Below are 144,179 nucleotides of genomic sequence, written 5' to 3'. Positions count from 1 at the left end.
TACAGCACGGTAATATGGCGGGTATACGTGCCGTACAGCACGGTAATATGATGAGTATAGGTGCCGTACAGCACGGTAATATGGCGAGTATAGGTGCCCTACAGCACGGTAATATGGCGTGTATAGGTGCCGTACAGCACGGTAATATGTCGAGTATAGGTGCCGTACAGCACGGTAATATGGTGTGTATAGGTGCCGTACAGCTCTGTAATATGGCGTGTATAGGTGCCGTACAACACGGTAATACGGCGTGTATAGGTGCCGTACAGCACGGTAATATGGCGAGTATAGGTGCCGTAGAGCACGGTAATATGGCGAGTATAGGTGCCGTACAGCACGGTAATATGGCGTGTATCGGTGCCGTACAGCACGGTAATATGGCGTGTATAGGTGCCGTACAGCTCTGTAATATGGCGTGTATAGGTGTCGTACAGCACGGTAATACGGTGTGTATAGGTGCCGTACAGCACGGTAATATGGCGTGTATAGGTGCCGTGCAGCACGGTAATATGGCGAGTATAGGTGCCGTACAGCACGGTAATATGGTGTGTATAAGTGCCGTACAGCACGGTAATATGGCGTGTATAGGTGCCGTACAGCACGGTAATATGGCGAGTATAGGTGCCCTACAGCACGGTAATATGGCGTGTATAGGTGCCGTACAGCACGGTAATATGTCGAGTATAGGTGCCGTACAGCACGGTAATATGGTGTGTATAGGTGCCGTACAGCTCGGTAATATGGCGGGCATAGGTGCCGTACAGCACGGTAATATGGTGTGTATAAGTGCCGTACAGCACGACAATATGGCGTGTATAGGTGCCGTACAGCTCGGTAATATGGCGTGTATAGGTGCCGTACAGCACGGTAATACGGCGGGCATAGGTGCCGTACAGCACGGTAATATGGCGAGCATAGGTGCCGTACAGCACGGTAATATGGCATGTATAGGTGCCGTACAGCATGGTAATATGGCGAGTATAGGTGCCGTACAGCACGGTAATATGGCGAGTATAGGTGCCGTACAGCACGGTAATATGGCGAGTATAGGTGCCGTACAGCACGGTAATATGGCATGTATAGGTGCCGTACAGCACGGTAATATGGCGGGCATAGGTGACGTACAGCACGGTAATATGGCGAGTAGAGGTGCCGTACAGCACGGTAATATGGCATGTATAGGTGCCGTACAGCTCGGTAATATGGCGAGTATATGTGCCGTACAGCACGGTAATATGGCGAGTAGAGGTGCCGTACAGCACGGTAATATGGCGTGTATAGGTGCCGTACAGCACGGTAATATGGCATGTATAGGTGCCGTACAGCTCGGTAATATGGCATGTATAGGTGCCGTACAGCACGGTAATATGGCGGGCATAGGTGCGGTACAGCACGGTAATATGGCGAGTATAGCTGCCGTACAGCACGGTAATATGGCATGTATAGGTGCCGTACAGCACGGTAATATGGCGAGTATAGGTGCCGTACAGCACGGTAATATAACATGTATAGATGCCGTACAGCACGGTAATATGGCGAGTATAGGTGCCGTACAGCTCGGTAATATGGCGAGTATAGGTGCCGTACAGCACGGTAATATGGCGGGCATAGGTGCCGTACAGCACGGTAATATGGCGAGTATAGCTGCCGTACAGCACGGTAATATGGCATGTATAGGTGCCGTACAGCACGGTAATATGGCGAGTATAGGTGCCGTACAGCACGGTAATATGGCGTGTATAGGTGCCGTACAGCACGGTAATATGGCGAGTATAGGTGCTGTACAGCTCGGTAATATGGCGAGTATAGGTGCCGTACAGCACGGTAATATGGCGGGCATAGGTGCAGTACAGCACGGTAATATGGCGTGTATAGGTGCAGTACAGCACGGTAATATGGCGTGTATATGGCGAGTATAGGTGCCGTACAGCACGGTAATATGGCGTGTATAGGTGCCGTACAGCACGGTAATATGGCGTGTATAGGTGCAGTACAGCACGGTAATATGGCGAGTATAGGTGCCGTACAGCACGGTAATATGGCGAGCATAGGTGCCGTACAGCACGGTAATATGGCGAGTATAGGTGCCGTACAGCACGGTAATATGGCGTGTATATGGCGAGTATAGGTGCCGTACAGCACTGTAATATGGCATGTATAGGTGCCGTACAACACGGTAATACGGCGTGTATAGGTGCCGTACAGCACGGTAATATGGCGAGTATAGGTGCCGTAGAGCACGGTAATATGGCGAGTATAGGTGCCGTACAGCACGGTAATATGGCGAGTATAGGTGCCGTACAGCTCGGTAATATGGCGAGTATAGGTGCGGTACAGCACGGTAATATGGCGAGTATAGGTGCCGTACAGCACGGTAATATGGCGAGTATAGGTGCCGTACAGCACGGTAATATGGCGTGTATAGGTGCCGTACAGCACGGTAATATGGCGGGTATAGGTGCCGTACAGCACGGTAATATGGCATGTATAGGTGCCGTACAGCTCGGTAATATGGCGAGTATAGGTGCCGTACAGCACGGTAATATGGCATGTATAGGTGCCGTACAGCACGGTAATATGGCGAGTATAGGTGCCGTACAGCACGGTAATATGGAATGTATAGGTGCCGTACAGCACGGTAATATGGCGGGCATAGGTGCCGTACAGCACGGTAATATGGCGAGTATAGGTGCCGTACAGCACGGTAATATGGCGAGTATAGGTGCCGTACAGCACGGTAATATGGCGAGTATAGGTGCCCTACAGCACGGTAATATGGCGTGTATAGGTGCCGTACAGCACGGTAATATGGCGAGTATAGGTGCCGTACAGCACGGTAATATGGCATGTATAGGTGCCGTACAGCACGGTAATATGGCGGGTATAGGTGCCGTACAGCACGGTAATATGGCGAGTATAGGTGCCGTACAGCTCGGTAATATGGCGAGTATAGGTGCCGTACAGCACGGTAATATGGCGGGCATAGGTGCCGTACAGCACGGTAATATGGCGTGTATAGGTGCCGTACAGCACGGTAATATGGCGTGTATATGGCGAGTATAGGTGCCGTACAGCACGGTAATATGGCGAGTATAGGTGCCATACAGAACGGTAATATGGCGTGTATAGGTGCCGTACAGCTCGGTAATATGGCGAGTATAGGTGCCGTACAGCACGGTAATATGGCGAGTATAGGTGCCGTACAGCACGGTAATATGGCGAGTATAGGTGCCGTACAGCACGGTAATATGGCGAGTATAGGTGCCCTACAGCACGGTAATATGGCGTGTATAGGTGCCGTACAGCACGGTAATATGTCGAGTATAGGTGCCGTACAGCACGGTAATATGGCATGTATAGGTGCCGTACAGCTCGGTAATATGGCGTGTATAGGTGCCGTACAGCATGGTAATATGGCGTGTATAGGTGCCGTACAGCACGGTAATATGGCGAGTATAGGTGCCGTACAGCACGGCAATATGGCGGGCATAGGTGCAGTACAGCACGGTAATATGGCGAGTATAGGTGCCGTACAGCACTGTAATATGGCATGTATAGGTGCCGTACAACACGGTAATACGGCGTGTATAGGTGCCGTACAGCACGGTAATATGGCGAGTATAGGTACCGTAGAGCACGGTAATATGGCGAGTATAGGTGCCGTACAGCACGGTAATATGGCGAGTATAGGTGCCGTACAGCTCGGTAATATGGCGAGTATAGGTGCGGTACAGCACGGTAATATGGCGAGTATAGGTGTCGTACAGCACGGTAATACGGTGTGTATAGGTGCCGTACAGCACGGTAATATGGCGAGTATAGGTGCCGTAGAGCACGGTAATATGGCGAGTATAGGTGCCGTACAGCACGGTAATATGGCGTGTATCGGTGCCGTACAGCACGGTAATATGGCGTGTATAGGTGCCGTACAGCTCTGTAATATGGCGTGTATAGGTGCCGTACAGCACGGTAATATGGCGAGTATAGGTGCCGTAGAGCACGGTAATATGGCGAGTATAGGTGCCGTACAGCACGGTAATATGGCGTGTATCGGTGCCGTACAGCACGGTAATATGGCGTGTATAGGTGCCGTACAGCTCTGTAATATGGCGTGTATAGGTGTCGTACAGCACGGTAATACGGTGTGTATAGGTGCCGTACAGCACGGTAATATGGCGTGTATAGGTGCCGTGCAGCACGGTAATATGGCGAGTATAGGTGCCGTACAGCACGGTAATATGGCGTGTATATGGCGAGTATAGGTGCCGTACAGCACGGTAATATGGCGTGTATAGGTGCCGTACAGCACGGTAATATGGCGTGTATAGGTGCAGTACAGCACGGTAATATGGCGAGTATAGGTGCCGTACAGCACGGTAATATGGCGAGCATAGGTGCCGTACAGCACGGTAATATGGCGAGTATAGGTGCCGTACAGCACGGTAATATGGCGTGTATATGGCGAGTATAGGTGCCGTACAGCACTGTAATATGGCATGTATAGGTGCCGTACAACACGGTAATACGGCGTGTATAGGTGCCGTACAGCACGGTAATATGGCGAGTATAGGTGCCGTAGAGCACGGTAATATGGCGAGTATAGGTGCCGTACAGCACGGTAATATGGCGAGTATAGGTGCCGTACAGCTCGGTAATATGGCGAGTATAGGTGCGGTACAGCACGGTAATATGGCGAGTATAGGTGCCGTACAGCACGGTAATATGGCGAGTATAGGTGCCGTACAGCACGGTAATATGGCGTGTATAGGTGCCGTACAGCACGGTAATATGGCGGGTATAGGTGCCGTACAGCACGGTAATATGGCATGTATAGGTGCCGTACAGCTCGGTAATATGGCGAGTATAGGTGCCGTACAGCACGGTAATATGGCATGTATAGGTGCCGTACAGCACGGTAATATGGCGAGTATAGGTGCCGTACAGCACGGTAATATGGAATGTATAGGTGCCGTACAGCACGGTAATATGGCGGGCATAGGTGCCGTACAGCACGGTAATATGGCGAGTATAGGTGCCGTACAGCACGGTAATATGGCGAGTATAGGTGCCGTACAGCACGGTAATATGGCGAGTATAGGTGCCCTACAGCACGGTAATATGGCGTGTATAGGTGCCGTACAGCACGGTAATATGGCGAGTATAGGTGCCGTACAGCACGGTAATATGGCATGTATAGGTGCCGTACAGCACGGTAATATGGCGGGTATAGGTGCCGTACAGCACGGTAATATGGCGAGTATAGGTGCCGTACAGCTCGGTAATATGGCGAGTATAGGTGCCGTACAGCACGGTAATATGGCGGGCATAGGTGCCGTACAGCACGGTAATATGGCGTGTATAGGTGCAGTACAGCACGGTAATATGGCGTGTATATGGCGAGTATAGGTGCCGTACAGCACGGTAATATGGCGAGTATAGGTGCCATACAGAACGGTAATATGGCGTGTATAGGTGCAGTAAAGCACGGTAATATGGCGAGTATAGGTGCCGTACAGCACGGTAATATGGCGAGTATAGGTGCCGTACAGCACGGTAATATGGCGAGTATAGGTGCCCTACAGCACGGTAATATGGCGTGTATAGGTGCCGTACAGCACGGTAATATGTCGAGTATAGGTGCCGTACAGCACGGTAATATGGCATGTATAGGTGCCGTACAGCTCGGTAATATGGCATGTATAGGTGCCGTACAGCACGAATACGGCGTGTATAGGTGCCGTACAGCATGGTAATATGGCGTGTATAGGTGCCGTACAGCACGGTAATATGGCGAGTATAGGTGCCGTACAGCACGGCAATATGGCGGGCATAGGTGCAGTACAGCACGGTAATATGGCGAGTATAGGTGCCGTACAGCACTGTAATATGGCATGTATAGGTGCCGTACAACACGGTAATACGGCGTGTATAGGTGCCGTACAGCACGGTAATATGGCGAGTATAGGTACCGTAGAACACGGTAATATGGCGAGTATAGGTGCCGTACAGCACGGTAATATGGCGAGTATAGGTGCCGTACAGCTCGGTAATATGGCGAGTATAGGTGCGGTACAGCACGGTAATATGGCGAGTATAGGTGTCGTACAGCACGGTAATACGGTGTGTATAGGTGCCGTACAGCACGGTAATATGGCGAGTATAGGTGCCGTAGAGCACGGTAATATGGCGAGTATAGGTGCCGTACAGCACGGTAATATGGCGTGTATCGGTGCCGTACAGCACGGTAATATGGCGTGTATAGGTGCCGTACAGCTCTGTAATATGGCGTGTATAGGTGCCGTACAGCACGGTAATATGGCGAGTATAGGTGCCGTAGAGCACGGTAATATGGCGAGTATAGGTGCCGTACAGCACGGTAATATGGCGTGTATCGGTGCCGTACAGCACGGTAATATGGCGTGTATAGGTGCCGTACAGCTCTGTAATATGGCGTGTATAGGTGTCGTACAGCACGGTAATACGGTGTGTATAGGTGCCGTACAGCACGGTAATATGGCGTGTATAGGTGCCGTGCAGCACGGTAATATGGCGAGTATAGGTGCCGTACAGCACGGTAATATGGTGTGTATAAGTGCCGTACAGCACTGCAATATGGCGTGTATAGGTGCCGTACAGCACGGTAATATGGCGGGCATAGGTGCCGTACAGCACGGTAATATGGCGTGTATAGGTGCCGTACAGCACGGTAATATGGCGTGTATAGGTGCCGTACAGCTCGGTAATATGGCGTGTAAAGGTGCCGTACAGCTCGGTAATATGGTTTGTATAGGTGCCGTACAGCACGGTAATATGGCGAGGATAGGTGCCGTACAGCACGGTAATATGGCGTGTATAGGTGCCGTACAGCACGGTAACATGGCGGGTATAGGTGCCAGACAGCACGGTAATATGGCATGTATAGGTGCCGTATAGCACGGTAATATGGCGAGTATAGGTGCCGTACAGCACGGTAATATGGCGAGTATAGGTGCCGTACAGCACTGTAATATGGCATGTATAGGTGCCGTACAGCACGGTAATACGGCGTGTATAGGTGCAGTACAGAACGGTAATATGACGAGTATAGGTGCCGTACAGCACGGTAATATGGCGAGTATAGGTGCCCTGCAGCACGGTAATATGGCGTGTATAGGTGCCGTACAGCACGGTAATATGTCGAGTATAGGTGCCGTACAGCACGGTAATATGGTGTGTATAGGTGCCGTACAGCTCGGTAATATGGCGGGCATAGGTGCCGTACAGCACGGTAATATGGTGTGTATAAGTGCCGTACAGCACGGCAATATGGCGTGTATAGGTGCCGTACAGCTCGGTAATACGGCGTGTATAGGTGCCGTACAGCACGGTAATACGGCGGGCATAGGTGCCGTACAGCACGGTAATATGGCGAGTATAGGTGCCGTACAGCACGGTAATATGGCATGTATAGGTGCCGTACAGCATGGTAATATGGCGAGTATAGGTGCCGTACAGCACGCTAATATGGCGAGTATAGGTGCCGTACAGCACGGTAATATGGCGAGTATAGGTGCCGTACAGCACGGTAATATGGCATGTATAGGTGCCGTACAGCACGGTAATATGGCGGGCATAGGTGCCGTACAGCACGGTAATATGGCGAGTATAGGTGCCGTACAGCTCGGTAATATGGCGAGTATAGGTGCCGTACAGCACGGTAATATGGCATGTATAGGTGCCGTACAGCACGATAATATGGCGTGTATAGGTGCCGTACAGCACGGTAATATGGCATGTATAGGTGCCGTACAGCTCGGTAATATGGCGAGTAGAGGTGCCGTACAGCACGGTAATATGGCATGTATAGGTGCCGTACAGCACGGTAATATGGCGAGTATAGGTGCAGTACAGCACGGTAATATGGCGAGTAGAGGTGCCGTACAGCACGGTAATATGGCATGTATAGGTGCCGTACAGCACGGTAATATGGCGAGTATAGGTGCCGTACAGCACGGTAATATGGCGAGTATAGGTGCCGTACAGCACAGTAATATGGCATGTATAGGTTCCGTACAGCACGGTAATATGGCGGGCATAGGTGCCGTACAGCACGGTAATATGGCGAGTATAGCTGCCGTACAGCACGGTAATATGGCATGTATAGGTGCCGTACAGCACGGTAATATGGCGAGTATAGGTGCTGTACAGCATGGTAATATGGCATGTATAGGTGCCATACAGCACGGTAATATGGCGGGTATAGGTGCCGTACAGCACGGTAATATGGCGAGTATAGGTGCCGTACAGCTCGGTAATATGGCGAGTATAGGTGCCGTACAGCACGGTAATATGGCGGGCATAGGTGCAGTACAGCACGGTAATATGGCGTGTATAGGTGCCGTACAGCACGGTAATATGGCGTGTATATGGCGAGTATAGGTGCCGTACAGCACGGTAATATGGTGTGTATAGGTGCCGTACAGCACGGTAATATGGCGTGTATAGGTGCAGTACAGCACGGTAATATGGCGAGTATAGGTGCCGTACAGCACGGTAATATGGCGAGCATAGGTGCCGTACAGCACGGTAATATGGCGAGTATAGGTGCCGTACAGCACGGTAATATGGCGTGTATATGGCGAGTATAGGTGCCGTACAGCACGGTAATATGGCGTGTATAGGTGCCGTACAGCACGGTAATATGGCGTGTATAGGTGCCGTACCGCTCGGTAATATGGCGAGTATAGGTGCCGTCCAGCACGGTAATATGGCGAGTATAGGTGCCGTACAGCTCGGTAATATGGCGAGTATAGGAGCCGTACAGCACGGTAATATGGCGGGCATAGGTGCCGTACAGCACGGTAATATGGCGAGTATAGGTGCCGTACAGCACGGTAATATGGCGGGCATAGGTGCCGTACAGCACGGTAATATGGCGTGTATAGGTGCCGTACAGCACGGTAATATGGCGTGTATAGGTGCCGTACAGCTCGGTAATATGGCGTGTAAAGGTGCCGTACAGCTCGGTAATATGGTTTGTATAGGTGCCGTACAGCACGGTAATATGGCGAGGATAGGTGCCGTACAGCACGGTAATATGGCGTGTATAGGTGCCGTACAGCACGGTAACATGGCGGGTATAGGTGCCAGACAGCACGGTAATATGGCATGTATAGGTGCCGTATAGCACGGTAATATGGCGAGTATAGGTGCCGTACAGCACGGTAATATGGCGAGTATAGGTGCCGTACAGCACTGTAATATGGCATGTATAGGTGCCGTACAGCACGGTAATACGGCGTGTATAGGTGCAGTACAGAACGGTAATATGACGAGTATAGGTGCCGTACAGCACGGTAATATGGCGAGTATAGGTGCCCTACAGCACGGTAATATGGCGTGTATAGGTGCCGTACAGCACGGTAATATGTCGAGTATAGGTGCCGTACAGCACGGTAATATGGTGTGTATAGGTGCCGTACAGCTCGGTAATATGGCGGGCATAGGTGCCGTACAGCACGGTAATATGGTGTGTATAAGTGCCGTACAGCACGGCAATATGGCGTGTATAGGTGCCGTACAGCTCGGTAATACGGCGTGTATAGGTGCCGTACAGCACGGCAATACGGCGGGCATAGGTGCCGTACAGCACGGTAATATGGCGAGTATAGGTGCCGTACAGCACGGTAATATGGCATGTATAGGTGCCGTACAGCATGGTAATATGGCGAGTATAGGTGCCGTACAGCACGCTAATATGGCGAGTATAGGTGCCGTACAGCACGGTAATATGGCGAGTATAGGTGCCGTACAGCACGGTAATATGGCATGTATAGGTGCCGTACAGCACGGTAATATGGCGGGCATAGGTGCCGTACAGCACGGTAATATGGCGAGTATAGGTGCCGTACAGCTCGGTAATATGGCGAGTATAGGTGCCGTACAGCACGGTAATATGGCATGTATAGGTGCCGTACAGCACGATAATATGGCGTGTATAGGTGCCGTACAGCACGGTAATATGGCATGTATAGGTGCCGTACAGCTCGGTAATATGGCGAGTAGAGGTGCCGTACAGCACGGTAATATGGCATGTATAGGTGCCGTACAGCACGGTAATATGGCGAGTATAGGTGCAGTACAGCACGGTAATATGGCGAGTAGAGGTGCCGTACAGCACGGTAATATGGCATGTATAGGTGCCGTACAGCACGGTAATATGGCGAGTATAGGTGCCGTACAGCACGGTAATATGGCGAGTATAGGTGCCGTACAGCACAGTAATATGGCATGTATAGGTTCCGTACAGCACGGTAATATGGCGGGCATAGGTGCCGTACAGCACGGTAATATGGCGAGTATAGCTGCCGTACAGCACGGTAATATGGCATGTATAGGTGCCGTACAGCACGGTAATATGGCGAGTATAGGTGCTGTACAGCATGGTAATATGGCATGTATAGGTGCCATACAGCACGGTAATATGGCGGGTATAGGTGCCGTACAGCACGGTAATATGGCGAGTATAGGTGCCGTACAGCTCGGTAATATGGCGAGTATAGGTGCCGTACAGCACGGTAATATGGCGGGCATAGGTGCAGTACAGCACGGTAATATGGCGTGTATAGGTGCCGTACAGCACGGTAATATGGCGTGTATATGGCGAGTATAGGTGCCGTACAGCACGGTAATATGGCGTGTATAGGTGCCGTACAGCACGGTAATATGGCGTGTATAGGTGCAGTACAGCACGGTAATATGGCGAGTATAGGTGCCGTACAGCACGGTAATATGGCGAGCATAGGTGCCGTACAGCACGGTAATATGGCGAGTATAGGTGCCGTACAGCACGGTAATATGGCGTGTATATGGCGAGTATAGGTGCCGTACAGCACGGTAATATGGCGTGTATAGGTGCCGTACAGCACGGTAATATGGCGTGTATAGGTGCCGTACCGCTCGGTAATATGGCGAGTATAGGTGCCGTCCAGCACGGTAATATGGCGAGTATAGGTGCCGTACAGCTCGGTAATATGGCGAGTATAGGTGCCGTACAGCACGGTAATATGGCGAGTATAGGTGCCGTACAGCACGGTAATATGGCGGGCATAGGTGCCGTACAGCACGGTAATATGGCGTGTATAGGTGCCGTACAGCACGGTAATATGGCGTGTATATGGCGAGTATAGGTGCCGTACAGCACGGTAATATGGCGTGTATAGGTGCCATACAGCACGGTAATATGGCGTGTATAGGTGCCGTACAGCTCGGTAATATGGCGAGTATAGGTGCCGTACAGCATGGTAATATGGCGAGTATAGGTGCCGTAGAGTACGGTATTATGGCGTGTATAGGTGCCGTACAGCACGGTAATATGGCGTGTATAGGTGCCGTACAGCACGGTAATATGGAGTGTGTAGGTGCCGTACAGCACGGTAATATGGCGTGTATAGGTGCCGTACAGCTCGGTAATATGGCGAGTATAGGTGCCGTACAGCATGGTAATATGGCGAGTATAGGTGCCGTAGAGTACGGTATTATGGCGTGTATAGGTGCCGTACAGCACGGTAATATGGCGTGTATAGGTGCCGTACAGCACGGTAATATGGAGTGTGTAGGTGCCGTACAGCACGGTAATATGGCGTGTATAGGTGCCGTACAGCACGGTAATATGGCGTGTATAGGTGCCGTACAGCACGGTAATATGGCGTGTATAGGTGCCGTACAGCACGGTAATATGGCGGGTATAGGTGCCGTACAGCACGGTAATATGGCGGGTATAGGTGCCGTACAGCACGGTAATATGGCGTGTATATGTGCCGTACAGCACGGTAATATGGCGAGTATAGGTGCCGTACAGCACGGTAATATGGCGAGTATAGGTGCCGTACAGCACGGTAATATGGCGTGTATAGGTGCCGTACAGCACGGTAATATGGCGTGTATAGGTGCCGTACAGCTCTGTAATATGGCGTGTAAAGGTGCCGTACAGCTCGGTAATATGGCGTGTATAGGTGCCGTACAGCACGGTAATATGGCGAGTATAGGTGCCGTACAGCACGGTAATATGGCGTGTATAGGTGCCGTACAGCACGGTAACATGGCGGGTATAGGTGCAAGACAGCACGGTAATATGGCATGTATAGGTGCCGTACAGCACGGTAATATGGCGGGTATAGGTGCCGTACAGCACGGTAATATGGCGGGTATAGGTGCCATACAGCACGGCAATATGACATGTATAGGTGCCGTACAGCACGGTAATATGGCGGGTATAGGTGCCGTACAGCACGGTAATATGGCGAGTATAGGTGCCGTACAGCACGGTAATATGGCGAGTATAGGTGTCGTACAGCACTGTAATATGGCATGTATAGGTGCCGTACAGCACGGTAATACGGCGTGTATAGGTGCCGTACAGAACGGTAATATGGCGAGTATAGGTGCCGTACAACACGGTAATATGGCGAGTATAGGTGCCGTACAGCACGGTAATATGGCGTGTATAGGTGCCGTACAGCACGGTAATATGTCGAGTATAGGTGCCGTACAGCACGGTAATATGGCGTGTATAGGTGCCGTACAGCTCGGTAATATGGCGTGTATAGGTGCCGTACAGCACGAATACGGCGTGTATAGGTGCCGCACAGCATGGTAATATGGCGTGTATAGGTGCCGTACAGCACGGTAATATGGCGAGTATAGGTGCCGTACAGCACTTTAATATGGCGTGTATAGGTGCCGTACAGCACGGTAATATGGCGAGTATAGGTGCCGTACAGCACTTTAATATGGCGGGCATAGGTGCCGTACAGCACGGTAATATGGCGAGTATAGGTGCCGTACAGCACGGTAATATGGCGGGCATAGGTGCAGTACAGCTCGGTAATATGGCGGGCATAGGTCCAGTACAGCACGGTAATATGGCGAGTATAGGTGCCGTACAGCACGGCAATATGGCGGGCATAGGTGCAGTACAGCACGGTAATATGGTGAGTATAGGTGCCGTACAGCACTGTAATATGGCATGTATAGGTGCCGTACAACACGGTAATACGGCGTGTATAGGTGCCGTACAGCACGGTAATATGGTGAGTATAGGTGCCGTATAGCACGGTAATATGGCGAGTATAGGTGCCGTACAGCACGGTAATATGGCATGTATAGGTGCCGTACAGCACGGTAATATGGCGAGTATAGGTGCCGTATAGCACGGTAATATGGCGAGTATAGGTGCCGTACAGCACGGTAATATGGCATGTATAGGTGCCGTACAGCACGGTAATATGGCGAGTATAGGTGCCGTACAGCACGGTAATATGGCGAGTATAGGTGCCGTACAGCACGGTAATATGGCATGTATAGGTGCCGTACAGCACGGTAATATGGCGGGCATAGGTGCCGTACAGCACGGTAATATGGCGAGTATAGGTGCCGTACAGCACGGTAATATGGCATGTATAGGTGCCGTACAGCTCGGTAATATGGCGAGTATAGGTGCCGTACAGCACGGTAATATGGCATGTATAGGTGCCGTACAGCACGGTAATATGGCGGGTATAGGTGCCGTACAGCACGGTAATATGGCATGTATAGGTGCCGTACAGCTCGGTAATATGGCGAGTAGAGGTGCCGTACAGCACGGTAATATGGCATGTATAGGTGCCGTACAGCACGGTAATATGGCGAGTATAGGTGCCGTACAGCACGGTAATATGGCGAGTATAGGTGCCGTACAGCACGGTAATATGGCGTGTATAGGTGCCATACAGCACGGTAATATGGCGAGTATAGGTGCCGTACAGCACGGTAATATGGCATGTATAGGTGCCGTACAGCACGGTAATATGGCGAGTATAGGTGTCGTACAGCACGGTAATATGGCGAGTATAGGTGCCGTACAGTACGGTAATATGGCATGTATAGGTGCCGTACAGCACGGTATGGCGGGCATAGGTGCCGTACAGCACGGTAATATGGCGAGTATAGGTGTCGTACAGCACGGTAATATGGCGAGTATAGGTGCCGTACAGTACGGTAATATGGCATGTATAGGTGCCGTACAGCACGGTATGGCGGGCATAGGTGCCGTACAGCACGGTAATATGGCGAGTATAGGTGCCGTACAGCACGGTAATATGGCATGTATAGGTGCCGTACAGCTCGGTAATATGGCGAGTATAGGTGCCGTACAGCACGGTAATATGGCGTGTATAGGTGCCGTACAGCACGGTAATATGGCGTGTATAGGTGCCGTACAGCACGGTAATATGGCGGGTATAGGTGCCGTACAGCACGGTAATATGGCGGGTATAGGTGCCGTACAGCACGGTAATATGGCGTGTATATGTGCCGTACAGCACGGTAATATGGCGAGTATAGGTGCCGTACAGCACGGTAATATGGCGAGTATAGGTGCCGTACAGCACGGTAATATGGCGTGTATAGGTGCCGTACAGCACGGTAATATGGCGTGTATAGGTGCCGTACAGCTCTGTAATATGGCGTGTAAAGGTGCCGTACAGCTCGGTAATATGGCGTGTATAGGTGCCGTACAGCACGGTAATATGGCGAGTATAGGTGCCGTACAGCACGGTAATATGGCGTGTATAGGTGCCGTACAGCACGGTAACATGGCGGGTATAGGTGCAAGACAGCACGGTAATATGGCATGTATAGGTGCCGTACAGCACGGTAATATGGCGGGTATAGGTGCCGTACAGCACGGTAATATGGCGGGTATAGGTGCCATACAGCACGGCAATATGACATGTATAGGTGCCGTACAGCACGGTAATATGGCGGGTATAGGTGCCGTACAGCACGGTAATATGGCGAGTATAGGTGCCGTACAGCACGGTAATATGGCGAGTATAGGTGTCGTACAGCACTGTAATATGGCATGTATAGGTGCCGTACAGCACGGTAATACGGCGTGTATAGGTGCCGTACAGAACGGTAATATGGCGAGTATAGGTGCCGTACAACACGGTAATATGGCGAGTATAGGTGCCGTACAGCACGGTAATATGGCGTGTATAGGTGCCGTACAGCACGGTAATATGTCGAGTATAGGTGCCGTACAGCACGGTAATATGGCGTGTATAGGTGCCGTACAGCTCGGTAATATGGCGTGTATAGGTGCCGTACAGCACGAATACGGCGTGTATAGGTGCCGCACAGCATGGTAATATGGCGTGTATAGGTGCCGTACAGCACGGTAATATGGCGAGTATAGGTGCCGTACAGCACTTTAATATGGCGTGTATAGGTGCCGTACAGCACGGTAATATGGCGAGTATAGGTGCCGTACAGCACTTTAATATGGCGGGCATAGGTGCCGTACAGCACGGTAATATGGCGAGTATAGGTGCCGTACAGCACGGTAATATGGCGGGCATAGGTGCAGTACAGCTCGGTAATATGGCGGGCATAGGTCCAGTACAGCACGGTAATATGGCGAGTATAGGTGCCGTACAGCACGGCAATATGGCGGGCATAGGTGCAGTACAGCACGGTAATATGGTGAGTATAGGTGCCGTACAGCACTGTAATATGGCATGTATAGGTGCCGTACAACACGGTAATACGGCGTGTATAGGTGCCGTACAGCACGGTAATATGGTGAGTATAGGTGCCGTATAGCACGGTAATATGGCGAGTATAGGTGCCGTACAGCACGGTAATATGGCATGTATAGGTGCCGTACAGCACGGTAATATGGCGTGTATAGGTGCCGTACAGCACGGTAATATGGCGTGTATAGGTGCCGTACAGCACGGTAATATGGCGGGTATAGGTGCCGTACAGCACGGTAATATGGCGGGTATAGGTGCCGTACAGCACGGTAATATGGCGTGTATATGTGCCGTACAGCACGGTAATATGGCGAGTATAGGTGCCGTACAGCACGGTAATATGGCGAGTATAGGTGCCGTACAGCACGGTAATATGGCGTGTATAGGTGCCGTACAGCACGGTAATATGGCGTGTATAGGTGCCGTACAGCTCTGTAATATGGCGTGTAAAGGTGCCGTACAGCTCGGTAATATGGCGTGTATAGGTGCCGTACAGCACGGTAATATGGCGAGTATAGGTGCCGTACAGCACGGTAATATGGCGTGTATAGGTGCCGTACAGCACGGTAACATGGCGGGTATAGGTGCAAGACAGCACGGTAATATGGCATGTATAGGTGCCGTACAGCACGGTAATATGGCGGGTATAGGTGCCGTACAGCACGGTAATATGGCGGGTATAGGTGCCATACAGCACGGCAATATGACATGTATAGGTGCCGTACAGCACGGTAATATGGCGGGTATAGGTGCCGTACAGCACGGTAATATGGCGAGTATAGGTGCCGTACAGCACGGTAATATGGCGAGTATAGGTGTCGTACAGCACTGTAATATGGCATGTATAGGTGCCGTACAGCACGGTAATACGGCGTGTATAGGTGCCGTACAGAACGGTAATATGGCGAGTATAGGTGCCGTACAACACGGTAATATGGCGAGTATAGGTGCCGTACAGCACGGTAATATGGCGTGTATAGGTGCCGTACAGCACGGTAATATGTCGAGTATAGGTGCCGTACAGCACGGTAATATGGCGTGTATAGGTGCCGTACAGCTCGGTAATATGGCGTGTATAGGTGCCGTACAGCACGAATACGGCGTGTATAGGTGCCGCACAGCATGGTAATATGGCGTGTATAGGTGCCGTACAGCACGGTAATATGGCGAGTATAGGTGCCGTACAGCACTTTAATATGGCGTGTATAGGTGCCGTACAGCACGGTAATATGGCGAGTATAGGTGCCGTACAGCACTTTAATATGGCGGGCATAGGTGCCGTACAGCACGGTAATATGGCGAGTATAGGTGCCGTACAGCACGGTAATATGGCGGGCATAGGTGCAGTACAGCTCGGTAATATGGCGGGCATAGGTCCAGTACAGCACGGTAATATGGCGAGTATAGGTGCCGTACAGCACGGCAATATGGCGGGCATAGGTGCAGTACAGCACGGTAATATGGTGAGTATAGGTGCCGTACAGCACTGTAATATGGCATGTATAGGTGCCGTACAACACGGTAATACGGCGTGTATAGGTGCCGTACAGCACGGTAATATGGTGAGTATAGGTGCCGTATAGCACGGTAATATGGCGAGTATAGGTGCCGTACAGCACGGTAATATGGCATGTATAGGTGCCGTACAGCACGGTAATATGGCGAGTATAGGTGCCGTATAGCACGGTAATATGGCGAGTATAGGTGCCGTACAGCACGGTAATATGGCATGTATAGGTGCCGTACAGCACGGTAATATGGCGAGTATAGGTGCCGTACAGCACGGTAATATGGCGAGTATAGGTGCCGTACAGCACGGTAATATGGCATGTATAGGTGCCGTACAGCACGGTAATATGGCGGGCATAGGTGCCGTACAGCACGGTAATATGGCGAGTATAGGTGCCGTACAGCACGGTAATATGGCATGTATAGGTGCCGTACAGCTCGGTAATATGGCGAGTATAGGTGCCGTACAGCACGGTAATATGGCATGTATAGGTGCCGTACAGCACGGTAATATGGCGGGTATAGGTGCCGTACAGCACGGTAATATGGCATGTATAGGTGCCGTACAGCTCGGTAATATGGCGAGTAGAGGTGCCGTACAGCACGGTAATATGGCATGTATAGGTGCCGTACAGCACGGTAATATGGCGAGTATAGGTGCCGTACAGCACGGTAATATGGCGAGTATAGGTGCCGTACAGCACGGTAATATGGCGTGTATAGGTGCCATACAGCACGGTAATATGGCGAGTATAGGTGCCGTACAGCACGGTAATATGGCATGTATAGGTGCCGTACAGCACGGTAATATGGCGAGTATAGGTGTCGTACAGCACGGTAATATGGCGAGTATAGGTGCCGTACAGTACGGTAATATGGCATGTATAGGTGCCGTACAGCACGGTATGGCGGGCATAGGTGCCGTACAGCACGGTAATATGGCGAGTATAGGTGCCGTACAGCACGGTAATATGGCATGTATAGGTGCCGTACAGCTCGGTAATATGGCGAGTATAGGTGCCGTACAGCACGGTAATATGGCATGTATAGGTGCCGTACAGCTCGGTAATATGGCGAGTAGAGGTGCCGTACAGCACGGTAATATGGCATGTATAGGTGCCGTACAGCACGGTAATATGGCGAGTATAGGTGCCGTACAGCACGGTAATATGGCGAGTATAGGTGCCATACAGCACGGTAATATGGCGTGTATAGGTGACGTGCAGCACGGTAATATGGCGAGTATAGGTGCCGTACAGCACGGTAATATGGTGTGTATAAGTGCCGTACAGCACGGCAATATGGAGTGTATAGGTGCCGTACAGCTCGGTAATACGGCGTGTATAGGTGCCGTACAGCACGGTAATATGGCGGGCATAGGTGCCGTACAGCACGGTAATATGGCGAGTATAGGTACCGTACAGCACGGTAATATGGCATGTATAGGTGCCGTACAGCTCGGTAATATGGCGTGTATAGGTGCCGTACAGCACGGTAATATGGCATGTATAGGTGCCGTACAGCACGGTAATATGGCGGGCATAGGTGCCGTACAGCACGGTAATATGGCGAGTATAGGTGCCGTACAGCACGGTAATATGGCATGTATAGGTGCCGTACAGCTCGGTAATATGGCGAGTATAGGTGCCGTACAGCACGGTAATATGGCATGTATAGGTGCCGTACAGCACTGTAATATGGCGGGCATAGGTGCCGTACAGCACGGTAATATGGCGAGTATAGGTGCCGTACAGCACGGTAATATGGCATGTATAGGTGCCGTACAGCTCGGTAATATGGCGAGTATAGGTGCCGTACAGCACGGTAATATGGCATGTATAGGTGCCGTACAGCACGGTAATATGGCGGGTATAGGTGCCGTACAGCACGGTAATATGGCATGTATAGGTGCCGTACAGCTCTGTAATATGGCGAGTAGAGGTGCCGTACAGCACGGTAATATGGCATGTATAGGTGCCGTACAGCACGGTAATATGGCGAGTATAGGTGCCGTACAGCACGGTAATATGGCGAGTATAGGTGCCGTACAGCACGGTAATATGGCGTGTATAGGTGCCATACAGCACAGTAATATGGCGAGTATAGGTGCCGTACAGCACGGTAATATGGCATGTATAGGTGCCGTACAGCACGGTAATATGGCGAGTATAGGTGTCGTACAGCACGGTAATATGGCGAGTATAGGTGCCGTACAGTACGGTAATATGGCATGTATAGGTGCCGTACAGCACGGTATGGCGGGCATAGGTGCCGTACAGCACGGTAATATGGCGAGTATAGGTGCCGTACAGCACGGTAATATGGCATGTATAGGTGCCGTACAGCTCGGTAATATGGCGAGTATAGGTGCCGTACAGCACGGTAATATGGCATGTATAGGTGCCGTACAGCTCGGTAATATGGCGAGTAGAGGTGCCGTACAGCACGGTAATATGGCATGTATAGGTGCCGTACAGCACGGTAATACGGCGAGTATAGGTGCCGTACAGCACGGTAATATGGCGAGTATAGGTGCCATACAGCACGGTAATATGGCGTGTATAGGTGACGTGCAGCACGGTAATATGGCGAGTATAGGTGCCGTACAGCACGGTAATATGGTGTGTATAAGTGCCGTACAGCACGGCAATATGGAGTGTATAGGTGCCGTACAGCTCGGTAATACGGCGTGTATAGGTGCCGTACAGCACGGTAATATGGCGGGCATAGGTGCCGTACAGCACGGTAATATGGCGAGTATAGGTGCCGTACAGCACGGTAATATGGCATGTATAGGTGCCGTACAGCTCGGTAATATGGCGTGTATAGGTGCCGTACAGCACGGTAATATGGCGTGTAAAGGTGCCGTACAGCTCGGTAATATGGTGTGTATAGGTGCCGTACAGCTCGGTAATATGGCGTGTATAGGTGCCGTACAGCACGGTAATATGGCGAGTATAGGTGCCGTACAGTTCGGTAATATGGCGAGTATAGGTGCCGTACAGCTCGGTAATATGGCGTGTATAGGTGCCGTACAGCTCGGTAATATGGTGTGTATAGGTGCCGTACAGCTCGGTAATATGGCGTGTATAGGTGCCGTACAGCACGGTAATATGGCGTGTATAGGTGCCGTACAGCTCGGTAATATGGCGTGTATAGGTGCCGTACAGCTCGGTAATATGGCGTGTATAGGTGCCGTACAGCTCGGTAATATGGCGTGTATAGGTGCCGTACAGCTCGGTAATATGGTGTGTATAGGTGCCGTACAGCTCGGTAATATGGCGTGTATAGGTGCCGTACAGCACGGTAATATGGCGTGTATAGGTGCCGTACAGCTCGGTAATATGGCGTGTATATGTGCCGTACAGCACGGTAATATGGCGAGTATAGGTGCCGTACAGCACGGTAATATGGCGAGTATAGGTGCCGTACAGCACGGTAATATGGCGTGTATAGGTGCCGTACAGCACGGTAATATGGCGTGTATAGGTGCCGTACAGCTCTGTAATATGGCGTGTAAAGGTGCCGTACAGCTCGGTAATATGGCGTGTATAGGTGCCGTACAGCACGGTAATATGGCGAGTATAGGTGCCGTACAGCACGGTAATATGGCGTGTATAGGTGCCGTACAGCACGGTAACATGGCGGGTATAGGTGCAAGACAGCACGGTAATATGGCATGTATAGGTGCCGTACAGCACGGTAATATGGCGGGTATAGGTGCCGTACAGCACGGTAATATGGCGGGTATAGGTGCCATACAGCACGGCAATATGACATGTATAGGTGCCGTACAGCACGGTAATATGGCGGGTATAGGTGCCGTACAGCACGGTAATATGGCGAGTATAGGTGCCGTACAGCACGGTAATATGGCGAGTATAGGTGTCGTACAGCACTGTAATATGGCATGTATAGGTGCCGTACAGCATGGTAATACGGCGTGTATAGGTGCCGTACAGAACGGTAATATGGCGAGTATAGGTGCCGTACAACACGGTAATATGGCGAGTATAGGTGCCGTACAGCACGGTAATATGGCGTGTATAGGTGCCGTACAGCACGGTAATATGGCGAGTATAGGTGCCGTACAGCACGGTAATATGGCGGGCATAGGTGCAGTACAGCTCGGTAATATGGCGGGCATAGGTGCAGTACAGCACGGTAATATGGCGAGTATAGGTGCCGTACAGCACTGTAATATGGCATGTATAGGTGCCGTACAGCACGGTAATATGGCGAGTATAGGTGCCGTACAGCACGGCAATATGGCGGGCATAGGTGCAGTACAGCACGGTAATATGGCGAGTATAGGTGCCGTACAGCACTGTAATATGGCATGTATAGGTGCCGTACAACACGGTAATACGGCGTGTATAGGTGCCGTACAGCACGGTAATATGGTGAGTATAGGTGCCGTATAGCACGGTAATATGGCGAGTATAGGTGCCGTACAGCACGGTAATATGGCATGTATAGGTGCCGTACAGCACGGTAATATGGCATGTATAGGTGCCGTACAGCACGGTAATATGGCGAGTATAGGTGCCGTACAGCACGGTAATATGGCGAGTATAGGTGCCGTACAGCACGGTAATATGGCGTGTATAGGTGCCATACAGCACGGTAATATGGCGGGCATAGGTGCCGTACAGCACGGTAATATGGCGAGTATAGGTGCCGTACAGCACGGTAATATGGCATGTATAGGTGCCGTACAGCTCGGTAATATGGCGTGTATAGGTGCCGTACAGCACGGTAATATGGCGTGTAAAGGTGCCGTACAGCTCGGTAATATGGTGTGTATAGGTGCCGTACAGCTCGGTAATATGGCGTGTATAGGTGCCGTACAGCACGGTAATATGGCGAGTATAGGTGCCGTACAGTTCGGTAATATGGCGAGTATAGGTGCCGTACAGCTCGGTAATATGGCGTGTATAGGTGCCGTACAGCTCGGTAATATGGCGTGTATAGGTGCCGTACAGCTCGGTAATATGGCGTGTATAGGTGCCGTACAGCACGGTAATATGGCGTGTATAGGTGCCGTACAGCTCGGTAATATGGCGTGTATAGGTGCCGTACAGCTCGGTAATATGGCGTGTATAGGTGCCGTACAGCTCGGTAATATGGCGTGTATAGGTGCCGTACAGCTCGGTAATATGGTGTGTATAGGTGCCGTACAGCTCGGTAATATGGCGTGTATAGGTGCCGTACAGCACGGTAATATGGCGTGTATAGGTGCCGTACAGCTCGGTAATATGGCGTGTATATGTGCCGTACAGCACGGTAATATGGCGAGTATAGGTGCCGTACAGCACGGTAATATGGCGAGTATAGGTGCCGTACAGCACGGTAATATGGCGTGTATAGGTGCCGTACAGCACGGTAATATGGCGTGTATAGGTGCCGTACAGCTCTGTAATATGGCGTGTAAAGGTGCCGTACAGCTCGGTAATATGGCGTGTATAGGTGCCGTACAGCACGGTAATATGGCGAGTATAGGTGCCGTACAGCACGGTAATATGGCGTGTATAGGTGCTGTACAGCACGGTAACATGGCGGGTATAGGTGCAAGACAGCACGGTAATATGGCATGTATAGGTGCCGTACAGCACGGTAATATGGCGGGTATAGGTGCCGTACAGCACGGTAATATGGCGGGTATAGGTGCCATACAGCACGGCAATATGACATGTATAGGTGCCGTACAGCACGGTAATATGGCGGGTATAGGTGCCGTACAGCACGGTAATATGGCGAGTATAGGTGCCGTACAGCACGGTAATATGGCGAGTATAGGTGTCGTACAGCACTGTAATATGGCATGTATAGGTGCCGTACAGCATGGTAATACGGCGTGTATAGGTGCCGTACAGAACGGTAATATGGCGAGTATAGGTGCCGTACAACACGGTAATATGGCGAGTATAGGTGCCGTACAGCACGGTAATATGGCGTGTATAGGTGCCGTACAGCACGGTAATATGGCGAGTATAGGTGCCGTACAGCACGGTAATATGGCGGGCATAGGTGCAGTACAGCTCGGTAATATGGCGGGCATAGGTGCAGTACAGCACGGTAATATGGCGAGTATAGGTGCCGTACAGCACTGTAATATGGCATGTATAGGTGCCGTACAGCACGGTAATATGGCGAGTATAGGTGCCGTACAGCACGGCAATATGGCGGGCATAGGTGCAGTACAGCACGGTAATATGGCGAGTATAGGTGCCGTACAGCACTGTAATATGGCATGTATAGGTGCCGTACAACACGGTAATACGGCGTGTATAGGTGCCGTACAGCACGGTAATATGGTGAGTATAGGTGCCGTATAGCATGGTAATATGGCGAGTATAGGTGCCGTACAGCACGGTAATATGGCATGTATAGGTGCCGTACAGCACGGTAATATGGCGAGTATAGGTGCCGTACAGCACGGTAATATGGCGAGTATAGGTGCCGTACAGCACGGTAATATGGCATGTATAGGTGCCGTACAGCACGGTAATATGGCGGGCATAGGTGCCGTACAGCACGGTAATATGGCAAGTATAGGTGCCGTACAGCACGGTAATATGGCATGTATAAGTGCCGTACAGCTCGGTAATATGGCGAGTATAGGTGCCGTACAGCACGGTAATATGGCATGTATAGGTGCCGTACAGCACGGTAATATGGCGGGTATAGGTGCCGTACAGCACGGTAATATGGCATGTATAGGTGCCGTACAGCTCGGTAATATGGCGAGTAGAGGTGCCGTACAGCACGGTAATATGGCATGTATAGGTGCCGTACAGCACGGTAATATGGCGAGTATAGGTGCCGTACAGCACGGTAATATGGCGAGTATAGGTGCTGTACAGCACGGTAATATGGCGTGTATAGGTGCCATACAGCACGGTAATATGGCGAGTATAGGTGCCGTACAGCACGGTAATATGGCATGTATAGGTGCCGTACAGCACGGTAATATGGCGAGTATAGGTGTCGTACAGCACGGTAATATGGCGAGTATAGGTGCCGTACAGTACGGTAATATGGCATGTATAGGTGCCGTACAGCACGGTATGGCGGGCATAGGTGCCGTACAGCACGGTAATATGGCGAGTATAGGTGCCGTACAGCACGGTAATATTCGCATGTATAGGTGCCGTACAGCTCGGTAATATGGCGAGTATAGGTGCCGTACAGCACGGTAATATGGCATGTATAGGTGCCGTACAGCTCGGTAATATGGCGAGTAGAGGTGCCGTACAGCACGGTAATATGGCATGTATAGGTGCCGTACAGCACGGTAATATGGCGAGTATAGGTGCCGTACAGCACGGTAATATGGCGAGTATAGGTGCCATACAGCACGGTAATATGGCGTGTATAGGTGACGTGCAGCACGGTAATATGGCGAGTATAGGTGCCGTACAGCACGGTAATATGGTGTGTATAAGTGCCGTACAGCACGGCAATATGGAGTGTATAGGTGCCGTACAGCTCGGTAATACGGCGTGTATAGGTGCCGTACAGCACGGTAATATGGCGGGCATAGGTGCCGTACAGCACGGTAATATGGCGAGTATAGGTGCCGTACAGCACGGTAATATGGCATGTATAGGTGCCGTACAGCTCGGTAATATGGCGTGTATAGGTGCCGTACAGCTCGGTAATATGGCGGGTATAGGTGCCGTACAGCTCGGTAATATGGCGTGTATAGGTGCCGTACAGCACGGTAATATGGCGGGTATAGGTGCCGTACAGCACGGTAATATGGCGAGTATAGGTGCCGTACAGCTCGGTAATATGGCGTGTATAGGTGCCGTACAGCTCGGTAATATGGCGTGTATAGGTGCCGTACAGCTCGGTAGTATGGCGTGTATAGGTGCCGTACAGCACGGTAATATGGTGTGTATAGGTGCCGTACAGCTCGGTAATATGGCGTGTATAGGTGCCGTACAGCTCGGTAATATGGCGTGTATAGGTGCCGTACAGCACGGTAATATGGCGAGTATAGGTGCCGTACAGCACGGTAATATGGCGTGTATAGGTGCCGTACAGTTCGGTAATATGGCGAGTATAGGTGCCGTACAGCTCGGTAATATGGCGTGTATAGGTGCCGTACAGCTCGGTAATATGGCGTGTATAGGTGCCGTACAGCTCGGTAATATGGCGTGTATAGGTGCCGTACAGCACGGTAATATGGCGTGTATAGGTGCCGTACAGCACGGTAATATGGCGTGTATAGGTGCCGTACAGCACGGTAATATGGCGAGTATAGGTGCCGTACAGCACGGTAATATGGCGTGTATAGGTGCCGTACAGTTCGGTAATATGGTGTGTATAGGTGCCGTACAGCTCGGTAATATGGCGTGTATAGGTGCCGTACAGCTCGGTAATATGGTGTGTATAGCTGCCGTACAGCTCGGTAATATGGCGTGTATAGGTGCCGTACAGCTCGGTAATATGGCGTGTATAGGTGCCGTACAGCTCGGTAATATGGTGTGTATAGGTGCCGTACAGCTCGGTAATATGGTGTGTATAGGTGCCGTACAGCTCGGTAATATGGCGTGTATAGGTGCCGTACAGCTCGGTAATATGGTGTGTATAGGTGCCGTACAGCACGGTAATATGGCGAGTATAGGTGCCGTACAGCTCGGTAATATGGCGTGTATAGGTGCCGTACAGTTCGGTAATATGGCGAGTATAGGTGCCGTACAGCTCGGTAATATGGCGTGTATAGGTGCCGTACAGCTCGGTAATATGGTGTGTATAGGTGCCGTACAGCACGGTAATATGGCGAGTATAGGTGCCGTACAGCTCGGTAATATGGCGTGTATAGGTGCCGTACAGCTCGGTAATATGGTGTGTATAGGTGCCGTACAGCTCGGTAATATGGCGTGTATAGGTGCCGTACAGCACGGTAATATGGCGTGTAGAGGTGCCGTACAGCACGGTAATATGGCGGGTATAGGTGCCGTACAGCACGGTAATATGGCGTGTATAGGTGCCGTACAGCACGGTAATATGGCGTGTATAGGTGCCGTACAGCACGGTAATATGGTGTGTATAGGTGCCGTACAGCTCGGTAATATGGCGTGTATAGGTGCCGTACAGCACGGTAATATGGCGGGTATAGGTGCCGTACAGCACGGTAATATGGCGTGTATAGGTGCCGTACAGCACGGTAATATGGCGTGTATAGGTGCCGTACAGCACGGTAATATGGCGTGTATAGGTGCCGTACAGCACGGTAATATGGCGTGTATAGGTGCCGTACAGCACGGTAATATGGCGTGTAGAGGTGCCGTACAGCACGGTAATATGGTGTGTATAGGTGCCGTACAGCACGGTAATATGGCGAGTATAGGTGCCGTACAGCACGGTAATATGGCGTGTATAGGTGCCGTACAGCACGGTAATATGGCGTGTATAGGTGCCGTACAGCACGGTAATATGGCGTGTATAGGTGCCGTACAGCACGGTAATATGGCGTGTATAGGTGCCGTACAGCACGGTAATATGGCGTGTAGAGGTGCCGTACAGCACGGTAATATGGTGTGTATAGGTGCCGTACAGCACGGTAATATGGCGAGTATAGGTGCCGTACAGCACGGTAATATGGCGTGTATAGGTGCCGTACAGCACGGTAATATGGCGTGTATAGGTGCCGTACAGCACGGTAATATGGTGTGTATAGGTGCCGTACAGCTCGGTAATATGGCGTGTATAGGTGCCGTACAGCTCGGTAATATGGCGTGTAAAGGTGCCGTACAGCACGGTAATATGGTGTGTAGAGGTGCCGTACAGCACGGTAATACGGCGTGTATAGGTGCCGTACAGCACGGTAATATGGCGTGTAGAGGTGCCGTACAGCTCGGTAATATGGCGTGTAGAGGTGCCGTACAGCACGGTAATATGGCGTGTATAGGTGCCGTACAGCACGGTAATATGGTGTGTATAGGTGCCGTACAGCTCGGTAATATGGCGTGTATAGGTGCCGTACAGCTCGGTAATATGGCGTGTAGAGGTGCCGTACAGCACGGTAATACGGCGTGTATAGGTGCCGTACAGCACGGTAATACGGCGTGTATAGGTGCCGTACAGCACGGTAATACGGCGTGTAGAGGTGCCGTACAGCTCGGTAATACGGCGTGTAGAGGTGCCGTACAGCACGGTAATATGGCGTGTATAGGTGCCGTACAGCACGGTAATATGGCGAGTATAGGTGCCGTACAGCACGGTAATATGGCGTGTATAGGTGCCGTACAGCACGGTAATATGGCGTGTATAGGTGCCGTACAGCTCGGTAATATGGCGTGTAGAGGTGCCGTACAGCACGGTAATATGGCGTGTATAGGTGCCGTACAGCTCGGTAATATGGCGTGTATAGGTGCCGTACAGCACGGTAATATGGCGTGTATAGGTGCCGTACAGCACGGTAATATGGCGTGTAGAGGTGCCGTACAGCACGGTAATATGGCGTGTATAGGTGCCGTACAGCTCGGTAATATGGCGTGTATAGGTGCCGTACAGCTCGGTAATATGGTGTGTATAGGTGCCGTACAGCACGGTAATATGGCGTGTATAGGTGCCGTACAGCTCGGTAATATGGCGTGTATAGGTGCCGTACAGCTCGGTAATATGGCGTGTAGAGGTGCCGTACAGCACGGTAATATGGCGTGTATAGGTGCCGTACAGCACGGTAATACGGCGTGTATAGGTGCCGTACAGCACGGTAATATGGCGTGTAGAGGTGCCGTACAGCACGGTAATACGGCGTGTAGAGGTGCCGTACAGCACGGTAATATGGCGTGTAGAGGTGCCGTACAGCACGGTAATATGGCGAGTAGAGGTGCCGTACAGCACGGTAATATGGCGTGTATAGGTGCCGTACAGCACGGTAATATGGCGTGTATAGGTGCCGTACAGCACGGTAATATGGCGTGTAGAGGTGCCGTACAGCTCGGTAATATGGCGTGTATAGGTGCCGTACAGCACGGTAATATGGCGTGTAGAGGTGCCGTACAGCACGGTAATATGGCGTGTATAGGTGCCGTACAGCACGGTAATATGGCGGGTATAGGTGCCGTACAGCACGGTAATATGGCGAGTATAGGTGCCGTACAGCACGGTAATATGGCGTGTATAGGTGCCGTACAGCTCGGTAATATGGCGAGTATAGCTGCCGTACAGCACGGTAATACGGCGTGTAGAGGTGCCGTACAGCACGGTAATATGGCGTGTAGAGGTGCCGTACAGCACGGTAATATGGCGAGTAGAGGTGCCGTACAGCACGGTAATATGGCGTGTATAGGTGCCGTACAGCACGGTAATATGGCGTGTATAGGTGCCGTACAGCACGGTAATATGGCGTGTAGAGGTGCCGTACAGCTCGGTAATATGGCGTGTATAGGTGCCGTACAGCACGGTAATATGGCGTGTAGAGGTGCCGTACAGCACGGTAATATGGCGTGTATAGGTGCCGTACAGCACGGTAATATGGCGGGTATAGGTGCCGTACAGCACGGTAATATGGCGAGTATAGGTGCCGTACAGCACGGTAATATGGCGGGTATAGGTGCCGTACAGCTCGGTAATATGGCGGGTATAGGTGCCGTACAGCACGGTAATATGGCGTGTATAGCTGCTATTCAGCTGGGTTGCACATGCCTACCACACTTTGTCACCTAACAGCACAACAGTCAGCTTGGAACGAGATTACACAACTAACACAAGACGTAAAACCACGTGATGCCGGGCGGTAACACGTGTGTATTGTTTTGGTGCGTGTCTCTGAGGCTCAGGGCCGGACCTTTGGAGCAGCAGTTTGCGCATGCGCGCTCCTGTCAGCTGGGAAGGAGGCGGAATAATGCGAAGACTGGTTTGTGGGGAGCGGCGCAGGTCCATGACCCTCTGATCTCCCCTGGCATTTCCCAGTCTGGTAACCAGCCGCTCACCCTGCAGGCACAGCATCGAGTGGCCGCCGAAGACCGACTGCTGATTCCAACATGTCGCAGACAGCGATGTCTGAAACGTACGGTATGGAGGCGGGGCCTGAGGACTGGTGCTAGGTGTAGTGCGGCTGGTGCCGGTGGTGTCCGCGCGTGGGTGCTGGGAGTGGGATGAACTATGGAGACAGCCTGCACTGGGGTAGAAATATCCCTATGTGTGGAATTGGTGCGACGTTCCCGGGTCGCATGGAAATAGCGCGACGTAGAGATGAGGACTTTGCTTTTTTTAGGGTCGAGTCGGGTTTCATGAAACCCGACTTTCTCAAACGTCGAGTCGAACGAAATCGGCCGACTATAGGGAAAAGTCGTGAAACACGAAACGCAATGCAAGTCAATGGCAGTGAGTGGAGGACTGTAAACACACCTGGCATGAATTTTAACCCTAGAGGCGGCGAAATCTCTCTCCGTCTCCCACTCCAGCTACTCTCCACTTCTTGGCTGAAAAAAGTCACGTGCAAGCATTCGGCGAAACCCGACTTTGGCTCTTGGGTCGCTGACCTCATGGCCAACTTCACACTGTGGTCGGGTTTCGTTTCATGAAACACGACTTTGGTGAAAGTCGGCGACTTTTGAATCTGACCGACCTGTTTCGCTCAACTCTAGCGCAAGGTTCCCGGGTCGCGTGGAAATGGCGCGACGTTCCCGGGTCGCGTGGAAATGGCGCGACGTTCCCGGGTCGCGTGGAAATGGCGCGACGTTCCCGGGTCGCGTGGAAATGGCGCGACGTTCCCGGGTCGCGTGGAAATGGCGCGACGTTCCCGGGTCGCGTGGAAATGGCGCGACGTTCCCGGGTCGCGTGGAAATGGCGCGACGTTCCCGGGTCGCGTGGAAATGGCGCGACGTTCCCGGGCCGCGTGGAAATAGCACAGCGTCATCTTCCTAGAAAAAAAAAATGACGGCGGCATGCACAGTGCGCCGGCCAAGATCTGCCGGCCTGTATTCGGCAACCATGGGGAATTTTTCCTATTGGTTCCTTTGGATGAGTGTGATAGACCCCATCACAGTGATCAACATAAAAAAAATAGTTAATCAAATCCCCCTTTGTCATCCTCTTAGAATTTTTTTTCCATTGGTTGGGGTTAAAGTTAGAATTGATTTTTTCAAAAGTAAAAAAGGAAAGAAAAAGGACGATATGACAGCTAATTTTGAGCGCACATGCTCACTATTCGAGTTAGCATAGGACGGTCAGGTATGCATGGCGTGTCTTGGATTCCCGCATGTTATTTTTGGGTGACTAGCAGTTGCAAAACATGCGGGGCAGGGGCTTGAGCATGTCACTCGAGCACCCGCAATATTTGGTGGATACCTGAGCACCCGATGCAAACACTGATGATGGCATATTCAGTATGACAATTTTTATTTTTATTTATTATTCTTTGCTTATATAACGCGATCATCAAATTCTGGATCTGTGGGTTAAAAATGCTCCCTATACCCCTGGATAAAGTCCTTGAGGGGTGTAGTTTCCAAAATGGGGTCACTTGTTGGGGTTTTACACTGTTTAAGCACATCAGGAACTCTCTAAACACAACATGGCGTCCACTCTCAATTCCAGCCAATTTTGCGTTCACAAAGTCAAATGACGCGCCTTCCCTTTCGTGCACCCAAACAGTGGCTTTCCCCCACATACATAGTATCGGCATACTCGGGGAAAAATTGCACAACAAATTTGAATGAAATTCTTGAATGTGGTTTTGGGCACCCTGAGGGGTGCAGATTTTATAATGGTGTCACTTTTGGCTTTTGAGTATTTTCTGTCATATAGAACCCTCAAAGTCACTTCATATGTGATGTGGTACCGGAAAAAAAATGGTTTTGTACATTTTGTTGGAAAAATGAGAAATTGCTGGTCAAGCTTTAACCCTTATAACTACCTAACAAAAAAAAACTTGTTTCCTAAATTGTGCTGATGCAAAACAGACATGTGGGAAATGTTAATTATTAACTATTTTGTGTAACACGACTCTCTGATTTTAAGGGCACAACAGTTAAAAGTTTTAAAATTGCAAAATTGTCAGCATTTTTGACAAATTTGTTTTTTTTCATAAATAAACAAGTCATATTGAAGAAACTTGGCCACCATCGTGAAATACAATATGTCACAAAAAATAGTTTAGTAATCGGTGGGATCAGTTGAAGCGTTCCAGAGATATTACTATATAAAGTGACAGTGGTCAGAATTGTAAAAATTGTCCTGGTCATTAAGGTCAAAATTGGCTCGGTCACTAAGGTGTTTAACTGAATAACAGACAGAACCTATAATGCAAAAATTGCAGGGTGAATGAGCCCCTAGGGTGTGTACAAAATGTCTGTTTCAGGTGCATACTTCCTGGAACCTGCTTGAAAAAAAATCAACAAAAAGTGAACAGCAATGTAAAAACTAACTTTCTGTGCAGTTCACATGTCCAGTCTTTTGTTACATCTTTTAACTACTTCATGGTTTCAGAAACCGTGAAGCGATAAGTAAAAGTATTGTATTCTCTCATCAGGTGGCTTCCACTAGGAAGCTGCTCACTAATTATAATATAAATTACAGAAAAAGACGCTGTCGGCAGAGCCGCCGCAGGACTGACAGCGAAGGCACTTCAGGAAAGAGCCTGCTACTGTAGCTTGTTTCTTGCCTAAGAAAACCTTGGTGAGCGTGACGGTGTGTGTGTGTGTGTGATAACGTCATGTGCACATACATTCCATTTTTTTTTTCTCCTAGTGTTGTAAAACATTGTACAAAAACAGGGGGAGGTTGACTTAGCAACTCCCTCTCCCCCACCCTCCACCAAAAAAATCACCTCTATCTGCTTAGTGCTCATGCCCTGTCTCTCCTCAATATCAGGAGGAGAGCTGCTGCAGCCATATGCTGGCGTTCAATTTCCATCAACTACCCACCCTCTTAATGCAGTGGTCCCAAATATTAGTTAAAGGGAATCTGTCACCTATTTTTCTGATATGAGATGTGGCCACCGCCATCAAGGGCTTATCTACAGCATTCTGTAATGCTGTAGATAAGCCCCCGATGAAACCTGAAAGATAAGAAAAACTAGTTAGATTATTTTCACCCGGGGATCCGGTCCAATGGGTGTCGCGGTCCGGCCCGGCGCCTCCCATCTTCTAGCCATGACGTCTTCATTCTTCTGCCGCGGCTCCAGCGTAGGCGTACTATATCTGCCCTGTTGAGGGCAGAGCAGAGTACTGCAGTGCGCAGGCGCGGGACCTCTCTGACCTTTCCCGGCGCCTGCGCACTGCAGTACTCTGCTCTGCCCTCAACAGGGCAGATAAAGTACGCCTGCGCAGGAGCCGTGGCATAAGTAAGAAGGAGGACCTCCTTGCTAGAAGATGGGAGGTGCTGGACCGGACCGCGACACCCATCAGAACGGACCAGACCCCTGGGTGAGTATAATCTAACTCGATTTTCTTATCTTTCAGGTTACATCTGGTGCTTATCTACAGCATTACAGAATGCTGTAGATAAGCCCCTGATGGCCGTGGCTGCAGATCATATCGGAAAAATGGGGTGACAGATTCCCTTTAATGGGGTGAGTCAGGACCAGGACGGAGTCATTTATGATTGAAGCTATAACACACGTGATCACAGCTTAACTGAGAAGTGAGGTGGAAGCTTGCTAACTTTATCAGAAGTCAGAATCAGTGTATGCATGACCTGCAAGATTAAGGTATGTGCACTCTTTAAGTATTTGCTGCAAAAAATTTCTGTATTTATGTATCTCTTGTCAGGAAAAACACAGCTGCAGAAGCAACTGTTTTTGCTGTCTTTTTTACTTGCATTTTTGGTGCAGATCTTTCCGCGCTTATTAGTACGGGTGAAATCTGCAGCAAAAATGCTGAAAGAATTGCCATCCTGCAAATCTGCAAGTAAGCAAAGTGTGCAAGAGACTTCAGGATTCTCATTAAAGGGGTTGTCCGGGCTTTTCACATAATCTCAGTGCATATCTGGGCTGCAGAATGCTGACAATAGGCTGTGTGCACACGATGCAGATTTGCAGCGGATTTTACCGCTCAGAAGCGTTGCATATCCGCATTGTGATGTACAGTAGCCTTAAAATCAATGAAAAAAAAAACGCTGTGCAGACGCTGCGGATTTTTCCGCGCGGTACAAAATCCGCAGCATGTTACTTCTTTTGTGCGGTTTTCCATCTCCCCTGTCACCAAATCCGCAGGGGGGAAACCGCACAAAAACCGCAAGAAAACCGCATGAAAAATGGAAGAAATCCGCAGGAAAAATGCAGGTCATTTGACCTGCGGATTTCTTCCATTCTGCGCGGAAAAATCCGCAGGGCCAAAAAGTACGTCTGCACTCAGCCTAAGTAATTTACCTTCTGTGGCCAGTTTGCAGGGTTTCCAAGATATCAGTGTCTTGCTTCTAAGAAAAACGTCCAGGGGGGTGTGTTCTGGCATTGAAATGAGAACAGCATTCTGCAGCCCAGATATGCACTGAGATTATGTGAAAAGCCTGGACAACCCCTTTAACTTTGACATCTGAAAAGCCTTCATTTTTTTGTGATAAATCTGCACTAAAAAAAAAACATGCAGCAAAAATGCAATGTGTGCACACTGCTTAATGGTACATTTAGGCTATGTGCACACGTAGCGGAACTCTCGCAGAAGTTACCGCGAGAATGACGGTATTCCATTCCGTGGGAAAATCGCATTTTAAATTCCCGTGATTTTCCCGCTTAAAAACTAGCGATTTGCAAGCATAATTAGCTTGCAGAATGCTAGCGTTTTCCAAGCGATCTGAAGCATCGCTTGGAGAAGTGATTGACAGGTTGGTCACACTCGTCAAACATAGTGTTTGACGAGTGTGACCAACTTTTTACTACTGAGGCCGCCTATGCAGCATCAATAGTAAAAGATAAAATGTAAAAAATAATTAAAAAAAAAAAAATATTGTTATTCTCACCTTCCGGCGTCCCGCGCAGCCTTCCCACCTCTCTCCATGCTCCCGATCCCAGTAATCCTTTGCACGAATGACCGCGAGATGTCGTGCTCCCGCGACGTCATCACGAATGACCGCGAGACGTCACGCTCCCGCGAGATCTCGACGTCATCGCAGTCATTCTCGCAAAAGATTACTGGGACCCGGAACGTGGAAGAGAGGCGGGAAGGCTGCGCGGGATGCCGGAAGGTGAGAATAACAATATTTTTCATTTTAATTCTATTTTTTACATGGATAGTCTCCTCTCCTCCGGACCGTGGGTACCATCCGCAAATGCAGTGCTTACTTTTTGCATGGTGGGCACAGCCACATGCGGAGTCGCCGCGATTCTGCTAAATTAACGAGCAACCGCAGCATTATCACAGCATTGCGGAATCCCATAGGATTGCATGGGATGCTTATTTTTTGCGTTTTCGCTGCAAAATCGCTCGTTTAAAACCGCTGCAAAGACGCGAAAAAAACGCGACGTGTGAACTCAGCCTTACACCTAGCTGTCATGCAAGAATGGAACATAGAGAAAAATTATAGTGGAAAGATTTGTACCTTTTCTGTTTAGAGCTTCTCCTGACTTTGGGTTACAAATACTGATATATACTGTAATCCATAACATAGAAGTGTGGATTGAGACCACATTTCATAGTCTGCGACCTCATTCATAGGTCATCCTATATATTTTCTGTGGTTATGATCCATTCTTTGATGAAAGGATGAAAAATAACAATCCAATACTGAAGAGTTGGTGAGTTTCACATGAACTCAATGGTATGTAAACCGCTCTGAATTACGTGTGTACTACAGATAATATTGTATCAGTATTACAAGTCTGCCACTTTCAATACTGATCCATATTTCAAAATGGGGATAAACAGATCTTTCTCCTATTAAAGGGTTATTCCCATCTTCTTAAATGAATATTGTTGGATAGCAATGGTAAATACAAGTAATTCTGCAGTTTACTGCTTGTGTAAATGTGTAGCCTTTCTTGAGTTATTAACGCTTTTGTTTACATTTGTTTGCCTGGGAGACTGACCATCAAAGCTACCTTGTTTATAAACACTTTGCTGAAGCTGGCTGGGATTAGGAGGTAACAGTGCACTACTGACCCTGGCCAGCTTCAAAACAGTGCTTACAAGTTCCACAGAAAAGAGTCTGTAAGCCATACGCATGTTCTACTCTCAAGCTGTAATGATCATTCCCCAAGGCAACAAGCTGTACACAAGTGGTGATCTCAAGAATAGCTGAAAATTTTGATAAGCAGTACATTACATTGCAAATTTCCTTTTACTTTACAAGCGCTATCCAATAATAACCTTTGAAATTTCCATAAGCCTTTTGTTTGTTTTTTTTAAGTATGAAACAGGAGATGGCCTCTAATGGTTGTGAATTTGTCGTAAAGATATTAAATACTGAGCAGTTGTAATTGTCAGGAAGGTTCATAGCTCATGGCCTTAGGGTAGAGCTGAAGGTTACACTGGCCGCACAGTAGATCTAATAGAGACTCGCTTCAGTGGGAAACATGAGCTCGAAATAGGCTTTATTCCTGTCATATTAGATTGTTGGTATATCTGTAGTGCTGGGGCGCTAACACCATCTAATATTTGTATAATCTGATTTGTCTATATTCAAGGAGAGGGAAAGATGTCAATAGTACAGGATGAATGGCAGCTAGAAAGTATCTTGTGGTTGCTTCTCCTCTCCACTAGATCTGGGGTCTGTCTGACATGTTGGAATAGTCAATAATGACGACAAGAAGGTTATTTTTAATGCTCAGTATTTATTGATCTGCTTTCTCTTTACAGCTTCACTGTAGTATACTTCTTTTAGGCTGTGTGCCCACGTTGCCTTTTTTAAGCGTTTCAGCCGCGTTTTTCCCGCAGCGGAAACGCTTAAAAAACGCAACCCCATGCAATCCTCTGGGATTCCGCAGTTGCTGTGCCCATGCTGCGGATTTACTATTTACTAATACCATTACTATTCTAAAAGGATAAAACACAGTGCAGTAGACTATAGAAAAAGATATGCATCTGTATATCCACCAACATCAATGCTGGGACCTAGAGACTTTCTCTTCTGCTGCAGACCGTAAGCATTTTTAATTATTTATTTTTTATTTATGTAGAGCTTGGGTCATTATGGATGTGGTAATAACAAATGTACGCTCATATTGTAGTTATGTTCCCATATCCATGTCCCCATATTGTAGTCGTGTCCACATCCAGGTCCTCATTTTGTAGTTATGCCCCATGGTTTTAGAGGAGGAAAATAGAAAAAGAAAGTGAAGCAAAGAATGTGGTCAATTCTGTACTAATATCCCCCATCCTGGTGTGTGTGTGTGTGTGTATAATTAGCTGAAGAGCCCGGCGCTGCCCGGGCATAGTAACTAACTGTGGTTAGTTATAGCAAATTATAATTATCCTCCATCCCATAATGCCGTGCCCATATACCCATCATACATATCCACGATCCCATAGGCCTGTGCCCATATACCCATCATACATATCCTCCATCCCGTAGTCCCATGCCCATATACCCATCACACATCCTCCATCCCATGGGCCCGTGCCCATATACCAATCATACATATCCTCCATCCCTTAGTCGAGTGCCCATATACCCATCACACATCCTCCATCCCATAGTCCCATGCCCATATACCCATCACACATCCTCCATCCCATAGTCTCATGCCCATATACCCATCATACTTATTCGCCATTCCATAGTCGAGTGCCCATATACCCATCACACATCCTTCATCTCATAGTGCCATACCCATATATACCCATCATACATATCCTCCATCCCATAGTCCCGTGCCCATATACCCATCATACATATCCTCCATCCCATAGTCCCGTGCCCATATACCCATCATACATATCCTCCATCCCATTGTCAACCATTATAACATCATAATGAGCGGCGGGGCTTGCAACCTATGATGACATCAGCGTCGCCATGGCAACCAATATGACATCATAATGAGGGGCGGGGCTTGATACACACACACACACTTTTTCCCCATTATGTAGATAGGGGCAAAATTGTTTGGTGAATTGGAACGCGCGGGGTTAAAATTCCGCCCCACAACATAGCCTAGGACACTCTCGGGGTCCAGACGTGTGACTGTGCCAAATTTTGTGGCTGTAGCTGCGACGGTGCGGATGCCAATCCCGGACACACACACACACATAAATGCATACACACACACACACACACATACATAAATGCATACACACACTTGAGCTTTATATATTAGATATTTTCCTCTTTGCCACGACAGCACCCACTGAGAGAGGGGATCCGCCCCCGGAACAGGAAACCTACAGAGAGATAAATGGGGCGGTCCCCCTCGCTCCCTCAGTTTGGTTTCCTGTTCCTGGAAAGGAACCCGCAGAAGAGGATTCCTGGTCTGGTAGCCGCCTGCATGCAGAATATGAGCAGCAGGGGCCCCAGGACCGGAGGCAGCGTCGGGTGGAGAGGTATATCCCCCCCTAGAGCTGGTAATGCAGGTGAGGCCGGAGGTGAGATTGGTGCCAAGGCTCACTGGGGAGGACGGTGAAATACCCCCCCCCCCCCGAGGGGGGCGCATTACAGGTAACAATAACCGGCCGGGCAATTTCAGTGGTGCCCCCGCCCCCCCCCCCCAGCAAAGGGCTCGAGCGGTTGTGCTGGGCAGCGCTTCCGGGGGTCATACCTGTGGAGGGGAGAAGGACCCCGTGTGTTGGTGGCGGGGTGCAGATACCCGTGAGGCACAGCGGGACAGCCGCCGCATCAGTGCTCTGCTGTGAGCGAGCGCTTCCCCAGCAGAGGCAACCCGGAAGTGAAGAGAACTTCCGGGGTCAGACAGGAGGCAAAGATCGCGGGAGAACGCCCGCGCATGCGCAGAAGCGCAAAAAAAAAAAAAAGAGAGGAAGAGGAGCAGCTGTAGCAGCGGCTATAAAAAGAAGCCACAAACGCAGCGGGGGTGCGCAGTCATGTCGTCCTTAGATGACCCAGCTTCGCTCCCGTTAGGTCAGCCAGTGCAATCCCCACATGGCAGTAGACAGAGCAGTGCTACAAGGAGAAGTAGTAGCACCAGGAAAAGTGGCAGCTCCAGGAAGGAATCTAGTGAACCTTCCAGGTAAGATGAGCCCTTGGAGAAAAAACGCAAAGAAAAGAAGTCGTCCCATGCCTCGCCTCAGCCTGGGTCGCGGACCCCGCAGCCGGTAGTTTACTGACGAAACTCACGGGTGAGTGTTTTGTGGTCAGAATATATAATTGATGGCCTTCTCTTTCTGGTCCATACCCCCTTTAGGCTAAAAGAACGGAGAAGGCGAAACATAGAGAGTGTGCCTTATGTTCTCAGCCCCTCCCAGACGGCCACCCTAAGAGATTATGCCAATCATGTATTGAGGAGGCCTTACAGGAGGAGTCCTCACGAAAGAAGGAGGATATCCGGGCAATTATAAGAGAGGAGCTACGGGCCTTAGGCGGTTCCAGTAGTTTGGGGGGTCACTCCTCCGCAAGAGAAATATGTTCGCCAAGAGGAGGAGCCTCGCTGGCGTCAAAATCGACATCTGAAACCGGGGAACTAGATTCCGACAAATCCCAGGATTACCTTTCCTCAGAGGACGAGGACCAAACGTGTTTCCCCACGGACAGTGTCAGTAATTTAGTGAAGTCTGTCCGAAATACCATGGGGTTGCCAGAAAGTAAGGACCCCAAGACCCCACAGGACATAATGTTTGCAGGCATTTCCCGTAGAAAGGTCCGGGCTTTCCCAGTGGTTCCAGCTGTTAAAGAGCTAGTTAAAAGGGAGTGGGAAAAACAAGGTCAAAGAACCTTCCTCCCCTTAACGTCAAAGCGTAAGTACCCCTTTGACGATGAGGAGTTAATAGCCTGGTCAAGAGCCCCCAAGGTGGATGCGGCAGTGGCCTCTACCTCTCGTAGATCCTCTCTGCCGGTAGAGGATTCGGGAACCTTGGCTGATTCTTTGGATCGGAAAACCGATACATTTCTTAAAAGATCTTGGGAGGCATGTACGGCAGCCTTTAAGCCCGCAATAGCAGCCACATGTACGGCAAGATCATTGTTGGTGTGGCTGAATGACTTAGAGGACAATATTAAGAATGGAGTAGCTAGGAATAGACTCCTTTCCTCTATGCCCCTCATTAAGGGAGCAGCGGCCTTCCTCTCCAACTCCTCCGCGGACTCTCTCCGGTTATCGGCTAGAGCGGCAGGACTGACCAATGCAGGCAGGCGGGCCTTATGGTTGAAGGGGTGGAAAGGAGACACACAAACAAAAACTAGACTGTGTGCTATACCCTGCCAGGGTAAGTACTTGTTTGGCACGGAACTGGATGAGATTTTGACAAAAGCGGGGGAGAGGAAGAAGGGTTTCCCTAACCCGTATGTTCCGTTCAACAGGAGGGCCTACAGGAAGCCGCCGTTTGGTAAAAAGAAGAACTTTAGACCCCAGGACCGCTGGGGAAATAAGGACCCCAAACAAAGGGGCAACCTATTCGGGAAGCGTCCCTTCAAGGGAGACAGATCCCGATAAAATTATTATACCGGTAGGTGGCAGGCTATTAAAATTTAGCCGCCAATGGGAGAAGGTGACATCAAATCCATGGGCTATGAATATCGTGTCATCAGGCCTGAAATTAGAATTTGTTCGGTATCCACCGAACTGCTTCCTATTGACTTCCATGAAGTCCCTGACACAGCAGGAAGCGCTGGAGATGGAGATTGCAGTACTGCTAACTAAACAGGTCCTAGTAGAGGTCCCAGACGACGAAATAGGGATGGGCTTTTATTCTCCTCTATTTTTAGTCCCAAAACCAGATGGCTCTTACAGGACTATAATAAATTTAAAGAAACTTAATACCTTCCTAAGACTGAGGTCGTTTAAAATGGAGTCGATTAAGTCTGCAATAAAGCTTTTGTTTCCCAGGTGTTATATGGCAGTCTTGGACCTAAAGGACGCCTACTACCATCTCCCCATATATCGAGGGCACCAGAGGTTCCTGCGGGTAGCAGTCTGGTTCAAAGGTCGGATTCAGCATTTCCAGTTTGCGGCAATGCCATTCGGGCTATCCATGGCTCCTCGGGTATTTACAAAATTGATGCTGGAGGTGATGTCGTATGTAAGGCTGAATGACACCCTAGTTGTCCCTTACTTAGACGACCTACTCATAGTGGGGAATTCTGTTTCACAGTGTGAAGCGAGAATAGCTAGGATTATCTCATCCCTACAAACACTGGGTTGGCTAATTAACTGGGAGAAGTCCAGACTAGAGCCAGTGACCTGTCAGAGGTTTTTGGGCCTGCAAGTGGACTCCGTAACTGAGGAGTGCTTTCTGCCGAACGCCAAAGTAATGGCCATAATCGATAAGATACAGAATACTACAGGAAGACCCGTAATATCATTGAGACAGGGTATGTCCTTGCTGGGGTCTCTGATATCGTGCATTCCTGCGGTGCAATGGGCTCAGTTCCACTCCAGAGAACTGCAGTGGGCTATTCTGCAGGAGACAGACTGCAGGGGCGGCTGGAAGGGAAGATGTCCCTATCGCCCGAGGTGGTTGAATCCCTAAAATGGTGGTTAAATCCTTCCAATCTATCGAAGGGAGTACAGTGGTGGGTGACTCCCTCCAAAATACTCACCACGGATGCCAGCCCCTTAGGTTGGGGAGCCCATCTAGAGGAGCACATGGTACAAGGCTGGTGGCGTGAGGATGAAATAGAGGCCTCCTCTAATGTAAAGGAGCTAACATCGATTTTTTATGCGATATCTCACTTTCTCCCGCAGTTAAGGGGCACCCACGTAAAGATCCAGACAGACAATACCACCGCAGTGGCCTATATAAACCGGCAAGGAGGCACGCGGTCAATGCCACTGATGTCTATCGCAGGAAAGATCCTGGAAATGGCCGAGGTCCATCTTCTCTCCTTGTCAGCTCTCCATATAAGAGGAGTAGACAACTCCCGAGCAGACTATCTCAGTCGCCAGGCCCTATACCAGGGCGAGTGGGTCCTCAGCAGACACGTCTTTGAAATGATAGCGTCAGAATGGGGCAGACCAGAGAGAGACCTATTCGCAACCAGAGCCAACAGGCGCGTAAAAAGGTTTGCTTCACTCTACAGGTCGGACAACCCAGACATTCTAGATGCCCTCCAAGCACCCTGGGCATTCCAACTAGCCTATGCCTTCCCTCCAATGGTGCTACTACCAACAGTAGTCAGGAAAATAAGACAGGAGAGGGCGAGGGTCATCTTGATAGCCCCGTTTTGGCCAAAAACACCGTGGTTTTCATGGCTGAGAGCCATGTCAGTAACCGACCCGTGGATCCTGCCGCTGCACCAGAATCTTCTCTCGCAGGGACCCTGCTACCATCCACAGGCCAAAGCCCTGCACCTAGCGGCCTGGAATTTGAAAGGGAGCTACTGAGGCAGAAGGGTTTCTCAAAGAACCTAATCAATACCCTGCTACAAAGCAGGAAGGAGTCCACAACAAAAATATATGCTAAGGTGTGGAGGAAGTTCCTGGCCTTTCACCCAACAAAACTAGCCGGTGAAGTACCCATTACGGCCATTCTAGAGTTTCTACAAAAAGGCCGAGAATTGAGACTCTCAGTGAGCACTCTAAAAGTCCACGTATCAGCCCTAGGAGCCCTAACTATAACTATAGTTAGTTTAACTATAACGTGGCAGCAAATAGATGGGTGACTCGGTTTATCTCGGCTTGTCAACGAGCAGAACCGGTGCATATGCCTCGGCTACCAGCGTGGAACCTTACTCTAGTTTTGGATGCTTTCACTCAGGCACCGTTTGAGCCCATAAGCTCAGCATCAGTAAAGTGCCTCTCATTGAAAACGGCTATGCTAGTGGCCTTAGTATCGGCCAGGAGGGTGAGTGATCTTCACGCTCTATCAGTAGACTCTCCGTTCCTGTTAATAACACGAGACAGTCTGATTTTAAAGACGGACCCGTCCTACCTGCCCAAACGGGCAACTAAATTTCATAGATCTCAAGAGATATGCCTACCTTCATTCTATGAGAACCCGTCAACACAGGACGAGGAGAAATATCACACCTTAGATGTGAAGAGAGCCGTGCTAGCCTATCTAGATAGGACCAGTCCCTGGAGGCAGAGTAGGTCTCTTTTTGTCTCCTTCCAGGGCAGCAGAAAGGGGTCTGCAGTTACAACGAGCACGATATCCAGGTGGATTAGAGATGCGATCACGAGGGCATATTTGGCAAAGGGAGAAGACCCTCCACTGGGGATTAAGGCGCACTCCACTAGAGCCATATCATCCTCCTGGGCCGAGAGGGCGAACGTCCCAATTGAACAAATATGTAAGGCTGCAACCTGGTCTTCTCCATCTACCTTTTATAGTCACTATAGACTAGATTTGTCCTCTACCGAGGATCTAACTTTTGGTAGATCAGTCCTTAACACGGTGTGCCCGCCCAAGTGATTATCTCTGGAAATCTCTCAGTGGGTGCTGTCGTGGCGAAGAGGAAAAACCGGATTACTTACCGGTAATACTCTTGTAGAGTCCACGACAGCACCTGCTCACCTCCCTCCCGTAAGAATTTTTCACACATGGGTCTCTTTGGTGGTGAAGATTAGGATTTAAGTTAGATATGTGATTAAACTTAGTAAGCTTAAAACTGCATAGGGGTAAGATAGATGAATCGCCCAAACAGTTTGACTAAAACATGTATGGTGGTTCCTCCATTGTTCTCGGTAACACAAACTGAGGGAGCGAGGGGGACCGCCGCATTTATCTCTCTGTAGGTTTCCTGTTCCGGGGGCGGATCCCCTCTCTCAGTGGGTGCTGTCGTGGACTCTACAAAAGAGTATTACCGGTAAGTAATCCGGTTATATATATGTGTGTGTGTGTGTGTATGTGTGTATATATATATATATATATATATATATATATATATATATATATATATATATATATATAAAGCCCCCTCATCCCTATCCTGGTATGCACGGTCCCCATCCCTATCCTGGTATGCACGGTCTCCAATCCTATCCTATCCTGGTATGCATGGCGCCCATCCCCATCTCTATCCTGGTATGCATGACCTCCACATCCCCATCCTGGCATGCATGGCCCCCTCCTCCCTATTCTGGCATGCATGGCCTCCTTCCTATCGTGATAAGCGTGGCCCCCTCCTCCCTATGCTGGTATGCGTGGCTTCCTCTCTATGCTGGTATGTGTGGCCCCCTTATCCCCATCCTGGTATGCGCGGCCCCCTTATCCCCATCCTGGTATGCGCGGCCCCCTTATCCCCATCCTGGTATGCGCGGCCCCCTTATCCCCATCCTGGTATGCGCGGCCCCCTTATCCCCATCCTGGTATGCGCGGCCCCCTTATCCCCATCCTGGTATGCGTGGCCCCCTTATCCCCATCCTGGTATGCGTGGCCCCCTTATCCCCATCCTGGTATGCGTGGCCCCCTTATCCCCATCCTGGTATGCGTGGCCCCCTTATCCCCATCCTGGTATGCGTGGCCCCCTTATCCCCATCCTGGTATGCGTGGCCCCCTTATCCCCATCCTGGTATGCGTGGCCCCCTTATCCCCATCCTGGTATGCGTGGCCCCCTTATCCCCATCCTGGTATGCGTGGCCCCCTTATCCCCATCCTGGTATGCGTGGCCCCCTTATCCCCATCCTGGTATGCGTGGCCCCCTTATCCCCATCCTGGTATGCGTGGCCCCCTTATCCCCATCCTGGTATGCGTGGCCCCCTTATCCCCATCCTGGTATGCGTGGCCCCCTTATCCCCATCCTGGTATGCGTGGCCCCCTCATCCCCATCCTGGTATGCGTGGCCCCCTCATCCCCATCCTGGTATGCGTGGCCCCCTCATCCCCATCCTGGTATGCGTGGCCCCATCATCCCCATCCTGGTATGCGTGGCCCCCTCATTCCTCTTCCTGGTATGTGTGGCCCCCATCAAAAAAACGTTAAAAAAACATAAACCATCCAACTTGCCTTCCCTGTGCTACCTAGTGTATTGTTCTGATGCCAGCAGCTGATTTATGCTTCTACGCAGCGTGTAGCAGTGACATCATGTTCTACCTACAAGCAGAAGACAGCTGCCGGAATACTCACTGCTCTCCATGCCGGGACTATGCGCGTGGAGAGCAGTGAATATTCATTGCTCTGTAATAGTGGCACAGTAGCCGGGTTCCTGTGGCCGGGCGATCAAGTGTGCCTGCTACTTAAAGGAATGAATATTCACTGCTCTACACGCCTATAGTCCCAGCATGGAGAGAAGTGAATATTCATTCTCTTTAGTAGCGGGCACACGTGATTGCCCATCGGCTGCTCTTACTATGCTCGCTATTAAAGAGAAATAAATATTCACTGCTCTCCACTCCCATGGGTGTTGAGAGTCTTGAATATTTCTCTTTAGCAGCGGGCAAAGGAGTAAGCCGCTGCAGCCAGCTCCTGCCTCCCGTGACCCGCAGCTCTGCGCTCCCCCACCTCCCCACAATATCAGGCAGGTACAACATTTCAATTGAATGTGCGTCTAAGGACGCACATTCAGGGAAAATAAAACGCTGCCGTCGGCGGTTCCCCTGAACCAGGCAGTGATGCCAAGGAGTCTACAGTACCTGAGGGCAGCATGAAGCAGCCTCAGTGGCTGCATGCAGACCCCTGCCTTAATACTTTCTGATAATCAGAAAAATCTGTAAACCTACTGCCCAACTAGCCTCTCTCATTACAAAAGTTTTCATGCCAAAAGGTCGGTATGAGTTACATGGTATGCACCTTCATCCTTGTATTACATTCAGCAATTCTTATACCCTAACCCCAGCTATGACTCACATGAGCTGCCCATCACTTGCCATCCCAGCAAATGGTAATCAATGCAGAGCGGCGGTAATCTGTCATCCGCTCTTCAGTATTTTATGGGACAAATGAAACCACAGCACATTAGAATCTGGCAGTGTGACCTAGCTCAGTATGTCAACTGGACTGGTCACAAGAGGACCACAGAAGATTTTGTGGTCGTTATTGTTACCGGAATTTGTCAAACACTCTGAATAATTCAGGCACAAAACATCAAGTACGGTATGTAGATACAAGCAAAATAGCAGTTTGATACTAAAATGCTAAAGTAGCATCGCCATTAGGGTATGTTCACAATATATTTTTAAGAAAGACTAAACAGAACATGGACTAGGGCTGAAATAATATAAAACATATGTTTAAAATTCATTACAAATTCAGGTACAAATGATAAAAAAGGACATACAGACACAGAGTGGTGGATGAGCACTGTGGGAACCCCAAAAAATGGACATCCAATAATTTATAAAAAGAAGATGACAGTATAATATATAGTATGGTAGTAAAAATAGAGGATCCAGTCGTAGTTTAACCCACAGAAACAGTCCAAAAATATGTATAAACATAATATACTTATATTAAGGAGCTCACCCACCAAACACCTGACGCGTGTTTCACAATTTTTTTTAATATATTAAATATATTACTGTCTGAATTATTGTTGGGGGGTTCCCACAGTGCCCACCCATCAATCTGTCTTTGAACTTTGAATCTTTAGCCATGTTCTTGTGGCATACATGGCTTTTATGTATGTTCCCCTTTGTTGTTTATTATGCTTTGGATATTCTCATATATTTATAAAATTTTATTTTATTACTGGGATTGATAATACACTGCTTGTGCCCACCCTTTTGGGGTTTTTGTTTTTGCCCTGTCTTTTTAATTGATGTTTTTATATATCCATAAAAATCATATTTAATAATCTAGCTGGTATCAGTTTATATCTGACAGTGTATGTATGTACTTGCTGTAACAGATACAGGTTGTGAATTAAAGAAGTTGTCCACTACTTGGATAACTTCTAACTACTTCTCGTACCCCTCGCTTGGGCCGATAAAATAATAAAGCCTATACTTCCCTCCTGTGCCGGTGCCATTCCCGCAGTGTCAGCACTCGTGGTCCGGGGGCTCCCGTGCTACTGTTTTGACACTTGACCCCAGCGCCCAATCAGCTCTGGTGTCACTGTCCCCGCCTCCTGTCGAATTGAGCAGGAAGAGTAAGTCCAAGATCAGCTGCAGCCCAGAATTCCTCTTCATGTTCGATTTGTCCGAAAGTGGAGACAGTCACACCAGCGCCTGTTGGGCGCCGGGGTCACAACAGCTGCACGAGAGCCCCGGGAAGAGCGAGTGCCGGATTGTGAGGTAAGTATAGGTTTTATTATTCTATCGACACCAAACATTTTGATTAAGAAGGGGCTGTCCTAGTAGTGGACCACCCCTTTAATTAGTGAAGTGTCTAGCATTTGTTTTGTTGGGGACATATAGGGTTAAATGTTATTTCACTGTAGTGGTCAGTAGGTACAGAGTAATAAACTAAGCTCCACAAAATGCAGTTGACTTATGATTCAGAAAATCTTAAAAGCTAAAGAGAGGCATAATGAACTTGTGCTTAAATTATATTTTTGTGTCTATATATCACAAAATTTCTGGACAAAAAAAAATCGTAATCATCAATCTTCACCTTGGCCGCTAGACTTATTTAAGCTCTGACTTCCTGTTTTTTTTTCTGGAAGTCTCAGAAGTATTTTTTTACCATCATTGGCTAGATTAAAATGACAAATGCAACTTTTATACACAGTTCATAACTAAGGATTCACAGATCTCAATAGGCGATGTCGCAGCTGACCTGCTCCCCCTTCCTTCACAATGTCCTTTGCACAGGTTCATTAGGTGGTGGGGATTATCAACACTTTTATAAATACACTAGCTGAAGAGCCCGGCGTTGCCCGGGCATAGTAACTAACTACAGTTAGTTATAACAAATTATAATGAATATATATATATATATATATATATATATATATATATATATCTGAGTGTAGAGCCCCGCTCACTCCACATAGCACATTCACTATAATATCCCACATCATCATGTCAGCCAGAGCTACCGGACTACTGCCACTAATATCCCACATCTTCCCATCAGTCAGATCCACCGGACTGCTACCCCTAATATCCCACATCATCCCGTCAGCCAGAGCCACCGGACTACTACCCCTAATATCACACATCATTCCAGGGCCACCGATGGTCAGCGCTGCAAGGAGGGTACGTTTAGTTTCCATTCACATGACTTTTTGTCATGTTTTGCACAGCTTTAATGTTCGTCAGAGCGCTGAGGGATTTACCCTAACTTCCATACCCGAGATCCCTTTACGAGAGGCCTGGGGTCAGTACCAAAGCGCAGAGTGGATTTGCCCTCACTTCCATACTGGGGATCCCTTTAAGAGGGGCTTGGGGTCAGAATCAGAGCGCAGAGTGGATTTGCCATCCCTTCTATACCGGGGTTCCCTTTAAGAGGGGCGTGGGGTCAGAACCAGAGTGCTGAGTGGAATTGCCCTAAATTCCTTACCAATGAACCCTTTAAGAGACCCTGGGATCAGAACCACAGCGCTGAGTGGAATGGTCCTAACTTCCATACCGGGGATCCCTTTAAGAGAGGCCTGGGTTCAGTACCAGAGCATTTCAAGGCAATTGCCCTGACTTCCATACCGGAGATCCCTTTTAAGAGAACCTGGGGTCAGAACCAGAACGCTGAGTGGAATTGCCCTAATTTCCATACCGGGGATCCCTTTGAGAGGCCTGGCGTCAGGACCAAAGCGCTGGATGGATTTGCCCTGACTTCAATACCAATGATCCCTTTAAGAGAGGCCTGGGGTCAGAACCAGAGCACTTAGTGGAATTGCCCTAACTTCCATACCAATGATCCCTTTAAGAGACCCTGGGGTCAGAACCACAGCGCTGAGTGGAACGGTCCTAACTTCCATACCGGGGAGCCCTTTGACGGGCCTGGAGTCAAACCAAAACGCTGGATGGATTTGCCCTGCCTTCCATACCGATGATCCCTTTAATATAAGCCTGGGGTCAGAATCAGAGTGCTGAGGGACTTGCCCTAACTTCGATACCGGAGATCCCTTAAGAGGCAAGATGTGCCTATGGGATGGAGGATGTGTGATGAATATATGAGCACGGTAGGGGGTGATTCATTTCTGTTATGTGCTCTCTGCTCCTTTCTGGGGGGCAGACAATTGCTGGGAGCTTATGTTCCCAGGGATGCTAGATTTCTCCCACAATGTCATTGTCAGTGTCTGCAAGTGGGAAAACTGTTGCTCATAGCAAACAATCACAGCTCAGCTTCTTTTAAACAGCTCTGGTGAAGTGAAAGATGCTTTGTGATTGGTTGGTGATACACACATACATACACACACACATACATTCAATTTTATATATATAGATTTAACACAAAAGCCTAATTTAATCAATAGCTAATTTTGTGCTTCTAGCTTCCCTTTAAACTGGCACGTTTTATACTTTGCCTGTAACAATGATTACCATGGTGTGTCTTGTATCTGTCGGCATAGGTTACTCTGTGATTTACTGTCTTACTGCATTTCAGATTTCTTGTTCAAATTCCTGGTGATTGGGAATGCCGGTACTGGAAAATCCTGCCTGCTGCACCAGTTTATTGAGAAGAAATGTAAGTTAGGAACTTGGAGTACTGTTACACAGGTTGTGTTCATGTGAGGAGTCTACACTTGTTTTTTATCCCTCTGGGTTATATAGCTAGAAAGCATGAATATGTTGTTTCATGTTGCTGTAAACTGTCTTTTTCTGTTACATATGTTTTAAAATTGTTTTTTTCTATTGGGTTGTGACATATGACAAACAGACCAGTTATACACCCTCTCAGGGCCATTGCCGGCTCTTTACGGCTGCCCCGGTCTATGTTGGCAGGCGCAGCTGTGACGTCACGTCTATAGCGCAAATGACTGTTGAAGCCAATCACTGGGCTTAGTGGCTTGTGCCATCTGTGTCGGCAGAACTGTTGAACTGACTTGACCCAGAAAGGCTGAGTAACAGCTCTATAATTTATTTTATAGGATGGCAACTTTATGGAAAAACAACAATTTTAAACTGGTTGATGTCTGGCCATTAAAAGCAGTCAGTGGTTGCAGGCCAACCGTTAAGAGGAGGGCGAGAACGTGGAACGCCTTGCCAGCGGGACAGAGAAGCTGCCGAGAATCCTGGGTGTTAGGTGGAAAACCTTTGAGTGTTGGCCTACAAGTCACCACTAAAGATAAAGTAAATGTTCCCTATATGCAGTATGCCCCCATTTGTAACATTACTTTATATTACTATTGTATGAAGAGGATCATTATTATTATTATTCATGTTGATCATCATGTTGATAATTACTGATCACAGGGTGAGATCTTTGACAGTAGCGTTGTGCTTTCTTGCCATGATTGTATTATTTTCTGCTTCCTTTCTAGTTAAAGAAGATTCCAATCACACAATCGGCGTAGAGTTTGGCTCTAAGATAATAAATGTTGGTGGTAAATATGTGAAGCTACAGATCTGGGATACAGCAGGACAAGAAAGATTTCGGTATGAATCCCTCATTACCCCTCAACCCCCCTAAAAGAAAAAAAACAAATATCAGAGTCAGTTCTATAGTGGAGATATGTGCTGTATTATTGGGCATTGTTGCTGGCATATCTGGATGCTTACTGCTTGAGCTGGAATAGTTAAATGGGCAATTATCTGCTTGATACATGTGCCACTAAAGACTCCATGCGCAATCTTAAAGGGGTTGTCCATTCTAAAGCTAAAAGTCTGCAGACTTGTGAATTCTCATATCGTGCACTGCATGCTGTGACTATTCTCCGGTGACAATGTAAGGAGCCCTGGGACCCCAAGTATGTGATATTTTTACTCCCGGTCACAGTTTGATTTGACTGTTTCCGGACTCGCTTAGTACACTTTCATTGAGCGAGGACTCTGGAGAAGCCTCATAACGCGCAGTACACATGATGTGAGGATTCGCAAGTCTGCAGTCGCTTACTGACTGCAGACTTGTAACCGTAGACCAGACAACCCCTTTATTAGTCAATCTGTCTCAGATGCCAGTTTGAGATCACAAATTTGGACTGGCTCTGTAAAGGTATGTTCACACAGAGTTAGAGGTGGACAAATCTGAAGTGGTTCTCATCTGAAAGTCGTGCTGTGTTTCAGCCAGGTTTTACATTTTGATACATAGATATATACATGCATATTTTTAAAATTAATTATTGCATTTGTTATGATCGTTATAAAGCGTTAATACCCCAAGGTTTCTCTACTAAAAAGGAAGTGTTTTCATAGAGTAGATGAATGGTGTTTAATCTGGATTTTGTAGTGGATCTACTTAAAAATCCATGTAAAAAAAAACTTAGTGAATATATACAATGGCAGTTTTTGTGACTTTTTTCAAAGTTAGCAGTGGACTCAAAAGGAGATATATAGGTCTGGCTGGTGTTTTTTTTTGTTTTTTTTGTTTTTTTTTATGTTTCCATTTACCGTACTTTTCTTGGGGCTTGAAAAATTACCATCCTTTGTGCATTCTGCTTTCTAAAAAAAAACCTCCCAATAGATTTGGCACTGGTGCTTTTAGGGTATGTGCACACGCTGCGGATTCACCAGCATGTTATAATTTTTCTCTGAAAGCCTCAGCTTTCTCATAATTAAGGGAAGTTGCCGGCTGTTCAGCAACCTTGTTGCACTATGTGATTATAGTGATGTCCTAACATTATCTCAAGTAGACATCTTCCTTTCTGATCCTTAGTCAGAAGACAGAAGTTATTGCTCTGAAATGGTTTTAAGTAGATAAACGCTTGTTATGATTGTGTTATATCATTGTATATGTTTTTGGTACAAAGTGCCATTATAGAGGTTTTCAGGCTCAGCATAAATTTCTGCAGTAACTTTATGGGCCTGCAGTTGAATAATCCTTGCAGTGCCCAATGTGGACGTGGTCAGGATTCCTCTCCAATTCCAGCTTAGACAAGCGGTCACGTGCTGACAGCTTCTCATTTACTTGTATTAATAGAGTATTATACACTGTAGAGAGAAGACGATGAGAAGATACATGGCAAGTAACAGTAAGTATGTAAATTGTTTATCTGTAGTCATGTGTTATATTATTTTTTTTCCGCTGCTCCTCTGATGATGATTATTATTATTATTATTATTATTATTATTATTATTTTTATCGTTTCTTAAATCCGCCATATAGTTCCAGAGATGTGGACCTTTTTAATTTGGTTCAGATTTTTCTGGTCTTTGCAAGGGGGTGTCTCTCTGCATTATTAACCTGTCAGCTTACCCCCTTGTGGAGATGATAAAAATAGCACTAAGTTAAAAAAAAAAAAAAAAAATTCTCGAACCGTACGACTGATTTAAAAAAAAAAAAATTCCCCCAAAAACTGAAAACTCAGCGGAGCAATGGGAATAAAATATGAGCATAAACTGGCTACTTTTGGCCTGGCGACGCTTCCTCTTTAAAACCAGAACACTCATTTAATATAAAAGCAGGACATTTTAATTACTTCCATAGAGAAGTGCATTCACACTTAACCCCTTACCATCATCATCAGCAGTTACGACATATGTCAGCTCTCTAACTTTGATGCTTTGAAGGCCAGTACCTCACATAATAAAAGGTGTCATTCAAAAGTACAAATCGTCCCACAGATAATAAGCTCTCATATAGCTATGTTTATGTAAAAATAAAAAAAGTTATGGCTTTTGGAAGGGAGGGTACAAATGGACAAACAAGGGATAATTGCCCGTTCAGGAAGGAGTAACTTTCTTAGCGGAATGGGTCTCCTATATAATAATTACTAAATAAAACCCATAGCTAAGCATATTACTTTTTTTTTTTTTTAAATATGTTCATTTTTTTTTTTCTTATTACTGCTCAATGATCTGATCGGCGCTCACATTGCAGAGGTGAATTTACTAACCAGTGTTAACAGGGAGGAATCCTGGCGCCCGATCGTAGCTTCCTCGGGAATATACAGTTGTGGCCAAAAGTATTGACACCCCTGCAATTCTCTCAGATAATACTCAGTTTCTTCCTGAAAATGATTGCAAACACAAATTCTTTGTTATTATCTTCATTTAATTTGTCTTAAATGAAAAAACACACAAAGAATTGTCCTAAAGCCAAATTGGATATAATTCCACACCAAACAAACATAAAAAAGAGGGTGGACAAAAGTATTGGCACTGTTCGAAAAATCATGTGATGCTTCTCTAGTTTGTGTAATTAACAGCACATGTAACTTACCTGTGGCACCTAACAGGTGTTGGCAATAACTAAATCACACTTGCAGCCAGTTGACATGGATTAAAGTTGACTCAACCTCTGTCCTGTGTCCTTGTGTGTACCACATTCAGCATGGAGAAAAGAAAGAACACCAAAGAACTGTCTGAGGACTTGAGAAACCAAATTGTGAGGAAGCATGAGCAATCTCAAGGCTACAAGTCCATCACCAAAGACCTGAATGTTCCTGTGTCTACCGTGCGCAGTGTCATCAAGAAGTTTAAAGCCCATGGCACTGTGGCTAACCTCCCTAGATGTGGACGGAAAAGAAAAATTGACAAGAGATTTCAACGCAAGATTGTGCGGATATTGGATAAAGAACCTCAACTAACATCCATAACATCCAATCAAGTTCAAGCTTCCCTGCACTCCGAGGGTACAACAGTGTCAACCCGTACTATCCGTCGGCGTCTGATTGAAAAGGGACTGTATGGTAGGAGACCCAGGAAGACCCCACTTCTTACCCCGAGACATAAAAAAGCCAGGCTGGAGTTTGCCAAAACTTACCTGAAAAAGCCTAAAACGTTTTGGAAGAATGTTCTCTGGTCATATGAGACAAAAGTAGAGCTTTTTGGGCAAAGGCATCAACATAGAGTTTACAGGAGAAAAAAAGAGGCATTCAAAGAAAAAAACACGGTCCCTACAGTCAAACATGGCGGAGGTTCCCTGATGTTTTGGGGTTGCTTTGCTGCCTCTGGCACTGGACTGTTTGACCGTGTGCATGGCATTATGAAGTCTGAAGACTACCAACAAATTTTGCAGCATAATGTAGGGCTCAGTGTGAGATAGCTGGGTCTCCCTCAGAGGTCTTGGGTCTTCCAGCAGGACAATGACCCAAAACACACTTCAAAAAGCACTAGAAAATGGTTTGAGAGAAAGCACTGGAGACTTCTAAGGTGGCCAGCAATGAGTCAAGACCTGAATCCCATAGAACACCTGTGGAGAGATCTAAAAATGGCAGTTTGGAGAAGGCACCCTTCAAATATCAGGGACCTGGAGCAGTTTGCCAAAGAAGAATGGTCTAAAATTCCAGCAGAGCATTGTAAGAAACTCATTGATGGTTACCGGAAGCGGTTGGTCACAGTTATTTTGGCTAAAGGTTGTGCAACCAAGTATTAGGCTGAGGGTGCCAATACTTTAGTCTGGCCCATTTTTGGAGTTTTGTGTGAAATGATCAATGTTTTGCATTTTGCTTCATTCTCTTTTGTGTTTTTTCATTTAAGACAAATTAAATGAAAATATAAATACCAAAGCATTTGTGTTTGCAATCATTTTCAGGAAGAAACTGAGTATTATCTGACAGAACTGCAGGGGTGTCAATACTTTTGGCCACAACTGTAGCATTGTATATTAATCTTTAATATATGGATGTCATTTCATTCTTTTTTATATGGATGCACAGTTTATTTTAATACTAGCTAATATTTAGGTGCACAAAGGATATGTTCACACATGGTGCTTTTGCAATGTTTTATAGTACTAGCAAAATGAATGAGATTTCAAAAATTCAATTCCCATGCTGCATTTTATTTTTTTGCTTGTGTTTTTGAGCTGCTGGGCATATTTTCAAATCTGCAGCTTCAATTCTTTCAGTGTTTTGCACCCATTCTAATGAATGGAAAAAAAAACACAAGCAAAAATGCATGTACTAAAAAAAACCCCATTGGTTTTTAGTTAAGAAAAATAAAAGAGCCTAAAAATGTGTTGTGCGTACATCTTTATTTTTTTTTGTACCCATAACCTTTCAATATGAACATATTTTAATAATAAAAAGTGTGTCCTCAGTGGTTATCTTTTTAATGTCTAGCTGAATAGGTGATGATAAATTGCAAGCTTACTTGGGTCTCTCCATTGGACTTGGTTTAACATATCAACTGAAGAGTCACATATTTATACAGAATATAGAAGTAAGGCAGTAAAGACAAGTGGTTGTAGCAGAACTGTCACCGGGTTTTTGCTACCTAATCTGAGAGCAGCATAATGTAGCGACAGAGACCCTGAATCCTGTGATGTGCCACTTACTGGGCTGCTGTGTAGTTTTTAGAAAATCACTGTTTTATCAGCACAAGATAATCATTAGTGGACTACTTGGCCTTTTGCCAAGTAATTCAACAATACTCTCACCAATGACTGGCAGTTTTTTTGCCTTTGGCAGCTTTCTTTGTATACTGTGCAATCAGTGGTGTCGGTGGGGTGATAAAGAGCTGAGCATTCAGAAACTGCTAAATCTGCAGCAGATAAAACTGTTTTTAATCGAAACTGCAGAAACCACTAAAGTAAGTGATACATCACTGAAATCATTGTTTCTGCCTCGACATCATGCTGCTCTCAGATGGGTAGCAAAAAGGTGGTGACACGTTCCATTTATGCAGTTGGATATCTAGGGAAGGCTGGTTGGACATTTGCCCCTTGGTACAGCCAGCAGGAGGATGTCATCATTTGGTCCAAGGTATCTTCCAGTTGGCTGCATTTTGCTGCAACCCCCAGAGTGGGATTCAGCCATTCTCAGAGCCAGCTGTCAAGCTGACAGCTAGCTCAGAGAAGATGTAAAAAGCTGGCTCCCAGCATTCAGTTGTACTTGCATCTTTCAGAGACAAGTAAAATCGAAGCCCTTCCAGATCAGCTGATCAGGCTGCTGACTTTACTCTTGCACCACACAGGAGGTAAAGACAGCTGTACGGTAAGTATGATGAGATGGTATTGAAGTAGGGGCCATGTGTGAGAAAACCACATGAAGATGTAGGGGGAAATGGGTAAGGAGACAGTAGAGTGAAAGGGTAATATATGAGGAGACAGTTTTGGGAAGAAGAGTCAGAATATGTGAATGGACATTCTTGGCAAGGAGAGGGGGAATGTGTGACCGGACAGTCTTGAGAAGGACAGGGAATGGGTGATTGGACAGCCTGCAGAGGAGAGGGGGAATGTGTGACGGGACAGTCTTGAGAAGGACAGGGAATGGGTGATTGGACAGCCTGCAGAGGAGAGGGGGAATGTGTGACGGGACAGTCTTGAGAAGGACAGGGAATGGGTGATTGGACAGCCTGCAGAGGAGAGGGGGAATGTGTAAGGGGACAGTTTGGGGGTAAAAAAGAGTGCAGGGGCACAATATAGACATGGGAGACAGTGTGAGGGCGCAGTATGGAGGGAACGTTATGCTGGGGGAGGGAAAGGAGTGTGAGGAGGGGGTACGATGTTGAGACTGAGCAGTATAAGTTGTCGCAGTGTGTGGGGACATTGTGAAGAGGAGGCCCAATATGGGAAGGAGTGGACAGTTTGGATACAATGCACCATAATGGGAACAGTGGGAGGGTCATATTTTGTACAGGGAGCACAGTGAGCGTTAATTATTTGTTTATGGCTAGACGTCTGAGACCGGGTGCACACTGTCAGTAATTGGCAGTGCTTTGGACGCAGCACGTGTCGGACGCGTCCACAGCGCTGCTGGCTTTTGAACACAGGTGATTCTGCATGTGTTATTTGAACCTTGAGGAATCACCGCGTCCAATACATTGAATGGGTGAAATTTATCCTGCAGAGGCTCACATTTCTGCAAGATAAATAGACATGCTTCGGTCTGGAAAGACGCGCCACATTTCCGTCTCCACAGGTAAGCCGCAGGCATCGGTGCACGCATGATGGATGGGATTCCTTAAAATCCCATCCACTATGTTGTAACATTTGGATGCTGCGGGTTGGACGCAGCATCCAACCCGCAGCGTTTACTGACCGTGGGAATGTACCCTAACACAGGCAAAGCTAGAGACGTTCAACACCTAATAAAAATAAAGCAACCTTACACTAAATTTGACAGGGAACATACATCTTCTTATTGGTTATAGTAGTTGATAACATGAAAAAAAATTCCTTTTTTCTCATGGAGTGACTGTAATTTTTATTGCACTTGTGGCTTGAAAATGGGCCTTTTTGGCTGAAATGTTGCTTCACTTGTCTGCCTAAATTGTGTTTTCCTGTGTGATTTTTAAGGATTGAATAAAGGTTATGTTTCATCCCTGTTTTCTCTGGTGCCTCGGAATATTGGGTTTTCTGATGCGTGAATTCAGTTACTGTACTTAGGCATTGATGGTAAAATACAATGTCCCTAAAGATCCCAATATACTTTTTTGTGCCAAGTTTTATGCCTTTCTGCTTCACTATCAGTCCCCCGACAATCATTCTGTTGTCACAGTAATCACTTCCTTTTCCTTTGTTCTCTTCTGAGTGCATTTGCCATCAGCCCTTATGATGGGCTACAAGCCAGCTGTGAGCACTTCCCCTGTAACTCCACCTACACACCTCCAACTCCTCCCTCAGCACCACCCACAGTATAATATCCTGTCCAGGACACTGCTGCAGGAAAGTCACCAGACGTACCATAAAGCACCAGAAAAAAACGCTCTGACAATAACAATGATCCACTACCTATCCTCACTGACCATATTCTCCTCTATGGATGGATATAACAGAGGGTATACAGCGGAGTATACATTACAGAGGGTGTGGAGCAGAGTATGTGTGCACACAAACAACCTCTGCTGTACACATACAAAGGAGAGCTCTGGGGGGAGAGATGAGTATGCAGCAGCATGCCTCGAAGCAAAAAGTGAGCTCTGGAAAATAGAGCCCCACTCACCCACATAGCAGGAAAGTCACATGACTGTGATGTCGCGTCAGATTCCCCAGCCAGGAACTCTGAGAATCGTCTGACTTCCTGTAATGTTACATCAATTTCTCTCCAAGATCATGTGACCAGGGTATTGAAGGATTTGGAAAGCAAGGCATTTACAAAAGCGTTTATATCAGTTAGTGTTAATATGGAAGGGACACAAAGTATTGGTCACCCCCTTTAACTCCTAATATCCCAGCCACCTCCCCCCAGTGCATTGATCTATATTTAGCAGTTAGCTGTTTACAACCGTGTCCGCTCCTGAAGAGCTTCTGTTATAAATCTTGCAAAATTGCCAGCCCCAGCTTTCAGTGAAGTTCTCCTAATCACTGCTCTGGCTGTCTGGGGCTGTGTGCTTGTTCCCAGTTATCGCTACATCTAAACACAGTGATCACAGTGTACACTAAAGAACAAACCACCGATGGCTGAATGTGTTACACCAGAACTTGTGCTGAGCTTTATGGTTCTACTAATACTTCAGCTCTGCTACTCGCCAGAACTGTCACTCAATGAGGAAAGCCCGCCCACGAGGAACCTGGAAGTAATGACACTGCATGGCTCTGAGCTGCACCACAGACAACTTGAGAATATCCCTTTAACTACTGCTGCAATTTTTATCTTCTAACTCCCATCGCTACTCTGTGGAAAAGTTAATCTTTTAATATTGCCCCCCACATGCTGAGCTCTGCCTTTAATATTCTAGTTCTATTACACACATGCTTTGCAGTGAAAGTGTAAAATGTTTGCCACAAAGTGGCTAGATGTCTTGTGTTTGATCAAGATGTGTTGAAAGTTTACACTTTCCACATCCGATAATGCTGTTAAAATCTTTTTCTTTTCTTTTTGCCATTTTGATTATAATTAGAAACTTGTTTTGTATATTTTTTTTGTTAATGTATATGTTATAGTAAGTATTTTATCATGACAGATATTTATTGCATATCTACAAGATTCACCACAACTGTCTAATATATACAGATTCAATCTTTTGGGACCTGCAGTCAGTGTAGGCATCCTATACTGATCTTGTGCTCTGACTTCTGCTCAACCTACAGGTAAAGGCGAGGCGGCCATGTGGGCAGCAATTTTCTGCAATCACTGCTGTAGGAGCTCAGAATAAAGTAGAGCGTACTGTATTTGAAATGTCTTCATCAGTGACTGTAAAGGATGTGTGGCCATTTCTCCTGTCACCACAAGTCAGGGCTCCAGTTTTTTAATGGGGTAGACATCCATCTAATAGACATTTATGGTATATCCAGTGGATGAGCCATAAATGTCTGTAGTGAGACAACCTCTTGAAATGAAAAGCCACCACACGTTTGTACCCTAAATTTGTTGTTTTGTCTCTTGCTTAGATCTGTTACACGGAGTTATTACAGAGGAGCTGCTGGTGCTTTACTTGTCTATGACATCACAAGGTAATATGTAAAATCTATTTGTGTGAGTTTTTTTCCTCTTTCCATTTAAACAGGCAGGGCTTCTAAAATTACTAACTGGTGCACAACAACCAATACTATCACCAAATATAAAAGACATTATATAGAAAAGGCCAAGGGAGCTGCCTGGCCCTACTCTAGTCCTAAATGCACCCTACCTACCAGTGGAGGTTGGCACCCTATTCCTGCGGAAATGGCGCTCCCGCTCACAGTCGACTATCCCTTCTAGCCCTTGAAAACCCTGTATGGAGGGGATGGGAAACTGATGACAAGAAAAAGTATATCCAATGTTTAAGATATAACCCAAATCATTCAACCACAAGAAGAGGGTAGACACCGGTATAATATATATTTCAGACAGAGAGCTAATGGCCAAACTGTTCCTGCTCTGACCCTGCCTGTCAGCGGAGGTTGGCACCCTATTTGATCAAATGACGAGATTGGCACCCCCGCTCCTCGATGGCTATCCCAAAGAGTTACCCTAATAGGGTAGTTATAAGAAAAATCATACAACATATAAGGTGCTAGAGTGCTTAGATGTAACATCATTGGAACATCTAGGCCGTGGGTTCAGGCAAGGTATAGGACATATTATCAATAAAGCTCATCAATGGAGAGCATGTGGTTCCTAATGCTATACAGACTAAATATATTTATCAAATGTCCATACTAATACTGTTTGTGATAAGACAGAGAAAACCCCCAAGCTGATCCCCGTATAGCTCCCCCAAATCATATCTCCATAAGTGGAGCCAAATGCAAACATTAAATAAGGAGCTCCTCTCGCACTAATGCATCCACAAAAGCCCACAGAGCATGTATATAAAGCAATAAACTAGACGCGTTTCCCCTCTTGCGTGAGGTTCATCAGGAGTACAAATACATGTTAGAAAAGACTCGGTAGCTTGTCATGGTGAAATCTAAATAGCGATAGAGTCCTCAGCACATAGGGTGAATCCCCTCTGGATGTGGTGCTTGAAGTCAAGTGCCCAGTTAAACCAAAATATAAACTCTGAGATAGATAATGATTTGAATCACCTGGATAGCTCCGCGTGCGTGCCACAATACCGGAAGCACGCTACACATAGCCGCAATGTAGTTCCGCATTTGCGTTCCAGCGAGTGAGCAGATGCAGAAGTATATGATGATCACTTCCCGTTCATATGTGTTTCAACTGCGTTCCACCACGTGCGCAGGCGCAGAGGTTGTGTGCTCCATGTGCGTTCCGCCGGGGACGCAAGAGCAGAGGCGAATGTCATTCATCCTCCGTCAATGTAAGATGCAAGGAGGGGCAGGGCAAAACAAATCCTCATATCCAGTGTTACATGCTGGTGCAAACTCATGTCAAAAGAGATGTCTCATTATAAGGGGAGAAATTAGCAAAGACATACAAGGAGATGTAATGTTTTACAATTATACAGAGGATATTTAAACTCTCTCTCCTAGTTAGAGGGGAACCAAATGATAAGGTCCCTCCAATCAAACCATATCTTTGTCAATGTGATAGTACGGTGGACAACATATGAGCCATGAAAATCCATATAGAGCTTATTAAATGTCTACCAGGTACATTTATTGCCTACCCCTTAAAGCTGCATATAAAATTTGTCACACTGAAATTGATTACCAGTGGCTATAAAATCACAAAAGGAGCAGCTGCTGCATCTGAAAGTGCCTGACTGTATACTGTCAAGCCAAGTACCGTTCTTTTTAGGGGGGGATGAAGGTACTGTGAACAAACTGATCTCCTATGGCTCTCCCCCTTCTAAAAGTGATAGCAGGTGTTTTTGGTAAAATCTCTCTTATGTCTGTATCTGCCAATAGGATGCCCCAATGCATATTAATGATATCCCTCATCTCTTGCGGGAGTAGGCATCAAAATAACCTATCAACCTCAGGAGGGGGCCCCAATTTATGATTGGCTTTAGGTTGAAAAAGATTGGTCCTTGGTAATGGTTCATCTTGTTTAAATGCTTCATGTAGGATACGTGCCTCTGTATAGAATGATGGACCTGAGGAACAATTTCTCTTGTCTCTCAAGTATTGTCCCTTAGGGATCCCCCTCCTGAGTCTGAAAGGGTGATGACTACTCCATCTAAGTAAGTTGTTGGTAGAGGTTGGTTAGGTTCTTTTGACCTTATATATTTTTGGAGGTATTGATTGTCACCAAATATAACCTTGGGATAGTTAATAAGACCCATGGGTCTACATATTTTGGCTACCCATTTATATTCATTTGTCGAAATGTACATCCTTTGAAGGGGATGAGGTCTTTGCACTATCTGTCCATATTGTTATGTGGTGTTTCGACATAGCTGACATCCCCTGTTGTATGATCTTTTTGACTAATTGGTCTGTTCATGTACTATAACTGACATTGTGGTGTGAGTATATCACGTCACCTTCAGATTTGGACAGAGAGTGTGGGGATATGTCTTCTATCTCTTTAACTATACAGAATTACATCAACTTATTTTGATGAATTTATGAACCATTTATGTCTGTCACACCACTCTGGACTTTCTGGCTTTCTAACGATCATGTACCTTCGCCTAAATGTTTGTGTGAAATTACTGTACCTGCTCATTACTTGATGGTAAAATAAGTAAGGAAACTTTACATACCAGTGAGTTATGTTTTTTCTATACCCTGACATCTTTTAGGTGTTGATGGACTACATTTTAGTCTCTCATATATTTGTGACAGCTACAGGGAATGTGCGTTTTATGTCAGATTTACAATAGACTGCATGGATGTCCTTCATACATTCTATAGACAGTCTTATAGCCTGTTGTATAGCTCTTTATTATATGTGTGTGGAACACACTGCCTCTGTGGTCCTCTTTTTTTATATCCTTTTGGGTATGGAATACAGGATTATGGTGCGATAAGATGCCATGCCCTAAACAACGCCTCCACATATATTATTGGTAGAAATAATTATTTATATTCTATTGGAGGTATGGCGATTTGTTAACTCTTAAGCAGAAAGATTTTATATCTCTGAAGGACCTTGTGGGCATAAGTTATTACATCATGTTGATGCACTTGATATGCGTGTCTCCTTTGGGGGTCTTTAAACTCTGTGCGCTGACGCAGGTCCTTGTATCCTGGGTATTACAATTACGTTTGCACACGCGCACTTGTGCAAAGGTTCGCTATAACACAAGGACATAGCATATCTGCGTGAAGGACTTTTCGGTCATGTGACGCTATATCGCGCAGGCGCACCTAATCAATGTGTTCACTTAGGGAAGACTTTCCATTTATATGTATAGATGAAAACCTTGGTGTCTTGGGTTTCTATGACAACGTTGGCACATGCGTACTTGCGCCTGTACTTATTATTGACCTACTTCCGGGCATCTGGTATTACCGCCGCTAAGACTCGTTATAACACAAGGACATGGTATCTCTGCGTGAAGGACCTTGCGAAAATGTGACGCTATATCGCGCAGGTGCACTCAAACAGAGTGTCTATTTAGTGAAGACTTTCCATCTATGTGTATAGATGAAAACCTTTGTGTCTTGGGTTTCCATTACAATGTTGGCGCATGCGCACTTGCGCCAGTACTCGTCACTGAACTATTTCCGTCCATCCAATGTTACTGCCGCCATTGCACAAGTACTCCATGCGGTAAGCTTAACAGCTGTTGAGAGTTGCTAATTATTCGATTGTACATATAGTAATAAGATTCACAGAACCCACTACATTCCTCTCTGGCCCTGATGAAGTCACAATAGTGACGATACGCGTCGGGTTTACAGGAGCCGTTTTTTTGCCTTGCACCTTAATGATTGCAGTTTGTTTGTCCTTCTGTGAGCATGCCTATTGACAGGGTAATGTATTTTACAAACTATGATTTTATGGGCCTATTAGGAGGGTTTCACCTTACTTGAGCGTGTATATCTTATATTTTAGATGTTATTGTTGCACCTTCACTCATGTATAGTGGTGTTAGGTGCCTATATTTAGATATAAGGACTTAAATAATTTCACATCTATATTTAACTGCTCTCTATATATATTTTTTGCCTCATCTTGACGCTTTTTGTATTTGGTGCCTATCTCTGTAATCTTCCCAACTTTTTTTGGGCACGTGATGATTTTCTGTCTCATATTATTAAGTTGGGTACATGCATATAGAGACATGGGTTCTCCCATTACAACTGGGATTAGAAACTCTATATACAGTGGGGAAAAAAAGTATTTAGTCAGTCAGCAATAGTGCAAGTTCCACCACTTAAAAAGATGAGAGGCGTCTGTAATTTACATCATAGGTAGACCTCAACTATGGGAGACAAACTGAGAAAAAAAAATCCAGAAAATCACATTGTCTGGTTTTTTTTTTTCATTTTATTTGCATATTATGGTGGAAAATAAGTATTTGGTCAGAAACAAAATTTCATCTCAATACTTTGTGATATATCCTTTGTTGGCAATGACAGAGGTCAAACGTTTTCTGTAAGTCTTGACAAGGTTGCCACACACTGTTGTTGGTATGTTGGCCCATTCCTCCATGCAGATCTCCTCTAGAGCAGTGATGTTTTTGGCTTTTCGCTTGGCAACACGGACTTTCAACTCCCTCCAAAGGTTTTCTATAGGGTTGAGATCTGGAGACTGGCTAGGCCATTCCAGGACCTTGAAATGCTTCATACGAAGCCACTCCTTCGTTGCCCTGGCGGTGTGCTTTGCATCATTGTCATGTTGAAAGACCCAGCCACGTTTCATCTTCAATGCCCGTGCTGATGGAAGGAGGTTTGCACTCAAAATCTCACGATACATAGCCCCATTCATTCTTTCATGTACCCGGATCAGTCGTCCTGGCCCCTTTGCAGAGAAACAGCCCCAAATCATGATGTTTCCACCACCATGCTTTACAGTAGGTATGGTGTTTGATGGATGCAACTCAGTATTCTTTTTCCTCCAAACACGACAAGTTGTGTTTCTACCAAACACTTCCAGTTTGGTTTCATCAGACCATAGGACATTCTCCCAAAACTCCTCTGGATCATCCAAATGCTCTCTAGCAAACTTCAGACGGGCCCGGACATGTACAGGCTTAAGCAGTGGGACACGTCTGGCACTGCAGGATCTGAGTCCATGGTGGCGTAGTGTGTTACTTATGGTAGGCCTTGTTACATTGGTCCCAGCTCTCTGCAGTTCATTCACTAGGTCCCCCCGCGTGGTTCTGGGATTTTTGCTCACCGTTCTTGTGATCATTCTGACCCCACGGGGTGGGATTTTGCGTGGAGCACCAGATCGAGGGAGATTATCAGTGGTCTTGTATGTCTTCCATTTTCTAATTATTGCTCCCACAGTTGATTTCTTCACTCCAAGCTGGTTGGCTATTGCAGATTCAGTCTTCCCAGCCTGGTGCAGGGCTACAATTTTGTTTCTGGTGTCCTTTGACAGCTCTTTGGTCTTCACCATAGTGGTGTTTGGAGTCAGACTGTTTGAGGGTGTGCACAGGTGTCTTTTTATACTGATAACAAGTTTAAACAGGTGCCATTACTACAGGTAATGAGTGGAGGAAAGAGGAGACTCTTAAAGAAGAAGTTACAGGTCTGTGAGAGCCAGAAATCTTGATTGCTTGTTTCTGACCAAATACTTATTTTCCACCATAATATGCAAATAAAATGAAAAAAAAACAGACAATGTGATTTTCTGGATTTTTTTTTCTCAGTTTGTCTCCCATAGTTGAGGTCTACCTATGATGTAAATTACAGACGCCTCTCATCTTTTTAAGTGGTGGAACTTGCACTATTGCTGACTGACTAAATACTTTTTTTCCCCACTGTATTATCTTTAGGTGCCACTGGGCTAACCGTTGCTCCCTGTATGTACTTGTTACACTTTACTATTTGTGTCTTTTAAATGTTTTTAAAAACTTTTTGTGGTTTTGTGTGTTCTAATAAAATTTGGTATTGTATATGGTGATCCATGTGTTTTGTATGTTTCTTGTTCTTTGGTTGCTATTTGTTGGTAGAGGTGGGCTTCCTATAGATGCTGGTTTGTAAACAGCCCTCATGATCCTTCCTAATGGTGATGTCTAGGAAGATAATGGAATTGGCATCAATTTTTGACGTGAATTTAAGGCCTATATCGTTATTATTCAGAATCTTGACAAAGATACTCAAGGAGAGGACATCACCTGTCCACAAAATCAAAATGTCATCAATATAGCGTCCCCAGAATAATATCAGTGGACACCACCAGAACGACCTGTCCTCACCAAAAACCACAGTGTCCTCCCACCAGCCCAGGAGCAGATTGGCATGGGGGGGGCACAGGGGCTGCCCATAGCTGTGCTCCTGAGCTGGTTGTAGAACTTACCATCAAATAAAAAGTAATTATGGGTTAGTTAAAGTGAAAAAGTTGATTTATGAACTGATTGTATTCAGCAAAGTGAGTACCCTTAGATCTTGGAAAAAATTTCACAGCTTGCCGACCCATATCGTGGGAAATGTTGCTATATGATGCCTCAATGTCGATTGACACCAAAAAGGTATCCTTATCAGTAGTGGTGTTCGCAATCTTCAGTAGCGAATCAGACGTGTCACGTATGTATGATGGCAAGGCCATGGCAAACTATCTCAGAACTTTGTCTTTATAAATACCACAATTCTGTGAAATGGAGTTGTTCCCTGAGACTATTTGTCTTCCCTTCAGGGGTGACTGACCTTTGTGTACCTTCGGAAGGTTGTAAAACACCAGTATAGATGGTGTCTTCTGTAACATGAAGTCTTTCATTTTTTGATATTAAACCATAGTCATAGGTACCCATAAGTAAAAAAAAAAAATCTCTTCCACTTGAGTTTTCGAACAAATAAGTTGATCAACTTTTTCGTTAGAAAACTCCAGTGGAAGAGTTGGAACCGGCTGGAACTGGATCAGAGTATTTTAATTATAAAAAATACTTTTCTATTGTGCTCATTGCGATTGCAGCTGCTGACTGTAGATTTGTCGCCGTGGACATTGGATCTTTTGGACGAGGTAATGACTAGCAGACATTCAAAAACTCGGACATCAGCCAACTCTTCTATGGGAATAATTTCAATTTCCCACTGCCACGACCTCTTCCCAACACTCAAGGACCTCCAATGCCGTTTATTGTGGTTGGGAATGAGGCCTTTCAGATGTGTGCCAACCTCCTTAAACCATACTCCAGTCGGGACTTGAACCATACAAAAAGAATTTTTAACTACCGACTGACAAGGGCACAAAGAACTGTGGAGTGTGCCTTTGGTTTGCTGGTATATAAATGGCGGATTTCGGGAGCAGCCATTAATCTAAAAATTGAGACCATCGATGGAGTCAAAGAGTGTGTGGTTCTGCACAACTACATCATGGCTAAAGAGCGACCCACTGTAGAACTTGATGAACCTGTTTCTACCCCATTGCCAGTTTACCAACATCACCCTCTGAGGACAACAGTGGAAGGTGCCTAAATGAGGGATATATTTGCTGCCTACTTTGTTTCGGATATTGGATGTGTGGCATGGCAAGATGAAATGGTTTAAGCCAGTAAAATGTTCCTGTAATGTTATGTACCTGGAATGTTAAAATGTACCTGTTATGTTTGCTGACTGAAATAATAAAACACCTCTAGTTAAACACCTGTTCCAAGTGCCCTCAACATTACAATACTTAGTTTTATAAGGCGCTCACCTGTTCACTTCAGTCTTTATAAATCTACTCCCTGTCTCATGCAGGGTTATGTCACCCATTCTTTACACTGCACCTCTTCTCTCTGATGTCAGTGCTATGGTAGGTGACGTCGGATTAGCTCCATCGTCTTTCAGTCTGCATTAATCTATAGTCCACCTCATATCTTTGCTCACCTGTCTGTGTGTCAGAACTAGTGCACTCAGGATGCAGCAAACCCATGTAGCAAAGATGGCTGCAACACAAGTGAAAAATACTGATGACACGACCTCTCATAGTCTGCCAATTCATGGAGGTGTGATTGCTCAGTGTCAGTTCTGAGCAGTGGTCTCATCAGTGTTTTTCCGCCATCTTTACTTCATGGGTTTTCTGCATCCTGAGTGCACTAGTGCTGACACCTGGGCAGGTGAGCATTGCTGACCCCTGACCCTTTGTGCTGTATTAATTCTGATTTTTAGGAGGATTTTCAGTCCTCTTTGTGTTTTTGCCACCTCATAGCTCCATGACAGACACAATCTGCTCCTCCTTTTTTTTTTTTTGCTTTACACTGCAGCTTTGCTTCTTAAGTGAATACTTCTATAGCGGCGACGGCGCACAGTGTGTTGACGGCAACGATGCAGAAAGAGACAAAGGACAAGCAGTGATTGGGGAAAAAAAACACAATTTTATTTAACAGCAAAAATTAACTTTTGTGAAAGTACGAGGGCGAAATGTTATGGACCTGGGGTGTGTGGAGCTGGGATGATTGGCTATGTGTGGATGATGAAGGGGTTCCTGGGGAAAGGCCTACTAAATGTGTGGGGTCTGGGAGGTTAGGGATGAGAGTAGACACATTAGGAGGGGAAGCATGGGAAGTGAGAGACACACTGGAAGGGAGCGAGAAATTGGACAACAGACACATTGGGAGGTGAGGGTGGAGGTGGTAGGACAGTTTTGGGGCCACGCTTCTACATTTTTGATTTCTGTCCAGAGCTCTGTCCAGAGCTGCTACTAGGAAGAAGCAGCAAAAAAATAGTGGGTATTGGAGGAAGAATAAAAGCTGAGTTTAAAACCTTTTTCTGGTTTCTGCCTCTCCTTTAGCGCTCCTATAGACCGCTTTTTTTTTTTTTTGCTGCTTCTTACTAAATTTCCTCTTTTGAGGATTAGCGGCAGGAGCAGCTTGGAGGGCAGTTGTTTGCGGGAGGACCTGCGGTTGCTGGGCGTTGCTGACAAGCTCCAGGATCCTTGATGTGCACTTAAGGCTGGGGTCGGTCTTAGGATTACGTCCGGAAGCCGGTGAGAGACGGACCGAACAGGAGAGCGGAGGTTGCTGACAGCTACGTGCATTGCCCTCCTGGGGTGAGAGGACATGCTCCTCACCCACCATTCACGTTCACACCGTGGTTGTGCAAGGGTGGCACAACCCTCTAAGGTGAGCACCCTGTCGATTTAGTTAGGGAATTCAATTTTAACACAGGTACACTCATTGCGCCTCTCTTTTATTTTTTATGTACAATTCAGTGCTGCTACTAGGCAGCTTGCTTCTCCTGTGTCTCTTTGGAAGGGTGGGAGTGGTGGGTTGAGGATGTTGTGCAGTACCAGGACTCTGCATCGTGGAGGTAGAGGGGCGTGCAGTACTAGAACTTTGCATCGTGGAGGTAGACGGGCGTGCAGGAGCAGGACTCGGTCACGTGGATGTGGACCGGCATGCAGTAGCAGGAACAGGCATGGTGGTGGCGGTGGACTGGCTTTCAGCAGCAAGACCCGGCATGGTGGTGGCGGTATAGTGGTGTGCAGCAGGACTGGGCATGGTGGTGGTGGTACAGTGGTATGCAGCCGAACTCTGTAAAGATGTGAAGTGGGTTAGTGGTGGCACAGGTGGAAATGCCATGTGTGGCTGCTGTAAGTACCGAGTCTGTTTCGTAGCTTGAACGTAAGCGGCATTGCAGGCCTGCATCACATTCAGCTGGAGATCAAGCGTAAGGTGTTCTGACATGCCCCGCTCTATAGCATTAAAAAAAAAACGTTGTGCCGGTCTCTGAAGGTCGGCTTCCAGGTGGTCAAGGCATCGGTTGACATCCTGGAAAAGGGTGTTTAGATGGGCAAAACCACTTTCCGGTCTATCTTCGAGCTCCTTCAGGCCATTCTGGAAGACCAAGCTCAAGTGAACAAACACGGGCATGAGTGACCTCTCCAAGGCCTTCTGCCGCTGGCGGGAAGACCCAAAAAAACAGTGGCAGAGGACTGGGACAGGGGAGCACTTGTAGAACCAGCTGCCTGTTCTCCAGCCTCTGAAGCCTGCCCACTTACTGCATCACTGGTGGATGACTGGGACTGTTCGGTGGCTGTACGATGAAGGGGCGCTCCAACAGTGGACGATCCCGGTTCAATGGTGCTGCTCCAGGTTCTGTGTGGAAAAGAAATGAAAAACATTACTACAAAAAAATAACAATTGTAAAAGCGCCAACATATCCTGTGGAATAGAAAAATTCAGATTATGGAATACAACACAAAAATACTTACATTCGCTGAGCAAGGACAGGCCTCAGGAAAGACAGCATGCTATGGTACTTGTATTTCCTAAACTTTTGAGCAGCACCACTTCGAACTTGGATCTCCTGTCTCAGGTCCTTATTGAAGCGATCCTTCATCGAACGCCAACGGGTTCTCACTTTTTTCACTTTGAAGGCAGAAAAAAAAATTGTTAAACAATGCACTTTAGGCTGTGATCACGCAACCATGTGTGATGCAAGAAACTCGCAGGAGTTTCTCGCATCCCGGCCTTACAGATTCACTGCCGCGTTAGACCACATTGCAATACTTACGAAAATCCTTTCGGACTTGTGGCATAGCGTTGTCCCAGACATCCATCAGCGATTGGGCGACTTCATTCCACAGCTGCCGAATCACCACAGCGTCCGAGTGCTGCTGATCCCAGGTATCCTACAATGGTACTCGCTCCTCCACCAATGTGATGAGGAGGTCATTGTCAATGGCTTCTTCCTCCAGTTGTGGAACCTAGAAATGAAAGAAAGACATTAATGTTGTAAAGATAAAACACTTAAACTAAAAACATTCAAGAATAACCAAAACCAGTCAAGAATACTTGCATGCCGTCTTGCCGCCAGAACTTGGGCCTGAGTCTGCTGCTCCTGCTCATCTGCACTGGAATGGTTCTGTAAAGAAAATACATGATTTTACCACATGTCATATTGACAGTCAATACTTACCAATCAGTAGCAAATGTACTCACTTCAGTCTCCGGTCCACTCTGTGAGGTCTGCTCTGCACTGGAGGACATGATGAGGAATGCTGCAAAAGAGACAAGTGATTACAGACTGCAGGGAGAAAAACAGACATTAGCTTGTTTACTCACATATTGATAATTCAGAGTCTTCAAAGAAGATGCAATGGCTTCTAATCACTTCCAAAGTCTGGAGAGTACTGGACTTCCAGTGCCCACACCTTTTTATATAGATTTGTGTGGGGGGTGGGATAAACCAGTTCCTGGACATGTTTACTCAGAAATACGCATGCGTCCGCATGTCCTTGCTTACCTATGTGTTCCCATAGACTGTAATGTGTTGTTTTGACGCACTCCATTCGCAAGTGTCCATATGCGTATGGCCGCGCATATTTGACGCCTCAAAAAATGCAACATGTTGCGTTAGCCGCACATCGCGAAACGACGCATGCGTATGTATCCGCAAGTGAACGCATATCCTAGCGTACACCATGTTAGATATGTACGCAGGACGCATGCGGATGTTTGCGGATGAAACGCTGCGTACACAGACGCAAATGTGAAACCAGCCTAATACTGGATATGAGGATCTGTTTTGTCCTGCCCCTTTTTGCATCTCACATTGACGGAGGATGAATGAGTTTGCACCAGTATGTAACACTGGATATGAGGATTTGTTTTGCTCCTCCCCTCCTTGCATCTTAAATTGATGAAGAATGAATGACGTTCGCCTCTGCTCTTGCGTCCCCGGTGGAACGCACATGGAGCGCACAATCTCTGTGCATTGCGCACACGGTGGAACGCAGTTGAAACGCATATGAACGGGAAGTGATCATAATATACTTCTGCATCTGCTCACTCGCTGGAACGCAAATGCGGAACTACATTGCGGCTATGTATAGCGTGCTTCCGGTATTGTGGCACGCACGCGGAGCTGTCCAGGTGATCAAATCATTATCTATCTCAGAGTTTATATTTTGGTTTAACTGGGCACTTGACTTCAAGCACCACATCCAGAGGGGATTCACCCTATGTGCTGAGGACTCTATCGCTATTTAGATTTCACTATGACAAGCTAAGTAGTCTTTTCTAACATGTATATGTACGCCTGATGAACCTCACACAAGAGAGGAATCGCGTCTAATTTATTTATATACATGTTCTGTGGGCTTTTGGACGCATTAGTGCGAGAGGAGCTCCTTATTTAATGTTTGCATTTGGCTACAATTATGGAGATATGATTTGGGGGGCTATACGGGGATCAGCTTGGGGGTTTTCGTCATCATATCATAAACAGTATTCGTATGGACATTTGATAAATATATTTCATCTGTATAGCATTATGAACCACTTGCTCTGCATTGATGGGCTTTATTGATATGTCCTATACCTTGTCCGAACCCACGGCCTAGATGTTCCAATGATGTTACATCTAAGCACTCTAGCACCTTATATGTTGTATCATTTTTCTTATAACTACCCTATTAGGGTAACTCTTTGGGATAGCCATCGAGGAGCGGGGGCGCCAATCTCGTCATTTGATCACATAGGGTGCCAACTTCCGCTGACAGGCAGGGTCAGAGCAGGTACAGTTTCTCCATTAGCTCCCTGTCTGCAATATATATTATACCGGTCTCTCCCCTCTTCTTGTGGTTTGACGATTTTGGTTATATCTTTATTATTGGATATACTTTTTCCTGTCATCAGTTTTCCTTTCCCTCCATACAGGGTTTTCAAGGGCTAGAAGGGATAGTTGACGGTGAGCGGGAGCGTCATTTGCGCAGGAATAGGGTGCCAACCTCCACTGGTAGGTAGGGTGCATTTAGCACTAGAGTAGGGCCAGGCACCTCCCTTGGCCTTTTCTATATAATATCTTTTATATTTCGTGATGGTATTGGTTGTTGTGCACCATTTAGTAATTTTAGATTTATTAATAAGTTATTTTTTAATATAATTCATTGGGGTCCTGGTCTGTGAATTAGTTATATATCGTACTCCAAAGGTGATGTTTTGTCGTACTGTGAATGCAGAGCTTCTAACCAGCTTCAAGCCTATCTGCTGGTGTGTTTTTAGTGAAAGCATCGGTGATAGTCATGCGCTGGACAGCCATGCTTTGGGTAAATGTTCCTTCAAGTTGCAATTACATTCACCGACTTAATTTTTATACAGAAAGCTGAATTTTATGGTGGTATGGTCAATGACGAGTAATGATAAACAATTGGTTTTAAAGGGAATCTGTCAATAGTATAAACCTTAAGCTGTCTTTAGGGGAATGCAGGTTATATGAAGCTGAAGAAAATAAAATATTGATATATGGAAGCCGATGTCTGATTCCAGAGTAATCCACATCTTTCTTAATATGTGAAATGCCTGTTAAGATTTATGGGCTGGACATGAATGTCCCTGACAATCTTCCTCCAGAGTTTGTTTTTAATGAAAAGGGCTGTTTCCAGTGTAAGACATGTGGATCATGAGAGGTGACTGTCAGTCATTACCTGTCTCTCTCCGGTAGTGTTTCCTTTCATTTAACCCCTTCATGACAATGTCATATGTCTTCTCCCTGACTTTGATGCGTGCTTACACGCTGAGCCTGCATCTTTCCCAGTACTTGATGACTGATTTAGTGTCATCATATGCCATTAACAGATCATGGCATGTGCCTGTTAACCAGTTAAATCCCACTCTCAATCTCTGACAGCGGAAGAGGTCATATCTCCCGATGTGACTTGTACATGTGAGATTGCCGTGGGACACTCAGGATTACATGGACTATGGTGGACAGGTGAGTATATGTTAGTGTATTATTTTACATTATCTCTAGGAGACAAGGGCATCGGGGATTTGGTATTAGGTGAGTATAAATTTTTTTTTTTTTTTTTTTTTTTACGGTGAGCACAGGCGCCGGCAGATGAAATTACATCTCCCATCAGCTGCACCTGCTGTCACTGTTACCAGTGACATCAGAACGCAGCCCGATGGGAGCAGTAGTCTCATCGACCCATGCCTGTGGGTCACAGTCACAGCTGCGGGGTCACTCTGACATCTGACAACATGATCCCGCAGTACTCTGACCGACAGTCTGCGGTAGCGTTACTGCGGGTCGCAGTCACAGCTGTGGGATCACGAAGACATTTGACAGCATGATCTGGCAGCGCTCTGGCTGAAAGTACCGGTGGTAGTGTTACCGCAGGTGACAGTCACAGCTGCGGGGTCACGCTGACATCTGACAGCATGATCTGGCAGCGCTCTGACCGACGGTTTGTAGTCACAGTCACGGCTGCGGGGTCACACCTAACAGCATGACCCTGTAGCGCTGTGACTGAAAGTACCGGCGGTAATGTTACCGCAGGTGACAGTCATAGCTGTAGGAACACGCTGACATCTGACAGCATGTCCCCGCAGCCCTCTGACTTGCCGATAAGAACTACCACGCTGGTGTTCCCTACGTCACACAGATAACAGCGGAAACACCATAGGAAGCTGGTAAAAAGAAAAACTCAACAAATCCGCGAACTTTTTTTATACCTGCGTTTTTGCTGCGGATTTGAATGACTAAATTGAAGTCAATGGGTGAAAAATGCTGCAGAAACGCAATAAAAAAATTGACATGCTGCAGAAAAAAAAAATGCACAGTCGTACTTACCTGGGGAGTCATGTTTCCAGGTTAACTTTACCATATAGTGAACGTAATAAGTTAAAAACCCGAAAAACAACTGTACTTTTTTTTGCAATTTTGTCACACTCTGGATTTCTTTTCCCGCTTTCCACCACAGTCTATTAAAAAAAATCATTGGTGTCATTCAAAAGTACAACTCGCCGCGCAAAAAACAAGCCCTCACATGGCCATATTGACAGAAAAATAAAAAAGTTATGGCTCTTGGACAATGGGAAGGATAAAAAAACAAAAACTGAAAATGGCCCAGGGGTGAAGTGGTTAAAATAATCTCTGTAGGCAGATTCTCATGCAGATCTGTGTTTGCCCAGTGATTTTAACAGCTTATTCAAAATGTTGAATAAGCGATTGAATCACAGCTATCAGGATATCCTTTTTTTTCCAACTGTATTTAATTGTTTCAGAAGGTTTCATCAACAATAAGGAAGGATACCAGAAATCGTAATAAAGGATAAAAAGCAAAGTTTTCTTTTCTTTCTTTATTAAGCTTGTAATCCGTGTAAATTCCGCTGTCTGTATCGTGCATGTTAATAGTTCACGTTACAGAAGTATAGTTACCATTTCATTTCAACTTTTTAAAAAACGTATTTTATTTTTCTTCCAAATACAGTCGAGAAACCTACAATGCTCTCACCAACTGGCTTACAGATGCTCGAATGCTGGCTAGTCAGAACATTGTAATAATCCTTTGTGGGAACAAAAAAGACTTGGATGCTGACCGTGAAGTTACATTTTTGGAAGCTTCTCGATTTGCGCAAGAAAATGGTAAGTAACAATGTATTCAATTAATATATGTGAAAATGTAGAGGAAAATATTCCCAATGATTCTGGGCAGCATCACAGTACATTCGGTTTACAGTCACAGTTACATAGGTTGAAAAAAGACTTGGGTCCATCAAGTTCAACCTTTCTCCACCAATTGATCATTTTGTCACTAAATTAACTGTAACCCACAATATTATTTGTACTGAGGAAATCATCCAACCCTTTTTTTTTAAATCTGTCTGTCCGGTCCTTAGTATGGCCTTTGGTAGGAATAAATCATATGTAAGTTCTCTGTACTGACCATGTAAATGAGATCTCCTCTGAGGCGTTCTTTTTTTTTTTTTTTTTTTTTCTCTAAGCTAAACAAGCCCAACTTTTCCAACCTCTCATCACATGAGAGGCCTTCCATCAATTGTAATTATCTAGTTGACCCCCTTTGAACTGACTGTTAAATTCTGAATATCCTTTTTAAAATGTGGAGCCCAAAACTGGATCCCATATTCTAGATGTGACCTCACCAGTGACTAAAGGGGTAACAATACATTGGGATTGTGGGATTTTATCTCTTTTTATACATCCTAAAATCTTGCTTGCTTTTGCGGCTGCTGCTTGATATTGAGTACTGCTGCTCAGCTTACTTGTAACCAGAATACCCAAGTCCTTCTGTTCTGTAGTCCCAAGTATACTCCCATTTAATGTATATGCAGAAATAGGATTACTCTGTCCTAGGTGCATTACTTCACATTTATCTACATTATATCTCATTTGCCAAGTGTTTGCCCATTCAGTCTTCTTATCCAGATTGTTTTCTAACATTTTAATGTCAAGGTCTGATTTTAATATCCTACATAGTTTGGCATCAGCAAGGACTGACACTTTACTCTCAATCCCATCCACAAGTAGAGATCAGCGAGTATTTCAGTATTCAGTTCGGATTCGGATCGCTGTATTTGCAATATTCACCAAACATAGCCCAAAGCCATTGGAGTCAATGGGAGTACAGATGAGCGAATATGTTCGAATGCGATCGTCAAACATAAAATCAGCACGAATATTTTACGAATATGGCATATTCAGATGCGGCGATCGTTTTCCGAAAATATTCACTTATCTCTATCCACAAGGTCATTAATACAGAAGTTAAAAACAATTGGTCCTAGCACAGATCCCTGTGGTACCCTACAACTAACTATATCATATTTTGAGAATATACCATTGACGAAAACTTTTCCTGTCTTTTAACCGCTTCCCGACCGCCCACTGTAGATAAACGTTGGCGCTTGCTGGGCTTTGTGCAGCGCCAACGTTTATCTACTGTCTGCGGTTTTGTGCCCCGCCGGGATTCCGGTGCACAATGCATGCTGGGACCACAGACGTCATCGAAACCTGATTGGTTCAGGTCCTGATGACGTCAGCGTCACAGCAGCCAATGGGAGCGATCGCTGGGAAAGCTGCTTGTTTCCCGGCGATCTCACTCATTGTAACGCGGCTTCTCCTCTGATCTCACACTGACAGATGATCAGAGGTGAAGCAGCTGATCGCTGCCTGGCACAGCTGTGCCAGGCAGCGATCTTGTCACATAGTAACGCTGCTTCACCTCTGATCATCTGTCAGTGTGAGATCAGAGGAGAAGTGGCGTTACTATGAGTCAGATCGCAGGGCAGCGATCTTGTCACAAAAAGAAAAAAAAGTAAAGAAAAAAAAAGCAGGTACACAGGTTAGGGCTAGGGCTGGGATTAAGGTTATGGGTGTGTTGGTGTTAGGTTTGTGGTTAGGGTTGTGGTTAGGGCTGAGATTAGGGTTAGGGGTGTGTTGGGGTTAGGGTTGGAATTAGAATTGGGGGTTTCCTCTGTTTAGGTACATCAGGGGCTCTGTAAATGCAATATGACGCCCGCAGACCATTCCATCAAAGTCTGCATTTCAGAACGTCACTACTTCCCTTCCGAGCCCCACCGTGTGCCCAAACAGTAGTTTTCTCCCACATATGGGGTACCAGCGTACTCAGGACAAATTGGACAACAACTCTTAGGGTCCAATTTCTCCTGTTACCCTTGTGAAAATAAAAATTGGGGGCTAAAAGATCATTTTTGTGGAAAAAAAATGATTTTTTTATTTTCACGCCTCTACATTATAAACTTTACTGAAACACTTGGGGGTTCAAAGTGCTCACCACACATCTAGATAAGTTCCTTGGGGGGTCTAGTTTCCAAAATGGGGTCACTTGTGGGGGGGTTTCCACTGTTTAGGTACATCAGGGGCTCTGCAAACGCGACATGACACCCGCAGACCATTCCATCAAAGTCTGCATTTCAGAACGTCACTACTTCCCTTCCGAGCCCCACCATGTGCCCAAACAGTAGTTTTCTCCCACATATAGGGTACCAACGTACTCAGAACAAATTGGACAACAACTTTTGGGGTCCAATTTCTCCTGTTACCCTTGTGAAAATAAGAAATTGGGGGCTAAAAGATCATTTTATGGAAAAAAAATGATTTTTTATTTTCATGGCTCTACGTTATAAACTTCTGTGAAGCACTTGGGGGTTCAAAGTGTTCACGACACATCTAGATAAGTTCTTTAAGGGGTCTAGTTTCCAAAATGGGGTCACTTGTGGGGGGTTTCCACTGTTTAGGTACATCAGGGGCTCTCCAAATGCGACATGGCATCCGATCTCAATTCCAGCCAATTCTGCATTGAAAAAGTCAAACGGCACTCCTTCCGTTCTGAGCTCTGCTGTGTGCTCAAACAGTGGTTTAGCCCCACATACGGGGTATTGGCGTATTCGGGAGAAATTGCACAAAAAATTTTGTGGTTCATTTTCTCTTTTTACACTTGTGAAAATAAAAAAAAATGGTTTTGAAGTAAAATGTTTGTGAAAAAAAGTTAAATGTTTATTATTTCCTTCCATATTCCATTAATTCATGTGAAGCACCTGAAGGGTTAGTAAACTTCTTGAATGTGGTTTTGAGTACATTGAGAGGGGCAGTTTTTAGAATGGTGTCACTTTTTGGGTATTTTCTGTCATATTGACCCCCCCAAACTCACTTCAAATGTGAGGTGGTCCCTAAAAAAAAGGTGTTGCAAATTTTGTTGTAAAAATGAGAAATCGCTGGTCAACTTTTAACCCTTATAACTTCCTAAAAAAAAAAAAATTATGTTTCCAAAATTGTGGAGATGTAAAGTAGACATGTGGGAAATGTTATTTATTAACTATTTTGTGCGATATCACTCTCTGATTTAAGGGCATAAAAATTAAAAGTTTGAACATTGCAAAATTTTCTAAATTTTTGCCAAATTTTGATTTTTTTTTTAACAAATAAGCGCAGATCATATCTAAAAATTTTTACCACCATCATGAAGTACAATATGTCATGAGAAAACAATGTCAGAATCAGTAGGATCCGTTGAAGCGTTCTAGAGTTATGACCTCATAAAGTGACACTGGTCAGAATTGAAAAAATTGGCCCGGTCACGAAGGCAAAAACAGGCTCGGGTGCGAAGGGGTTAAGCTAATTCCTTACCTATATACAGACTAGTAGAATACCCGCAGCTTCGCTCGTGGGAAATGTTAAATTGTTGGTTATGGTAGCTAAATTAAAATTTTCAGTGTCACCCTGAAATTCACATTTTCAAAATGCTACAGTACATTTTTTTCCACTTTAAATTTTTATTATTTTGGCATTTTACTAATTTGTCTGAACATTGATGTAAACAACTTTTTTTTTTTAATATCAACATTTTTATTGATTTTACATATTCAATACATATTATGTAGTATAAACTATTACAACTATTTTTTTAACTATTTTTTGTCAAAAATGAAAATATATGCACCTTACACAAACATATTAAACATTTACACCCAATTAACAACATAGTGCAACCCTTCCCCCCTCCCTCCAGTGTAATCTATAAGTAGTTCACGGACAAAAGCCTAAAATTGGTTTACAGTTAAACAACTATCTATTGTAGTGTTTTTTGGTAAACAATGTTTCTGGTTTTACCTTCAGGTATATATATGAAAAGATTTTTGAGGTTACCCACTCTAGAGCAACTGTCCATGTCAAAAACACGAGCTCTCCAAATTAAAGGGAATCTGTCACCTCATTTTTGGCCTATAAGCTGCGGCCACTGCCATCAGGGGATTATCTACAGCATTTTGTAATGCTGTAGATAAGCCCCCGATGTAACCTGAAAGAGAAGAAAAACAAGTTAGATTATACTTACCAGGGGGCGGAGGCGGGTGTGGTGGGTGTCGCGGTCCGGTCCGGCACCTCCCATCTTCTAGAGATGACATCCTCCTCCTTCTGCCGCGGCTCCTGCGCAGGAGTACTTTATCTGCCGTATTGAGGGCAGAGTAAAGTACTGCAGTACGCAGACGCCAGGTAAGGTCAGAAAGGTCCGGCGCCTGCACTCTGCAGTACTTTACTCTGCCCTCAACAGGGCAGATACAGTACGCCTGCACAGGAGCCGCTGCAGAAGTAAGAAGGAGGACGTCATCACACGAAGATGGGAGGCACCGGACTGCGGCACCCATCGGACCGGATCACCGAGTGAGTATACTCTAACTTGTTTTTCTTATCTTTCAGGTTACATCAGGGGCTTATCTACAGCATTACAGAATGCTGTAGATAAGCCCCTGATGGCTGTGGCCGCATCTTATAGGCCAAAAAGGGGTGACAGATTCCCTTTATCCCAGTGGTGGGTAATCTTTTTTCTGCCAAGGGCCATTTGAATATTTATACCATCCTTCGGGGGCCATACAAACTCCGCCCACAAAGTACATCCTGACTCTGGCATTGGTGTCAGGACGTAATCTTTCATTGCATACCCTTCAGTGCTCAGTAGTGAACACTGCATCTGTATGCTCATAGAGCAAGAAGAAATTAATGAGCTGGTGGCAATCAAAATACAACTCCCTGCTAAAGCACTGCAGTCCCTGAGAATCTCCCCGGGGGCCGGATAAAAGGTCATTAAGGGCCGTAAATGGCCCTAGGGCCTGAGGTTCCCCACCCCTGCTTTAACCCCTTCACTCCCGGAGCTTTTTTCGTTTGTTTTTCGCTCCCCTTTTTTCCAGAGCCATAACTTTATTTTTCAGTCAATATGGCCATGTGAGGTCTTATTTTTTGCAGGGCGAGTTGTACTTTTAAACGACACCATTGGTTTTACCATGTTGTGTACTGGAAAACGGGAAAAAAAAACTCCAAGTGCGGTGAAATTGCAAAAAAAAGTGCAATCCCACACTTGTTTTTTGCTTGGCTTTTTTGCTAGGTATACTAGTTGCTAAATCTAACCTGCCATTATGATTCTCCAGGTCATTACGAGTTCATAGACACCAAACATGTCTATCTTCTCTTTAAGTGGTGAAAAAAATTCCGAAGTTTGCTAAAAAAAAAATAAAAAATTGCGCAATTTTCTGAGACCTGTAGCGTCTCCATTTTTCGTGATCTGAGGTCGGGTGAGGGCTTATTTTTTGCGTGCCGAGCTGACGTTTTCAATGATACCACTTTTGTGCAAATACATTCTTTTGATCACACGTTATTGCATTTTAATGCAATGTCGCGGCAACCAAAAAACGTAATTCTGGCGTTTTGAATTTTTTTCTCGCTACACCGTGTAGCGATCGGGTTAATGCTTTTATTTTATTGATAGATCGGGCGATTCTGAACGCGGCGATACCTAATATGTGTATGTGGGATTTTTTTTTGTTTTATTTTGATTGGGGCGAAAGGGGGGTGATTTTAACCTTTAGGTTTTTTTATTTTTAAACATTTTTTTTTTTTTACTTTTGGCATGCTTCAATAGCATCCATAGGAGGCTAGAAGCATGCACGACCCGATTGGCTCTGCTACATATGGGCGATGAGCAGATCGCCCATATGTAGCAGATTTACTGCTGTGCTTTGAGCGCCATCCACCGGGCGGCACTCAAAGCCATCTGCCTGGAACAACCATAGAGGTTTCTATGAGACCTGTGGTTGTCCAGGCAACGTTACGCTGACCCCCGATCATGTGACCGGGGTCGGCGATGAGCTCATTTCCGGCCTTGCGGCCGGAAATGCTATTTAAATGCCCGCTGTCAGCTTTGATAGCGGGATTTAACTAGTTAATAGGCGCGGGTGGACGGCTATTCTGCTCGCGCCAATTGCGGGCACATGACAGCTGACATGTCGTGGCTTTAAGGTGGGCTTACCGCCGGAGCCCACCTTAAAGCGGGGATCCTTACCGAGGACGTACTATTCCGTCATCGGTAAGAAAGGTGTTAATGCCGGCTACTTTAAGTGATTGACGTGTGTGTGGTTCTTGCATGCGCGCGTGTGTGTGGTGTGCGTGTGGTGTTGTGGTATTTGTGGGGTGGTGTTTGCGTTGTGTGTCATACAATAAGCAATGAGCATACAATAATTGTTTCAATAAGTAATTAAAGCTACTCGGGTGGTGTTAATGTGTTTTCAGTAGCCGACATCAGGGTTATTTTTCCAGACCAGGATGTGAACGGCTATGAAACATCAGGAGGTGAATTGCTTATTCTGCAGTTTTCATGAATGCCTTTTGAAGTGGTTGCGGTCTCTTGTCTCTGCTATTTACCAGAACACACATCTTCTACTTCAATCAATAATGTTTACTACTGCACAATATTGAACTTTGCTAATGGAGTGCAAGACTTTATCAATAAATTGGTGCATTTTTACTAGTTCGTCGTTTGGCAGGCACAAAGAAGCAATAGGTAAAGCAGGTGAACGAATGGGGATGAAAATTAAACATTTTGAATTTTGCAACTCCTTGTACATAGTTTTTCAGACATAATGGGAAATGAAGTTTCCGGTTCTGCGTATATCCTCTTTACAGTATAGAGGAAAAGGACTAGAAATGTGTCAGTGTTCCAAAACACTCTTGTGTCCGCATTTTAATAAATATATATATATTTGTGTGCGCACATTTTATAATATGTACAGTGAGTACGGAAAGTATTCAGACCCCTTTAAATTTTTCACTCTTTGTTTCATTGCAGCCATTCGGTAAATTGAAAAAAAGTTCATTTTTTTCTCATTAATGTACACTCTATATCCCTGAAAAAAAAGCAGAAATGTAGAAATTTCTGCAAATTTATTAAAGAAAAACTGAAATATCACATGGCCATAAGTATTCACGAAACCCGATCCGACCAAAGTCGCTAAACTCTAGCAATGACCCAAAACATACTGCGAAAGCAACCTTGGAGTTTTTTAAGGCGAATAAGTGGAATATTCTGCAACAGTTGCGTCTATCACCAGGTCTCAACCCCATTGAGCATGCATTTCATATGTTTAAGACAAAACTTAAAGGAGTTGTCCAGTCTGTGTGACTGCAGAGCTACGAATCTCCCCTGCGCAAAGGCTGTACGCTGCGGGGATTTGACAGTTTCTGAGCAGGGACTGGCGGGTACTTAGGAGTTGTACATACTCCTGACCAGGGCCCAGTGGACTTGGCCTTGCCCCATACCTTTGTATTTAGCGAGGTCTTGCCCCGTCTAGTGACTCGGTCGTCCAGTGCCCATGGCCATCCAGTGGGCGCAGCCTCGCTCAATACAAGTGTATAGTATAGTAGGGCTCTGGCAGGAAGTATTTATAATGCACACGTACCTGCCAGTCCTGGGTAAACCAACAACCACTTTTTAAGACATAAATAGCCATAAACAAGCAACAAATGAAGTAGAGACCTGGCAAAGAATTACATAAGAGTAAACCAAACGTTTGCTGACGCCCATGGATTTGAGACTTCAGGCAGTCATTTTCTGCAAAAAACTGTTGGAAGTTCTTTTTACTTTGAGGTGTTACATACGAGGTAATGCAAAATGGAATGAAAAAACAGAATTGTAATTTTACCTCTAAAATGTTGCTTTAGCCCCAATTTTTTCACACTTACAAGGACTAGCATGAGAAAATGGACCCTAGAAATGGTTACTCAGTTTCTTCTGAGCGTGCGGATTTCCCACATGTGGTCAGAAACATCTAGTTGGACAAATGGCGGGGTCCGGAAGGGAAGGCTCAACATTTGAATTTTGGAACACAAATTTGGTTGAAATAGATTGCGGGTGCCATGTCATATTTACAGGGCACCTAAGGTACCTAAATAGCAGAAACCGGCAACAAGTGACACCATTTTGGAAACCACACCCCTTAAGGATTTTAGCCAGTGATATAGTGAGCATTTTGAACCCACGTGTTAACAGAAGAAAGAAAGGGAGAAGATATGTGCACACCCAATATAAAGACTGATAAACTTTTATTGAATATAATAAACAGCAAAAACAGATGGAAAATTATTAAAAACATTTAAAAATGTATATACATGAAAGGTTGGAGATGCTTGAATAGGGTAATCCAAGCAATGCTGCTTCAACAGGCAAACTCTCAATAAATATGAGGACCTAGTTCAAAGTGTGTAAATACCACATGATTGCGAGAAATGAGAAATATACATGATTTAAATGATCAATTAATATAATATAAAAAAATTGGTGTGTGAGAACACAAGATATATACAATAACCACAAAAAGGATAACATATGCAGTACATCAGTAATATATACAAATGAAATTATTTACAAGGGCAGGTTAGAGGAGCCTGTGCTGACCAATCCCAACACGTGTCGCTGCTTGCATATTTTCTGGGCCCTCAAGGTACCTAAACATCAGAATCCCCCCACAACTGACCCCATTTTGGAAACTACGCCCCTCAAGGATTTTATCCAGGGATATAATAAGCATTTTGAACTCACAGGTACTACGCAGAAATTGATAACATTAGGTCGTCCTATTGAAAATTTTTATTTTTTTCACGAAAGTGTTACTTTATCTCCAAATTTCTCACTTTTGCAAAAGGAAACTCCTAAAAACGTACCCCACAATTAGTTACCCACTTTCTTGTGAGCGCAAAGGTATCCTACATGTAGCCAAAAAGTACTGACATATGGCAGGACTCGTAAAGGTAGAAGCAACATTTGGTAATTAGAATGTAAATTTGGCTGAAATAGATTGCAGACACCATCCCTCATTTGCAGAGCCCCAGAAGTACCAAAACAGCAGAAAACCCCACACGTGACCCCATTTGGGAAACTAGATCCATGAAGGAATGCATCTAGGGCTGTGTTGAGCATGTTGATCCCATAGGTGCTTCACAGAACTTTTTTAAAATGTAGATGTGAAAGCGAAAATGTAAGTTTTTTTTTCTGTTTTTTTTTTTTTTCCCCCCGCTAAAATGTTGTTTTAGCCCCAACTTTGTAATTCTCACAATGGATAATAGTAGGCAACGGACCCCATAATTTGTTCTGCAATTCACGTGATCGTGATGCTACCCCTTATGTGGTCAAAAACTCCTGTTTGGGAACATGGCAGGGCTCGGAAAGACAAGAGTGCGATTTGATCTTTAGAGCGTAAATTTGTCTGGAATAGATTGTGAATGCCATGTCATGTTTGCTGACTCCCTAACATGCCAAAACAGCACAAACTACCCACAAATGACCCCATTTTGAAACTAGGTCCCTCAAGGAATTCATCTAGTGGTGTACTGAGCATTGTTAACCTAGAAATGATTCACAAACTTTCTAACATTTTGATGTGAAAACAAAAAAATTACATTTTTTTCCACTAAAATACAGTTTTAGCACCAAATTTATCATTTCCACAAAGGGATAAAAGGCGAAAAATAGACCTCATAATTTGTGATGCAATTTTTACTTTATGTGGTTGAGCACTACTGTTTGAGCACACTGTATGCATTGGATGGGAAGGAGCTCTACTTTGCTTTTAGAATGCAGTTCACGTTTTAATAGATTGTGGGTGCCAAAACAGCAGAACACCCCACCCTCCCCCAAGTGAACCCATATTAGTGACTTCACTACGTAAGGAAGTGGAGGTAAAGATGGAGGTATCACTCGTGTCTGTGAAATAAAATGCTTTTATTTAGACAGGTTTAAAAGTCAGCACGTTTCGAGGTCACGCAGGACCTCTTCATCAGGACAAAACCTGGACGGAGTGATACCTCTGTCTTCATCTAAATATCCATGGTAGTTTCCTTCACCGATATCTGTGCAGCAACTGTTATTTGCTGTTATATGTTGTCATTCAGCAATCTAACAAGGTGAGTGTATTTCCCCTTTAACTGACACCCTATTGTCACCGCACCGGATAAGACCTTATTGTGCTTTTTTCTTTCCCAGTTTCTCCTTTCCACTATGTAAGGAAGTCATTTAGCGGTATAGTGAGTATTTTAAACTTACAGATGCCTCACAGAATTTTATAACATTGCGAGATGGAAATATAACCTTTTACCGTAGTAGTAAAAATGTAATTTTTTTTATTTGCCGCAAATTTGCCTGTTACATGAGGGTTATTAGGTTAAAATGCACCTCATGATTTATTGCGCAATTACTCCTAAATGCAATAATGCCCCATATGTCATTGGAAACTGTTAGGTCACACGCCGTGGCTGAGAAGGAAGGAGCAATGTTTGGCTTTTGGAGCACAGATTTTGCTAGAGTAGTTTGTGGGTGACCTTTGCGGTTCAGCACAAAGTTCTCAAAAGTGACCCAATTGTAGAAATTGCACCACTCAATGAATTTATCTAAGGCTGCAGTGACTATTTTATAGCATCCATGCCATGCCTTTGTTCTGGTGAATTGTAAACATTCCAGTTCAGTGGCCATACATTGTGCCCCCCATACAGTGTAGTGCTCCCCTTATATTGTGCTCAGTTTGTGCTTCTGAAGTCAAGCATCTGTAAATTAATTGGCTCTGCCCACTACAATAATGCCAAACGTGGCCACTTACTGCGGTTTAGGCACAGTGGGGCTCAGGGGAGGGTTATGGATTCTGGAGCACAGATACTGTATTTTTTCTATTTGAAGAGGCGGGAGCCGTGTCACTATTCCAGTGTCTTTGTTGTAACAGTAACATGGGAACCCCTATATTTCCAGTGACAGATGACTAACCTGAGAGGGGTCTAGTTTTGTGCTGGATAAGTTGGGGTTGTTGATCACATTTTGGGGTACATAACATTTTTTGATCACTTTCTGTATAAGGCTGGGATCACGTTCTTGTGTGTGAGCACTTAAGTTTGAGTTTTGTTGTAAATCTCACAAAAATGCAGTTTAGATGGAACCCCCCTCTAAAATGAGGCAGATAGAGACACTTTGTACACCTTTTGGTGTCTGTTCCGGTGGTACCCATCTTATTCGGTGTGCACAGTACTGTGGTCATCCACACTTGTGTGCCAAAAAAACACCTAAAATAACTTGACAACACCGCAACAGAGACCTGACAGGAGTCAAGTCTCTCAATCTGCCTAATAAATGAGGGGGGGGTTGTCTGAATTGTGCTTTTTGGGATTTACATGGAAACCCACTCATAAGTGCTCAGAGGAGGACGCAGGATAAATGTGTCCTGAGCCTTGTTCCGTTTCTTAGGAGGTAGAATGAGCAAATAGACAGCAGTACAAGAATAGTTCTTATTTTTATTTTGCACAGTTTACTGGTATAGGGGATAAAACTGCTTTATTCTTTGGGGCAGTGCGATTACAGCAATGCCAGATTTATATTGTTTTTTTTATGTTTTGCTTCTATTACACACAATGTTTTTGTTTTTTTTTAATCGCTTTTTATTCAAATTTTTCAGACACCGCTTTATACTTTTCTACGTACTTTAACTTTTTTGTTTACTTTTTCACTTAGTCCCACTGTGGACATTAATATTTTTTACTTTGAACATTGATCTCATGCATTGCAAGACTTGTGTACTGCAGTGCATGAGACCTTTCAGTGTCTCACTGACAGAGCGTATAAGACCCACAATACCCTGGGTCATCAGATTACCTCATGGTTCCATGGTAACAATCGGCACCCGTGATAATGATCACGGGTGATCTATCCTGCCAAAGGGGCTTTTTTAACCCCTTTTAGCCACTTGGATAACGCAGTTGCGATTAACAGCGGTATTTAATGGGTTAATCAGCCCCCTCATCGGTTCCAAAACCAGTTGAGGCCCATACCTCAGGTTGTCAGCTGTCGTGTACAGCTGTCACTCATGGTAATTGCGGCCACAGGGCGGTGCTATTCACTTATTTCAGATTACCGTTTCTGGAAGAAATCTTATTAACGACCACCATTTTAATGCGTATTGGTAGTCTTTAAGGGGGTTGAATGAAAAATGAAAAATTTCTCCTAAAATTTGGAGGATTTGTAGAAAAATGGTTGCAATTCTTAAATATTTCACAGGATTTTTTTTTAAATTCGTTTATTAACCAAGAAAAAAAATAAAACAGCTTGTACACATATGCATACACCAAAATAATACAAGTGCATTTTGTCAAAATAATTAGAGGAAAATAGCAATTCGCACATTAAATTGTTTATACAATTTTAGTTTCACAGGTCTATGAGAACATTGACTAGTACATTACACAATATTAATAATTGTGATGCCATAAATATATCTCAATATATTTCAACTATACCAGTCACGGTGGTACCGAGCCTCCACTCCCCGATATAGTGAGATAAGAGAAATTCCATTTGTCCCAGATTTTGTCAAATTTTCCCTAGACAGCCCCTGTTTTGATAATGTGTTCGCTCATATGGAATGACCGAGTTTACCAGGTCAATCCAGGCTCTGAGAGAGGGGTGTGACCCTCCCATCCAATGTAACGCTAACACCTTCCTAGCCAAAAAAAAACTGTCTCACATAGAAAAATCCTAATATAGCGTCCCCATGTCTCCTCGTCTAGCACCCCGAATAAACAAACTAATGGACTGAAAAGGAATTTGCAATAAGGATGTTAACAACGATGTTACTTCAGACCAGTGTGAAAGGACAATGGGGCATCCCCACACCATTTGTACAAAGTTTGCTTTCATTATATGACATCTCAAACATTCCGAGGATTGGAAACGACCCATTTTGAAAAGTTGTGATGGAGTTCAATATGACTGGTGTAGATGGAGATACTTTAGTTGGAGATTCAAGAATCTCCTCCCAATCCTCAGCCTGAGCATCAGGAATGAGATCTTCCCACTTCCCCTTAATCGTCTTTATAGCAGAGTCAGTTCCCGCAGACAACATGTACGTATAAATAGTAGAGATTAGGCCCTGAGGGCCTTGGGATTTAAGGATTCCTATTAAAGGGAGAGATGAGATAGTTTGGGTCGTACATGAATAACGGAAATGCGAATGGACAGCTGATCTGAGTTGAAGATAACGAAAGAATTGGGATCTAGGGATATTATATTTAAATTGGATTTGTTCAAAAGACATTAGGCTTTTACCTTCGTATAAAGGTACTGTCACACTTAGCGATGTACCAGCGATCCCGACCAGCGATATGACGCGGTCAGATCACTGGTACATCACTAAGTGGTCGCTAGTGAGCTGCCACACAGGCAGATCTCACCAGCGACATCGCAGGGGTCGGAGGTCGCTACTTACCTGTCACACTAGGCGATCCTGACATCCTCCCGCCCGCGTCCAGGCGTCGCGCGTCTCCACAGGAAGCCCAGCAGGAAGCGGACGACGAGAAACGGTCCAGGACGTTCTCGCGCGATCAGCGATAATCAGCGGGGGAGCTGGTCGGAGGCAAGTATCAGACATAGCGATGTCGCTAGCAATATCGCTATAACGTCACAAAACCTGTGACGTTATAGCGATATTGCTAGCGATATTGCTTAGTGTGACAGGCCCTTAAGTCTTTAATCAAGGAAAAATTATATAAGATCCAAAAGCCAGCGGACAGGTGGTTCAACAGCACCGGGAAATAGTTATTGCTCCATAGTGGCATTTCAACTATAGTACTCTCAAAGTGGATCACTATTTTGACCTGTCTCCAGACCGACCTCGCCAAACTAAGTAGAAGCAACAATTGAGGGGCATTGTTTATCTGTTTCTAGAAAACCTAACGGACAGCCAGGCTCTGCAGCATGAATAAGATGATTTTCCGAGTTAGAAAAGTAATTATCAGGCATCCATTTACTTAAAGCTTTAATTTGTTCTGCCAGCTAATATAAAAAAATTCGGCAATGCGGCTCCCCCCATCCGCCTAGACCTCTGTAAAGTGGATAGTTTAAGCTTAAGTCTAGATTTCCCCCATATAAAAGACGTGGTCAGATTGGTGAAGATAGATTTAGGAACCAGCACCGCACTATCCTGGAGGGAGTAACTAAGTTTGGGAAGTAGAATCATTTTAATTAGATTAATACTGTCGGCAACAGATAGCGGAAGTTAACTCCAAGAGGCAAATTTGAGTTTAACTAGTTCCAGTAATGGGAGGATATTATGTTATAAGTCAAGTTCACTTCTTTTAGATATGTTAATTCCTAAATATTTAAAATGAGCTACCATAGGCAATAAGGACAAAGAATTAAGATGGGTCGCAGGACCATGAGAGAGGGGCAAGAGGGCGGATTTATTCCAGTTGATAGGCCGGAGTATTTACTAAATTTATCTATGGTAGTAATCACATGTGGAAACTTCTCGTCTGTTTTATCCATAAACACCACAATGTCGTCAGCGTATAAACCAATAGTGTCTAGACGATCTGCGTTATTTACACCACTAATACTCGGAGAGGACCTCATACGTATTGCTAATGCTTCTATAGCAAGGACAAAGCTGGCCGGCGAGAGGGGGCACCCCTGGCGCGTTCCCCTAGATAGAGAAAAGGATTCCGATACGGAGATATTTATGATTATACGAGCTTTAGGTTTTGCGTATATTGCACCAATCCATTTTTGGAATTTAGTACCAAAGCCATATCTTTGTAAACATGCAAACAAGCATGCCATCATACATCCACTACTTAAAAAAACCATCCCTCGACCAAAACTGTGTCGCTAACTATAGACCTGTCTCTAATCTTCCCTTCATCTCTAAACTCCTGGAACGCCTGGTCCACTCCCGTCTTATCCGCTATCTCTTTGATAACTCTCTTCTCGACCCTCTCCAATCCGGTTTCCGCTCTTTACACTCTACTGAAACTGCCCTCACTAAAGTCTCTAATGATCTACTAACAGCTAAATCAAATGGTCATTACTCCATGCTAATTCTCTTCTATCTCTCTGCAGCATTCGACACTGTGGATCATCAGCTCCTCATCACTATGCTTCGTTCCATTGGCCTCAAGGACACCGTTCTCTCCTGGTTCTCCTCCTATCTCTCTGACCGCTCCTTTACTGTATCTTTTGCCGGTTCCTCCTCCTCTCACCTTCCCCTTACTGTTGGGGTTCCTCAAGGATCAGTCCTAGGCCCCCTCCTCTTCTCTTTGTACACTGCCCCTATTGGTCAAACAATCAGTAGATTTGGTTTCCAGTACCATCTCTATGCTGACGACACCCAATTATACACTTCTGACATCACGCCAGCCTTTCTAGAAAACGCTGGCGATTGTCTAAACGCTGTGTCTAACATCATGTCCTCACTATATCTGAAACTGAACCTGTCAAAGACTGAACTCCTTGTGTTTCCTCCCGCTACTAATGTACCTATACCCGACGTTGCCATTTCCGGGTGTGGTTCCACTATTACTCCCCAGCAACATGCCTGCTGTCTTGGGGTCATACTTGACTCCGAACTTTCCTTTGCCCCCCACATGTGATCACTGTTTCGCTCTTGTCATTTGCACCTCAAAACCATTTCTAGAATTCGACCTTTTCTTAGTTTTGACTCCGCAAAAACTCTTACTGTTTCTCTTATTCATTCTCGTCTCGACTATTGTAACTCCTAATCGGTCTCCCTCTTACCAAACTCTCCCCTCTCCAATCTGTCTTGAATACTGCAGCCAGGATCATATTCCTCACCAATCGTTAAACCGATGCCTCTACCATGTGCCAGTCATTACAGTGGCTACCCATCCACTCCAGTATTCAGTATAAACTTATTACCCTCACCCACAAAGCCCTCTATGGCTCAGCACCACCCTACATCTCCTCCCTTGTTTCAGTATACCACCCTACCCGCACCCTCCGTTCTGCTGAATCCCTGAGGTTAGCATCCTCAATAATCAGAACTTCCCATCCCACTCCCGTCTCCAAGACTTTACACGTGCTGCACCAATTCTTTGGAATGCACTTCCCAGGTCAATACGATTAGTCCCCAATCCCCACAATTTTAAGCGTGCCCTGAAAACGCATTTATTGTGACTGGCCTACCGCCTCAACACATTAACCTAATCTATCCCTGGGTGGCACAGTCAAAAGCTTTACTATAACCAGGTTCCCCGCATCATGTTCCCACATGCTTTATGCATCCATTAGCCCTCTGTGTCTGTACTGTTACACACTTAACATTATGGCTGGACCAAACAATCAGGGCAATTGTTACCACCCACCTTTCGTGTCTACCTCTTTCCTGTGATTATTGTTATGCTGTAATAATGTCTATTGTCTGTACAAATCCCCTCTGAAATGTAAAGTGCTGCGGAATATGTCAGCGCTAAAGAAATAAAATTTATTATTATTTAACAAGAATGGTCATTCAAGGGAATCGAAGGCTTTAGCTGCATCTAGTGACGCCAGGGCCCAGTTATTATCCGGTACCAGAGATCTATATTGAACCACTGACTGGACCTGCCTGATGTTGATAGAGGTGCTTTTACCAGGCATGAAACCCGTTTGGTCCGGGTGTATAAGATCCAGTATAACTGAGTTTTAATCTAGTAGCCAGAATCTTAGTGAAAATGTTATAGTCTACATTTACTAGTAATAAGGGGTGATAAGATCCACAATCAAGGGGGTCCTTCCCTTCTTTCTTAAGTATAATAATGTATGCTTCATAAAAGGAGTCAGGTACCGTATATACTTGAGTATAAGCCGAGATTTTAAGCCCTTTTTTTAAGGCTGAAAGTGCCCCCTCTCAGCTTATTACTCGAGTCATATACGCCAGGGGGTCGGTGGGGGAGGGGGAACGTGGGTGTCAGATCATACCCCCTCCTGGCGCGGTCTCTGCAGCCCCTGCTTCTCCCAAGGTCATGTTCTATGTCAATTACCCACATCACTAAGTTACTGGAACCAAATATATAGTCTATACGGGATAAAGTACGTTTAGTAGACGAGTGACAAGAGTATTCCTTTACCCTGGGGTGGCGCATCCTCCATAGATCTAGCCAACCACTACCCTCCATAAACAACGCCAATGAAGAGGGAAATGAGGGTAAAGAGGAGGTCCCTCCAGAAATCTCGTTATCCAGCCTAATTCTATCAAAGCAATTATCCAAAACTAGAGTCCTCCATACTTATAATGTGTTCATCAGGATAATTTAAAGAAAAGCTCATTGCCATTTGAAGAATTGACATATTGGCTAGGGGAGGGTTGTACGTACATAATATAACATATGTCTTTGAGTTCATCAATGCATATACAGAAACAAAGCGGCCTTCCGGGTCTCTTCAAGCCTCCTTAAGCTCCCATCTAACATCTCTGTGTATCAACAATGAAACCCTCCTTGAGTAGCTGGTATGAAATGCGTGAATAAAACACTTTACCCATGGCTTCTGTACATGTCAGGCTGAATCTCTGGTGAGGTGTGTCTCGACCAGAGCTACGATGTGAGGGTGATAACGCTTAATCTGTGATAAAACCTAATTCTCTTGCGATGAGTCCTGAGACCCCTCACATTAGAGGTCATACAGACAATTTCAGAACCCATGTCTCCTCGTCTAGGTATGAAATGCCATATCACGCTAGTGGAGTTTAAAGGCTACACATAGAGATTTTTGGCAGCAGTATCCATAAAAACTACAACAAACAGAACTAACAAAAAAAAGAATAAAGGAGCGCTCCTATCGTAGATTAAACATGGGGATACCCTCACTAAAAACAGTGTCCGGTATTGTTAAATCTGACACCAGTGGAAGGATCTCCAATTCTACAATCATTTGGATAAAACTCAATTAGCTGCAAACATATTAGGACTTTTTCTCACGAGATCCTATATGGGAGTGTAACCACTCAGCTGCCTGCGTCGGATCCGTAAAAAATATGGAAGAGCCCTCATGGACAATATAAGATGTTCTTTTCTCTGAGCTGCTTTTTAATGTCCATGAATTGTGCACGTTGCTTCTGGAGTTCCATAGAGAAATCGGGGAATATCGATATCGTGGCATTGTTAAAATTAAATAGGGCTTTTCTGCCGTGCTAGACGTAATATAGCATCTCTGTCTTTGCAATTGAGGAGGCGCGCCAGGAGTGATCTATGTGGACTGGTCGGTGGAAGTGGCTTTGTGGAGACCCTATGAGCCCTTTCCACAGAAAACGTGGAGGAGAAATCATCTCCCAGATTATTCTTAAGCCCGCCCTCAAATTGCTCAGGTTGCTGACCCTCCGAGCGCTCTGGCAGTCCTATAATCCGAATGTTATTTCGGCGCAGTCTATTTTCAAGATCTTCCGCTTTTTACTTCTAGGCATTTATAGAGCCAGCCACACTTGTTAACCTCTCACCCATAGAAACTAAGTTATCTTCTAAGTGGGATACTCTAGATTCAACTTCTGTAATGTGCCCCCTCACAGTTTGCATATTCTGCCAGAGATGGCCCACCTCAGAGTTCCCATCCTTTATCTTTTCGGTCAGGGATGCTCTAGTTAAAGATATGGCTTGCATTAACTGTTCGGATGCTTGCCTAAGAGTTAGGTCTTCTTGATCCCCACCTTTCTCACTGTCAGAAGCATGGTTTTTACGCTGATCTGTAGCTTTAGTATGTGATGAATTATGCCTGAGAGATCAGTCAGATGGATCAGTCCTTGCAAACTCTTTCAGCTTGTCAGCCATCCCTGACCTTTTTGAACGATTCATATTTAGCAGTAATGTAAAATGGCAAGCTGAATAAACGCTTGCCCACAGAGTCCCTTCTTTCTCTGACTCCAGCCGCAGTCTAAAGTATATGTATATTCGTTTAGACTTGGTAGTATACATGAGTGCAGAGAGCTCAGAATAGGGTAATAAGATGAAGTGCTGAGCTTGTGACTAGCCTGAGGCCATCACACAGGTCCTGTGACGCAGGGTATAGTGCAGGGCCTGCGGGGGGGTCCGCGGTCTGGGTGTAAAGATCCCTATAATGGCGGGAACCGCGGGCCAGCTATTATCATCCGGTGAACGTGGGGCTCATTTCCCAGAGCCCACGCCACGCTGCCCCTTCAAGTACCTCCAGAGAATCACCGGTCCGTCAGTCCCCTCAGGAGCGGGATTCGCAGATTGGTGTTCTTCTCCTAGCAGAGGGCGCAGGAGGAAATGGCTGCCGTCCACCACAGGCCCCGCTCCCCCGCCGGAACACCCACGGAGTTTGCCTCACCGGAGCCACTTATCGCACCTCCCAGGGAGCCGGAAGCTGTTAGGAACCCAGGTGAACGGGTCACCGGGAGGTACAGTATACTCAGGGGATTCTGTTTGCAGGATAAACGTCAGGATTATGGGAGCTCCTTCTGGGTGCGTCCTCACAGCTCCGCTACATCGCCACTCCCCTCACAGGATATTTTTGTTCAGCCTTTTTAGTTAAAGGGAACCTGTCGCCAGAAAAAAACTGTATTAACCTGAAAATATGGGGTTAATCTGCACCTGGTGCCTGTACTTAGCTGAAGGCTATGGAGAGAAAATGAACTTAAGGCTGTGTGCCCACGTAGCATTTTTTAAGCGTTTCTGCAGCGCTTTTAGACAAGCGTTTCTGCTGCAGAAACGCTTAAGAAAAGCATCCAATTGATTTTTAATGAAAAATGCAAATGTTGTGCCAGTGGTGCGTTTTTAACCGCTGCGGAAACGCTTAGCGATTAAAAACGCGGCATGTTCATTAATTTTGCGGAATCGCATGCGATTCTGCATTCCATCAATTATATTGGCAAAAATGCTTAGGAAAACTCATGCAAAAACGCTTGACAAACGCTTACAAAAGCGCGTCAAAAAACGCATGCGTTTTCCTGGGAGCAGGGTGTGCGATTCTGCTCAGGTTTATTCTGCATGAGAATCGCTACGTGGGCACATAGCCTTATTCTCTCTGGCAGCATTTGATTTGTCACGTGCCATTGCGAGTTCAGTCACCGCTCTGAGAATACTGAGGGGCTGGGGGGCACAGTTACAGATATCGCTCTGTTTACTCAGAGCAGTGCTCAGAGTGGTGACTGAACTCGTGCCGCCCCTGTGACTAAAACTAAATGCTGCCAGACAGAATAAAGTTAATTTTCTCCCCGCATCATTCACCTATGTGCAGGCACCTGGCAAGTTAGTAGCACTATTAAACTGCAGATTAACCCTTATCTTCAGGTTAATAGCGTTTTTTCGGGTGGCAAGTTCCCTTTAAACCTGAAAGGCTACACTTCAATTGTGTCTCAATTATTTCATTTTAAATTAAAAAAAATAGTGGCATGCAAAGACCAAATCACGAAGATCTGGTCACTGACCAAATATTTCTGGACCTAACTATATATACAGTGCCTTGCAAAAGTATTCGGCTCCCAGGAACATTTCAGCCTTTTCCCACATATGTTTCAAACCTAAAGATATCAAATGTAAATTTTGGGTGAAGAATCAACAACAAGTGGGACACAATTGTGACGTTGAACGAAATTTATTTGTTTTAAATTTTTGTGGAAATACAAAAACTGAATAGTGGGGCATGCAATATTATTCGGCCCCTTTAACTTAATACTTTGTTCTGCCACCTTTTGCTGCGATTACAGCTGCAAGTCGCTTTGGGTATTTCTCTATCAGTTTTATGGAGAGACTGAGTTCCTTGCCCATTCTTCCTTGGCAAACAGCTCGAGATCAGTGAGGTTTGATGGAGATCGTTTGTGAACAGCAGTTTTCAGCGCTTTCCACAGATTCTCGATTGGATTCTGGTCTGGACTTTGACTTGGCCATTCTAACACCTGAATATGTTTATTTGTGAACCATTCCATTGTAGATTTTGTTTTATGTTTGGGATCATTGTCTTGTTGGAAGACAAAACTCCATCCCAGTCTCAGGTCTTTTGCAGACTCCAACAGGTTTTCTTCAAAAATGGTCCTGTATTTGGCTCCATCCATCTTCCCATCAATTTTAACCATCTTCCCTGTCCCTGCTGAAGAAAAGCAGCCCCAAACCATGATGCTGCCACCACCATGTTTGACAGTGGGGATGGTGTGTTCAGGGTGATGAGCTGTGTTGCCTTTACGCCAAACATATCGTTTGGCATTGTTGCCAAAAAGTTCAATTTTGGCTTCATCTGACCACAGCACCTTCTTCCACATGTTTGGTGTGTCTCCCAGGTGGCTTGTTGCAAACTTTAAACAAAACTTTTTAAGGATATCTTTGAGAAATGAGTTTCTTCTTGCCACTCTTCCATAAAAGCCAGATTTGTGCAGTGTTCGACTGATTGTTGTCCTATGGACAGACTGTCCCACCTCAGCTGTAGATCTTTGGAGTTCATCCAGAGTGATCATGGGCCTCTTGGCTGCATCTCTGATCAGTCTTATCCTTATTTGAGATGAAATTTTAGAGGGACGGCCAGGTCTTGGTAGATTTGCAGTTGTATGATGCTCCTTCCATTTCTATATGATTGCTTGCACAGTGCTCCTTGGGTTGTTTAAAGTTTTGGAAATCATTTTGTATCCAAATCCGGCTTTAAACTTCTCCACAACAGTATCACGGACCTGCATGTTGTGTTCCTTGGTCTTCATGATAGTTTGAGGGTTCTGCTTGAAGCACAGAGAGCATCACAGAGCAGGTGCATTTATACGAAGACTTGATTACACAAAGGTGGATTATATTTATCATCATTAGTCATTTAGGACAACAGTAGATCATTCAGAAATCCACAATGAACTTCTAGAGTGAGTTTGCTGCACTGAAAGTAAAGGGGCCGAATAATAATGCACGCCCCACTATTCAGTTTTTGTATTTCCACAGAAATTTAAAATTAAAACATTTTGTTCAACTTCACAATTGTGTTCCACTTGTTGATTCTTCACCAAAAATTTACATTTGGTATCTTTATGTTTGAAGCATGACATGTGGGAAAAGGTTGAAAAGTTCCAGGGAGCCGAATACTTTCGCAACGCACTGTGTGTGTGTATGTGTATATATATATATGTGTGTGTGTATGTGTATGTGTATATATATATATATATATATATATATATATATATATATATATATATATATATATATATATAATAATATTATATACTATCGTGTGAAAAACTGTATGCCCTCTTCCTGATCTCCTATTCTTTTGCATGTTTGTCACATTTAAATGTTTCAGATCACCAAACAAATTTAAATTTTAGAAAAAGATAACACAAACACAAAATGCAGATTTTAAATGAAGGTCTTTATTAAGGGAAAAAGAAATCCAAACCTGCAGAGCCCTGTGTGAAAAAGTGATTGTCCCCCTTCCCCCTTAAAACACATATTAACTGTGGTTTATCACATTTTTAGGAAGCAGAGTTTAATTTTTGCTAGCCAAACCCAGGCCTGATTACTGACGCATATGTTCTCAATCAAGAAATCACTTAAATAGGACCTGCCTGACAAAGTGAAGTAGACCAAAAGACCCTCAAAAGCTAGACCTCATGCGACAATCCAAAGAAATCCTGGAACAAATGAGAAACAAAGTAATTGAGATATATCAGTCTGGAAAATGTTATAAAGCCATTTCCAAAGCTTTGGGACTCCAGAAAACCACAGTGAGAGCCATTATTCACAAATTGTGAAAACATGGAAGATTGGTGAACTGTCCCAGGAGTGGCTGGCTGACCAAAATGACCCCAAAAGCACACCAATGACTCATCCAAGAAGTCACAAAAGACCCCACAAAAACATCCAAAGAGGTGCTGGCCTCACTTGCCTCAGTTAAGTGTTCATGACTTCACCATAATGCCACGTTCCCACCTTCAGTATTTTTCGTCAGTATCACGCATCAGTATTTGTAAGCCAAAACCAGGAGTGAGTGAAAAATGCGGAAGTGGTGCATGTGCTTCTATTATAATTTTCCTCTTATTGTTCCACTTTTGGTTTTGGCTTAAAAAATGCTGATATAAAATACTAACCAAATACTGAAGGTGGGAATATGGTCTAAAATAGAGACTGGGCAAAAATGGCCTGCACGGCAGAGTTGCAAGATGAAAACCACTGCTGAGCAACATAAAGGCTCATTTACATCTTGATGATCCCCAAGACTTTTGTGAGAATACTCTGTGGACTGACCAGACAAAAGTTGAACTTTTTGCAACGCGTGTGTCCCAGTACATCTGGGAAAAGGAACATCATACCAACTGTAAAATATGTTGGTGACAGTGTGATGGTCTGGAGCTGTTATGCTGTTTCCCTGGAAGACTTCCTGAGGTAAATGGAACCATGAATTCTGCTTTCTGCCAAAAAATAATGGCGAATGTCCAGCCATCTGTTCGGGACTTCAAACTGAAGCGCACTTGGGTTATCCAGTAGCACAATGCTCCAAAACACACCAGCAAATCCGCTTCTGAATGGCTTAAAAACAAAATTAAAACTTTGGAGTGGCCTAGTCAAAGTCCTGACCTTAATCTAATTGAGATGCTGTGGTATAACCGTAAAAAGGTGGTTCATGCTTTGAACCCTTCAATGCGGCTGAATTACAACAATTCTGCAAAGATGAGTGGGCCAAAATTTCTCCAGAGCGTTGTAAAAGACTCATTGCCAGTTATCGTAAAAGCTTGACTGCAGTGGGTGCTGCTAAGGGTGGCCTAACCAGTTATTAGATTTAAGGGGCAATCCTTAAAGGGGATCTGTCACCCCATTTTACCCTATCAGCTGCTGGCACCGCCCTCGGGCTTATCTACAGCATTCCCCTCCCCATTATGGAGGATTACAGTAGGAGCTTTCGCCAGTGCCTATGCCTAATCACCAGCTTGGACGGAAGATCAGTGAGTAGAACTAGTGAGGGAAGTGACTGTAGCCCTAAGAGAGCTAGGCTGGGTGATAAATACCCTCAAGTCAAAGGCAAGGGCGGAAAAGATACAATCCTTCCTCTGCTTGGTTCTGGACTCCAAGCGCCAGGCCTGTCTCCTACCAGAGAACAAGATGGCCAAAATAATGAGACTGGCACTATCGGCAATACAGCAGCCCATAATGACATTAAGGAAGGCTATGTCCTTGATAGGATCCCTAACATCCTGTATGCCGGCAGTAAGATGGGCACAGTTTCACCTAAGGCAACTACAGTGGCAGGTCCTGTCGGCACAGAGGTAGTTAAAAGGACATTTAGAGAGGAAAGTACATCTTTCCTTAGCTGTAAGAGATTCCCTTGCCTGGTGGACAGTAAGATCTGACGTCAGGGGTCCAATGGTTGAGGCCGGTGGAGGATGTGATCACGACAGACGCAAGTGATACCAGATGGGGAGCACATCTAAGTTCCTACTCAGTGCAGGGAACCTGGTCTCCTCTACAAAGAGAACAGGGTTCAAACATAAAGGAGCTGTGGAAAGAGCCTTAAGAAACTTTCTCCCCTTCCTTCGGGGTCACCATGCCCGGGTCATGTCGGACAGTCACACGTTAGTGGCTTACATCAACCACCGGGGGAATGAGATCCCATAACCTTATGGGGGCAGCAAACATCCTTTTCTAGCTAGCAGAGCAGCATCTGCTATCTCTTAAGGCACTTCACATAAGGGGTATAAAGAACACAAAAGCAGACTTCTTGAGTCGCAAGAAACTGAGGCAAGGAAAATGGGCCCTAAATCCTCGAGTTTTCCAGTATACACAACAGAAAAAAGTGACGACTGTCTGTCCGCAGTCTCCAACGTCATGTCCGCTCTCTATCTGAAACTTAGCCACTCAAAAACTGACCAACTTCTGCTCCCGCCATCTACTAACCTCCCTAAATCTGACATTCCCCTCTCCGTGGGTGGCACCATAATAACACCCCGACAGCAGCTGCGCTGTCTGGGCGTTATGTTTGACACCAATCTCTCCTTCACATCCCATATACAATCTCTTGCCCCTTCTTGCCGCTTACACCTAACGAACATCTCCAAAATTCACTCTTTTCTCACCATGGAAACAACAAAAACCCTCACTGTCGCATTGATCCACTCCCGCCTGGACTACTGCAACGCTCTATTAATTGGCCTCCCCGTTACTCGACTTTCCCCTCTCCAGTCCATACTTAAAGCAGCAGCCAGGGTCATCCATTTGGCTAATCGGTACTCGGACGCGCCCACTCTTCGCCAATCGTTACACTGGCTGCCCATTCATTATAGGATCCAATTCAAAGTACTTGTTCTTCTCACCCACAAAGCTCTCCACAGTGCTGCACCCCCCTACATCTCCTCCCTCATTTCTGTCTATCGGCCTAGCCGACCGCTGCGCTCTGCAAAAATCTTTCGACTAATCTCTGCACTAATCCGCACCTCCCACTCCCGACTCAGACTTCTCCCGCGCTGCGCCAATCCTCTGGAATGCTCTACCCCAAGAAATTAGGACTATCCACATTTTGCACAGTTTTAGGCGCTCCCTCAAAACACATCTATTCAGAGCGGCCTATCACGTTCACTAATCAGTCATTTTATATGTAAGTGTGCGTGTGTAACCCATTCACTATCTCTATCCCCCACCTTCTCAAGATGGCTGGACCATCATTGTAAATACATAATTGTAAATAAACACCTGTACTTTGTATCTCCCCCACCTCATTGTAGATTGTATGCTCACGAGCAGGGTCATCTTATTTTACTTTAATTATTGTATTGTTAACGATGTTACTTATGACTTATGTTTTGAAGCTGTTAAACTGTAAAGCGCTGCGGAATATGTTGGCGCTATATAAATAAAGATTATTATTCTGCTCATTAGACCCAAGGCAAAATCCGTTTGCGTTAGATGTCCTTCAGATACCTTGGATGTTCAGTATGGCCTACGTGTTTTCCTCGATATCCATGATTCTAGCGGTTGTGAGAAAGATCAGAGAAGATCAGGCGAGAGTGATTCTCACTGCTCCTTTTTGGCCGAGGAGACCGTGGTTCTCCCTTTTTAAGGTGGATGTCTGTTACCAATCCATGGATTCTACCAGAGATCCCAGACCTCTTACCCAGGAACCAGTGGGCCACTCTCAAGTAAAGGGCTTCCATATGGCAGCATGGAATTTGAGAGGGCGTAGGGTTTCTCAAAAGTGCTAGTCTCCACACTATTGAAAAGTAGGAAACCGGAACATGGAAGAAATTCCTGGAGTTTTTAGGGCAACCCTTGGGGGATGAAGCCCCGGTAGGGGCTATTCTAGAATTTCTACAGACGGGATTGCAAATAGGGTTAGCAACTAGTACTCTCAAGGTACAGGTGTCTGCCTTGGGTGCCTTGTATAATTGCAACCTAGCATCCAATAGATGGGTGTCCCAATTCATTAAATCCTGTAGTAGATCTAGACCGGTTATAGTTCTCAAAATTCCTCAATGGGACCTGAACCTAGTTTTAGAGGCGCTAACTAGGGAACCATTTGAGCCCTTACAGGATTTATCTGCAAAATTTCTCACGCTTAAAATGGTGTTTCTAGTGGCCTTAACATCAGCCCGTAGGATAAGTGTCATACAAGCCCTGTCTATATGCACCCCATACATGCAAGTGTTTGATGTCAGGGTGGTTCTACGACAAGATCCAGCCTATCTCCCTAAAGTAGTTCTTAAATTCCTTAGGAGCCATGAGATCACCTTACCCTCGTTCTGTGATAACCCTAAAAATCCAGGGGAGGAAAAATTCCATGCTTTAGACGTGAGGAGGTCCATGTTAGATTACATGTCCATGACTAGTAAATGGAGGAACGATCAGTCCCTATTTTTAGCCTTCCAGGGTAGCAGAAAGGGTTATGGGGTATCTAAAGGTACCGTTGCCAGATGGATCGGGGGGCTATTATTTTATTCTACTCCGCGAGTGGCACTCAGATTCCTGAAGGCATCAAGGCTTACTCCACCAGAGCCGTGTCTACTTCCTGGGCAGAAAAGGCGGAGATGTCAGTTGATCAGATCTGTAAGGCTGCTACCTGGACCTCACCATCTACTTTCTTTAAGCACTAAAGACGGAATCTGTCCTCCTTGGCTGATCTAACCTTTGGTAGAAGGGTGCTGCAAGCGGTGGTCCCTCCCTAAGGTGTTTTCATTTCTCCAAAATTCACAGATGTGCTGTCATGGGTGAAGGGAAAACACCAAGGTTACTTACTGGTAGCCAGTTTTTCCAGAACCCATGACAACACCCGTATATTCCACCCTTCTCACTCCTTGGGTGTGCACTATAGTTTGGGTGCCTTTGGTTGATATGTGGTGTTAGTTTTAAGTGTAAACTAACCGGGGAGGGGGGCTCTCATGCTCTGTAACCAACTGAAGCAAGGGAGAGGTACCGCCCTTTTATTTTAGTAGGTTTCCTGTCCTGGCCGGGCGGATCCCTCAGCTCAGGTGTGCTGTCATGGGTTCCAGAAAAAACGGCTACCGGTAAGTAACCTTGGTGTTTCTATTTTTTTATTTGTTTATATTACACACATACATGACAAACACACACATCTGATCTGATGAGAACCAGCCAAGAAGACTAGGATTCCTGTACTCAGCAGTGGAGAAGTAAAGGGGCTTCCTCTGTTCAAAGGAAGTCTCTCAGACCCTCTGGAGCCAGTTGTCAATGATGAATTTTGGGGTTTGCATTGATCCAATATTTATGGGAGATATATTTTTGGTGTCGTAGGTTGGTGACAAACATAAAATAATCACTCACATCAACGTAAGGCCAGCTGAACACCTCCAATTTAATATCGGCAGATGGATGATGCTATCCATGCCATGTTTCATCTTTTTAGAAAGTTGCAATCATGATAGGAAACATAACAACCATATCTCCCGCCTGGGGCAAAGATATCCTGAAATATTGGGGATCTCATAAACTTCTAAAAGACCTAGCACATCCCATGACCAGCCCACATGTAAGCTCACAAAGGGGAAAGGCATGTGGGTGTAAAATTGATCTAATACATCATAGTTTGGATTTCTGTCATTTATCAGTCCTGGAAGGTACATTTTGCTGTAGTTCTGTCCTTTTTTCTAAAAGGGCTACCTCCATCCACTAAGCTCCTAACCATTTCCTTGACACAGGTTTAGTACTTTTCTTTTGTTATTCCTAGTGATTGTTCATGCCGTATTGTTTTGTTCCCATTTTTTTACATCTTTGTATATTTTTCATAAACACTGACACCCTTTCTTGATTAAGTATATGAAATATAATAACACTGTTCCTCTTGCTCTGCAAACCGCACAGCTGAAGCTAAGCACTACCTATAACGAGTGACTAATTGAGCAGTATAAACGATTGGTGGTGCCAGCTAGCAGCTCTTTTTGTTATTATGGAGTTGCCAATGATCGTCACGGTGTATACTGTATGTGTATATGCAAGGGTGTGACTCAATTTTTTAACAGGTTTCAGGAAACCACTCCCATTTAAATGCCTACCCTTTTTTAACACGTACTTTCCTCAACCACAAACTACAAATAACAGTAAATAAAAATAAGTGTAATGTTTTTTCTTCTATCTTTTGTGGTGGGGCCATGCATACCAGGATGAGGGTTATGGGGGTGGGGCCAATCATACCAGAATAAAGATGGGACCATGCATACCAGGACTGGGATGGGGGCCAATTATACCAGGTTAAAGATGGGGACACTGCATACCAGTATAGGGATAAGGGCGATCATTCCTGCCATGATAAGGATGAGGGGGACCATTCCTGCCAGGATAAGGATGAGAGGGACCATTCCTACCAGGATGGGGATGAGGGGGCCATGCATACCAGGCTAGGGATGGGGAGGCATGCATACCAAGATAGGGATAAGGGGCCAAGCATATCAGAATAGGGATAAGGAGGCCATGCATACCAGGATAGGGATGAGGGGCCATGTGTATTAGGATGGGGATAAGAGTATGGGTGGATGGGTATTAACCATGATAGTGGATATTAAATACAGAATTGACCACATTTTTTGCTTTAATTTTTTTTTCCTAATTTCCTCCTCTAAAACTTAGGTGCGTGTTATGGTCCGGTGCATCTTATAGTCCGAAAAATATGGTATATCTGTATTAGAACAAATATGTTTATATTTGTATACACCCACTATATATTATGTGTATATTTATAGTCTGTTTAATAACGACTGGAAAAAAAGTGCATCCTAAGATTTCCTTACTTGATCTTGTTCTAAATATATATGCACAATTTTCATAATACGACGCTGATTTTAAAACTGATTTTTTTTTTTCTTTTACTAGAGTTGATGTTTTTGGAGACAAGCGCGCTTACAGGTGAAAATGTGGAGGAAGCATTTGTTCAATGTGCTAGGAAAATACTAAACAAGATTGAATCAGGTGAACTGTGGGAATGGAGTATAAGCTTTTTATATATTTTTATTTTATATTTTTCATGCAGTGTACAGTGACATATAAATAGCCATGTCCTGTTAAAGTGTTTATGCATATTTATTTTCCCCTGCTTATTAAGAGTTTGAAAGTTAGTACTTCTATGTTGATGAGAAACAGGAGATGCATTCCAGCTTCTTTGAATCCAAAAATTTATTAGAAAATGCTTCTTAAAAAACCATGGCAATGGCAAAGTTCACATGGCAAGATATAGCTACGCGTTTCAAACGCTCAAGGTGTCCTTTATCAAACTGTTATCTTAATTTGATAAAGGACGCCTTCATAGTTATAGTTATTATTAAGGTTGAAGGAAGACTTTAAGTCCATCTAGTTCAACCCATATCCTATCCTAACTTGCCCTAACATTTTGATCCAGAGGAAGGTAAAAAAAAACCCATGTGGCAAACAGTAAGCTTCACATTGGGGAAAAAAATTCCTTCCCGACTCCACATAAGACAATCAGACAAGCTCCCGGGATCAACGCAATAGCAAGGAAATTAGTGTATATAACTTGAAATATTAAACTTTTCAAGAAAAGCATCCAAGCCCTTCTTAAATTTTAGTAGGGAAGCACTCATTACCACATCATACGGCAGAGTTCCATAGTCTCACTGCTCTTATAGTAAAGAATCTGCGTCTGTGAGTATGATTAAACCTTCTTTCCTCCAGATGTAAAGGATGCCCCCTTGTCCTTGTCACAGGTCTAAGAGTAAAAAGATCATTAGAAAGGTCTTTGTATTGTCCCCGCATATATTTATACATTGTAATAAGATCACCCCTAAGCCTTTGTTTTTCCAAACTAAATAACCCCAAGTGTAATAACCTATATTGGTATTGCAGACCCCCTAGTTCCCTAATATCCTTGGTCGCTCTTCTCTGCACCCGCTCCAGTTCAACTATGTCTTTCTTATACACCGGAGACCAGAACTGTGCACAGAATTCTAAGCATGAGCATTTGAAACGCGTGACTATATCTTGCCATGTGAACATTGCCATGAGTTTTTAAGAAGCATTTTCTAATAAATTTTTGGAACACATCTCCTTTTTTTCCCCATTAGTACTACACATGTGACCGCACGAGTTTTATGCTTCAGCAAGCCGTATGTGTGAGCTGGTTCATTCTTTTTACTTTGTTTCACTTCTATATTGAGTTCTTCGAAATCTATTTATATTGGGATTTGAGTTGTAGGATGACAATTTTAATCCCTTAATGACCGCTGATACGCAGGTGGCTCCCCCCCAGTCTGAAAATCTCTGGGGTCTCGCCTACCGCCGGGATTAGCTGTGGCACTTTTAAAATAGTACCAGGGCTGGATTTTCCGCTTCCCGATAATGTGATTGGCGTTATTCAATCAATAACTGTGATCACTTAAAAATAGTTCCTTTTGATCACTGTGATAAGACTCTAAAGCCAATAATTGGTGTGTCATCCCCTTAGTCTGATTACTTATTTATTCTACAATTTTTTTTTTTCTTTCATATTTTGACGTTAAGGTTTCTAAAAAAACAAAAGAAAACAAACAAAAACGATATAACAACTAGTGTTGAGCGCAAGTGCTCGCTTCTTAAGTTTGCATCAGGGTGTTGGGTATGCGCCGAGTATCGCGAGTGCTTGAATGACTTGTTCAAGTCTCCGACTCACTCGTTTGGCTGTTGTTAGGCTGGTTTCACACTTGCATTTTTTTGCGCTGCGTTTTTGTGCATACGTGCGCATTAGTTTTTTTCCCTATATTTAACATGGGTGCGCATTGGTATGCGTTTGTATGCGTTTTTCGTGCGCTGCGTTTTTTTCCAGTGTGCGTCCATAATTTCCAGACGCTACATGTTGCATTTTTTGGTCCGCCCAACCGCTTTAAAAAAAAAAGTATGCTCACGTTTTGAGCAAAAAATTAACATTAGAGTCTATGGGTGCGCATTGGCATGCACACGTCAGCAAACTGCCACGGCTGAGCAGGGTGACTTACCCACACTACGGGTGGGCCCGGGGTCCGATACTACAGTGAAAGTTCAAGCAGACTGGACCTGCGACACTGAAAGTAGTAAGGAGTACAAGGACCTACGATCATGTGACTGCAGGGGGCGGGGCTTAGCGTCCTACTGCTGCAGATGTAATATACTTACTGCAGAGATACTGTAGTAGAGGAGAGGGAAACAGGTCAGACAAGCAGAGGTCATACACGGAGAGGGCGGCGCGGTACCAGAGGGACGAGCAGAGAATAGTCAAGTCACAGGCAGAGAGTCATACACAGAGAGGGTAGCGCAGTACAAGAGGGACAGGCAGAACTCGTAACAGGGACGGAACCGGATCAAAACCAAACAAGCAACAAGTTATCAGGCACAAGGCACACGTATGCAAGAGGTCAAATAACTCAGCCGAGGGCAGGAGTATAACTGACACTGGACCTAGGTCGAGAGGCCACTAAATAGCCGCCCTCTGCCAGAGAGAGGCAGAAACAATTAACCCCTGTCTGACCAGGACGGGCCAAAGACAAAACCCCGTCCTGGATCATGACAGTACCCCCTCTCAACGGGGGGGCCACTGGACCCCCGGGTCTCTCAGGATACTTGGCAAGAAAGGCCCGGACCAACCGATCCGCAGGAACCCACAACCGGTCCTCAGGACCGTAGCCTTTCCAATGCACAAGATATTGAAGAGCACGACGGACCAACCTAGAGTCAACAATTCGTTCCACCTCGTACTCAGACTGCCCATCTACCAAAACCAGTGGCGGGGAAAACAATGATCCCTCCCCACAGGACCCCACAGGTTTCAAAAGGGCCCTATGGAACACATTGGGGATCCGTAGAGACGGCGGGAGACGCAACCGAAAAGCCACCGGGTTAACCGCTTCGGTAATTTCATAGCGACCAATAAATTTAGGTCCAAGCTTCGCAGAGGGGACCTTGAGCCTTATGTTCTTGGTAGACAACTGTTATGAATGAGTCACCGAGGAGGAAAAACAAGCTAAGCCCCAGAAAACCAGAGAGGTTGGTAACTAAGCGGATTGCAGACCCCTGATCCTATCCACACAACTAGCAGTAGCCGTGGAGCGTACCTACGATGATCCTAGACGCCTCGTCACAGCAGGAAACTAAATAAGCCTAAAGCAAGAAAAGGGGAAATCTAAACTGCCTCAGAGCAGACCCCAAAGCAATAGACAGCCCCCAAACATGTATTAACGGTGAGACAAGATGAAAACACAAACACAGATAGAAAAATAGGCTGAGCAAACGATGGGGCCCACACTAACTAGAAAGGACAGGAAAGGAAAGATGCTGTCCGCAATCACGCACAAAACCCTGCCAAAAAATGTCCAACACTTTCTGATAACAAAAACCCTAAAGTCGCTAGACTTCAATTCCCTATATCAGCACTCTGGTATATTCTGAAGACAGAGCAAAAAGAGACCAATCTGATCAGGGACAAAAAGCAACCTGGCATAAACAGAGACATAAGAATGGAAATTCAGCACAGCCCCAGCAGGGGCTGGCTGACCACAAAAACTGGGTAAACCAGACCAAATCTCATGTGAAAAATAGCAGAGCACACTTAGCTTGAGAAGGCAGGAACAGAACTGGAAACCAGAACCTCTGGGCAGGAGAAAATCACCAGCACAAAATTAGGGAGTCGGCTGTCTTAAATCCAGTCAGAGACTCCTGATGTCCACTCACAGTCCTCCTCCTCAGGTGGCAGGTCTCTGCAATTTGGATCAGATTCATTACCTGCTGTCACCACCAGAGGGAGCCCGGATGGAGAACTCACGACTCCTCTGTCAACACAGCCATCTCCACCACCCTCACCAGAAGCCAGAGGTAAACCAGAAAATGAGTTCACAACAGACAACCATACCTTATCCCCAACCTGGAACACCGGCCCCACGGACCGTTTTTTGTCTGCAAAAAACTTATATTTAGCTTGAGCCTTCGTAATGTTACTCTGGACCTCCCGCCATACCTCCCCTAACCGCTGGATAGTCTCATCTGCCCCAGGACACCCAGAGTCCAAACGGGAGAACTCTCCAAAATGTGGATGAAACCCATAGTTGCAGAAAAAGGGAGATGTACCCGTAGACTGGTTAATGCGGTTGTTAAACACAAACTCGGCCAAAGGTAACGCAGTACACCAATCATCCTGTCGGGCTGAGGTCAGGCAACGCAGAATTTTCTCCAGAGACTGATTGGTCCGCTCAGTCTGCCCATTAGTCTCTGGATGATAAGCAGATGAAAAAGACAGACCAATACCCAACCTCTTACAAAATGCCCTCCAAAATCTGGAAACAAATTGTACCCCCCTATCACACACCACATTCAAGGGTACCCCATGCAACTGCACCACATGTTTAACAAACAATCTGGACAACGTTTCCGCATTAGGTATAGAGTCGCCTAGGGTACAAAATGTGCCTGCTTACTAAACCTGTCCACCACTACCCAAATGACGGTATTACCCTTGGAAGGGGGAAGATTGGTGATGAAATCCATGGACAAATGGGTCCATGGTCTATCAGGAATTGGCAGTGGCACCAATTCCCCGGCCGGCCGGTTATGGGGGGTTTTCACACGGGCACATACATCACAAACAGACACAAATTCCCCAACATCAGAGGCTAAAGAAGACCACCAGAATACCATAGTGATGGCCTTCCTGGTAGCCGAGATGCCTTTATGTCCACCCAGAACTGAGTCGTGGAACTCCCGAAGGACCTTGAGACGAAATTGAGCTGGCACAAAAAGTTTATCCACCGGCTTAGCCGGAGGGGCAAAAGACTGAGCTTCCCGAATCTCCCGCTCCAACACATTAGAAATACCTGCCACCACCACCCCAAGCTGAAGAATGGAGGATGGAAGTTCGGGGGGGACACCGGATCCAGACTGTGTGACAAGGCATCAGCTCTGACATTTTTGGATCCTGGCTGAAAAGTGATGGAGAACTGGAATCGGGAATAAAAAGTGACCATCTAGCCTGTCTAGGAGTCAACCTTTTAGCTGACTCAATGTAAGCTAGGTTCTTTTGATCCGTAATTACGGTTATAGGATGGACAGCCCCCTCCAAAAAATGCCTCCATTCTTCAAAGGCCAACTTCATAGTTTCTCTCCGCAGGGGAGAATTTCTTAGAGAAAAAGGCACAGGGTCTCAAATTAGTCAAAGTGACCAGTCCTTGGAACAATACCACCCTCACCTCTGAGGCGTCCACCTCAACAATAAATGGTTCAGATGGGTCCGGTTGAATAAGAACAGGAGCAGACATGAAACATTTTTTAAAAAACAAACGCCGCTATCGCTGCGGCTGACCAATTCTTGATATCGGCCCCCTTTTGAGTCATATCTGTGAGTGGTTTAACTACCTGTGAGAACCCCCTTATAAACTTGCGGTACTAATTAGCGAATCCTAGGAAACGCTGCAGAGCCTTCAAATCACAAGGTTGAACCCAATCAACAATGGCCTGCACCTTATTAGGATCCATGCGATACCCCTCAGCAGACACAATGGATCCCAGAAAAGACAGTTCCTGAAGAAAAAATATACATTTCTCTAGCTTAGCAAAGAGACAGTTCTCCCGGAACCTTTGGAGAACTGCCCGAATATGATCAATGTGAGCCTGTTTATCAGGTGAGTAGATAAGTATGTCATCCAAATACGCAACCATAAAACGTCCAATAAAATCAGAACACATGATTGATGAAATTTTGGAAGACTGCTGGCGCACTGGTCAGACCGAAAGGCATGACCAAATTCTCAAACAACCCTTCAGTAGTGAGAAAAGCAGTTTTCCACTCATCTCCCTCCCGGACCCGGATAAGGTTATATGCTCCCTGTAGATCTAATTTCGCAAACCACTTAGCCCCAGACAACTGGTTGTGCATACCACTGCACGGACACCTCTATTCAAAGCCAGGACACCCACCGTTACACCACCACAAGTCTGAGTGCTGCTGGTCACTTAACCGACACCACCATGGCAAGCGCTGCTCCTGTCTAGAGCACCACCGCCACCCCCATGCATGCTTGGAGCACAGCCACCGTGACCACTCCTCAAACATGGAACAGCCCTGCCGCCAACACTATAACATGTACTAGCCCTGCCACCACCACTCCGCAATCCTGGACCATCACTGCCGCCACCAGTCGTCCTGCAAGGATGAGCACTGCCACCGCCACCACAGAGCATCAGCAGCAGCCACAGCAGCAGACGGGGGACCCACATTCCTTATTTGCCCAAAGTTCCAGACGGGGCCAACAATCAAGGCGGGCATTGGTACCAAGGAGTTCCAGGCAGGCCTTTAAAGAGACAAAAAACAGTTAGGACCACTGTCGCAGAACCTATGTCCTCTCCTCCTAGTGTGTCTAGCTCCATTCCCATCACTGGCCTTCCTTCCCCCACAAGTTTTGTTGCCCCTTCCTCTAGAACACCATGCACTATAAGCTGTTCATCTTCACTGCACACCCCCAGCTTGCAACCATCTGCCATCAAACGCAGAAAAAAATAAAGTTTGTTATAATTTTTTGGGTTAAAAATAAATTTAAATTTCTGGTTTACCATAACAAAGTTTGATATTTTTTGCGCCACCTACACACACTGCGCCGTACACACAATGCGCCTTAATCTTTGCAAGGTGTCATAAAAAGTGTTTTAAGGATGGGCTGTTTTTGCCATCCTCATTTCACTTATCGTGATACTAGGCCAGGGGGATTTGTTATGAATGGGTCACCAAGGAGGAAAAAATGAACAACAAGCTAAGTCTCAGAAAACCAGAGAAGTTGGTAACTATGCAGATTGCAGATCCTTGAACTTAACCGCACAACTAGCAGCAGTCGTGGAGCGTTCCTACGATGGTCCTAGACGTCTCATCACAACCGGAGAGCTACATAAGCCTAAAGCAGGAAAAGAGGAAAACTAACTGCCCCAGAGCAGACCCCAAAGGAAAGACAGCCCCTCACATGTATTGACTGTGAAACAAGATGAAATTACAAACAAAGGCAGGAAAATAGGCTGAGCAAACGATGGGGCCCGGCTAATTAAACAGGACAGGAAAGGAAAGACACTGTCTGAAATCTGCCAAAAAAAAAAAAACCTACAAAAATATTGTCCAACACTTCTGATAACAAAATTAACCCTGAAGTCACTAGACTTCTACACCTATATCAGCACTCTGAAATATTCTGAGACAGAGCAAAAAGAGGCCAATCCAATAAGGGACAAAAAGCAGCTTGGCAAATACTGATACCGAGGAGTGGAAATTCAGCATAGCCCCAGCAGGGGCAGGCTGACCACACAAGAAACTGAACTGACCAACAAGCGCAAGTGTGAACAATAGCAAAAAAAACAAACTTAACTTGAGAAGACTGGAAGAGAGCTGAAGTCCAGGACCTGAGAAACAGACAATCACCAGCACTAGGATAGGGCGTCGGCTGTCTTAAATCCAGTCTGATACTCCAGAGATCCAATCATTATCTTCCTCATCAGGTGGCAGATCACTACCACTTAAACCAACCTCACTACCTCCTGTCACCACCAGAGGGAGAACGGGAGGGGAACTCTCAACTGGTGGAGCCGAAAATGAGTTCATAACAGGGATTATAGATATACCTTATAATTAACAACATACTCTTACCAAGTGTGTTGAATCAACTGATGGGTAAAATACACGTCATATGGCCAATACCCAGGCTAGTATCATAACTATTTATCAATCATGGGCAGGTGAATACACATATGATGTTTAACCTGCAGCGTCGCTTACGTACCAATATATTTCACGCAGACTAGCGATGCTGAAGTTTAACTTGTATGTTTATTTACCTGGCCAGGTGTGAGAACATCATGAATTCACAGGTATACATGGGGGAGGTTGTTTATTTTATTGGAGTCTAAAAAGACATAGTGCACTCGGTACAGGTATGAAAACAGGTTTTTTATTAACATACACAAACGAAAACATTTTTACACCATTTCATCTTCCCAGTGCACCCGTCCTACATCAGAGATAAAGTAGGCCGCAAATTGGTCCCTCATTTGGCCAACTTCAACGGATGACCTGAGAGGGTGCTGAGTGAATTCAGGCAATGGGTTAGGAGCAGCATCATCGAGTTCAAAGGTCGGGTGCTCTTTAGCCATCACAAAATTATGTAGAACCACACACGCCTTAACCACCTCATCCACTGTTTCAAGTTTAAGATTAATGGCTGTGCCGAGAATTCGCCATCTGGAGACAAGAATCCCAAAAGCACACTCTACAGTTCTTCTGGCCCTGGTCAGCCTGTAATTAAAGATTTTTTTGGTGTGGTCCAAGTCACAGCTGGAGTAGGGTTTCAGTAGGTTTGCGCACATTTGAAAAGCCTCATCCCCAACCATTACAAAGGGCAGTGGCGGAGCTTCGGTGTGGGGAAGAGGCCGTGGCATAGGAAAATTAAATTGGTTGCCATACAACCTCCGGCTCATGTCTGAGTTTTTAAAAGCCTGGGAGTCATTACCACGGCCAAATGCTCCAATGTCCACTGCTACAAACATACATCCGGCATCCGCAATGGCCATGAGTACTGTTGAAAAGTACTTTTTGTAATTATAGTACTCCGATCCAGTTCTTTTGGGTTTGATGATCCGTATGTGTTTACCATCAACAGCTCCCAAACAGTTAGGGAAATTGCAGACTGTCCAGAATTTGTCAGCAATTTCCATCCACTTTTCAGCGGTGGGCAGGGGCATAAATTCTGGACAAAGAACGTTCCAGAGAGCCCGGCAGGTGTCCGCAACAATTCCAGACAAGGTGGAGATTCCAATACGGTACTGGAAGTGTAATGAAGATGGGGTCTCTCCAGTCGCCAGGAATCTGCGAAACAGAGAAAGAAGTAAAATTAATATTTCTGTATATGGTTTTTTAAAACAATAAAATAAAAAATTTGTACATTCAAGAAAAATAATAAGGCCAGGTTTTGATTAGTACATGTCACAAAAAAAAAAACAGACACACCCCTTGGTGTTTAAATATTATGTACCGTAATGTCACCTGGAGCCGTTCCTCAGGAGGAATCGCACGGCGGAGCTGTGTGTCCTGTCTCCGGATGGATTCTTGGACACGAGCAAGCAAATCCCTGAAGCTTTCTTGGGACATCCGGATATAATCTGTAAATTTATCCGGGTTTGCCTGTAGCCCGCTGTAGAGGGTGTGGTACGCCCCACGGCTCTCCCGGAGTTCAACAATCGGATGTATCCACAAACGCCGCCGCTGCCGTCTTCGCTGTCTCTCTCTCTTCCTTTGTTCATGGCAAGCAACTGCATATGCCCTAGCCATCGCGATGTCCAAATCCAAGTTGAAGTGAAAACTTCCAGCGCAGATCCATGTTGACACGAGAAAAATCAAGCAAATGTGAAGAATACGGCTGTAGACAGGGTCTATATATTACCATTCCACACCGCCACTGATGTCCCATTGGTGGTTTGTTGCATGATTATCTTGATTTTTTTTTGGTGAAGACAAACAATGTGCAAAAAAACGCAAACGCACTGCGTTTTTTTGCTTCATGCGCACAAAAATGCTGCAAAAAATGCAGCGTTTGTATGCGTTTTTTTAATGCGTTTGTGTACGCAAAAAACGCAGCGCAAAAAAACGCAAGTGTGAAAGTAGCCTTAGACAGCCAACAAAAACGTGAGGATAGCTTGCCATACATGGGCAATCCTCATAATTTTTTTTTTTTTTGTTGGGAGGGGGGGCGGGGTGTTTTAATAGCCACAAAAAATTCCCGACTACGTGATGGAAATTCGAGTAGAGAGCACTTGTGCTTCACACTAATGACAACACATTCAATGTTATAAACTAGAACAACATGGGAAGGGAAGCAAAAGACCAGAAAAAGCCATACACCTGACAAATGCTATTGAGAACTCTGCTATTAGAAGAACAAAGACAAAAGAATCTAATTAATAAAAATATTGGAGAAAGAGAAACCAATCACAAACTAAAATGTTTCTATACTAATGCACAAAGCATGGGCAACAAACAAGGAGAATTGGAACTACTAACACAGGAAAAGAAATATGATGTCATTGGAACCACTGAAACTTGGTGGGACAATACACATGATTGGAATACAAGACTAGAAGGATACAACTTATTTGCAAGAAACAGACTTGATAAGGCTGGTTTCACATTTGCGTTAAAACAACGCTGCGCCCTGCGTCGTTACGCCCCGCCCCGAGCCGGCTCCCTGCCCGCCCCATCCGGGATCACCGCCTACTTTCGCATTTGCACGCATGCGATCGGCGCACCCTATCTTTAGCATAGGGTGCGCAGATCATGCGCTGCCAGTGTGAAAGTAGTGTGCTGCGCACTTTTGACGGTGCGCCGTGCGCGCCGAAATGCAGCATGTTGCATTTCGGAGCGCACGGCGCACCGTCAAAAGTGCGCAGCACGCTACTCTCACACTGGCAGCGCATGATCTGCGCACCCTATGCTAAAGATAGGGTGCGCCGATCGCATGCGTGCAAATGCGAAAGTAGGCGGTGATCCCGGATGGGGCGGGCAGGGAGCCGGCTCGGGGCGGGGCTTAACGACGCAGGGCGCAGCGTTGTTTTAACGCAAATGTGAAACCAGCCTAAATGAGGAGGAGGTGTCACATTGTATGTTAGAAACGTGTATATCTGCACAGAGATTGAAGCTTCAGAGACTGGGAGTTCTGTGGAAACTGTTTGGGTAAGAATACAAGGACAGAACAATGGAAAGGGCACCATTGTAGGCATTTACTACAGGCCGCCTGTGCAAGCTGAAGATATGGATGAACTCTTTATGCATCAAATGGCCAAGTTCTCCAAAAAATATGACATACAGTAGTTGTCATGGGAGATTTCAACTATCCAGACATTTGTTGGGAATCTCTCTCAGGCAAAACTAACAGGTCAAGGAAATTCTTATCCTCTCTTGCTGACAACTTTATCTTCCAAAAGGTAGGGGAGAAAACAAGGGGAACTGCTACCTTGGATCTAATCCTTATAAACAGAGAGGAAATGGTTGAGGAGGTAAAAGTGGCTGGGACCCTAGGAGGTAGCGACAATGCTATTTTAGAATTTTGGATAACTAGAGAAGGAAGACCTATGAAGACTCAGATGTCAAGGTTAGATTTCAGAAAGGCAGATTTTAAGGGATTCAGAAAGAGAATTGGAGGAATCCAATGGCTGGATATCCTTAAGGACAAAAATGTCCAGGAAGGATGGGAAATCTTGAAAAATGAAATTCTCAAAGCACAATTGTTAACAATTCCGAAAAGAGGGAAGAATAGGAAGCTTTTAAGGAAGCCAGGATGGATGAACACAGAACTTAAGCACATGCTAAAAAGGAAGAAAAAACGTTTATAAAATGGAAAGAGGGAGGCATATCTAAAGAAGAATATAATGCTGTCTGCGGAACCTGCAGGGCACAAATCAGATTATCTAAAGCTGACAATGAATTGAGGCTTGCAAGAGATATCAAAAGCAATGATAAAGGATTTTGGGGATATGTCAAAAGTAAAAGAAAAGTCAAAGATGCTGTAGGATTTTTACAGGATGAAAATGATGAAATGGTAAGACAGGATGTTGAGAAGGCCGAACTTTTAAATTCCTATTTTGCATCTGTTTTCTCTCAGAAAGGAAATGTAACATCAACTGTTCTTCACTGTCCTATTAAGGGAATAGAAGAATCCAGGATATCTATAAACAGAAAGATAGTGAGGAAACACTTAACTTACCTAAATGAATTCAAGTCTCCAGGTCCAGATGAATTACACCCCAGAGTACTGAAGGAGATAGCAGAAGAAATTTTTGAACCCCTCTCCATAATCTTTGAAAACTCTTGGAGAACAGGAGAAGTCCCAGAAGACTGGAGAAGAGCAAATGTTTTTCCTATCTTCAAAAAGGGGAAGAAGGTGGACCCAGGCAACTATAGGCCGGTGAATCTGACTTCTATACCAGGAAAGATCTTTGAACAAATTATTAAGCAACATGTATGTCAGTACCTGGATAAGAATGAAGTGATTAAACAGTTTGCATGGGTTTTTAACTAATAAGTCATGTCAGACTAACTTAATTTCCTTCTGTGACGGAATCACTGATTGGGTGGATCAAGGAAATGCTGTAGATATAGTATATCTTGACTTCAGCAAAGCATTTGACAAAGTATCTCATACAATCCTTATTGATAAAATGACTAAGTATGGAATGGACAAGGCAACTGTTAGGTGGATTCATAACTGGCTTAGTGATCGGACCCAAAGAGTGGTCGTAAATGGCTGCACATCCAGTTGGAAGAATGTCTCAAGTGGGGTACCACAGGGCTCTGTCCTGGGCCCTGTATTGTTCAACATCTTTATCAGCGATTTAGATGAAGCAATTGAGGGTAAACTGATTAAATTTGCTGATGACACAAAGCTAGGAGAGATAGCTAATACTAGAGAAGAGAGAGAGAGGATTCAAAAAGATATAAATAAACTGTAGAAGTGGGCAGCAACTAACAGAATGGTTTTTAACAGGGAAAAATGCAAAGTACTACATCTGGGCAATAAAAATGAAAAAAGCATATACAGAATGGGAGGAATTAGGGCTAAGCAACAGCACATGTGAAAAAGACTTGGGTATATAATAGATCACAGACTGAATATGAGTCAACAGTGTGATGCAGCAGCAAAAAAGGCAAATGCAATTCTAGGATGTATTAACAGAAGCATACAGTCTAGATCACGTGAAGTCATTATTTCCCACTACTCTTCTTTGGTCAGACCTCATCTGGAATATTGTGTCCAGTTTGGAGCACCACATTTTAAAAAAAGACATCAACAAACTGGAGCAAGTTCAGAAAAGAGCGACCGGAATGGTGACCGGTCTGCAAACCAGGGCTTATGAGGAAAGGTTGCAGGATTTGGGAATGTTTCGTTTGCAAAAGAGAAGACTGAGAGGAGACTTAATAGCTGTCTACAAATATCTAAAGGGCTGTCACATTGTCAACTTTATTCTCATTTGCACAAGGAAAGACTAGAAGCAATGGGATGAAACTGAATGGGAGGAGACACAGATTAGATATTAGAAAAATCTTTTTGACAGAGTGATCAATGAGTGGAACAAGCTGCCACGAGAAGTGGTAAGTTCTCCTTCAATGGAAGTCTTCAAACAGAGGCTGGACAGACATCTGACTGGGATGATTTAGCGAATCCTGCTTTGAGCAGGGGGTTGGACCAGATGGCCCAGGAGTTCCCTTCCAACTCTACGATTCTATGATTCTATGACCTTTTTGTGTAGTATCTTTTGGGTTCAAAATCCTTGAGGTGTATTTTCCAAAATTGGGTCAGTTGTGAAGGGTTTCTGCTGTTTGTGTGCCTTAAGGGCTCTTTAAATGTGACATCTTGCCCGTAATCTAGTTCAGCCAGTTTGCTTTCCAAAATTCAAATATAGCTCCTTTTACTCCGAGTTTTGCTGTTTGTCCAAACAAAGCTTTTTGACTACATGTGGGGTATTGCTGCACTCGTAAAAAAAAAGTGGGTAACGAAGTGTGGGGTCCACTTTTTGGTGTTACCTCTTGCAAAAGTGAGAACTTTGGAGATAAACAACATTTTAAAAGTAAAATTATTATTTTTTTCTTTTCATTCCACATTGCATTTATTCCTGTATAGTAACTGAAAGGTTTAAAATATTTCACGACAACAGTTTTAACTCCTTTCTGACATCAGACGTACTATCGTGCCCATGAGACCCAGCACAATTTGACCATGGACGGAATAGTACGTCTTAGGCCTGTTTCACACTTCCGTTTTTTCAAATCCGTCAAAATCCGTTGGTTTCCGTAAAAAAACGGATCCGCCATTTTTTGGCAGGATCCGTTTTTTTTGTCCCATAGATTTCCATTAGTGGTTACCGCGGATCAGTCAAAAAAACGGATCCGTTTTTTTAAAAACGGATCCGTTTGCATCAGTTTCCGTCAAAAAAACGGAAACGGATCCGTTTGGCGGACACAAAAACGGAAGTGTGAAACAGGCCTAAGCAATCGGCTGCGCTCACGGGGGGAGCGCGGCCGATAGCGGCTGGGTGTCAGCTGATTCTGACAGCTGACTCCCGGCACTAGGTGCCAGGAGCAGTCACAGACCGCTCCCGGCGCCTTAAGCCCCGAAATACTGCGATCTAACAAGATCTTTAACAAATTTAACATTTAAAACAGAAACAAGCACAATGTACAAACAAAGTATGAAATTATTTTATTATTCCACATGGAAAATTTCTTTAAAATTATGATAAATGACAAAGATAAATTATTCAAGCCAAAATAACCTCTATGGCTGACAAAAAGAGGCTATGAAATACTTAAAAATATGTGATTATACATATACAAAATCAAAATGGTACTGGCCCTTTAATTGTAGCCATTATAAATTAATAATAAATAGCATCATGAACAATTGCATTAAAGCCTAGCAAGCCATAGCCAATACATATGAATAATCAGTCACCGCATTATAATTATATTAGTAACTCACATATAAAGTTTCCTGTGCCACTTCCCTCACCCCGACGCGCATTTCGTCCTCTTCATCAGGGACAATGAAGAGGACGAAACGCCCCCTGATGAAGAGGACGAAACGCGCGTCAGGGGTGAGGGACGTGACACAGGAAACTTTGTATATGAGAGTTACTAATATAATTATAATGCTGTGACTGAGCCCTGGTAGTGAGGAAACACATGGAGAGTGTTTTTCATTATTCATATGTATTGGCTATGGCTTGCCAGGCTTTAATGCAATTGTTCATGATGCTATTTATTAATTTATAATGGCTACAATTAAAGGGCCAGTACCATTTTGATTTTGTATATGTATAATCACATATGTATTTCATAGCCTCTTTTTGTCCCGCCATAGAGGTTATTTTGGCTTGAATAATTTATCTTTGTCATTTATGATAATTTTAAAGAAATTTTCCATGTGGAATAATAAAATAATTTCATACTTTGTACATTGTGCTTGTTTCTGTTTTAAATTTACATATGAAACAGATGGGTTGTTAAAGATTATATGTGAGGCACATTGATTTATCTTATTGGATCTTTTGGTTGATTATAACAATCTAACAAGATCGCAGCATTTGTGAGTCGGCACAGGGGCCTCTACCTTTCATTGCCATGGCGAGCGAGATGTCGTCATGACGACATATGGTTCACCAGAGCTAAGGCTACTTTCACATTAGCGTTTTTTAGCGCAGCGCCTCGTGCGCAATAGAAACACATGCATGCGTTTTAACCAGTTTCTAGCCATGTTAACTCTTAAAATGCATGCGTTTTGTAACGCAGGCGTGCGCATGTCTGTTCCCAGCCGGGCTGAGCTGCGGTGAGATCCGGGGTCACTTATAAAATTCACATACCAGGAAACAGTAGATTAGTTATAAAAAGGGGGCACTTGTTGGGCATTGCCACTGTTAAGGCACATCTAGATAAGTTCCTTGGGGGGTCTAGTTTCTAAAATGGGGTCATTTGTGGGGGGTTTCTACTGTTTAAATGCCCAGGCCTTCAAACAAATGATGCAGTGGACCCAAGTAGTTAAGATGGCGGCAACACAGGTGCAGAAATACCGATGAGGCAAACACTCACAACCTACCAATCCCAATGGAGGAGGTGGCTGCTTGGTATATTACTGCACAAAAAAGACTTGTATGCGGCACTGTTCACACAATGGAAATGCACACACCATCCAGGTTAACAGCTCGTAACCCCTTTTGCTAGGATTTTTTTAATTTTTGGAGAATCTCTAACATTTGGATGGCGCTAGGCAAGCCCGCCTGATCTAATAGAAGGGCGTCACTAATAGGCTGTTAACCTGGATGCTGTGCATTTCTATTGTGTCAGCAGCGTCACATACAAGTCTTTTTTTGTGCAGTAATATCCAAGCAGTCACTCCCTCCATTGGGATTGGTAGGTTGTGACTGTTTGCCTCATCGATATTTCTGTTGCCGCCATCTTAAATACATGGATGTACTGCATCCTGATAGTGCATTTGTTTGGAGGCGTGGGCAGGTAATCAGCTCTGTCTTTTACTAGTAGTTTTTAAATTTTGTAGGATCTCTAAGACCTCTTTTTGTGCTATATTTGTTTAGGGTTTCTACTGTTTAGGCACATCAGGGGCTTTGCAAATGGCACATGACGCCCGCAGACCATTGCATCAAAATCTGCATTCCAAAACATCTCTACTTCCCATCTGAGTCCCGACCTGTGCCCAAGCAGTAGTTTTCTCCCACATATGGGGTACCAGTGAACTCAGGACAAATTGGACAACAACTTTTGGAGTCTAATTTCTCCTGTTACCTTTGGGAAATTAAAAAAAAAATAGGGGGCTAAAAAATCATTTTTGTGGAAAAAAAGTTTGTTTTTTTCACTGCCGGGCATTATAAACTTTAGTGAAACACTTGGGGGTTCTAAGCTCTCACCACACATCTAGATAAGTTCCTTATGTGGTCTAGTGTCGGGGTCACTTGTGGGGGGTTTCCACTGTTTAGGCACATCCGGCGCTCTCTAAATGCGACATTGCGTCCGATCTCAATTCCAGCCAATTTTGCGTTGAAAAAGTCAAACGGCGCTCCTTCCCTTCCGAGTGCTGCCATGCGCCGAAACCGTGGTTTAACCCCACATATGGGGTATCCTCGGTACAAATTGCACAATAACTTTTGGGGTCCAATTTCTCCTGTTACCCTTGGGGAAAATAGAAAAATTGAATTTGAAGTAATTTTTTTGTGAAAAAAGTTAAATGTTCATTTTTTTTTTTAAAACATTCCAAAAATTCCTTTGAAGCATCAGAAGGCCTAATAAACTTCTTGAATGTAGTTTTGAGCACCTTGAGGGGTGCAGTTTTTAGAATGGTGTCACTTTTGGGTATTTTCTATCATATAGACCCTTCATTAGAAATCGCTGTTTAACTTTTAACCCAATAACTTCCTAACAAAAACAAATTTTGGTTCCCAAATTGTGCTGATGTAAAGTTGACATGTGGGAAATGTTACTTATTAAGTATTTTGCATGAAATATCTGTGTGATTTAAGGGCATGAAAATTCAAAGTTGGAAAATTGCGAAATTTTGAAAATTTTCGCCAAATTTCCTTTTCTTTTCAAAATAAACGCAAGTCATATCAAATAAATTTTACCACTATCATGAAGTACAATATGTCATGAGAAAACATTGTCAGAATCACCGGGATCCATGGAAGCGTTCCAGAGTTATTACCTCATAAAGAGACCATGGTCAGAATTATAAAAATTGGCCTGGTCATTAACATGCAAATCACCCTCGGAGGTTAAGGGATTAAAGGTTGAGGGGATACATATACAGTTAGGTCCATATATATTTGGACAGAGACAAAATTTTTCTAATTTTGGTTCTAGACATTACCACAATGAATTTTAAACAAAACAATTCAGATTCCGTTGAAGCTCAGACTTTCAGCTTTCATTTGAGGGTATCCACATTAAAATTGGATGAAGGGTTTAGGAGTTTCAGCTCCTTAACATGTGCCACCCTGATTTTAAAGGGACCAAAAGTAATTGGACAATTGACTCCAAGGCTATTTCATGGACAGGTGTGGGCAATCCCTTCGTTATGTCATTATCAATTAAGCAGATAAAAGGCCTGGAGTTGATTTGAGGTGTGGTGCTTGCATTTGGAAGGTTTTGCTGTGAAGGAAACATTCGTTCAAAGGAGCTCTCCATGCAGGTGAAACAAGCCATCCTTAAGCTGCAAAAACAGAAAAAACCCATCCGAGAAATTGCTACAACATTAGGAGTGGCAAAATCTACAGTTTAGTACATCCTGAGAACGAAAGAAAGCACTGGTGAACTCAACAATGCAAAAAGACCTGGGCGGCCACGGAAGACAACAGTGGTGGATGATCGCAGAATAATCTCCATGGTGAAGAGAAACCCCTTCACAACAGCCAACCAAGTGAACAACACTCTCTAGGAGGTAGGCGTATCAATATCCAAATCTACCATAAAGAGAAGACTGCATGAAAGTAAATACAGAGGGTTCACTGCACGGTGCAAGCCACTCATAAGCATCAAGAGGCTAGACTGGACTTTGCTAAAAAACATCTAAAAAAGCCAGCACAGTTCTGGAAGAACATTCTTTGGACAGATGAAACCAAGATCAACCTCTTGGCAGAGAAAAAGTATGGCAGAGGCGTGGTACAGCTCATGATCCAAAGCATACCACATCATCTGTAAAACACGGCAGAGGCAGTGTGATGGCTTGGGCATGCATGGCTGCCAGTGGCACTGGGTCACTAGTGTTTATTGATGATCTGACACAGGACAGAAGCAGCCGAATGAATAACCGTGTGTGTGTGTGTGTGTATGTATATGTGTATATATATATATATATATATATATATATATTTATTATGTGTTTGTGTATATATATTACTCAAAGTCCACTCTCCCAGTAGACCATGGCACCTGCAAACCATAACAGTAAAATCTTTACTATAATATGGTGCTTCTTCCATTTTGAGTTTTGCACTGTGCCTCAAAAGTAGTTTTGACCACATAAGGAATACTCAGGAGAAGTTAAACACAAATTGTAAGGTCCATATTGCTCCGTTACCCTTGTGAAAATGAAAAATTTGGGGCAAAGCCAACGTTATTGCTGGAAAAATGTATTTTGTCTTTTTCACAGTCAAAGTAGTTTCTTATTACATGGAGGGTGCTAGCATACTCATAAGACATTACTTAACAAACTGAGAAGTCCATTTGTTCCTATTAGCCCTCATAAAAATTAAATTTAGGTGAAAATATAATGTCTTTATGTCCCAATGGTATACATTTCTGTGAGGCACATGTGGTGTCAACATGCTAATTGTACCCCTAGATGATTTCATTGAGAGGTCTAGTTTATAAAATGACCTCAGTTATGGGGGATTTCTGCTGTTCTGACACCTCACGTGCTTTGCCAATGTGACATGGCACCCGCATACCATTCCAACAAAATCTGAACTCCAGCATGGCGCTTCTTCCCTTCTGAGTTTTGCACTGTGCCTCAAAAGTAGTTTTGACCACATAAGGAGTACTTAGGGGAAATTAAACAACAAATTGTAAGGTCCATATTGCTCCGTTACCCTTGTGAAAATGAAAAATTTGGGGCAAAACCAACGTTATTGCTGGAAAAATGTATCTTGTCATTTTCACTGTCCAACGTTATAAACTTCTGTGAAGCACTTGTAGGTTCAAGGTGCTCACCACACATCTAGATACATTCCTTGAGGGGTCTAGTTTACAAAATGGGGTCAATTGTGGTGGGTTTCCACAATTTAGGCTTATCTGAGACTTTCCAAACGTGACATAACGTCCGCTCTGATTCCTTCCCTTCTGAGCCCTGCCGTGCTCCCAAACAGTAGTTTTCTCCCACATATGGGGTATTGGCATACTCGGGAGAAATTGCACAACAAATTTTGGAGTCCTTTTTCTCCTGTTACCCTTGTAAACATAAAAAAAACAAATTGGGGCTAAAAACATTTTTATGGGAAGAATGTGTTTTTTGTTTGATTTTCACTGCTCTACGTTATAAACTTCTGTGAAGCAGTAGGTGCTCACCACATATCTAGATACATTCTTTGGGGGGTCTGGTTTCCAAAATGGTGTCACTTATCGGGGTTTCTAATTTTTAGGCAAATCAGTGACTCTCCAAACGCAACATGGCGTCTGCTCTCGATTCCAGCCATTTGTACGTTCAAAAAGTCAAAAAAGTCAAAAGGTGTTCCTTCCCTTCCAAGTCCTGCTGTGTGCCCAAATAATAGTTTTCCACCACATATGGGGTATCTGCAGTACTTAGGAAAAATTGCACAACAAATTGTATGGTTCATTTTCTCCTATTACCCTTGGTGAAAATAAAAAATTAGGGGCTAAAGTAAAATTTTTGTGGATAAAAAAAAGTAAATTGTTCATTTTTTTTTTTTCACTTCCACATTGAGGGCTGCAGTTTTCAGAATGGTTTTACTTTGGGTTATTGTCAATCATATAAGCTCTGAAAGACACTTCAAATGTAATGTGGTCTCAAAAAAATGGTTTTGTAAATGTAAATTTCCTTGGGAAAATAAGAAAATGCTAATCAAGTTTGAACCCTTCTAACTTCCTAACAAAAAACATTGTTTAAAAATGATGCAGATGTAAAGAAGACATATGGGAAATGTTATTTATTAACTACTAGCTGTAGAACCCGGCGCTGCCCGGGCATAGTAACTAACTACGGTTAGTTATAATAAATTATAAAAGCTGTGTATAGCCCCGCCCACGCCACATTCCCTATAATTTCTCACATCATCCTGTCAGCCAGAGCTACCGGACTACTACCCCTAATATCCCACTTCGTCCCGTCAGCCAGAGTCACCGGACTTCTAATATCCCACATTATCACATCAAAGCCACCTAACTACTACTCCTCATATCCCTCATCATCCCATCAGCCATAGCCACCAGACAAGTACCACTAATATCCCACATCATCCCGCCAGAGCCGCTGGACTACTACCCCTAATATCCCACATCATCCTGTCAGCCAGAACCACCGGACTACTCCCCCCTAATATCCCACATCATCCCATCAGCCAGAGCCACCGGACTACTCCCCCTAATATCCCAAGTCAGCCAGAGCCACTGGACTACTACTCCTAATATCCCAGATCATCCCGTCAGCGTGGGGTCAGAACCAGAGCACTCAGTGGAATGGCCCTATCTTCCATACCAGAGATCCCTTTAAAAGAGGCCTGGCATCAGAACCAGAGTGCTGAGTGGATTTGCCCTGACTTCCATACCAATGATCCCTTTAATAGAAGCCTGGGGTGAGAATCAGATCGCTGAGGGTTTTGCCCTAACTTCCATACCAATGATCCCTTTAAGAGGCCCTGGGGTCAGAACCACAGCGCTGAGTGGAACGGTTTTAACTTCCATACCGGGGATCCTTTTAAGAGAGGCCTGGGGTCAAAACCAAAGCGCTGGATGGATTTGCCCTGACTTCCATACCAATGATCCCTTTAATAGAGGCCTGGGGTCATTACAAGAGCATTTGAAGGCAATTGCCCTAACTTCCATACCGGGGATCCCTTTAAGAGAGCCTCGGGGATCAGAACCAGAACCTTGAGTGAATTGCCCTAACTTCCATACCGTGGATCCCTTCAAGAGAGGCCTGGCGTCAGAATCAGAGCGCTGAGGGATTTGACCTCACTTCCATACCGGAGATCCCTTTAAGAGGGGCCTGGGGTCAGAACCAAAGCGCTGGATGGATTTGCCCTAACTTCCATACCGGAGATCCCTTTAAGAGTGAAGATGTGCCTATGGGATGGAGGATGTGTGATGGGTATATGGGTATGGGAGGGGGGATTCATTTCTGTCATGTGCTCTCTGCTCCTTTCTGGGGGGCAGACAATGGCTGGGAGCTTATATTCCCAGGGATGCTAGATTTCTCCCACAATGTCAGTGTCTGCTGAGGTGTTGTCAAGTGGGAAAACTGTTGCTCATAGCAACCAATCACAGCTCAGCTTCTTTTGAACAGCGCTGGTGAAATGAAAGATGCTTCGTGATTGGTTGGTGATACACACACACATTCAATTTTATATATATATAGATTTTGTGTGGTATAACTAGCAGGGCTGTGGAGTCTGTAAGCCAAACCTCCGACTCCCTCATACATGGCTCATGTTTAAGTGATATATTTACCGTAGTAAAATGGTAACATCAGGCTTTCATTCACCATTATGATGCAGTAATTAAGCTATTTAGATAGAAAAAAAAATATTTATTGGAATACAATTTTTTAGAATACAAAAAAACATTAAAAATTGTAAACATGCAATACACTATGCAGAAAGTGGGGGGGGAAAAAACTTTTTCAACAAACGTACTGAATAACATTTTTTTGGTTTATGAATTTGTTCTGAGAAATAGTATCGCGTCCTTCATAGATGACCTCAAATCTAACCTAATTATTCCTTACCAGAGCCTTTTTCCTCTGATCTGTAGAGGAGGAACTTTGCTACTGAGCATGTTCATAAAGTTCAGAATAGATTAATCTCAACTAAAAGCCCAGATCCTTAGATGCGGAACAGAACAGACATTTATAGGACATTTCATAACTTTCTAAAATTTTATGTCAAAATATTCAGCATATCCTACAGAGAACTATTGAACCCAATTTATTATGTGTTTCTGGAGTCCGAGTCCGTCCATTTTATACAGACTCTGACTCCACAGCCCTGACAAGGGCATAAAAATGTAAAGTTTGAAAAGTGCAAAATTTTCACATTTGTGGTTAAAATTTTCATATTTTCATAAATATACGCAAATCATATTGACCAGTATTTGCCACTATCATGGAGTACAGTATGTCACGAAAAAGCAATTTCATAATCACTAGGGACCGTTGAAGCGTTCCGGTGTTATTACCACAAAAAATGTGACAATGGTCAGAATTGAAAAAATAGGCCTGGTCATTAAGGTCAAAATTAGCTTTATTACTAAGGGATTAAAAATGTTGGCAGTGTACAAGTAACATGTCATATGTAACTGTCTTGAAACAAATTTGATCTGAGCCAGTGAGAAAACACGATGACCTCTGTGGTTGTAGTCTTATGGTATGGCCAGATGGAACGGCTGTAGACCAGTTTTCAAATTGCTTGTTGAACAGTTCAATTTTGTAGGGGAACAGTTGTATCACTACCAAAACTGTCTGCTGAATGTAATGGCCACATCATTTTGTGGGTAAAACAGCAAAATTAAGTAACTGCTTAACAATTAGCTTTATAATAGCAGCATCATCAGGGTGGTGTATTTTTCAGCCTCTTTTTTACCTGCTTTGTCTGGCCTTACACTAAGGCTGGGTTCAGATGGCCATTGCAGTCCATATGCAAACCACATGGAGACCCGCTGTTAGTATGCGGATCGTGAATATGGCCATCTGAACCTGGCCTAAGGATGCATTGAGAGTCTACATGTGACATTTATAATGTCCATATTCTGTTCTTAACGAGGTGAAGACATCTTTAAATTACATATCCTCTACTCATTTAAATGTTGTCTTAATCAATTCTAGCCTGAGCCATATTCCACCCATTCATTTGTGAGAAAAATTTTAGCAGTATGTAATCTATATGCATTTTTTTGTTCATGATGCATTGAACCTAATTGTCATGTAATTACTTTATTTTGTTTCACCCCCCATGCGCCATTAAATGTTTTATATTGTTTTCCATTGAATTTATTTGATGTATGGGTGATTTTGTACTTGTTTTGTTTTATTTTTTTGTGTGTGTTTTTTCTTTAATATATATACACCTTGTTTTTCCCGTGAGGTCATTAAAGACCTTTGGCGTCATTTCAACATTAAAATGTAGCATCCTGTAGTCACATTATTATTGGCTACCGCTTTCCGAACTGTATACATGGCGCTCATTCGGCACTGTGTATGCAGCGCTCAGGAAGGCAGAAATTTTAATAAACTCTCTCCTTTAATGGAGAGTTGTCTGTGTCTGATTGCAAGGATGTTTTAAAATGTCTTTGCACTGTCATTTGCACACTCACTCGGATGTTCTAAGGCTAGTTTCACACTAGCATATGGCAGAGCTGCGGAGGAATGCGGACTTCCTCCGTGAAGCTCCGCTCACTGCCGCACCTCCTCCGTTCAGCTCCAACCAATGTCAGCATGCGGCCTGCGTGTACTCTATCTTTAGCATTGGGTACACAGGCCAGGCCGATGTATGCGGAGGTGAACGGAGGAGGTGCAGCAGTGTGCAGAGCTTCACGGAGGAAGTCCGCATCCCTCCGCAGCTCTGCCATACGCTAGTGTGAAACTAGCCTAAAACATTCATCAAAGCTATTACCAGAAAACTGTTGTAAAAAGCTTTACAAATTTGCAACATTTTTGTGCAATGCATAGTTGTGCAAAAATTTTTGTGACTTTTAGCATTTTCACGCCAGTTTGAATTGGCTCTGTTGTAATGGGTGGAGTTAGGGAGGAGCCAGGGTGTTGCCATGCCCATCCAGTGCGTTAAAAGTCCTTGCTTTTTGTACTTCAGAGTCTGGAGTAACATTTCTGGTGCAGCACTCGAGATGCTCCAAATTCATTATGGTGTATTCTCCTCTTAATGAATTCAGAGCATCGTACTCCAGCAAGATTGTGAGTGTGCCATATGTCAGTCTTAATGAATCTCCCACAAAGAGTCCAAATATAGTATGTGTTTGGGCATAGCAGTCACTGAGAATTTCCTTCAGTTTCTTTAATCACCTGAATCCACAAAAGACAAAATGTCGCTTTAAAATTACAACTTCACTTTTTTCAAAGCATTCAAGCAGGTCATGAAATACATTTGTTTGGTCTCTATTTTGCTATGACTTATTCCGATGTGTGCCTAGCCTTTTAGAATTTTTATATTTGTTATCTTCTCTTATCAGGTGAACTTGATCCAGAAAGAATGGGGTCAGGTATTCAATATGGGGATGCTGCTTTACGACAGCTGAGATCACCGCGCCGCTCACAGACCCAAAGTGCTCAGGAATGTGGCTGCTAGAATCTGTTCTTAAAGACACAAGGTAAATAAAAAGTGGTTAAATAATTTCATCAAGGTGGGTTGACCTGGACAATTTGTGGCCTGTGAGACATATCCGGCTCTTTGGACCAGGCGCACCAAAGGGCTGGAAATTTAAGGCAACGAAGCACAGTGGTGGCAGCATTGCAGTGGGCGCCTTACTTGTGTAGGCCCGACCCTTCGATGCAGGTTAGGTGTGCACACGACATTAAAGAATGGAGGTGAAGGCAGAAGGTTTGTGAGCAACAGAAGAAAGCTAGAATGGGAGCAAGACAAAGACCTGAAGGCGAAAGAGAGCAGGATTGTGACAGGAACAAACAGAAACCATTACGGTGATGGAGCCTGAGATCATGGCAAGGATAAGAGATCAGAGTAAGGCTATGTTCACACATTGTTTTTGATGTGCATTTTTCCCACAGTCAAAACCTACTCTATTTGCAGTAAAAAAAACTTGCTTCAAAAAAGCAGGTTTTCCTTAATTTTTGTCATGGTATATTTATCTCTTGTGCATGCTGATAAAATTTAGTGCATAAGAAAAAAATCTGTTTCCATTTCATCAGGTTTTGGCAGCAAAAACTAATACTCTGTTTTTTGCACCACCCATTGCTTTCAATGGGTAAAAACCGCTGAAAGTGACATGCTGCATTTTTCAAAAACCTAGGTTTTGCTCAAAATACTGAGGACAAAAAAAGATTTCTCAAATCTCAGACTTTGCTGGTACTGTAAAACACAACTGTAAATTTGCATAAAAAAGTTGGGAAAAAAAGCAACGTGTGAACATAGCCTATGAAACATAGCCAATCAAGTGACATCTGTGCTAATTAGACTCATGGCTGAATAACAGTAGCTGTTTGAGCTACTGCTGTTAATTAAATTTATAAAAATCTTGCATCTTTACACAGGTATGGCCTATCGGGTCCATTTCTTCAGGCTATACAGGCTTTATATTCCTTGCCCAATGCTGTGGTTAAACTCCCCCATGCTTCTCCCTCTCATATCAGTATCTCAAATGGATCTCTCTTCCCTGCTGCTTGTCCTCTGCATAGAGCCCTTGGCTTCCAAAATAAGGAATAATCCAGATATCCAGGGCATTAAGGTACGGGAGAGGGAGTTCAAGTTGTCTCTATTTACGGATGATATTCTCCTCACCAACCCACACATTTCCCTCCCCAATCTTCAGTCTACCTTGACAGAATATGGACTACTCTCAGGGTACAAGGTAAATACGACAAAGACTGAAGCTCTCCCAATTAACTTGTCACGCGCAATGGTGGACACTCTGAGATCCAAGTTTACATTTGCATGGAAGAACACCAAAATTAAATATTTGGGTATCTTCCTGACTGGCTCTTACGACTCCCTTTATAGACATAATTTCCCGGCCTTCTTTCAAGAGATTAATGGGTTACTTTCTAGATGTTCTAAACCTCCTCTCTCACTTCTTGGCAGAGCAAATTCAATAAAGATGTCTATCATACCTAAGTTTGCCGGTTCTGATTGCACGAACGGTGTTGAGGAGGTTTCAGACCGTGCTTCTAAATTTTTTGTGGGATCAGAGACATCGAATGGCTAAATCAGTACTCACATCTCCAAAAACGCAGGAGGGTATTACCTCTCCAGACATCTGGAGATATTACTTGGCCGTGCACCTTAGACGGATACCAGCTTGGGCCTCCTTGCGGGCTTATAGCAAATGGGTAGAAATCCAGAAACTTTGGATGTCTCTAGCGCATCCCAATTCATTGCTATAGGGAGATGGGAGTACATGCCCCTCAGTCCGTCTGCTGGTCTCTATGACATTTACAATGAAAATTTGGAGGGTAAGCAGCAAGGCCTTTCCATTGATCTCCCTCAAGTCCCCTATGATATCCTTCCTTTTTACACCCTCCATTCCTGATAGTCTTACTGCAGCTATGACGGAACCATGACTTCAAGCACAATTATTTTATTACGTGGATATTGTAGACCCCTTTAACAGAAATATTCTTCCTTTCCAGACTCTTAGAGAGCGGTTTAAATTCCCACTTAGGACCTACTTCTCATATTTACAAATCTGCCATCTGGCCTTAACTTTATATAAAAACACAACATTCTCTACCCCCACTCCCTTTAAGTGACTCTGTAAAGGGAATCCCTCAATAAATGGTTTGATCACGTACATGATACTGATGCATTGTTATCGTACGCCGAAGGTTTTATATAATATGTACCCTGCCATGTCGGATAGATGCTGGAGATGCCTGGGGGCTGTGGGCTCATTGCCACATATATTCTGGGATTGCCAGACTATATCCCCGTTCTGGAAGAGTTCAGGGGTTGATTTCTCAGATGTTGGATGTAGAGATTCCTCTGGATCCTGTGACTTATTTGCTTAATGTTCCCCTGTGCCTTTTTCCCTGTGTCTTCCCTGTGCGCCACTGGAAGAAACATCTAAAATGTTTTGCATAATTTTGCTAAAACTATACTTGTGGTTGTTATTTGTACGAGAAAAAGGAAAAGCTTTAAAAAATAAACAGTTTAAAAAAAAAAAAAATTCTATGGTTTTGATTTGTTGGTACTGGTAAAAATACATGTTGCGATAAGCTCTATTGTAACACGCAGTAGCAGCTAATCGACATACTTAATTCTGCTTAATATTTGATAATGAAAAATAGTAGTAGTAATACAAATATTATAATAAGTAATAATAATCTTAACATTGAGCAGAATTATATTCAGCCTATTGGTTTGGCCCTCGACAACAGTCATAGTCTCTCACATGGCCCCTCAGGAATATAAATTGCCCATCCCTGCTCCAGAGTGAGAAGTGAAGCGAATAAGGAGCAGTTAGGGAATTGTTGGGATTTATGTGCATCGTAATTATAAGAACTACTACTGGTTCTAACTTCATGGCTACCACTATTCATATATTTTAGAAGGAGCTGCTACTTAATCAACTTTGCTGAACAGAGTTGTAAGACATCACAGAAAAAATAGCAGCCATATTTGCAATATCGTGTCCAGACACAAATGCACAACAGGATGCAGCAGGTCCTCCATAATAAAGGTGGGGGCAGCACAGGTGCAAAATACTAAAAACAACCACTTACTAACCCATCCAGCGTCCGTGGAGTGGTTGCCTAGTATTCTGATTGTAGATAGATCTGCATAGGGCGTCATTCACACCATTACATGAGGTGCACTTCTATCCGTATAGCAGGCTATTACTGACGCCCCTACCATTACATCAGGCGGGCTCCAATACCGACTGTGCACCCACATTACCCAGCCACCACTGAACAACGTTATAAGTAATAGTTGATTACGTGGCAGTATGTTGTGCCATGTATCATTGACATCCTGATTATTTTTTTGGCTGTGAAAAAGGATGGAAATGCCATATATTATGAGACTTCTGTAGCACAATTTTTCAAATCTATCATACAGAGAAGTATTTTTACCTGCTGACATACTTATGCATTTGTTATTAATAATAACGCCCTATGCAGTCTTTTTTTTACCTTGTATTTGAGCTTTTCTGAATGTGTTAGAATGTAAGCTGTTTAGATGCACCTTGTTACTCATATTTTTTTTTCTTCATTTTTAGGTGTATATATCAATCTAGGACCTAAATAAAGATGCTTTCTGCCATTCTCCCTACTACTCTTTCTGCAGAACAAGGACAGACTTGTTGAGGAGCAGCACGAGAGTAGCAAAGTGCCGTGGCGAACACTAATGTACAGCAGACTCCTAAAACTAGTGTCTGAAATCATTTACTGGATAATACTATTTACCTTATGTATTGTATCTATATACTTTTCTATTGTCTATTACCCTGTCTGCACATATATTCTGCGTTCCCTTTAGAAGGTCATTTTATGAGCACGGCTTGTAAAATATTTTCTTTTTCCCTTTGCTCATAATTAGTGTAGAAACACAAGAATTTATTAGCTTTTAGCTGTGTGAAATAAAACAGGATTTGGGATTCTATCTACTGACTTCCATAACCATATGAAGGACCCCTCCTAATGCCTTGTGTGGGCAGTCGTCGTGATTTGCCCACACAGTATTGGTAAAGTAGGATAATTTTCCAACCGCCTCGTCTTACTTTCTGCCAACTCCAGTATACATTGCTGGCCTTCTCTTGTGCAGTGACAGATTAAATACATTACACCTCCTACAAACTTTTTTTTTTTCATATTTAAATGTTTGTCACAACAATCGTATTTTCCAAGCCTTTTTTATGTTTTTCTTATTTTGCAACATGCACTTTGTCATTCTACAAGACCTATTGAAAATTCTTCATAAACCATCAGAGCATGCAACATTTTGAAAAAATGCCACTAACCCTAAAAACGCAATCAAATCAATATGTTTGTATGTATAGACTTTAATTGTAACATTTGACCGTAGCGTAAAAAAAATGAAAAACACTTCTGGGTAGAATCTGTAAATGCAGTCACCACTGTTTATGGCAAAGGATCTAATCAGTTTAATATGTTTTGGAGACTTGACTATTTCACAGTATTAATACCAAGCTGTACCTCCATATTTCCATCATGTACATGGGAGGTGGTGAGGTACTGCATATGTGAACATGACAGCGATAGGGTTTTGCACAAAAACTGCAATATTTTAAACTCTGCTAAATATCTGCTTTGTGTACTGTTACATATTCTGGATCATTTGTGCTTTACTAGGCTTTAGAGCAGGTGCAGACATAAGGAGCCATTGTGCAAGGGCTGTATATGGGCCCTTTGCAGTACTGTAGTTCATCATAATTACCCCCTTTATGTCTGTGACGGAAGGTGATTGATGCTTTGGAGGTGGAAATACGCACCCTTACTACCTGGGCCCCCGTGCAATTGCATAGGTTGCACCAGTGGTATGCCGACCCCTGCTTTAGAATGCTAAGACTTTATTTGTTCTAGATGTATGAAAAACTAGTTTGCCTTATTCTGTGGTGACATACCGCCTAACTGGTAATACTTGCTTGTCCGCGCTAGTTAGAAAGCATTTCTGTATTATGAAGGACACCCTCTGTTGCAACAGCATGTATAAATAAACATCAATGTCCCCTGAAAATCTTTGGGGCTTATATTCTAAAACTGTGTCCTGTCAGTTATAATTAGTTTATGTATTGGTAATTGTAGAATTATGGTGCTTCTCAAGGTCATAATGTAGACCAAGATATGAAGTGCTGTAGTGAAGTAAACACTTCTGCATGGGGCACTATTGGGCTGCATGCACAGGGTTTTTTGAGGAGTCTTTTGGATTGGGTCTGTGGCGCCCTGCGTCTTTATCGCCACAAAAGGGGTTAAATATGTACTGTTTAGTATGTGTTTTGTGAGCAATGAGTTTTGCTTTCTCTGCTACAGACAATACACACACACAATTTGTCTCCCTCCCTCATTTGTCTGGAGCTGAGAGCTTTGCAGACATGCCCTAACTGGGAGTGGGAGGGGTCGACTTGTTCTCAGTGTGAAGGAGGAAGTATGCCTGGACGCCATGATGACATGTGGCTGATCCAGGAGTGAGAGCTAAAAAGCAGGGAACCAGCCCCTAGATCATCCATGCTTTCATAGCTGGGTGGTAAGCTGAGAGACTGCGTGGGATTACACAACCAGCAGAAAAGTGTTTTCCCTAAGAAATACTGCAATAACCTGGAATCAGTGAAGGATAGGGCAAGTGGGAACTTGAGCTGTGTCACAAAGGATTCAGACTGCAAGTTGCTGAAGGCGAAATACACAGTGAGTAAAGGCAATACTGGGAAGTTCTAAACTCCAGAAAGCCTTGGTCCCAGAAGGGATTAGAATAGTAGAGGAGGTTACACTGAGTACTGAGTCACAGCAAGGAAAGATAACTCCCATTCTCCAGAGCAGACTGTAACCTGGTGAGAGTTGTAATATCTCCTCTGAACTGCACCTGAACTACAGTAAATGATAAAGTGACTTTCCTTGTCTCCTGCCTTATTACTCCGTGCCTTCTACTTGCATCACAATCTCTGGGGGTCCTGCCCTGGCTGGAGAGGGTTTAACATCTGCACTGCCATCACCATCTACTCCCCCAGGGACCATCTGCAGCGTCGGCTATACTACAGTCGGTCACTCCAACTGGCGTCACGAATCACTACATAAACTTTATCCCCATTCAATTCTACCCCTATTACATGACCGTCTGGGGCCACAGACCGGGTTACCGCCACTGTGCCATCTCCCATTGAAGTTAATGGGCCCGGTACCGAGTACCCCACGGCCCCTCAGGCGCATCAGGTCCGCTCCAAAATGCACCCAAGAAATTGCTCACTCAACTCGTCCTAATCTTTTTTTTTTTTTTTTTTTTTTTGGCAAACCACTCTTCTATTCACATGCTCAGTCACTTGAGCATTCTTCTTCCGCTTCAGGTTTTGAAAAAGTGCGTGTCACTTATTTGCAGCATCTCTTAATGGAATCTGCTCCAAACTAGGTACTGTCTAATCAAAGGGCTGCAAAAAAAATACCTTCAAAATGCTTGAAAAACTCTTCACAATAGCTTCAGTAACAGAAAGCTTCTCCACCATCACTCCAAAAGAGGAGCATTTCCTTAAGGGTTTCCATTGGAAAACTTGTCATTTTTTTACCTTCTCACAACAAGTTGGTATGCACATGGCCTTACAGTGCGTTTACAAAGTTGAAGCGGAGGCTGGGGGGTGGCAGTACTGGCACACCCTGGCTCTCTGCCACATTAACACATTGTAGTCCACTTGTAAGTCAGGGTCCATTCCACCCTGCTGGGGCTCCTTTTCTTTTAACACCACACAATGACAGAGTCCAAGATAATCTTCAACAAAACAATTTTACTCAGCTCGTCCAGTTTAGTCACAGAAACAGCACAAGATTCTACGCAGAATATCACCATTTCATTTCCTGTACTGTCCTTCACTCCTCCAGGAATATCCGCCAGTACTGCAGTTTTCTGACTGGTCAGATTAACCCGCTTCCCTCTCCGAAGGTGAAGTCGAGGAATAGCTCTTCCATTCCTTACTAGGCCGTAGGCCTCGCACATTTAGGTTTGTTTCCACGAAGTTAGCTGCTACCATTCTTAGGCTATATGCACACGTAGTTTTTTGGTGTGCGGATTTTGTAGAGAAAACCGCAGGTAAATCCGCAGGAAAAAAGTCCTGCGGTTTTGCCCTGCGGTGTTACACCTCATAATGGATGAGGTGTAAAACTGCAGCGTTTCTGCACCAAACAATTGACATGCTGCGGATTGTAAACCACAGCAAAATCGCACGGAAAAATGCGCAGCATGTGCACAGCGTTTTTTATTTCCATAAGAAATAAAGGTACTGTACAACGCAGCAGAATCTGCTGCGGACCCGCAGCTGCAGAAACGCGGAACCGCAGCAGAATCCGCTCCGTGTGCACATACCCTTATGCTGCCCTGATATTCCTCTACCCCGTGCGACTGTCAGCTCTTAGGCCCTGGACCGCAGTGCTTCTTTACTTGAACGTTCCCCTTGACACGACTGTCCTGTCCCTTGCTCCCGGCTCACTCTGACTAACTCCAGGAAGCTCCCCCAACTACTCTTTTCTTAGTCTCTCCTAACAAGACAAAATCCTATTGGTCTAATTAATCCCTATTGTATTCTACTGTGCTCCCCCTACTGGTCGAAGTCCTACACTATCCCCATATCTTTACAACACATGAACATAGGTACAATGCAATACGCAAATATACTGTGTATGTGTATACTGTATGTGTGTGTATATATATACACAGTGTGTGTGTGTGTGTGTGTATATATATATATAATATATATATATATATATATATATACACACACTACACAACATATGAAATACACCAGGGACATAAGCAAGAAGTGCAGGGCATTAAACTAGCCCACATACCCCTCACACAGTCGTTGTGGCATTTTTGGAAAATGTTATAATCTTCAGCTTAACAGCACTGTTGAGACACACTACATTACCACAAGCGTTCTGGCACTGGGCATTGAAAAGGGACTAGTGGGTCTGTCAGCAGTCAACTTGATTCTAGAAGACTGCAGGATCTAATTTTTCTTGTTCAGCTTTGAAAACTAAAAAAAAGTCTTATTTGAAAATGTGTAAATAAAAAAGGTACACTTTAGTACTGCTGCATCCACAAGGACCCAAGCTATAAGTCTGTCCACTATTTGACCTGTACCAGTGAACAATGTAAACAACTACACTGCAAAAATACTATGTATGGTTTTTTTCATCACACCGCCACAGAATCGTAGACTAAAACACATGTAAAGAAACATGGTGACTGAAAACGTCCTCATAAGAATAAAGAAAAAAATCCTAAATTGCTGTTTATTTCTTCATTCTGTCTCCCAAAAAGCAGAATCGTTTCTTTATTTTACTCACTTGTATAGCGCTATCATATTTCGTAGCGCTTAACAGATGTTATCATCGCCGTCCCCAATGGGGCTCACAATCTAAATTCCCTATCAGTTAGTCTTTGCAGTATGGGAGGAAACCCACACAAACACAGGGAGAACATACATCTTATGCTCTATGCATTTACAGCAGGTTTTCCATCTAAGGTTGTTTCCACGATGAATTTTTGGTGTGTTATTTTTACGTTGTGTATTTTCTGTGTGTAAAAAAGCAGCGTCTTACAGTTCCAGCAGAGTTGATGGGATTTTTTCTTTAAGAGAGCCTGTCAGCAGGATTGTGCACAGTAACCTACAAACAGTGTCAGGTTGGCGCCATTATACTGATTTAAAATGATAAATGGATTGATTAAATCCATCTTGTGGTTCTTGTTTAATCTTTATTTTCAGTTTTGAGTTAATGATATGCTCTTGCTCCGAGCCGGCCTGTGGGGGGAGGTCTTCATGTGGTGCTCTGATTTAGCTATTCATCAGTATGGCTTACGACTAATCCATCAGTGACCGACCCCCTAATTTACATAATGAGTATTATATTTATCTTGGGGAATAAAAAGAACCCTTCTGCAGTCAGGCACCAGCGGTGGCGCCTGCGCTGCAGCATGATTGCATATGTACTGTTTATATTTAATTTGTTTGCTCTTCTCCTGATAGTCATAAAAAAACCGTTTGAAAATGGCGCCGTCTGCGCCTGCACAGTAGCAGCTATCGGCGATCGCCATCTTGGAGGAGGAAATGTTTTTTCCTCTTCGCCTCATTGGGGGACACAGGTACTGTGGGTGTATGCTACTGCTGCCAAGAGGCTGACACTAAGTGGATGAAAAAAAGGTTAGCTCCTCCTTCGCAGTATACACCCTCGCCTCGATTGCAGGCGGAATCAGTTCTTGCTTAGTGTCCTAGGAGGCACACACGTCTGGTCTCTTTTCCAGACTTGGATTTTTTTTTTTCTACTTTCCATGAAGATGAGACGGGCAACGAACCCTATTGAAAGGGTCTGATTTCCCCAAACCAACAACGGTCGAGCACGTGCGATTGTCGCCTACACGTGTCCTTTCCCGCGACGTGGGACGTCTGGTCTTTTTTTTTGTCCCAGACTTTTTTGTTTTTTCTACTTTCCATGAAGATGAGGCATGGTCAACGGATCCTATTGAAAGGGCCCGATTTCCCCAAACCAACAACGGGCGAGCACGTGCGAGTGTCGCTTCCACATATCCTTTCCCGCGACACGGGATATGATGCCGGACTCGCCCTGACCACCCTAAGGTATCGAAACCATAGGCTGTACAGATGCCTACGAATAGTCCGTGCTGCCCACACTGCACCACCAAGGCTAGACTGCGGTGCTGCAAGGTGGCGGACGGTCCCTCTCATCCCTTGGAGGGAAAGATGGAGCTAGGGTGCCTGCACCGTCCTTGATTTGGATGCAGCCCCCCTTCCCCCTAACCTGAGGATCAGCTGGAGCTCCAGGGATGAGGCGCTGAAGGAGGTGGGCTGGGAGGGCTCCTGAGACCCCCTGGGTCGGCATTCCTCTGGGCGGCAGTAGCGATTGGGCGCCAGCATGCGCCCCAACGGCGGTAATGCTCAGCAGCGCATATCCTTACCAGGCCTCGGTTTCCTGGTGCTCCCGTCCCCCTGTCCAGGCGGGCGCCGTAAATTTTGTCCCCGGCTTCTGCCGGTACTAGGCCGCGGGCGGAAGTCCCGCCCCCGTGACACGCGTACTTCGGCGGACTCGCCCCCCGGAGCCTCGGGCGGGTGCCGAAAAATTTAGTCCCCGGGTTCAGCCGGCGTTTGGCCTCGAGCGGAAGCCCAGCCCATAGGATGTCACTGGCGGCACCTTCTCTCCCTGCAGAGCCGCCCACACGCCGAGACGCACCTTTTGGAAAAGCGTGCAGCGGTTCGGCAGACTGGACGTCAAAAGGAGATCCTGGACTGGGCACAGGATTGGGGTAAGTGCTACCCCTGAAGGAGAGGGCCACCCTCTTTTTTTTGCCAGAGGCTAAGCAGTGGAACCCTGCAGGCATATCACCTAATACATACACGCTTTCTGTATGCTTTCCCTATACCTCCTGTCAGTCCGCCTTCCCACAGGAGAAATCTGCGAGTCCAAAGTGCCCAGGAGCCCTCCCCTGTGACCGCCCAGATGGGCTCTGCCTATGTCGCAGTCTACGGCATTACGAGGGACAGTGGCTCGCCTGTCTTAGAGGGGTCCTCCACTTCACAGGAGCCTCCGGCCTGCAGGGGCCGCTCTCTCATTAGGCAGACGCGGGGGAATCGAACCCACACCGCGTCTCCCGGTCCGTCCGGTGCCTCGGCATCTGTGAGCTCTGCCTCTCGTTCACCTTCGCCAGTAGTCGATGACGAGAATTGGGATTATGACTCGGACGAACCCCTTAACTTAATTACTTTGAGTTGCCAGGAAAACAATGAACAGCCTTATCGAGGCCGTCAACCAGACCCTGGGGATTGACAAATCCACCCTGGCCTCAGGGCACAGGGTGTCATTTAAGTGGGGCAAGCAGCCTCGCAGAGTAATTGCCACTCACCCAGAGTGACGACATAGAGAAAACGCTTGACGTTTGAGGTGGGTGGAATCCCTAGCGGTAGATCCACCCATGTTGCGCTTGGCCGCTAAAGCCCTGTTGTCCATACCTAACGGTTCCGCTATTAAGGATCCCACCGACTGTCTCAGTGGGCCTGGCTCGCTCAGTATTTGAGGCGTCGGGTTCAGCACTTTCTCCCTCGTTCGCGGCAATTTGGGAGTTAAGGCCATAGGCTCTGGGTCTGAATCATTATACAGAGCCTTACAGGGTATGGACCTGCCTGCGAAGATAGTAGATATTGTTAAAGTAGGAGGACTTGGCGTGGAGATTTAACCGCCAAGAAGTCCCTATCTTTTTGCCCTTGGTACAAAGAGAAGGCTGGTAGTGCAATAAGAGACTGCGCTGCTGTGGTAGAATTCAAGATATCTTTATTTCCAATGCGTTTCCTGAGCCAGTCCCAGCTCACTTCATCAGGGCTTCATATCTACTATCTTTGCAGGCAGGCAGGGCCCTGATGAAGTGAGCTGGGACTGGCTCAGGAAACGCGTTGGTAATAAAGATATCTTGAATTCTACCACAGCAGCGCGCAGTCTCTTATTGCACTACCAGCCTTCTTTGTACCAAGTCCTTGGACCTTGTGCAGACTGCTGCAGCTGTTTTATGCGATTATAGGTGTTGTGACTCTCGCAACCCTATCAGGTGAGCCTAACACTTGCTGTGCACTCATCTACTTTCCATACAGACCTACGCATTGGAAGCGCCCTGTCTCCCCCTTTTATCTTTTTGCCCTTGTCAGAGGGGTGCCATCGGCCATTCTAAGCTGACCATGGCTATATTCGCCTGTTTGGTGAAAGGTTGGACCAGCTTATTTCTGACCCCACATAGGGCAGAAACAGTTTTCTTCCTCAGAGGGTTAAGCAGCTTTTTTCGTCACCTGATTCAGACACTGTTTTGGTCCTTTCGCAACCCCAGGGGAGCTTCAGCAACTTACTCCAGTTGCAGATTGCCCAAAATAGGACTCCTCAAGTCTCATATGGAGCCAACCCATTGGGGAGAATGCGATACCAACATCCCCAGATCAAGGGGATCTAAATCCCGAGGATCTTCGGCCTAATAGCGCGAGGCAAGTTCCGGGCGACACCAGCAGAGTAGGCGGTCGCCTATTCTGGCATCACCATGTTTAGCTCTCCTTCGTGCACAACACATGGGTAATGGAGCTGGTATCCTCGGGGTACAAGTTAGACTGTCAAGCAGCCCCCATCGAGTTGCTCCGGAAGCACAGTGCTGTCATCCCTGGGCCGAAAAGCGAAAGAGGTCAGGGTTTCTATTCTGACCTGTTCATGGTCCCCAAAGGAACAGGACTATCAAGCCCATTCTGGTCCTTAAACTTCAGGACAGATTGTCAGGATGGTCCCGGATGGAGTTTTTTCACTTGGTCATAGCGGCTATAAAACACAGAGGAGGTTTTCTAGCGACATCCAAGACGCGTACCTGTACGTCCTCATTGTCTCTCCACATCAGAAAGTTCTACGCTTCGCTATCAGCGGCCTATATTTTCAGTTTGCAGCTCTCCCCTTTGGGCTAGCTACCGCCCCCGGAGAGTCCACAGGGGTCAGGGCGGTCGTCATGGCCATTCTGCACTCCCAGGGCATAGTCGTCTTGCCTTGTTTAAACAACCTTTTTGATCAAGGGCCCCTCATATCGAGCATGCGAGGAGAGCATCAACATCATGCTAGATACTCTTGTGGCTTAAGGTGGTTGGTCAACATGGAGAGATTATCCCCGGTCCCAGTTCAAAGGAGTTCCTTTTTAATGATGATCTTCAGCACCTCCCGAGGATTGGTGATCCTTCCTCAAGACGAGGCCCTAGCTCTTCGGCAAGGAGTACAGATACTTCACCAGCCAGTCCCTCATACCTTTCATCTTTTCATGAGGGTCGTAAAGAAGAGGGTGGCAGCAATGGGAGCAATCCCAGTTGTCCAACTCCATCCTCCCCCCTGCAACATGCCCTCTTGCCATCATGGGACAAGAACCCGTTCTCTCTCGACCACCAGTGCCAGTTGCCCAGGTAGGTCAGAGAGGCACTTGGATGGAGGACAGTCAGTTCCTCCTGTCTTCAGGGGAAACCCTTCTCCCCAGACCAGGGGTTGGTTTCCTCGGCTACGGAGCAGTCTTTCTCACCATCGCGAGGGACGGTGGTCACTGCAGGCGGCATGCATCTCAATCAACTTGTTAGAAATTCAAGCAGCCCGGCTGGCTCCGCAACTTTTTTCAGCATCCTCTAGCAGGCTGGCCCATCCGGATTCAGGTGGACAACGCCACGGCAGTGGCTAACATAAATCACCAGGGAAGCATCCGCGGCAGAGCAGCCAGGTACGAAGTGAGGCACATCCCTCACTGGGCTGAAAGGAATCACTCGGTGATCGGCTGTCCACAGAGAGCTGGGCGGCAGGCTTCCTCAGCCGGCAGGGTCTTTTGTACAGGGAATGGTCACTACTCCCAGAGGTCTTTTTTTCGGTAAGTATCCAGATGTTGGGGATTGCCGGACGTGGAACGGACGGTTTCCGGGGTAGGCGCCAGGGTGGTCGCGTTGGTCGCCTCGGTCCCAGGACCCGCAGGCAAATGCCGGAAATGCGTTGGTTCTGCCATGGAACCAGTATTCGCCTCCCATACCTATTTTCCCTGCTGCCTCTATTCCCAAGGATCATAAAGAGGATCAAGGCAGAAGGAGGTTCCAGTGATGCCTCTGCCCCCAAACCTGGTGCAGCTACTCGCTGACATTCCCTAGCGACTGCCAGGGTGTCCAGACCTACCTTCTCAGGTCCTGAGCTACCACCCGAATCCAGGGGCCCTAGGTTTGACGGCTTAGCTGTTAAATCTTGGTTTCTAGCCCAGGCTGGGTTCGGACGCGACATGGTCACTACAATGGTTAGTACCCAAAAGCCCGCCTCAGTACATAATTTTCACCACACCTGGAGGATTGTCTCTTCATGGTGTTAGGACCACGGTCATTCTCCATTGGGATTCTTTATTCCCAACATTTTGGCGTTTTTTTCTTTTTTCCCAGTCCGGCACGAACTCGGGGTTAGCTCCAAGTTCCCTTAGGAGACTAGTGTCTGCCTTATCCGCCCTGTTTCAGTGCAGAATAGCTACCAATCTGCAGGTATGGACCTTGAACCAGGGGGTCTCACACTTGGTACCCCTCGGGACAACTGGGACCTTAACCTGGTCCTAGGCGTTTACAGGAAACTACATCCAAGCCACTACAATTGGCATCTTTGACATACCTCCCCTGGAAGGTGGTGTTCCTCGTGGTGATAACATCAATCAGGCGGGTCCCGGGGCTGGGAGCTCGATCTTGCCGAGCTCCGTTCCTGATATCTTGCAAGGAGAAGGTGGTTCGGAGGCCAGCTCCCCCTTTTTTCTGCAGAAGGTTGTTTCCTCATTTCGTCTTAATGAGGATATTGCCTTGCCCTCCTTTTTTTCCCGGTACCAGTATACCGGGTGGAAAAGGCTCTGCATGTGTTAGACCTGGGGAGAATTCCCAGGAGGTACGTGTCACGGACAGCATCCTTTCTTCAGACAGACACGCGGTTCGTGCTCCCTGAAGGTCGTAGGAAGGGACTTGCTGCCTCAGTAGCAACCATAGCCGGGTGGATTCGCCTGATAATTCAGGAACCCTACCGCACCGGAGGCGCAGATATGCCAGCAGAGATCAGAGAGCACTCAACTCGAACAGTGGGCGCCTCTCGGGTTTTTGCGGCATCAGTGGAGCAGGTAGGCAAGGCGGTAGCCTGGTTCAGCTGGCACACATTCTCCAAACATTACAAATGTCCATACGCTGGCTTCAACACATGCAACCTGGGTAAAAGGATTCTCCAAGCAGTGGCGCACCCTTACACAGTAGCTTGGACCGGTGAATTAACTCCCACCCAGGGACTGCTTTGGGACATCCCACAGTACCTATGCCCCCCAATGAGACGAAGGAAAAACGGATTTTTGATACTCACTGTAAAATCCTTTTCTCCGAGACGCTCATTGGGGGACACAGCACCCACCCTGTTAGCCAATTGGCTCATTTTTTGCTTAGTAATAGGTATTTGATACCAGGTGGGTTTTCTAGACTTGTTGTTACCTACATTGAGGCTGATTTTGTCTTGTAGATCTCCTACTGCTTTTGCACCGAACTGATTCTGCCTGCCATCGAGGCGAGGGTGTATACTGCAGAGGAGGAGCTAACCTTTTTTTCATCCACTTAGTGTCAGCCTCCTGGCAGCAGTAGCATACACCCACAGTACCTGTGTCCCCCAATGAGTTTTGTTCACCTCTGAAAAGGACACTGATGAACAAAGGCTAGACAGGGTCCAGAGTAACTACTGCCTCATTATAGTGATTGGATCTGTCAGGTATGTCATCTGAAGCACATCATTCGGAGATGTAAATGGAAACCGCAAAGTAAGTGCTCAGTGTAGTGCATAGGATAAATGTGATGCTAAATGTTATGTAAGACATTCCCAGTTAAAACTTCAACTTAATCCACAAAAAAAGCAAGTTCCCCCCCAGGTGTGTCATCTGTTAATGGAAATATAGGGTTCTTCTACGTCATTAGTAACACAAAGGCTGTGGAAAAGCAAAATGGCTCCTTGCACCATAAAACCCTCAGGAAATCTGCACTCCCAATCCAAATGTCATTCTCCTTTCTCAGCCATAGTGTACCAAAACCACATTTAACATCTATATTTTTGCCAGTACTGTAGCGATGAGAGCCTGCTTAGTTCCCAGCTCATGCATCCTGAGACACACACCATTTAAATTATGTATTTGCACTACAATTTACTGAACACTACACTGGCAGATTTGCAATTTTCACTCTGCAACATCCACTGCTGCTTGTTTCTGGATAACACCCATGGAGTCCAAATCGTCACTTCCAGAGAGGTGTAATTTTCAAAATGAGATCACTTGAGAGGTGATTTAGTTGTTCAGCAATTTAGTGGCTCTATATGGAGACCACCAACTTGTCTAAGCAAATCTGTGCTCAAAGAATCAAATAACACTCCATCCTTACAGAGTCTTGCCGTGTGGCTAAGCAGTACTGTGCACTCATATGGAGTATTACTACATTCTTTTCAAATAATTTTTATTAAAGTTTAACAATTTAAAAGGGAATGGGAAGGGAATCAAAAGATAGAGATCTCCATTTTACAAATAGTAAAATCATACAATTACAAACAAGAATTATTACCATCATATACCAGACTTCAAACACAAAATGGAAGACATAACAATTCCCTCATGACTTCAAAATAGGACACAACAATTCATCCATGACATCAAGGAAGGAGATAACAATTCCTTCATGACTTTAAAATAGGACATAACAAATCATTTATATTTGGTATTCCACACCTCCCACTTCAAATGCTAGTGATTCAATGAACCTGCTTTGATAGCTATTTTTTCCTCCATTATACTATGGGTGCGTAGTGTGTTAACTATTTCCAAGAAAATAGGAGCATCCGGCTTCTTCCACCACTGCGCTATAAAATTCTTTACTGTAAGGAATATGTGCGTCATCACGAATTTGATTGTCGGACTAATAC

The 144,179-nt window shown here is 45.1% G+C and overlaps 1 protein-coding gene across 4 annotated transcripts; it reads left to right on the top strand.

Annotated features, from left to right (window-relative positions):
- The first annotated feature begins 28,810 nt into the window (after positions 1-28,810).
- RAB4A (RAB4A, member RAS oncogene family) lies at positions 28,811-132,725 on the top strand. Of its 4 annotated transcripts, XM_073560223.1 has the most exons (8): positions 28,811-29,094; positions 48,496-48,576; positions 49,373-49,487; positions 58,264-58,326; positions 73,520-73,674; positions 102,928-103,023; positions 127,505-127,642; positions 131,225-132,725. In XM_073560223.1, exons 1-7 carry the CDS (start codon positions 28,812-28,814, stop codon positions 127,618-127,620), a joined length of 909 nt encoding a protein of 302 aa, XP_073416324.1. In that variant the 5' UTR covers position 28,811; the 3' UTR covers positions 127,621-127,642; positions 131,225-132,725. The 4 variants fall into 4 exon arrangements, with proteins under 4 accessions (XP_073416324.1, XP_073416325.1, XP_073416322.1 ...); XM_073560224.1 differs by lacking the exon at positions 102,928-103,023; XM_073560221.1 differs by lacking the exons at positions 102,928-103,023; positions 127,505-127,642; positions 131,225-132,725 and adding an exon at positions 88,763-90,170.
- The last annotated feature ends 11,454 nt before the right edge of the window (positions 132,726-144,179 follow it).

Source organism: Dendrobates tinctorius, unplaced genomic scaffold (assembly GCF_039654945.1).
Source record: "Dendrobates tinctorius isolate UK_male_01 unplaced genomic scaffold, ASM3965494v1 ptg000293l, whole genome shotgun sequence".
Lineage (NCBI taxonomy): Eukaryota > Metazoa > Chordata > Amphibia > Anura > Dendrobatidae > Dendrobates > Dendrobates tinctorius.
This window is presented reverse-complemented; position numbering and strand designations above follow the sequence as displayed.

Excerpts from the sequence above, each read along its gene's own strand:
- RAB4A (XM_073560221.1), top strand. The coding sequence starts at position 28,812 with ATGCCGGGCGGTAACACGTGTGTATTGTTTTGGTGCGTGTCTCTGAGG. Across the intron at positions 48,577-49,372 it reads CCAGTTTATTGAGAAGAAAT|TTAAAGAAGATTCCAATCAC; the intron begins GTAAGTTAGGAA and ends CTTCCTTTCTAG. Across the intron at positions 58,327-73,519 it reads CTTGTCTATGACATCACAAG|TCGAGAAACCTACAATGCTC; the intron begins GTAATATGTAAA and ends TTCCAAATACAG.